Raw genomic sequence first — 127,298 nt, 5'->3', positions numbered from 1 at the left:
CCGGGGTCAGAGATCGCAGATTCTACCCGACCTATAAAAAAAATCATCGGAATACATTTTAAAAGCTCTATGATCAGGGGCCCGTTCTTCGTACGTCGCTAACTCAGTTAGCTGGATTTGATTGTTGCCGATTTGGCATGAACTTGGATTGTTTGGTTCTTCGACGCTCATCCTGGACTTGCTGTCATAGCAACAGGTGCGCAAGCTTAAAGGGATAGTTCACTTTGAAATTAATTTTTGATATGTTTTAGCTTACCTCAAGGGCATCCAAGATGTAGGTGTCTTTGTTTCCGCAGTAGTTTCAATTTTGATATTTTTAGGTCAAACCGTTCTTGTCTGTCAGTCATATAATGCAGGTCGATGGTCACTGTCTCAAAACACAAGCACAGAGTCCAAATTAAAACAATTCCCCATCGTCCAAATGAAACAATTCCCCATCATAAGTACACATTGATGGCCTAAGACACGAAACGAGCGGTTTGTGTGAGAAAACGAACAGTATTTATATCGTTGTTTTCTCTTGAAAACAGCACACGTCCAAATGATCTGACGGCGCGGGCGGGTATAGATATATATATACATAGATGTCGCCTTCGCTACTGCAGTTCATTGGAACGAAACCGTAGCCAAGGCGACATCTATGTATATATATATCTATACCCGCCCGCGCCGTCAGATCATTTGGACGTGTGCTGTTTTCAAGAGAAAACAACGATATAAATACTGTTCGTTTTCTCACACAAACCGCTCGTTTCGTGTCTTAGGCCATCAATGTGTACTTATGATGGGGAATTGTTTCATTTGGACGATGGGGAATTGTTTTAATTTGGACTCTGTGCTTGTGTTTTGAGACAGTGTCCATCGACCTGCATTATATGACTGACAGACAAGAACGGTTTGACTTAAAAATATCAAAATTGAAACTATTGTGGAAAAAAAGACACCTACATCTTGGATGCCCTTGAGGTAAGCTAAAACATATCAAAAATTAATTTCAAAGTGAACTATCCCTTTAAACCTGCTCGGGAGCAGCTTATTTCAACAGGATGCGGCTTCATAAGCGGAGCTGATACGGGAAGTCTAGTGCAGCACTTTCTGAGATATATATTTTTCTCGTGACTCGTGAGATTGTCGTTTACTTTAATTTGTTGGAAACGCACATTTATTTTCGACTTGTCGGAGTCGGGCTTTAACTACAGCACAAACTGTTTGCATTGCCCTAAGATTATTTGCGAGTGGCTCTTTCCTTTACACTATTGGAGATGCGGAGAACTTGATGGAAAGTGCTGTCTGTCGTGTCATTCAGAGTTTACCGAATGAGTTTACTTTTAGATTTTATTTTACATTTTTGTGGCATTTCCAAGCCACTTAAGACCCAATGTTGTAAAGCATTTTTTTTTAAAACAGTTTATTTTTTATTTTTTAGGCTATCATAATTTTTTATGAAGATCATGCAATCATGACCATGCCGATTATGTGTCACTCATGCTTCACTAACGTAATTGGTACCATAGACCATAGACTGCCATCAAGGCCTCAATGAAGGGGATTATGTGAACAGAAAGGGGGTTCACAATGTAAATGTGCAGCCCAGTTATTGTGATTCTTAATATTCCAGATTAGTAATATTATATCAAATAAAAAAAAGGCAGTTGACTAAAATCTTCCATATCACAAATGTGAAAGCAAAATGGCCAGGATCTGTGCATGACTCAAGCATTTTCAGAGATTCACGTTTATGCACATTATTTGAAAGTGGTAAGGAAAGTTCCACAATTAAATATCAAGCTCACTGTATTACATACACTTATGCTGATCCTAACAGAACTGCATTTTTTCATAGGTGATTATGACATGTTCCTTCAGACAGGTGTTTTATGACCCCATTCCCTGACCCAAACCAGTTACAATGCAGCTCTAGCCAGGACAAGGGCACACAATGAAATGAACTTCGGCTAACTAAAGGGAAGATTTCAGTGTCTGAAAAGTCTGAAGGTTGCACACCTGACAGGGCCTGTGACATTGGTGCATGTGCCATATTACACAACATTGCCAAAAAAAAAAACACTTTTCATTAAATGTTTAATAAAAGACAAATATAGTTCCCTGAGTTTTATTTCAATTGTTCTTTGTAAAGAAAAGCCAGTGGTCAAGTGCCTGCAACAAGAGATATTAGACACATGCCTCATGCAACAAATAAAAAGGAAAAGTTGGCTATTCACTGCCCACCTGTAGACCTATGTCTCCTCTGTCTGTGCAGACTCTTCTGTAGGCCTTTCTGTACATGTGGAATCCTGCAACTTATATTGCAGCCATAAAGCATACAAGTATAAATGAAGTAAAGTTATTTATGCACTTGCAGGTAGGCTAGTTCCTCCATATGACAGTTATCTGAGAGGGTTTATTCACTGTCCAGTGCAATGGAAACAAATGGACATTACAAAGTCTTATACTTTCTTTCCTTTGGAAAGTTAGAAAATGTCCACTTACTGCACATATTTCAGCCACCACTTTCTTGGGAACAGATACAAGTGTTGGTGTATTATGTAAAAGTGCACAAAAGAGGAAAACACAATGTCATTACAATGAACTACACTGGGGAAAATGTGATCAAGAACTCATGGCAATTTTTTTTTTACATTAACATAAGTTTATTAGTTTTCACTTTCACACAAGTCAAATTAATCATTACTTAATTTAAGAGTTGAAATGACTATACAGCCTTAATTTAATGCAGCAAAAATTATTTTACAGTGTAGTGTTTCTTTCTTTTTTTCCTCAGCCTTTTTCTTGGTTGCTTTTATAAACAGACAACCATTTATTTAACAGTGCCTTTTATAAAAGAGACTATAATATAACTAAAAATTACCATTATGCAGGGATTAAAGTGAAAAAAATTCTTCTGACTGAAATTTTTTTTTTAGGCCAAGTCATATTCCTTTAACTTTTTAAATAGTCGAGACCAATAGCGTTTTAAGGGGAGACGTTTTAAACCGCTTTAATATTGCCAGTAGGCGTATTTTAAAAGCTATATTTTAATCTATGAAAACCAGGCATGGAACATACTAATATAATTAATAATTTGCATATATATATATATATATATATGCAAATTATAACACGTTTACACAAAATTTGTTAACACACAAGTTACTTTTCCCCTTTACTTAACATAAATTGTAAGAATATGACTAATAGTAAAGACTAGTACTAATAAATACAGTGCTATGCATAAGTTTAGACACCCATGCTAAAGTTGACTAAAAAGAGGAATAAAAAATCATCTTTTGGAAATTGAACTTAAAGGTATAGCGGAGGATCTTTCCGAATTTTAGATAAGTCCCGCCCTCTCCACTTTTTGAAAAGTTTGATTGATTCACCAGAATGATTGACAATTAGGAGGACCAATAGTATAGGCTATCCACCCGGAAGTAAAAAGATCCTCCGCTATACCTTTAATGCCTTAATTTAAAAAATTAGGAAAAATCCAACCTTTAAGGACACCAATTTTCTTTGTGAATGAATAATGTATCGTAAATAAATAAATGTTCTTCCTTAAAATACAGGGTGCATAAGTTTGGACACCCCTATGTTAAATTCCCATAGTGTCAGGCTTCCGGGGTGGATGAAGTAGGAGGCAAACTCAAAGATGAAGAATTCCAAGGTTTTAATTCTCAATGATAACAGATAACACAAAAACAGGGAGCGTGTGCTCAGGACAGGAACCTAACTTTAAACATTGACCGACAAGTCAAGACTGAAACACTCAGGGCTTAAATACAGGGGAGAACAGATCAGGGAAACAAGACACAGCTGACAAGACTAACGAGGAACCAGGTGATACAAATGAACTAATGAGGGTAACCATGGAAACCAAGGAGTGGCGGGAAAACAGAACAAAGGAAGACATGTGACCAGTGACAAAAACACTCAAACAGAACAGAACTGTGACACATAGAGGCAGGCAGATTTTTATTTTTAAGTATTTTTTTTATTTACTTTTTAGGATACTATGAATCCTGATAAAGTTCCCTTGGCCTTTGGAATTAAAATAGCCCCACATCATCACATAGCCTTCACCATACCTAGAGATACTTTCCATAAGATCATCTCTCAATGCAAACCAAACTAGCTATTAGGCTAAATGAAATACAACCATGCCAATCTCTAGGTATGGTGAAGGCTATGTGATGATGTGGGGCTATTTTAATTCCAGAGGCCAAGGGAACTTTATCAGGATGCATAGTATCCTGGATCCATGAAGTAACTGGCCTTTAAAAATAAAAATCTGCCTGCCTCTATGGGAATTTAACATAGGGGTGTCCAAACTTATGCACCCTGTATTTTAAGGTAGAACATTTATTTATTTACGATACATTATTTATTCACAAAGAAAATTGGTGTCCTTTAAGGTTGGATTTTTCCTAATTTTTCAAATTAAGGCATTAAGTTCAGTTTCCAAAAGATGATTTTTTATTCCTCTTTTTAGTCAACTTTAGTATGGGTGTCTAAACTTATGCATAGCACTGTAAACATTAGGCCTAGGCTAAAGCTATTAAATAGCAGTCCTAAACTAGTTTTTGTTAATACAATGTTGGTATGAGCCACTACAGTCATTTAAAAATATAAAAATAACACAAAGAAAAATAGTGGCATTTTGGGGTTATATGGAAACGACAGTTACCATGGTGAATACACAATATTAACAATAACTGTTAATGAAACATGGAAACTGGTGAATATAATGAGAATCATTCCTGCATTACTTTTATTTCGTGTAATTTACAACGTAACGGCGTTGCATGCTCGTAGTTTCTTTTGCACTTGATCAGTGAAGCAATACAGCGCGCGCCGCTGAATTTGCGCGTGCAATTGAGTGTGCGCTACGAGAACAGGATAACGACTGACAGGACAAGAAAGTCCGTTTTTCTGAGGTGAAAAACTTTATTTCAGCGTACACTTATGTCACTGCCTGCCTGGTAGTTCCTATTGTGCTGGGTTTTCTGAAGTAGTCATGATTCGCCTCTCATAACATAACATGCTCTAAACACGCACGCAGTGTGGAAAAGGAGGAGCGGAGGCGCGGGGAGCAAGGATCACAGCGCAAATTTGAACTATATCGATGTGATATGGTCCAATTCCATATCGCATTTAAAAAATATATCGATATATTTTTTATATCGATATCGCCCAGCTCTACCTGCATTATAAGTGTGTCACTGAAATATAGTTCTACCTCAGCGCTCAGCTGTAGCCTGACATGCACTTTCCGTGAGCGGTAATTGAAACCCGGAGTGGACTATTAGCGGAGTGATTACAGAGTGCTTAGAGTGGAGAGAGGAACGTGCTTTTGCTCCACTCCAGGCTTTGATCACATCCCCCTCAGCAGGGTGAATACACCTCGTCTTTCCTTAATTTAAGACCTATTCAAACTAAAATTAAGATATTTATTACACTATTTGAGAAATGAAAGCCTATTTACGGCCTTAAAATTATGAAAAGTGAATTTAAGACTTTAAGGACAGACTGGAACCCGCAATGACGGAAATCCGTCATAGACTTGCTGCAATTAACGGAAATCCGTCGTAGCGACGGAGAACTTTAATCCCTGTCATTATGTAAAATATTTTTGTACTTCACTTTTATTTGTTCCCATGTTTTATGGTCACTCATACAATGAACAAAGTATGCATGCAATTATTAAAATACAAAAATTTAGGCTAAGTAATAAAAACATCTAACATGGCCACTTCTAACGGATTTAAATTGTCTGCTAATTTTGCCAGCCCTCTCTCCTGGCTTTTGCAGACTTTGAGGTGTTCCCTGGCGTTTTGATTAAACATTAAAATTCAGAATAAACTTCGACTACTAGTTCTTGCTCTGCTAGGAGAAAAACTGAGCGCGCTCTTAGGCCACGCTGAGCAGCCAATAGATAGGTTTCCGATGACGTCACATTTCTCCCGCAACTCCTTACGGGCGCCATCTTGTGTGTCAAGTGGGTCAAGCGTGTGTGTTACGGAGCATGATAATATCCTGAATCGTTATTATTCTGAACATAAAAATCATCCGATTATTCTCCGTTTGGCTGGAGTTAATGTTCAGTGCTGCTCTTGTGAACATTTAGAGGTTTTGTGCTCTGGAGATGTGACACTTTATCTAATCATTTCCAAGATGGGCTAGCTAAATGCGCTAACGTTAGCTCTCATCGGCTGTCAAATCGCTGTACCCAGGCGGCTACTATCGACACAGCCCTTGAGAGGTGTTGGTTGGGCAGAAGCACACTCTGACGATTGTCCACCTTCATCACTTTCTCTGTGGCCACATCAGCTGGTCGAGCCAGAGGCTACACCTGGAGCACATCGCTCCGTGCCTCTGCTCTCCATCTCTCTCCTACACTAAATTAGTTCGGAGCGTTGTGTTGTTGTTTTTTTTTACCCAGATGGTGTTGTCTTGACACTGAGTCTAAATGTACCGTATAATAAAGGCTGTGCAGATATCAGCCGCCTGGCTACAGCGATGTGAACCGCCAATGCAGGGCTCCAGACTAACATTTCCACGAGGGAGAGAGAGCAAGACAGCGCTTAGTTTGGAGACGGTGAAGTTTTGTTTACACATTCGCCTGGCTCCGAAGAGAGAGAGAGAATGCACGCGCGCGACCGGCTCTCTCTCTCTCTCTCTCTGCTTGTTCTTTCAGTTAAACATGCGCCCAGTTCATCTACATTACTCACCGATCAAATAAGACTTTGGCGGGACAAAAATTCATTTTGGCGAGCGCTAAAACAAGTTCAATGCAGGAGAATTCATGCGTGAATTTAACTGAGTAGTACATGACATGCACTCGCACAAATGCGACCATATAAAAATTTAACTCGCACATTCTAACAAAATAATTGTATGCTTCCAGAGACTTTCTTCCTCTTAATTCGTCAAAAGTGTACGCACTAACAGTGTGGATGAGATACTTGGCAATGTCCATTTCCTGAATATCGGGGTACGCCGCAGGATTAGCCTAACTTACATAACCAGTCCTCTTTCGACATTGTGTAAGGATCCTTTCCATCGATATAACTCAATTTCTCATCATATCTTGCCTGGCAAACATCGTCTGTGTCCCTGTAAATAACCTTCACCTTGTCGCCAGGTTTGGAGGAATTTGTCATCGTTATCTCAACACAAAAGAGTCAAAAATACTTTATATTAACTGGCTTTCTATTAATGCAGCACAGTGGCTTACTGACAGCTTTGACACACAACATGGCGGCGCGCCGCAGAGGATAATGGGTAATTCGCGAAACGGAAACCCATCTATAGCAGCGTTGCTGATCAATGTTTCTATCGATACATATCCCCTTTTAAACTTCGCATGAACGCGCAATTATCTCAAATAACTCAATCCAGCCATAGCCTACTAATCATATCTGGCAAGTGTGTTCGAAGAACCTAATTAGCCAGATCATGATTAGCACGATGATTTGATCTCGTATGTTTTAAGCAACGTACGAAGAACGGACCCCAGAAGAATATTAAAACGCGGATACTTCAACGGATCAACTTGAGGCTTGTCACGTGCCAATCTGGCAACCCGCGTGAGCGTTGTGTCTGAGGAGAAAGGGCGGGAGAAACATCCCTCTCCAATATTTGACTACAGTAGCCACAGCTATTCGTCAATATTACATACTGCACAGAACACTTGTGGTCTACTTTTAAACACCCATTGCTCAGATGGAAGAGTGATGTTTTAAGCAAGCTGAAAAAAGGTGAATTAATGGTGAAACCCCTCAAGAAGTTCCCATGCCGGACTCTTGTTGCTGCATTTATTTCACTATCTCCACCTTATGCATGAAATTCATAGTGTTTATATAAAACACTAAAACTAATACTCAAAAACACTTTTGCAAGTAGTGCTGTCAAATCGATTAATCGCATTAAAAGTTTGTAAATATGTATACATGCACACGCACACACACACATATATAACTTTTATGTTATATGTGATTAATCAATTTGATAGCACTAATGTGTGTCTGTAGGCTATAATATATATATATATATATATATATATATATATACACACACACACACACACATATTTACAAACGTTTATGTTAGATGCGATTAATCATGATTAATCGACTTGACAGCACTATTTCAAAGTAATGCAAAACAGGTCAAACATTTTTAATCATATACGTTTTATTCTCAATACAGCAAAATACAAAGATGATTCGCAACAGACTCAGAAAATCCATTAGTAATACTTCACCAAAAAAAAAAAAAAAAGTGTTTAAATTACAAGTTATTACAAGTTTGGATAATCGAGGCTCATAAGAGTACCTTTAAATCATAGGTCATATTGCATCCATATACGAATATATATGTAGATTTATTTTCGTCAATCTCTTCTCAATACTTTTAAAACTAAATCGATCTTATACTGTTTGCCAATGAATGCTTTGAGACAACGATCAAGCGAGAACGACACACAGACGAGTAGAAGATCTGATGAAGTTTAGACAGATCCTCGTCTGATTCTGGCCCGATTCAACAGCGTTTCAACCTGACCAACATCACATCTGAATGACAGAAAGCACAGGAAACGCGAAACAATCGTACTGACATTACCAACATACAGTGTTCTGTTGAAAAACCAAAAAAAAATGTGCATTTAATATATTCACATTCTATGTACAATTAATACAAATGTTAAATCGTTGTAAAAATTTACCCTAAAAGAGATTTTTATGTACATCTGTACAGCTTAGTATTTAAATAGAAACATGCGAGTGTTATTTTTCAGTTGGATGAAAGAATAATAATAATAATAATAATAATAATAAAAAAAAGTATCTCACCCTGGCAAAAGTTATGATCGCCAAGAAGACAATTAAAGACGAATTTAAATCAAAATCAATCTAATCCTCTAAAAGCACTATCATGAAGTCTAGTAGAAAAGATAAAACCAGTAAAAACAGGAGGAGGAAAAGGACACAGCACAACTACTTCATGTCTCGAGAAGCAAAAAGGCCATGGGAATATCATTTTAGCCAACCATATTCTTTCTTCTCGTGAATGTGGTACATAAACCACATTAGTGCATGAGTTCATTTACATAAAAGCACAATTAACAACCCTTATTGACCAAATCTCAGACAGGATTTCTTCTGCTATAGCAATGCAAGCCGTTGAACCTCTAGAAGTTTCCATTCGAACTGCGATCGACAAACATCTGCATAGACGGAAAACAAAGGAAATAAAAATGTTTGGGAGCCAATCAGAGGAAAGTTTCTAGTGCAAGAGACGATATGTTTCCAGCATTTCATATATTGTGGATTGACTTTTCACCTTGTCTTGTGATCGGATCTGATTTCCTACGCCTATGGACAGCGGGAGCCGGTCTGCACTGAGAAAACTATGTAATATGTACACACATATATACATATACATATACATATATATATATATATATATATATATATATATATATATATATATATATATATATATATACTCTGCTATTCTCAACAGAACACATCATACATCATAAATATATCCTTACATGACTGATTTCTTCTAAAAGAACTGCAACACACAGGTGACTATGACACTATAAAGGCAACCTCAAGACTCACATTAAATATTTAAATATGATATTTTCATATACAATAGAAATACGTCTCTCATCTCGTATTGCAACCCTGTATCCATGCTGAAAATCCAAGAGTGAAATCCAAGTTATCATCTAAATAAAAATCTATATTAGGCCCAGGCGCGTCAGCCACAGTAATAAAATACTCCTGCGTTTAATACCAGAAAACCCACGAACGGTGAGAGGCGAGCGCTACATTTTTCGTATAAAAAAAGAAAAGAAAACCTGGGCCTGGGTATTTGCAGTAGTGACGTATACGAGCCCGACGGGCCAGAACTGACTTACTCTGATGTGTGCATGAGCCAGGCCGAACAGAAACACAACACGACACATCAGTAATAATGCCTTGATATGATGCCGAACAGTCTTTTGGTCTGGTATGCAAGAATCAGTCGAGATGCCACTCCGTTACATGTTCTTTCTGCTTCTCGTCGCACCTCAACCCTTCCAGATGTGTAGCTCAAGATATTGTGTCTCTTAGTTTCCTGTATATCAAATACAAGGCACAATAAAATGATAAAAGGAGGAATTGTAAAGCACCTTTGGTTAAAGGGAGGTACTTTGGTTGAAATTAAAAAGCTATAAACATCCAATTATTATTCATGTTTGCTTACAGCTAGCAAAACAACAGCCAAAAAAAAAAAAAAAACCTAAAAAAAAAACCCCCATTAGTCAAAGTAAGTAAAAAAAGAGGCTTTTTTTTTTTTTCTCTTCTCCCGGAAACGAGCCAATGATATGAGCAGGACGATGCAGTGTGTGAAGGCTCTGCAGACGAACATGCGATCTCCTCTTCTATAGGGTCTGTGGTGGAGGAGTGTTTTCGTTTTTGGCAAGCTGGTGTAGAAACGAACACAGTGTCACAGATGTCTGAGGCAGATCGAGTGTGTGTGAGTGTTGGGGACGCTCTACTGGACGAGCTTGGCGTCGAGCCGGAGCCAGTGCAGGCCTTGCCGCGTGAAGCGCACCAGTTCGGTCATGCTACTGGTGTTGAAGATCAGCGCGCCCATCGCCTTGTCCAGCTCGCAGAAGAACTCTGTGCAGAACACCACACACAAGAGAACAAGTCATGATCCAGTCATTCAGATTCATGCGTGATAGAGCAAGAAGACAGCGCTTTTCATAACGCACATCGTTTCAAAGCAGCTTTACAGAAAAATCATGATTATAATATCTTCATGCCTTGTAGACATGGAACGTAGACCGACATTTTAGTAGTTTTACATGGTTAAGTAGGGGTGTATTATACATCCAACTTTAATAGATCAATACTCTATGCTAATGATACAACTTATGCACGCTTAACGACTAGCTGAAACAATCTAAGAGTGAACTGAACACACAAACACACTTATCAACGACTGGAGCGGATTTTAAACAGCGACTGTGAACGCAGCCGCCTCGGACTCGTTTGGGTATGATCAGTCATCAGTATTCAAATCAGCCTTACGGTCGTTAAGTGTGTCAGTGCAATGAATTCCATGGAAATCCAAGCTTGGTATGAACTCATTTTCAGAAGCTAGAAACAGAACGACTGCAGAAAAGCTGTGCAGAGTTAAAGGTGCAGTGTGTAATATTTAGGAGGATCTGTTTCTACAGTGGCCCTGAGCGGACAAACGCGTTTCGTCACTATGTTGTTCTGCATGATAAGAAGCTAAAGCTAAAGTCAGCGAATAAAACACTGACACAATGATGAACAGGTAACAATAATATTCGCAATATCGTTTTACTGAATAATCTTACTTTATCTTTGTAAAGAAACCTCATTGCTTAACCGGCTACTCTCTGCTGTCTCAGACAACGACATCACTTCCTGTCGGCCACCGTAACTTCTGTCACCACTAGATGCCGCTAAAAATCACACACTGCCTCTTTAACTCACTCTTTCTCACTAAGGGTTCCTGCGTTTATCTCGACTTCTTCTCTATGGTGTGTTTTGTATTATTATTGTGCATTCCCAGACAGCAACATAGTGTCGGCCCAGATCCCGCCCACATCTGGTACATGATGAATCCACACGGATCTGGGCCGACACTATGTTGCTGACTGGGTTATTTCTCACGCTCATTATTCTCATGCTCTCTTTATTAGGGTCTGGCAGCTGAAGAGTCAGAGTTGCGGTTTAAGCAGTTGACGCGGGAATACCAGGCTCTTCAGAGAGCATATGCCCTGTTGCAGGAGGTGTTTGGAGAAGGGCATCAGTACCTCTCTGCTCTTTGGCGAGCTGCTCCGCCTGGTCCCACACCTCGGTGGCGTAGAGGAAGTTGGAGGTGACCTGCACGTAGCTGGCGGCCATCTGGTGTATGCGCTGAGGGATGGTGACGGAGGAGCTGGCGCTCACACTGGAGGAGCTGGAGGAGAAGCTGGCCGCGCTGCCCGGAGAGAGCTTGGGGGAGACCGGAGACGGCATGCCTGCGCTCTTACTGGAGGACACACACACACAGAGGTTTAGTTTAGTTTTACTGGAGGACACACACACAGCGTTTAGAGTTTTCACATTATTTAGTAAATGTTTATGCTCACACAGGGTATATCTGCTTTGATTTTTATCACCCCGTTGCCATTATTTTGTCTTGTTTTGAGAATAAAACTGGTTCAAAAAGTATATTAATGCTTAAGAAAAAAAAAAAAATACAATGTACAATAAAAAAATTCACTTTTTTAAAGATGGTTTACATATTTTACGGGAAAATGTTTTGCATTTGTAACCATCTTTTTGCCTTCACTGGATTATTTAAATGCTCCTGCAGTGTGAAAGTTTAAAGCAATCAATTAATACGAGATCATTAAACTGAGTAGAGTTTAGTCTGAGATGAAGTGTACCATGTCAAACCACCAAACAAATCATTTCATAAACTTCATTTATACAGTCAAACCAACATTTACTCAGACAGCTTCAACATTTCTCACATTATCACCGTTTATTCGCTATAGTTTAGAGAATGGTAATGAAATAAGAGCAGAACTCAGCTGATATTTGACTGGTTTTGTCCGTCCTTCTGTTAGACTGTCTCACACATGAATTATGTTGAATATCTGTCAGCTGTTCAATTTAACTACACAATTAGATAATACCAGTTTAGCTCAACCAATCACCAAGCAATGCTTCATTGTGTTCAGTCTGTGTGTAAAAAGAGCATTAGCAATTAAAGAAAACACACTTCAGCAAACCATGATCAGCTCAAAGTGTCCGAATCATATTTGGTCCCAATTTTTATAAATATTACTGGTAGTCACTGTATGAAGAATATCACAGTTTACTTTATTTTGCTAACTTTATTTAACTATAGTGTCCTGCACACACTAGTGCAAAAAATATCAAAAATGATATCTGGTGTCTGAATAATTGTTGGTTTGACTGTACATGTGATCCGGTATATAAACCGGACAGATGTAACCTATTGGTGCATTTTTGTAACTAGAATGGTTTTAAACATGTGGTTTTCAGTGTGGTTTCTCCATTTACAACATATAAAACAACATAAGGAACTTACTTTGCTACTCCAGGAGACGGAGCTTGGGTATTACTCAACGAATTCTGGGAAAACAGAGTAACAGAGTAATGAATACTTGTGTGTAGGTTACGTTCTTCTGTTTAAAGAAACATTAACATGAATCTCACATCTCCAGCATAAACTACATTTTTCATGTGTTTTTGTAATTGTGTCAGACTGGAAATGTCAAACCTACACTTCAGTCAAACAGTTTAGGGAGAGTAAGATTGTTTTATGGAAGAAATTAATGCTTTTATTCAGCAAGGACACATTAGATGGATCAGTTAGTGACAGTGAAGACATTCATTATGATTTCTACTTCAAATAAATGCTTTCTATTCATTGAAGAATCCTAAAAAAAATGTTTTTATCACAGTTTCCACAAAAATATGAAGCAGCAAAACTGTTTTCAACATTGATGATAATCAAACATTTGTCAGGATATTAAAAATAATATCTGAAGGAGAATGTGCTGTAATGATGCTGAAAATTCAGCTTTGATGACAGGAATAAATTAATTACAGTTTAAAATATATTAAAAAAGCAAACTTATTATTTTCAATATTACTGTTTTCCATGGAATAAACACATGAAAGAAGGACAGAAAATCATGTTACCTTCAAGTGTTCAGTGAGCGTTTTAGAGTATTTCAGTGCACTTTCTTTCCGCAGCTTGAAAAGCCTCAAATACAGGAGCGCCTGGCACCTCAGACTGCAGACACACACACACACACACAGCTTACATTAGCCACAGCTTTACCAAACACAACACACTAATATCTCATTACTTATAATGCACAACAAATATCTGAGCTACTTTTTTCAAATAAGATACACAAGTTACTCTGTTCCCCGTGTATCGACAGCGAAAGCGTAAGAGGCGTTGTGTACGTGTGTGTGTGTGTGTGTGTGTGTGTGTGAACATGATGATTACTGTAGATCTAGACTAAATGTGAATATGCATTCACTCTCACTTGCACAAAAACAGATTCAGTGTTGCTCAAGATGACAGTGAAACGCAAACTCAGAATATTATGTGAACATGCAGTATTTAAATGAGTAAAATTACACAAATACACTATGCACTTAATCTCACTTTATTAACCAATGCCTTTGCTGCTGACGTTCGATGATCCAATTCAACCATACTAATGAGCAAAAATGAGTTGGGTATGATTGGCTTTAGGTTTAGGGTTAGTCATTTGTAATTATGCATAATTTACTGTAATCTCTATAAGTGCATGTTTGTTGTTTTTTGGCTTGTTTAGTTGTATGTATGTATGTGTATGTATTATATATGAACTAAATTATTAACTTTCTTACAACAAAAATGAATCATCACTGAACTTAAGCTGTGACTGTGACGCTATCTTCTTCTAGAAACAAACTTTGTCGCATTATTTTCCTGTTATCACCGTAAAGCTGCTTTGAAACAATCTGCATTATAAAAAACACTATAAAAACGTGACTTGACATGATCCATGCGTAAACGTATTAAAGTATTACCAAACATTGATTCAGTTCTCATGACAATGCACTTTATGTGATTTAAAACACAATGAGAGTCAACAATGAAAACGCTGATTTTCTCAACTGTGAACCAAAAACCATGGACAGACTCATTGCGTCTCCGCTACGTACCACAGCACTGCTAGCCTTTTGTCCGCAGATGTCGCATCCGGCGCCATGTAGCTCTTCAGCTTCATCGTGTACCTACCGAACAAGCAAACATGCACATGTGTGAGCAAACCCAAGCATTATATGAAGAGACGTGGAAGCATCTCAAACCCTCTGGTCTTACTTGATGAGCTCCACGGTTTCGGCATACATGGGAAAGGGGGATTTGGCCTCCTGGGCGCTCTTCTCCAGAGCGTTCCCACACTCGATGAACGACACCACAGCGTCCAGGTAATACACGGCCTTCTCAAACCTGTCCATCTGTGGAAAACACAACGCATGTGAGGAGGAAAACAGATTCTGCTCGGACACCGTAACATAAAATCTGATATTATGGGGCGCATTTGATTTGAATTTGGCACTGGTGCACAAACTCAAAACAACCTTGCCATTGGCACAAACATCACTGACCCCGAGTTTTAAACACTGGCTCCGTGTGAAGAGAGCACCTGTTGGGTCGCTCTCAATGGAGGACTAACACAAAAGGTCAGGGGTCACAGAAATATCAAGCAGATTAACTGACACAGATGTGAGAACCGTAGGCCAGTAAAACTAACCCTCACCAGAGCATCCGCGTTGTGTTTCAGTTTCTTCGCCTCTTGAAGGTAATGATCAGCAGAATGAATCCTGCAATTCAGACGGAGGATTGGCTGTTATCACACACGCAAGAATCACAACAAGTCACAAGAGAACATTAATGATGCTTAAGCGTCCCACTGTGTGGATCCGGATTTCGGGAAACCAATGAGATTTCACTATATTGTTGCTTCTTACAACAATAGACAATTAGGACACAAACTATTTTGCCTTTCTCACAGTGTTAAAGAATCTAAAGGAATAAATGAATAAGTCAGACAAAGGATCAAGACTTCATACCTGTCCTCAAACAGGAGTTTGGATCTGGATTTGGAGCCATCAGAGATGTGCGGCACTGTGACGGGATTCTCCGTTTTAGAGCTTTTCTCCTGGTTAAAACAAAAATGACATTGAGAAATTAGAAACTGACTATTTTTGACTGTCAAAATTAGAGCCCGACCGATATGGATTTTTGGGCGCCGATGCCGATACCGATAAAAAAAAGCCAGATACCGATATATCGGCCGATATTATTTATGTGTATATTATAATACAGTAGCAATATTATTTATGTGTATTATAGTACAGTAAGTTTGGACACACTTTACAATTGGTGTGTACAAACTTTTGATGGGTACTAGAGCCCGACCGATAAAGGATTTTGAAGGCTGATACCGGTACAAATATTTGTTGGTTTTAAAATCCGATATATCGGACGATATTTTTTTATTTTTTTTCAGAAACGCGCAACAAAACATTAACAAATTTCCCTAACATTAGTTATTTGTAGTTATTTATGAGTTTTAACTAAAATAATATGATAATGCATTTTAAAAAGAAACTTGTTTCTTGTATTGTCACAACAGAACAGAGGAACATCAAAATATATTAAAGTTCTGATAAAAAAAAATGTATAAAAATACAAACTTAAGATTTTTTTTTAAGACTAAACGTTTAGTCCTTTGAACAAAAACAACAATTTCACATTCAAATTGACAACAAATTCAAATTGTCATAATTTACTCTCTCAAGTTGTTTTTTTCTTCTGTTGAAAATAAGTTATTTGGATGAATGTGGGTAACCAAACAGTTGATGTACCCCAGTGACTTCCATAGTATATTTTTCTCCTTTGGAAGTCAATGGGGACCAGCTACTGTTTGGTTACCCACATTCTTCAAACTATTAATATTAGAAAAATATTAGAAGGAAATTAATACAGTTGGAACAACATTAGAGTGCCTGTAAATAATGAGATAATTTTTATTATTGGGTGAACTATCCCTTTAAGGACAAGCGGCAATGTGTTTACAATTGCTACTGTCTGTTTAAGAGCTGAGCACGACACGTCTAATGTACACGCATTTGACAAGCGGACAACCGACATTGTTTATGTAAATCTTGTGTGTATTTAACAGTATTAGCACAATAATACTCGAAAGATAACTTAGTCCAGTATCCAGGCGCTGGTAGAAAGGCTTTTAGTGCATGTGAGCTTCACATGTACGCGCTGAGAAACGCACACGTTAGAACAGCGCATCAGCATTTAAAATTAAATGTTTAACCGACAAAGCATTAAAGCACATGCACATTATGAACTTTTGTGAACTGCAGTGTAAACATTTTATGTGAATATAGCCTCCGTTGCGTTGTTCCGCTTCACTCTCGGCTTATTTAACCGCAGCAAAACTGGACATGAGTCACGAATTTTGTCATCCTTATTTGAGTTAAGAGAACTGATAGGGATGTTCTTTTAATTGTTATTCAAGCAATGTATGTCTCGTGAGTCGTGACCAACTCACCATGAACACACTTCACCGCTGATCTCACTCGCGGTTCTCTCTGCCCGACTCGGGCTGGATCAGCAGGTTGCAGAATGTGTGGCACGTTATACACGAGTGTTGCCAACAGGGACGGTGTAGAGTGCCCTCTGGTGGACAAACTATACAACGGCAACACTCATAACATGGTTGAAGGGTGTTTCGTCCGTTTTTATTTTATTTTTGAAATATTAATTTATCGGCCGTTATAAATGCCGATACCGATAGTTTTGAAAATGCCTAATATCGGCCGATAATATCGGCCTGCCGATATATCGGTCGGGCTCTAGTCAAAATGTCGGCGGACAGAAACACAGCGAGTTGTTCAAAATCTTTCTTTTTAGTAAACTCTTGTGTACACACACACTGTTCTCAATGCTGGAGTTCATGTGTAGAGCCGCTGGTGACACTTCCAGCAAAGTTTCATGTTGTGTCGAGCCTTCTTAGTGTTTTAAAAATAGTGATTTTGATGCTATCGTAGTCGTGCTCCATTCACTCCCATTCACAAGGCATTTTACCTAAAACGAAAATACGGTCAAACTTAAAAAGTGGCGTTTCCATGCTAATTATGCTTTTAAACGTAAGTTTGCCTTGTGTAGATTAACAAAAAGACCCTAGGTTGCATTTTGGCGAGAGTTACGCTTTAAGAGAAATTTAGCGCAAAATATCTGTAATAAAAGTGAAAGTTGCAGCATTCGTATATCATAAATGAGTTGCGTCTCAGAGTGCATGGATGAAACGCCATAAACAGTCAGTCACGTGAGCTTTTGTTGCGCATCTAGGGATTTAAATGTGCTTTAATCATATTTTATGCACGTCTTATCAGGTAAAAATTTTCGCCTCAATTGAGTGCAATGCACGTTTCTAGAATTGATGCCGGCAATGTTTTTAAAGCGAGAACCCCAAATTGCATAAAATAGGTGGATGGAAATATAGTCACGTGACCTATCAGCTGCGACCCTCTCCCGTGGCCTCATGGGATAGTAAAGAGCACATCAGATGCATACTTCAGAATCTTTATTATTTATTTGTATTGTTTGCTATGGGAAAACAAAGTCTACACAGTGAGATAAGACGTCGCACAATAAGCGATGACAGGACAGAAGCTGAATCTGAAGCTTTATATAAGGTGGCACTAATGCATTTACACAGGAACTGCATTTGCAGAAAATAAAACCATGAATGAATGAAAAATATGAAATTGTCCTTTGAGGCTTTGAAGCTTCAAGGCTTTTTATATTCTGCAAATGCAATGACTTTGGACAGAACTAGCATAGTTTAGTGCTTTTATGCAGCGCTGTGTTTGTGATTGTAAACTGCATAACTATGTACACAATCCAGGATGGGTTACATAAAAGGTGGAGACAGTAAACAGTGTGTGCCTCTGGAACAGCCTGAGGTCCTCTTGTGTGTGTGTGTGTGTGTGTGTGTGTGTGAGGGCGAACGCACCTTGGCCTCCCTGCGGACGGGCTTGTCGTCGCCCTTGCGGTGTCTGGAGCCGCTCTTGCTGCTGTCTCTGCCGCTGGGAAGCGAGCTGGAGGACTGGCTCAGCGTGCGCTTGCGCGGGTGCTCGGGTTTAGCCGTCGGCTGCAGCGTGATGGAAGGAGAGGGCGCCGACTCCTTGTCTTTATCCTGAGCGCGCTTCGACGACCTGCAGAAAACAGTTGGGGATATCATGATTAATCAGCAGGAACAATGACAATCTGATCTCACCAATGCGAGAAGTTACCGGGTTTCTCACACCAGGTCATCGTCGTTCTAAACCCCGCGCTAACCCAGAGTAAAGGAGTGTTTCATGCTAACAGTAGCGGCGTTTACAGGGACCCTAATCACAACTACAGGGTTCGTACAGACGCTGGAAAATGAAACTTTCAAGGACTTTACAGGACAATACTACTTTTTTGGAGGAATACAATCAGAGATCTTACCAATCAAACAATATCTTTATTAGCTTAAAAAAAAAAAGGATAAAAATGGATAAAAAAAAAACAATAAAACAATGGTAAAAATAAAGTGCAGTAGATACAATGACTGCGGTAACTTTAATCACTGAAAGGATTTCCTCATGAATATATGATTGACCTGAAAAATGAAAGCTGTATCATCATATACTTGGATATGAGGATTATTACGCTCATATTCATGCGAAACGGCTCTATATCTGAATCAGACGGGCTGCAGCGTTAATTATGTGTGAAAAGATTGTTTTATCGATAAAATTAAACACTAATTTCACATGTATTGTCTTTCAATAATTCAAGCACTTTTCAAGTACCTTTACATAAATATGGCTGTTTTCAAGGGTTTTCCAGGACTTAAATGTCAAAAAGTCCAATTCGAGCACTTTAAGCACCTGGTACGAACACTGCTACTAGCACAGTCACAGACAGTCAAAAAGTCACACGGAACGAATTGGCCAAATCCGATTAAATTGTCATTCGGATTGTAAGGAATGGTTTAAACCTTTTCTAATCCGATCGAGAGGACATGTAAACACTTGATCCAGGGTTCCCACTCCTCGGTTAACCTCAAATTCAAGGACTTAAAGTGGGGACACATTGACATAAAGAGGACATAAAGTGGAGAGCAAGGTTACATCATGCTACCTTGTAAGATACACTGTTACAGTTTTGCGTGCGTGAACATGGCAACGTACAACACAAAGTACCTCACGCGGGAAACACTTAACTTAAGGCGTAAATGCGGCTAACTAACGTTAATCAAGCAAGCTAGTGTGCATAGGCCACGAATGTGTTGGTGAAATAACACATTAGCGGACCGGAGAGAATAATATAAATGAAATAAATGATGTAGAAATGGGGTAATGACGCATGACACGAGGAACGACCCGTTGTTATTTTTGCTGAAAGACGTGTCATAAGTGTCAGGTTACGAATACACAGGATTAATTGTTAACCCTGGGTAAATTTTAAATAATGCACTGACAGAATGTTCACCGATAATATTTGCTATTAGCATTTTTACATTGCCCGTTTTCCCAAGCTTACAAGGTTTTTGTATAATTTTCTCATTTCTCTTTTCCGGGGGATGTGGGAACTCTGTTTAATGTGGAGGTCATCTGTAGGATTGAAGCAGAATGAACTCACTCTTTACTGCTTGATTTGTGTGAGGACTTCTCATCCAGTTTGGACTTCTTATTGTCTGGTTTGAGACCGTCGTCATCATTCTGTGGGAGAAACACAAGATTCAATAATTAGGTACGCTACCTTTCAAAAGTTTGGGATCAGCAAGATAAAAAAGAAAAAGAAATTAGCACTTATTCAGCAAAAATGAGGGTTTGGTTTAGGGTTAGATTCATGTAATTATGCATAATCTACTGTTATTACTACAGTAAGGTACAAAGGACACTAAAATAAACTGTTACCCAATTTTGATTTGTAAAAGCAATGTTACAATTGAACAAATTCACTTATCCGCAATCTCAGATGAGTTTTCCACAGAGCTTGTCGCAATGCCATATGGGATTGCATTTTCACAAGATCGAGTCTAAATCTTGGAACCGTTTCGTCAAGCTGCCCTTAAAAGGCAGTGTGCTAGGATTTGAAACGGCCCTAATATCGTGTTTCAAGGTGACGTCATGTTTCTTTATCTTTCCCTCAGTGTGTAATATTGCTGTTTGCGCATGTAAATGATCTGCAAAGTTAAAAAGCACAACGTCCACAGCAAAGAGAGTGAACCTCTCCAGCAGAAAACACTCGTCGTCTGTAGTTCTGCCATTACTTCCATGTAGAGATGCACCGATTACAATTTTCTGGGCCGATTCCGATTTTTCATTAAGTTTGACCTGCCGATACCGATTTTAGCACACACAAATATTTATTTTATATAATTTCTGTAATAGAACATTTTACAATTTGCATAGTTCACACACATCTAAAGTGCAGTGTTGTGGAAGAACCATTTCCTTTTCACATTCAATATCCAATAATTTTATATATATATATATATATATATATATATATATATATATATATATATATATATATATATATATGTATTTAGCAAACGAAACGTCTGTATGAAAACAGGGAATGGCAATAAAATAATATATAAATAAAAAAATAAAATAAATATAGCCTTGCAGTATAAAGATATTTCTCAAAGCACACACACACAGGCCTATTGCAATCACTTCAAACTGAATAAAAAAACAAGTTTAAATGGGTACATTTTCTATAAAAATATTAGTCTTTGTTTTCTTTTCTGACATAGCCTACTCCAGTTCTTGTTAAAACACGCAAATTCTGTGCATTTTGGGCACTTTTTTTGTGAAACCCTATTTGGGCTATTTTCAACCAAAAGTGTGATTTCCCTTTAATTGAGCGCGAGCAGTGCAGCAAATAGACTAGGCGCCGAAACACGCGCTTCACTGCTCGCGACGCTCGCGCTGCTCCTGCTCCCGTTGTGAATGCACTCATATTGATTAACATATGCACGGCGAAAAAAAATACGCGCTTGCGGTCTGAACGGACGTAATTCACGAGGTTTTCTACATGTGCTCCGTGTGCACGTGTGATGCTGATGTTGCGCAATGTTAATCATGCGGCGCCCGAGTGCATTTGACCGGCATAAAATCGGCATTTGTCAGACTGACCGGCCGGTCGCCGGTTACGGCCGATCACGTGAAAATCGGCCAATTCCGGTCACCAGCCGATCAATCGGTGCATCTCTACTTCCATGACTTCGCTTTGTCAACATGTTTTTCTTTCAACCATGAGGGCAAAAAGCCTTGTGTGGACCGACACTATAATCACCCTAGATATAATACTGTTCACAGCGGCTCATGAAGCCTTGGGAATTGAAACTCAGTTATGGGGAGGTGTGTTACATTTCTGACGCGTGATCTAAGAGTTCTCCTGTTCACACCAAGGACGATATCGATAATGATGAAGATACAGCTCTAAAAGTCGTTCTAATATAAAAGAAAGCAGTTCAAACCACAAATATAGCGATAATGGCACAGAGGAACAATATCGCTGGAATCACTTCCATAACGATTTTTTTTTTTCTCCAGCTGATGAACGATAAAAACATTGGCAGCCAATGAGAATCCATTGTGCTTTAAAGAGTTCGAGCATTTACCGTTCGTTGGTGTGGATGCTACTATAGATATCGTTATAGGTATCTTCACAGTTATCGTTCTTGGTGTGAACGTTCATTGGTAGACCAATCACAACAGACTGGGTAATTCGGAAAGGCAGGTTTTAAAGAGACAGTAACTGAAAGAACTGAAAGAGCATTTCAGGTAGAGAGTGAAAAGAAGCGCAGCTTCAAATCATGTAAATGTATTAGCAGACCCCCCAAAAAATAAAATTATGAACATGTAAATAAGCAAAAGTGTGTGTTATTTCATTTCAATAAAAGATGCGATGCTTGATTTGGTTTAGATTTGCTTATTGCGCTGGCTTGCGGGCATAGGAGACAATACAGCACTTTTTTCCTCTAACATTAAGTATTGCCTTTAAAATTTGAAACAAAATATACTTCGAATTTCGCAAATGTTTAAGAAATTTGAGCCATTTTGACAGCCCTACCAATCAGAGCAGACTTGGGCAGGTTTTAAAGAGACAGAGCATTTCAGGTAGAGCAATTTATGAGACAAATAATGTCCTTTTTGAAGCTTAAATCATGTAAATGTATTAGCAGACCCCCCAAAAATAAAATCATGAACATAAACAGGCATAATATGCGTATTTTAAATGCTACCCACAAATCGGCTATAACCAACCTTGTGTTTTCTCTTGGCCTTGCTGGCTCCCTTCTCTCCCGGCTGCTTCTGCAACTCCTTGGCTTCTCCAGGCGAGCTCCGCTCCACCTTCACCTCCGTGTCCTTGAACAGGCGTCCCGGGACTCTGGACAGCAGGTTCAGGTCGATCTGCACCAGCAGTCGGGGGGGCAGCCTGTTTTCTGGGTCACTCAGTGGGGAAAGCATGGGCGAGAACAGGGCGGACGGGTTCTCGGGGTACTGATCTCTCGGCGTCTGCGAAGACGATGGCACGCTAACGTTGCCCTCGGAGTCCGACGAGGACGACTCGACGATCTCACGGGACTTTTTGGGCGCTTTTTTGCGTTTGTCTGATGCTGGTCGAGGAGAGGAGGTTTTGGGCTCCTTCTTGATGTTGGGCTTGCGAGGGCCCTTGTTGGCGGCGCGGGCTCGGTGTGACGGGATCTCAGGCGAGGGTTCGGTCTCTACTTTCAACCCACCTTTCGGCTCCTCAACCACTGGCGGCTTCTCTGTCTTTTTAGGCTGTTTTTTACCCACAACTCGTCGCCCACCCTGACTTACGCCCTCACTCTGAGCGGGAGACTTCTGACTTCGCCTTTGCCAGCTCTCTGAGCCCTTCTGATTGGGCCGAAGGTCTCGTCCCGAGGAGGGCGTCGGGTCTTTAGATCCCGGGCCACTGTAGACTCGGCTCGAGTTGGTTTCTCGCCCCTCTTTCTTATACTTTGTTGGCGTCGTGCTGCTGTTCTCCACCGGAGAAGCCGGGGACAACTTGTTCTCCTTCTTGATCCAGTTTTCCAGCTGCCATTTGTTAACAGTGGGCTGTTCCCGCTGCGGTCAAACGGGGAAACTTGCATTGAGTGCGACATCAAACTCGGATAAGCATAAAACAATTCATGTTATGGGTTCAATGCTCCATCACTGGTCATTATTTACCCGTTTAACGCTATTAAGCTGCTTTGAATCAAACTGTATTGCATAAAGCGCAATATTACAAAAGCTAATTACAAAGCATTCCATAACTGTATAACCATATGTATCGTGGATAATTCACACAAAATAAAAATTACAGTGTGAGAAAAAATTCAAGTTTTCAGAGTTTAGTGTCAGACATTAAACTGCTATATATAATGTTGAATATGATGTATAATAATGCACTGGGGGAATATGTGTGTGTCCTGATAATGCCAAATGTCTGATGTTACCAGTAAAAGTGTCCTACATTATTTTAAATATATCTAGTCAGAGACAGAGAATATTCGTCTACAATAATTCAGTATTTTCAGCTTCAGAATCATGAATATTGTTATTCTGGTGTCTCTATTGTCCTGTGCTTTGGGTTTCAGCACCAAGACTATTCATTTACACTCACAATGTAGGATCAAATTTAGCATTTTAATCAATAGTAATTTTTTTTTTAACATTTTATCATGTCTTGGTCGGAGTACCGCAATAATATCGTATGGTGAGTTCAATATCGTGATATGTATCGAATCGTGACATGAGGGTATCGTTACACCCCTTGTACTCATACTTCGTCTCATCCCTAGTAAAATGTGCTATATAAACCAAACTTTACTAACAATGTTGAGGAAAATACTACTCAGATCAGTCCTTCATGCTCATGCAGTGATTCTCTGTATTAGATGAGCGGTGTGTGTTTGTGGCAGTGCTACTCTGTATTAGATGAGGGGTGTGTGTTTGTGCCAGTGCTACTCTGTATTAGATGAGGGGTGTGTGTTTGTGCCAGTGCTACTCTGTATTAGATGAGCGGTGTGTGTTTGTGCCAGTGCTACTCTGTATTAGATGAGCGGTGTGTGTTTGTGCCAGTGCTACTCTGTATTAGATGAGCGGTGTGTGTTTGTGCCAGTGCTACTCTGTATTAGATGAGCGGTGTGTGTTTGTGCCAGTGCTACTCTGTATTAGATGAGGGGTGTGTGTTTGTGCCAGTGCTACTCTGTATTAGATGAGGGGTGTGTGTTTGTGCCAGTGCTACTCTGTATTAGATGAGGGGTGTGTGTTTGTGCCAGTGCTACTCTGTATTAGATGAGCGGTGTGTGTTTGTGCCAGTGCTACTCTGTATTAGATGAGCGGTGTGTGTTTGTGCCAGTGCTACTCTGTATTAGATGAGGGGTGTGTGTTTGTGCCAGTGCTACTCTGTATTAGATGAGGGGTGTGTGTTTGTGCCAGTGCTACTCTGTATTAGATGAGCGGTGTGTGTTTGTGCCAGTGCTACTCTGTATTAGATGAGGGGTGTGTGTTTGTGCCAGTGCTACTCTGTATTAGATGAGCGGTGTGTGTTTGTGCCAGTGCTACTCTGTATTAGATGAGCGGTGTGTGTTTGTGCCAGTGCTACTCTGTATTAGATGAGGGGTGTGTGTTTGTGCCAGTGCTACTCCGTATTAGATGAGCGGTGTGTGTTTGTGCCAGTGCTACTCCGTATTAGATGAGCGGTGTGTGTTTGTGCCAGTGCTACTCCGTATTAGATGAGCGGTGTGTGTTTGTGCCAGTGCTACTCCGTATTAGATGAGCGGTGTGTGTTTGTGCCAGTGCTACTCCGTATTAGATGAGCGGTGTGTGTTTGTGCCAGTGCTACTCTGTATTAGATGAGCGGTGTGTGTTTGTGCCAGTGCTACTCTGTATTAGATGAGCGGTGTGTGTTTGTGCCAGTGCTACTCTGTATTAGATGAGGGGTGTGTGTTTGTGCCAGTGCTACTCTGTATTAGATGAGGGGTGTGTGTTTGTGCCAGTGCTACTCTGTATTAGATGAGGGGTGTGTGTTTGTGCCAGTGCTACTCTGTATTAGATGAGCGGTGTGTGTTTGTGCCAGTGCTACTCTGTATTAGATGAGCGGTGTGTGTTTGTGCCAGTGCTACTCCGTATTAGATGAGGGGTGTGTGTTTGTGCCAGTGCTACTCTGTATTAGATGAGGGGTGTGTGTTTGTGCCAGTGCTACTCCGTATTAGATGAGGGGTGTGTGTTTGTGCCAGTGCTACTCCGTATTAGATGAGGGGTGTGTGTTTGTGCCAGTGCTACTCTGTATTAGATGAGGGGTGTGTGTTTGTGCCAGTGCTACTCCGTATTAGATGAGGGGTGTGTGTTTGTGCCAGTGCTACTCTGTATTAGATGAGGGGTGTGTGTTTGTGCCAGTGCTACTCTGTATTAGATGAGGGGTGTGTGTTTGTGCCAGTGCTACTCTGTATTAGATGAGCGGTGTGTGTTTGTGCCAGTGCTACTCTGTATTAGATGAGGGGTGTGTGTTTGTGCCAGTGCTACTCCGTATTAGATGAGCGGTGTGTGTTTGTGCCAGTGCTACTCTGTATTAGATGAGGGGTGTGTGTTTGTGCCAGTGCTACTCCGTATTAGATGAGCGGTGTGTGTTTGTGCCAGTGCTACTCCGTATTAGATGAGGGGTGTGTGTTTGTGCCAGTGCTACTCTGTATTAGATGAGCGGTGTGTGTTTGTGCCAGTGCTACTCTGTATTAGATGAGGGGTGTGTGTTTGTGCCAGTGCTACTCCGTATTAGATGAGGGGTGTGTGTTTGTGCCAGTGCTACTCTGTATTAGATGAGGGGTGTGTGTTTGTGCCAGTGCTACTCTGTATTAGATGAGCGGTGTGTGTTTGTGCCAGTGCTACTCTGTATTAGATGAGGGGTGTGTGTTTGTGCCAGTGCTACTCCGTATTAGATGAGGGGTGTGTGTTTGTGCCAGTGCTACTCTGTATTAGATGAGGGGTGTGTGTTTGTGCCAGTGCTACTCCGTATTAGATGAGGGGTGTGTGTTTGTGCCAGTGCTACTCCGTATTAGATGAGGGGTGTGTGTTTGTGCCAGTGCTACTCTGTATTAGATGAGCGGTGTGTGTTTGTGCCAGTGCTACTCCGTATTAGATGAGGGGTGTGTGTTTGTGCCAGTGCTACTCTGTATTAGATGAGGGGTGTGTGTTTGTGCCAGTGCTACTCTGTATTAGATGAGGGGTGTGTGTTTGTGCCAGTGCTACTCCGTATTAGATGAGCGGTGTGTGTTTGTGCCAGTGCTACTCCGTATTAGATGAGGGGTGTGTGTTTGTGCCAGTGCTACTCCGTATTAGATGAGGGGTGTGTGTTTGTGCCAGTGCTACTCCGTATTAGATGAGGGGTGTGTGTTTGTGCCAGTGCTACTCTGTATTAGATGAGGGGTGTGTGTTTGTGCCAGTGCTACTCTGTATTAGATGAGGGGTGTGTGTTTGTGCCAGTGCTACTCCGTATTAGATGAGCGGTGTGTGTTTGTGCCAGTGCTACTCCGTATTAGATGAGCGGTGTGTGTTTGTGCCAGTGCTACTCTGTATTAGATGAGGGGTGTGTGTTTGTGCCAGTGCTACTCTGTATTAGATGAGCGGTGTGTGTTTGTGCCAGTGCTACTCTGTATTAGATGAGGGGTGTGTGTTTGTGCCAGTGCTACTCTGTATTAGATGAGGGGTGTGTGTTTGTGCCAGTGCTACTCTGTATTAGATGAGCGGTGTGTGTTTGTGCCAGTGCTACTCCGTATTAGATGAGCGGTGTGTGTTTGTGCCAGTGCTACTCCGTATTAGATGAGGGGTGTGTGTTTGTGCCAGTGCTACTCTGTATTAGATGAGGGGTGTGTGTTTGTGCCAGTGCTACTCTGTATTAGATGAGGGGTGTGTGTTTGTGCCAGTGCTACTCTGTATTAGATGAGGGGTGTGTGTTTGTGCCAGTGCTACTCCGTATTAGATGAGCGGTGTGTGTTTGTGCCAGTGCTACTCTGTATTAGATGAGCGGTGTGTGTTTGTGCCAGTGCTACTCCGTATTAGATGAGCGGTGTGTGTTTGTGCCAGTGCTACTCTGTATTAGATGAGGGGTGTGTGTTTGTGCCAGTGCTACTCTGTATTAGATGAGCGGTGTGTGTTTGTGCCAGTGCTACTCTGTATTAGATGAGGGGTGTGTGTTTGTGCCAGTGCTACTCCGTATTAGATGAGCGGTGTGTGTTTGTGCCAGTGCTACTCTGTATTAGATGAGCGGTGTGTGTTTGTGCCAGTGCTACTCTGTATTAGATGAGGGGTGTGTGTTTGTGCCAGTGCTACTCTGTATTAGATGAGGGGTGTGTGTTTGTGCCAGTGCTACTCTGTATTAGATGAGCGGTGTGTGTTTGTGCCAGTGCTACTCTGTATTAGATGAGGGGTGTGTGTTTGTGCCAGTGCTACTCTGTATTAGATGAGGGGTGTGTGTTTGTGCCAGTGCTACTCTGTATTAGATGAGGGGTGTGTGTTTGTGCCAGTGCTACTCTGTATTAGATGAGGGGTGTGTGTTTGTGCCAGTGCTACTCTGTATTAGATGAGGGGTGTGTGTTTGTGCCAGTGCTACTCCGTATTAGATGAGGGGTGTGTGTTTGTGCCAGTGCTACTCTGTATTAGATGAGCGGTGTGTGTTTGTGCCAGTGCTACTCTGTATTAGATGAGGGGTGTGTGTTTGTGCCAGTGCTACTCTGTATTAGATGAGGGGTGTGTGTTTGTGCCAGTGCTACTCTGTATTAGATGAGGGGTGTGTGTTTGTGCCAGTGCTACTCTGTATTAGATGAGCGGTGTGTGTTTGTGCCAGTGCTACTCCGTATTAGATGAGCGGTGTGTGTTTGTGCCAGTGCTACTCTGTATTAGATGAGGGGTGTGTGTTTGCTCCAGTGCTACTCCGTATTAGATGAGCGGTGTGTGTTTGTGCCAGTGCTACTCTGTATTAGATGAGGGGTGTGTGTTTGTGCCAGTGCTACTCCGTATTAGATGAGGGGTGTGTGTTTGTGCCAGTGCTACTCTGTATTAGATGAGCGGTGTGTGTTTGTGCCAGTGCTACTCTGTATTAGATGAGCGGTGTGTGTTTGTGCCAGTGCTACTCTGTATTAGATGAGCGGTGTGTGTTTGTGCCAGTGCTACTCTGTATTAGATGAGGGGTGTGTGTTTGTGCCAGTGCTACTCTGTATTAGATGAGCGGTGTGTGTTTGTGCCAGTGCTACTCTGTATTAGATGAGGGGTGTGTGTTTGTGCCAGTGCTACTCTGTATTAGATGAGCGGTGTGTGTTTGTGCCAGTGCTACTCTGTATTAGATGAGCGGTGTGTGTTTGTGCCAGTGCTACTCTGTATTAGATGAGCGGTGTGTGTTTGTGCCAGTGCTACTCTGTATTAGATGAGCGGTGTGTGTTTGTGCCAGTGCTACTCTGTATTAGATGAGCGGTGTGTGTTTGTGCCAGTGCTACTCCGTATTAGATGAGCGGTGTGTGTTTGTGCCAGTGCTACTCCGTATTAGATGAGCGGTGTGTGTTTGTGCCAGTGCTACTCTGTATTAGATGAGCGGTGTGTGTTTGTGCCAGTGCTACTCCGTATTAGATGAGCGGTGTGTGTTTGTGCCAGTGCTACTCTGTATTAGATGAGCGGTGTGTGTTTGTGCCAGTGCTACTCTGTATTAGATGAGGGGTGTGTGTTTGTGCCAGTGCTACTCCGTATTAGATGAGCGGTGTGTGTTTGTGCCAGTGCTACTCTGTATTAGATGAGGGGTGTGTGTTTGTGCCAGTGCTACTCTGTATTAGATGAGCGGTGTGTGTTTGTGCCAGTGCTACTCCGTATTAGATGAGGGGTGTGTGTTTGTGCCAGTGCTACTCTGTATTAGATGAGGGGTGTGTGTTTGTGCCAGTGCTACTCTGTATTAGATGAGCGGTGTGTGTTTGTGCCAGTGCTACTCTGTATTAGATGAGCGGTGTGTGTTTGTGCCAGTGCTACTCCGTATTAGATGAGCGGTGTGTGTTTGTGCCAGTGCTACTCTGTATTAGATGAGCGGTGTGTGTTTGTGCCAGTGCTACTCTGTATTAGATGAGCGGTGTGTGTTTGTGCCAGTGCTACTCTGTATTAGATGAGCGGTGTGTGTTTGTGCCAGTGCTACTCTGTATTAGATGAGGGGTGTGTGTTTGTGCCAGTGCTACTCTGTATTAGATGAGGGGTGTGTGTTTGTGCCAGTGCTACTCTGTATTAGATGAGGGGTGTGTGTTTGTGCCAGTGCTACTCCGTATTAGATGAGGGGTGTGTGTTTGTGCCAGTGCTACTCTGTATTAGATGAGGGGTGTGTGTTTGTGCCAGTGCTACTCTGTATTAGATGAGCGGTGTGTGTTTGTGCCAGTGCTACTCTGTATTAGATGAGGGGTGTGTGTTTGTGCCAGTGCTACTCTGTATTAGATGAGCGGTGTGTGTTTGTGCCAGTGCTACTCTGTATTAGATGAGGGGTGTGTGTTTGTGCCAGTGCTACTCCGTATTAGATGAGTGGTGTGTGTTTGTGCCAGTGCTACTCCGTATTAGATGAGGGGTGTGTGTTTGTGCCAGTGCTACTCTGTATTAGATGAGGGGTGTGTGTTTGTGCCAGTGCTACTCCGTATTAGATGAGCGGTGTGTGTTTGTGCCAGTGCTACTCTGTATTAGATGAGCGGTGTGTGTTTGTGCCAGTGCTACTCTGTATTAGATGAGCGGTGTGTGTTTGTGCCAGTGCTACTCTGTATTAGATGAGCGGTGTGTGTTTGTGCCAGTGCTACTCTGTATTAGATGAGCGGTGTGTGTTTGTGCCAGTGCTACTCTGTATTAGATGAGCGGTGTGTGTTTGTGCCAGTGCTACTCTGTATTAGATGAGCGGTGTGTGTTTGTGCCAGTGCTACTCTGTATTAGATGAGGGGTGTGTGTTTGTGCCAGTGCTACTCCGTATTAGATGAGGGGTGTGTGTTTGTGCCAGTGCTACTCTGTATTAGATGAGCGGTGTGTGTTTGTGCCAGTGCTACTCTGTATTAGATGAGCGGTGTGTGTTTGTGCCAGTGCTACTCTGTATTAGATGAGCGGTGTGTGTTTGTGCCAGTGCTACTCTGTATTAGATGAGAGTTGTGTGTTTGTGCCAGTGCTACTCTGTATTAGATGAGCGGTGTGTGTTTGTGCCAGTGCTACTCTGTATTAGATGAGAGTTGTGTGTTTGTGCCAGTGCTACTCTGTATTAGATGAGCGGTGTGTGTTTGTGCCAGTGCTACTCTGTATTAGATGAGCGGTGTGTGTTTGTGCCAGTGCTACTCCGTATTAGATGAGCGGTGTGTGTTTGTGCCAGTGCTACTCTGTATTAGATGAGAGTTGTGTGTTTGTGCCAGTGCTACTCTGTATTAGATGAGCGGTGTGTGTTTGTGCCAGTGCTACTCTGTATTAGATGAGCGGTGTGTGTTTGTGCCAGTGCTACTCTGTATTAGATGAGAGTTGTGTGTTTGTGCCAGTGCTACTCTGTATTAGATGAGCGGTGTGTGTTTGTGCCAGTGCTACTCTGTATTAGATGAGAGTTGTGTGTTTGTGCCAGTGCTACTCTGTATTAGATGAGCGGTGTGTGTTTGTGCCAGTGCTACTCTGTATTAGATGAGCGGTGTGTGTTTGTGCCAGTGCTACTCTGTATTAGATGAGCGGTGTGTGTTTGTGCCAGTGCTACTCTGTATTAGATGAGAGTTGTGTGTTTGTGCCAGTGCTACTCTGTATTAGATGAGCGGTGTGTGTTTGTGCCAGTGCTACTCTGTATTAGATGAGCGGTGTGTGTTTGTGCCAGTGCTACTCCGTATTAGATGAGCGGTGTGTGTTTGTGCCAGTGCTACTCTGTATTAGATGAGGGGTGTGTGTTTGTGCCAGTGCTACTCTGTATTAGATGAGCGGTGTGTGTTTGTGCCAGTGGTTCACCTCGGGTGTGGCCGTCCGAGGCGGCTCGTTGGTCTCGCTCTCTGAGGAGCTGCTCTCGCTCTCGCTGTCAGAACTGGAGCTGCTCTCCGACCCGCTGCGACTGCTGGTGTCCTCTTGCTCGGCACCCCCGCTGTTATTACTGTTGTTACTGAGGAACACATGCAAACTGAGTTTCTACTTCTTGGCTAAATGATTCCTGATGCATCGACTACCAAACATGCAACATTGCAAAGGCACAAATAACCATGAGACTATGCCAAAAAAGCAAGTTAATTCACCTAAAGCAAGATTCACCTTTGGTCTGTTGCACTACATGAGCGAAACTCACAACCTGGCTCAGTTTTGACGTAAAGGGGTGCAGTTACAACTTACACACTACAAAAAAAACTTTGTTGCACCATTTAAGGGTTAGTTCACCCAAAAATACATTTTTACTCACCCTCATGTAGTTCCAAACCTGTATGAGTTTTTTAGTTCATCTTTTAATGAAATCTGAGAGATTTGTGTCTCTCCGCTGAGAGTCCACATAAGATCGTAAAAACTAATCCATATGAATCAAGCAGTCAAGTAAAAATGTTCTGAAGAGACTAGGGCTGCAACGATTCATCGAGTTACTCGATTTACTCGATTACAAAAATTCCTCGAGGCAAAAACTCTGCCTCGAAGCCTCGTTAAATTCTTATGACGCGCACTATACGCGCAGGGATCTGATTTCACACGGACCGTTGTTCAGTGTTCAGGAAGCACACCATAGCGCGTCATACATTTTGAATTTATTTGGCGCGATGGCGGAGAGTAAAGATGTCCATAAACGGCAGAGAATGTCTAAAGTTTGGGATCGCTTCCTTTCAGCGTCGCTGAAACAAGGTAACGATTCTGTCCCCCGCATTTTTTTTGACCCAGCGCCAATATTTCCGCCCGTGCCTAATCCTATACAATGATGTTCGCTGATTTTAATCCCATACTGTATTTAGTGATGTCGTGATGCGGTTTGACTAGATATGATGTTTAGCTTTGATGTTTTTAATAAGTAAACATATAGCCTAAAGAAAGAACCCCTTCACACACACACACACACCCTCGTCTCTCTCACGCTGCAATGCATCACATATGCTTAAACTTTTATGTAGCCACGCAAAAATAATTTCAGCATGCATTCACTGTATACACCGGGACGTGATGGAGGAACAAATATTGTATTGCAGTATTTGCGAGACCTTGTTTGTAGGCTATGTCACGTCTGCCAAATAGTTACAGACAACAACAAAAAAATGAAACTCCCCACCAGCCTGCTTCTCCAAATCCACTCGTACTTTTGGTAAAGTAATTGAACATAGAACATTTTAAATTAACAAAAAAAATATATATAATACTACAAAACGTGCTAATATACTTCAACTAGCCTAAGTGAAAAACAAAATGCTGTTATTTTTCTATTTAACAAAATGCATATTTGCAATAAAACATTCCCCTTTTCAAAGCTACACTTATTTTTTTTTATATATAAATTGTATACATTGTGTACCTGTTTGGCTTGATATTTTATATTCATTTCATTTATTTTTGTTCTCCGGTGGGAAATTTGCAGAAGGTGCAATCCTTTTTTTGTAATGTTGTATTAAGAAGACAAAACTAAGACCAAATGGCCTTTACTATTTAAGTTTGTATTCATAGTTTTACATGTTATACATGTTTTACAGTATAAAGTTGACTTAACTGTATTGTTATATAAGTGTTGGCACTGGCACTTATAAACACTAAATGGGAAAAAATTACAATACATAGGCTTAGTTTTGGAGCCAAATGTTGGGAGTTTTTCAGCCACATCATTTTTGTTATGCATTATTTGTTTTGATTGTTTAAAAACACACAATTTTTTTTTATCCGATTACTCGATTAATCGATCGATTAAGTGCTAGATTAATCGATTACAAAAAGAATCGATAGCTGCAGCCCTAGAAGAGACGCGTTCGCTTTATATGATGAACAGATTTAATTTAGGCTTTTATTCACACATAAACATTCAAAGCACACACCTGATATGGCAAACGGGAGATATGATATGCTTGACGTGCGAGAACCAATAAGGTTCATTCTCGTGTTACGCCGCACGCTTGAGCTTCAGCAAGAACCAATGAGGTGTTTGCGCTGATCAATGTTTATATGTGAATAAAAGCCTTAATTAAATCTGTTCATCATGTAAAGCGATCGTGTCTCTTCAGAAAATTGACTAAACCGCTCAATTCATATCGATTAGTTTTACAGTCTCTTTATGAATATTTTAAGTGTCAAAGTGGTAGTTGCGTAGCTGTCAATGGAGGGACAGATATATGTCAGATTTCATTAAAAGATCTTCATTTGTGTTTTGAAGATGAACGAAAGCCGTACGGGTTTGGAACGACATGAGCGTGAGAAATGAATTAAACTTTTTTTTATAGTTTTGGGTGAAGTATGCAGTGCATGTTTTATTTAACACCCTCTCCCAGGGAATCAAACACATGAAGTACACTATCTCTCTAAACATCCGCTGTGCGAGTGTGTCACCTTGCTGAGGTGTTTCGGGAGGTGTTTTTGGCAGGATCTTGCTCTCCGTCACTGTCTTCGCTGGTGCTGAGCTTCAGATCATCCTGCAGTGTGCTGGAATAAGAGCAACAGGACTTCAGCTAAACTCAGACTGAGACACTGAGAGGTGTTCATTTCCCCAGCATAAAAAGCTTTTAAAACAAGATAGGATGTATTTTCAATTTCCAATTTCTATTAAAATAAATAAAGATGAATTCAAGTCATCAGAATCTATGTTATGCTACAGATTAAAAAATAAATAAAATAATAATAACAAGAATAATTGAATTATTTTCTGTTATATTATAAACCGAAGATGCGGTCCACAAAGCCTAACTTTAATCGCACTCGGAAATGTTCTTTTATATGTAATGCTACAGGACAGAAAGAGATTCACTTCAGCGTCTCAGAGACTCACTTGGACTGGTCGCTGTCGCTTGGCTTTGACGGGTGACTGGTGGATGCGCTCTTCCCTGAGATTTTTTCTGAGTGAGGGAAAAAAATACATCAATTTAAAAGGCTAAAGAAACACTCAAGTCTCATTAAATGACTGCTAGAACTTACTTTGTGCCCCAAAAGACAGGTGCTGGGCATCCTACAACAAAGAAGCTAACAATTACAAATTGAATACACGTATACATACAATCACAAAAAAGAAAAGAAAAGTTTGACTGGTTTCAAAAGCTAAAACGGTAGATCAAAATGAATATGAACACTGTTTGAATGAAGAAATGCAATGGCAATCATGCATTTTGTAGTGCAGCTTATGGGTATAAATTAGGGCTGTCAAAAGATTAATCGCGATTAATCGCATCCAAAATAAAAGTTTGTGTTTACATAATATATATGTGTGTACTCTGTATAATTATTTTGTATATATAAATACATACACATGCATGTATATATTTAAGAAATATTTGCATATATATAAAAAAATATATATATTTTTTATATATAAATTACACATTTTTCTTAAATATATACAAGCATGTGTGTGTATTTATATATACAAATTTAATTATACACAGTACACACACATATATTATTTAAACACAAACTTTTATTTTGGATGCGATTAATCGCGATTAATCTTTTGACAGCCCTAATATAAATACATACTTTCTGCATTAAACTAGGGCTGTCAAATACAAATGTTATTTGGTGTTCATGTAGTTCATTACGCTCTGTTGAAGCGTGTTTTCTCAGGTTACTGATGCACTTACACAGTTTTATGCACTATTGCATGCACATTAAGGAAATTATATTTTATTTAAGAACAATTTTTCTTTAAAGTTAATGCACTTTAAAAAGATTTCTTTTGAATAAAAGATGCAATGCTTGATTTGGCTTTTATTTGCTTATTGCGCTCGCTCGCGCCCTCTTGTGGGCACAGGAGACAATACAGCACAGATTTGACTATTAATAGCACTAACATTAATAAGTATTGCCTTCAGAATTGGAGTATAATTCGCTTTTTGCTAATATTTAAGAAATTGAGCTATTCAGCCATTTTGACAGCCCTACATTGAACGACAAACATGATTAAAATGGACTGAGCCAAGTGTGTGTGGCAGGTGTGTGTGTGACCACAGAGACCCTTTCATATCTGACCTTGGAGGTGGAGAAAGGGAATTTTGAAGGTTCAGTCTTGCAGGGCGTGTGAATGGCTGTCAGCGGAGGAGGCCAGACCTGAGTCATTTCCTGGAGAAGAAAACGCAGTTCAATCAAGCTGGTTTTAAAACTAGTTTCCCCTTCTGCACTTTGACTCCGTCATCTCTTCTATCTGCCTTTTTATAGCCGGACCTTCGTTCTAACGCGTCTCCAGTGGACAGCGATCTCAGCACCACTTACACATCGAACATTTCCAAGACTTACCATGTGTTAAAAATATTGACATTTAATTCAAAGTGCTTTCCAGACTGTCTTGCGCTTCCTTTCTTTTTCTTATCTTTGGGGAGAGTGACGAGAGAAACTGGGTAGCTGACAAACTTTGAGGTTGAAATCTTGAAGTTTTAAAGGTAAAAAAAGAAAAAGAAAAGAAACACGCACAAAACACAGACCATATTAAGACTATTCTAGATCCCATCAGACTGCTAAAAAAACACATTAGAATGTTTTCAGTTGCGCCAAGCATTTTTTACCATACCGGTAGGTGTTGTTTGCATGTTTTAAACATTTTGTAAGCGTTTCTAACATGTTACTAAACACTGCTAGTACATCGTTAGCATTTCAACATGGCATTTTTAGCATTTAACATATTGCTAGTTCATTGTCAGCATATTTGAACACATAGCTAGTCATTTTTAGCATGTTTTAATGTTGTAAATATGTAGCACATTGCTAACATGCTACTAACACGGCGTGTCAACATTTCAACATAATGCTAGGCATTTTTAACATTTCATTTATTGCTACATGTTGTTAGGCACTGTTAGCTTGTTAACATTAACCATATAGTCTAGTGTTGATAATGTCTGTAGGCACTGCTAATCTGTTGTCAGCATTTTTTCACATGCTGCTATGCACTGTTAGCATGTTTTAACATATTTTTAACATTTAGCATATTGCGAAGTGTTGCTAGGCATCACTAGTCACCATAGTTTAACATATTGCCAGGCAATGCTAACACATTTTAACATGTAGCATACATCTAAGCATTTGCCAACACGCACTGCTAAATACTGCTAGTCTGTCGTCAACATTTCAACATACTGCTAGGCATTGTTAGCATGTTGTTAACATTTAACATATTGCTTCATGTTTCTAGCATGTTACCAAGCATTGTTGATCTGTTTTCAGCATTTTTAACATGCTGCTAGGCATTGCTAACATGTTCTAGCATGTTTTTAACAGTTAGCATTTTGATAAGCACTGCTAGTCTGTTGTCAGCATGTTTTAACATGTAGCATATTGATAATCATTGCTAATATATTAAACACTGCTAGTCCATTGTCAACATCTCAACATACTGCTAGGCATTGTTAGCATGTTGTTAGCATTTAACATTGCACCATGTTATAACATGCTAACATGTTACAAGGCATTATTAGTTTGTTGTCAGCATATTTTAACACGTAGCTAGTCATTTTTAGCATGTTTTAACACTGTTAACATGTAACACATTCCTAAGCATTGCTAACATGTTATTAAACACGGCTAGGCATTTCATTTATTGCTACATGTTGTTAGGCACTGTTAGCTTGTTAACATTAACCATATTGTCTAGTGTTGATAACATGTAGGCATTGCTAGTCTGTTGTCAGCATTTTTTCACATGCTGCTATGCACTGTTAGCATGTTTTAACATTTAGCATATTGCGAAGTGTTGCTAGGCATCACTATTCTGTTGTCACCATAGTTTAACATATTGCCAGGCAATACTAACACATTTTAACATGTAACATACATCTAAGCATTTGCCAACACGCACTGCTAAATACTGCTAGTCTGTCGTCAACATTTCAACATACTGCTAGGCATTGTTAGCATGTTGTTAACATTTAACATATTGCTACATGTTTCTAACGTTTCGCCAAGTATTGTTGATCTGTTTTCAGCATGTTTAACATGCTGCTAGGCATTGCTAACATGTTTTAGCATGTTTTTAACAGTTAGCATTTTGCTAAGCGTTGCTAAGCACTGCTAGTCTGTTGTCAGCATGTTTTAACATGTTGTTAACATGTAGCATATTGCTAAGCGTTGCTAATACATTAAACACTTCTAGTCCATTGTCAACATTTCAACATACTGCTAGGCATTGTTAGCATGTTGTTAGCATTTAACATTGCTCCATGTTAAAACATATTAACATGTTACAAGGCATTATTACTTTGTTGTCAGCATATTTTAACACGTAGCTAGCATGTTTTTTAACACGTTTTAACATGTAACATATTCCTAAGCATTGCTAACATGTTACTAAACACTGCTAGTCCGTTGTCAGCATGAAGCTAAGTTGAGTAAATTATAACACCATTATTTTTTCAGTGTTCTTTTATTATTGACAGCAAATAATACAATGGTTCTTACCTTTAAAATTTCATCAACACAGCTCGCATCTCCTCCCATTGAACCCTGCAAGAATGAACAAAATCACGCAGATCTTTGAGCAGCACGTAAGGATCATCAAACACACAGGGCTGTTTATGACTACAAGTCAAGTGTAACTTATAAAGTTGTAAAACCCATACATGCTTCCAGCCAGTGTCATTTTAAATGGGTCATATAATCGATTTATTTCATTAATAATATGGTTATTCTAATAACAGGTCCTCATTTCCTCAAGGGTTCATGTTTAGCTGTGGCAGAAAGCCACGGTGTTTGATGCTGGCGAGCCAAAACGCGGCAATGAAACTCTTTCTGACTAAACAAAACTGCTTGATTACATTTTTCCCTTCCATGCTGTAAGCGTGTGTGTGTGATCCAACCGAACGGCCACATTTACACAACTAATTCCCTGGATATACACACACATAATCTGAAGGCGTAAAAGTCTCAACACGTGTAATTATGTTATTTATGGACACATCTGGAGTGTCTTATGACATGTCTTACAAACATTTGTGCGCCTTCTGGGTATCGTATTCGGAGGTGCAAGAGGCACAAGACTGCAACGTGTGTGTTTTGTTTGTGTCCAGAACTATTATTTTAAGATCAAAAATCTTTATAAAATGTAATTTTCATACAATGACCTTTCAATGACGAGGATAGGGCAGTTCAGGTTGAACAATGTCATGTAGTGCACCTCTACAAACACGTTCAAGACATTCCTGAAGTAATACATTTTAACCTTTAAATAAATAGGCCTACTTGTTAAAACTTAGGGTCGATAACGATATGACAATTTCGGCCGATAACAAAAATTCTTGATATTTGAAAGCCGATAACCGATATGTTGGCTGATAAATCTAAATCCAAATTTTTATATACATTTTTAGAGCCTGATTAAAAAAACAAAAGTCTCGCCATTAAAAGCTATGTCCCAAACACACAATTATGATGTTCTCATTATAATTTTATGTAGCTTATATGTCAGACTTGAGCTGTGCATGTTGAACTTTACTGTATTTTCCTTTTTTGAAGTGATTACAATCATATTTCAAGCATTTCAAAGCCATCATGTTGAACTGTGTGTATCTAAAGTGTCTCAGCTGAAGGAAATAATACATTATTTATCGGCTTCAATATATCAGCCACATTTTCTTATCGGGCCGATATTGATAACATTAAAACTGAACATATATCAGCCAATACTGATATATCGTGCATCCCTAGTAAATATATTAAAGCTTCATGTTAAGAACCTGTGGGAACACAGTAAACCCAAATTAGTTGGCAAAACTCAATTTTAGATTATCAGTTACATAAAAAAAATAAAAAATTAAGAAATTCAAAGTTTTAGTAAGCAGAACTTGCAGATTTTTATTTTGTACTCATACAATTGAATTACTATTAACTTGAACTATTTGAGTAAGTGAATTCAACTTAATTTTAGTAGCTTTAACTAGCCAATTCAATAAATACTAACTTGCTAATTGGCAACACAATGCTTTGAAGGCATTAGCATAGCACTTGCTGAATAACTACAATATGGAACATTTAACATATATCTGTTCTCAAAATAAACTTTGGTAATCCTCAACAACAAAAAAACATTACAGAAACTCTTCTAAATTAACACAGCAAAACATCAAACACTACTAAAATCTCCAACTTGACATTAATCTTCCTCAAAAAACCTTATTTAAACTTTAACATTTACTCGCCCTGTTGAGTGTCATGGCAAAACATGCTGGGAAATACAAATCCAAGCCCCAGTTTCAGTTTCATTTAAGTTTGTCTAAATTAAAAGAAACAAGTTCATAAAACTCAAAACAATGAAACAATTCAGATGATTTAAAACGTGTCAGTTTTGTGACCTCAAAAGAAAAAAGAAAGTTATAAATACTCATAAGAGTTAATTTGATTAATTTAAGTTTGCCCTACTCAAACCAATTAATTATTTTGAGCATTAGGGTTTACAGTGCAGTCAGAAACAACTCAAGGTTCAGTGGATTTCCACACTTTCTGTATTTATAGCAAGTTCTTCTGATTTTTAAGAATACTATTACCTATCCTACTTGCTTATTATAACTTAACAGTGGCTAAGTAGGCCAAAAGTATGATCATTCAACAGGCATCGTAAACAGTCAAGTGTTCATCGCTCATCTGTCCGACATCAGACATTGATGTTTTTGCAGGCTAGTTTTGACTTGGGTGCAGTAAAGATTTCTGGGCTCATCTGCGGTTGAAACATACGATTGCAAGTTACTTGCAGAGCAACTGCTTTTCTGCATGCATAATCTGATGGTGTAAAGTATACACATGGATTATTGATAATATATCACTGATAGCAAGAAGAAAGTCCTACAAGACCTATACACACAAAAAAAAACATGGAATAGTAGTTTGACCTTCATATCTTCCTAGTAGTTTCAACCTGAACATGGTTTAGACTGCAATGTTGTTGTCTATGGTAACATGCTAAACTGTAAAAAAATAAAATAAACGCAAAAACTACAAGGATTTAAATAGGCAAATGCATTCAAATTCACTGAAAGTCTTTGGGATGTGCTGGCGGAGACTTGCATACATGATCCTGACCAAAATTTGATGCATCTCTTGACAGAAATAAATGTTGTGATGATATTTCCATCAGAGGTGCATCAATTTCTGGTCAAGATCTTGTATCGCCAATGCAAGAGTCCAGTACTCATGGTAAGTCTCCTCCAGCACAACCCAAAGACTTTCAGTGAATTTCAGGTCTGGACTCAAAGAGTTGCCAATTCATGTGTGAAAGTGATTCTTCAAGCTCCACACATCATTTGAGGCTGATGATTCTTTGTCATCCTAGAATATGGCCATGACATTTCTTCCTACATGTTTAAGAAATGAAAAGCTACACTAAAGATCCATCCACACAGAGTCCGAAATCTTCGCACGTTAAAAAATAAATACGACCTCACATTGTGTCAATCACGTTTGCCTCCGAAACTTTCGTCCGTCATAAAAAAAATTTGGATTGGGTTTTTCGCATCCCTAGCAAGCATTTTGAGAGGTGTTTTGACAATCAGAGCCACCGTACAAGCGAACGGCAAACTGAAGAACTGTTTAGGATCAATTGTTCACGGTAATTGGTGGTCTTGTTTTTAATAATGTGGCTCCAGTATCGCTAGCAAAGCATCAAACTGAGCCACTGCCATCCTGAGGTAAACTTTGAATCTCTCGGGATAATCCCACAGCGAACTCTCCTTCCTCTCTATGTAATCTCAGGATAGGATGGACCAAATATTTCCCATTTAAGAAGAGAGAGACCCACAGAATCATCCTCTCTGCTTGAAGACTCCATTTTGTATAGTTTTGGCGAAGAGTATAACAACAAATAGTTATATTCGTCTGGCGGAAGCTAGTTATTTTAGATTATAAAGTTATAAATATGGGTATTTTTCTTACACAAACGCATCGCTTGGCTTCAGAAGGCCTTTAATAACCCTAGAGCCGTGTGGAGCACTTTTATAATGGATAGATGCACTTTTACGGACAAAACCGAAACAGCCATTCCCTGCCATTATAAAGCTTGGAAGAGCCAGGACATTTTTTAATATAACTCTGATTGTATTCGTCTGAAAGAATAAAGTCATATACAGCTATATGATGGCTTGAGGGCGAGTAAATCATGGGCTAATCTTCATTTTTGGGTGAACGATCCCTTTAAAGCGGCAATAATGATCCAATCATAGACTCTTAAGCATATGCCTATTCAAATCCAAACAGCAACTTACTTTTTTTTTTTTTTTTTTTTGGCCGGGCAGTGTATGATTGAAACAATTGTTCAGTTTAAATACAAGTTTTGACAAATATAAAAAGTTTTATAAAATGATAAACCTCAGATTTCAGCCTAATAAATAATTATGTACGTTATCAGTTTGAAGGTATGTACAATAAAAAAAAATGTACCTTTAAAGGTGACATATCATGTAAATCTGACTGGTTCTATGTTTAGGTGCTATAATCGGGTCCCCGGTGCTTCTACCAACCCAGAAAACGTGAAAAGTGAAAACCCAGTAACTTTCTTTTGGTGAGCCTTTCTCTGCAAGCATGTCAAAAAATAAGCCGATCAGATTTCGCTTCCCTTCTGAAGTAGGAAGAGGATCTTATTATAATATTACCGGCCCTTAATCTGCACGTTTACACTCACGGTGCCGCTATTTGGTTTTCGCAAGCGACAACAGTGTAACCAGTTCTAACGCAATGGCAAAAGTTTGAGCAAAGCATGAAACTGTTCTGTCGTTGCTGCACAGACAAGCACTGAACACTATTTATAGTCCCAGCCTCAGATGAGACAAGAGAGCAGTGGATTAATTTCATTTTCAATGGAAATCCCCCAGACACAGATGAATCAAAACTCCACAACAACTACATAAATGTCTCCACTAACCACTCAGAAACGTCCAGGTGCGTCTAAAAGTTAAACTCGTCCTGAGTCTCTCCGTAAGGCTGCACTCACTACTGGTTATTTATGAGATTTTGGATGAGTGAGATCAGCGTTTTGTTATTGTATCCGAAGCTCGTGTAAAGGATCGGCTGCTTCTGAATGGGCGCGGGGAGCAGCAGCTCATTTGCATTTAAAGGGACACACACAAAAAGCACGTTTTTGCTCGCACCCAAAAAGGGGCGAATTTGACAAGCTATAATAACTGATCTATGGGGTATTTTGAGCTGAAATTTCAGACACATTCTTAGATTTATATTACATCTTGTGAAAGGGGGCATCATATATCACCTTTAAACTCTGACTGTTTTATCTTAAAAGATCAAGGAAAACGTGATTCCTAATTAAACGAACAGTTCGATGTGAAAGAAAAGCATGCATGACTTACGTCGACCGGGTGCGTGGGGATCTTGAGCTTGGTGAGAGAGGCCTTTCCATTGGGCTTCATTTCTCCTACGGCACTGCTGTGCGACTGGCCACCGTACGAGTCCGAGGAGCTCTTGGGCTCGGCCGTCTCCAGGCCGTCCATGGGCCGCACATACGCTGTGGGTTTCTGGAGCATGGGCTTGGTGAGTGAGGGCGGGAAGGTCTGGCTGGGATGCTGTCCGCTGGAGAAGGAATGAACTCTTGAGGGCGAGTCCCAGTTGGCTTCTCGGTCTCGGGGAGATTTGGTGCGAGAGCGCGAGTGTGAGCCGGAGCTCATGGAGCCCTTGGCCGGGCTGGAGGTGGAGTGGGACTTGTGTTCGGATCCGTGTTTGCTGGACTTCTTTCCGCTACGGCTTCCCTGTACTAATGAACGCTTCTGCGAGGAGGAGGAGGAGGAGGAGGAGGAGGTCGTGGAAGAGATGCCAGGAGGAGCCGGGCCAACCGGAGTCCATTTACTGTTCTGACTCTGTGTGCCTCCGCGCTGGTCACCGTACTGGCCAGATTTATCTTCCGAGGACGAGCTGGAGGCTTTGGGAATGAGCTTGGACATTGGGGGTTCACCGAGGGTCTCCTTCATCTCGTCGTAATTTCCCAGCATGCTCTGGATACGACTTGAGAGTTTATCTTCCTTGGACTGTTGAGAGAAAAAGGACAGTGTTAAGATTAGCATGAGAACGTCAGCAAAAATCACATTTTTTGCAACCTTGTTTGTCGAACTGGAGCCACTACAAAGTCTGCCAGCTCTCTTTGTTTGGATTTACTGTAGTACAAATACATTAACTATGGTATTTTAGCAGAAATAAATTCATATGGTATTATATAGTTATTGTTAACTCTATCCGTGTTTACGGTAGGGGGCGCTATTACACATCTTCTGAAAGAGTACATAATCTCCAGATCACAATTCAGGAAAAAAACAAGCGATTAAAGCATTGGATGTGTGCACATTATAGTCATTTCCTCCTGTGAAAAATTTCTATTTATAATAGTCTCAACAAGCAATTATTATTCATTTCTTTGCCTAAATCTTTTATAAATCCCAGCCCCCTCCCTTCTTTTTGTAAATATCAAAATGTATAGATTTGAAATGTGAAGAAAATGAAAAGGTGCTTCTGCTTCAGTTAAAAGAAAAGCATAACTCCTGGCTTAAGTAACAATTTATAAATCATTTGCACGTTGCACTGTGTTTGTGTAAAGCTAGTAATGTCATTGTAAGAGACATTTTTTTGCAGTTCCCCCATTTGTTGTTTGATCCCTGCAACAATCAATCATGATTTAGAGACAATGCAGAATCATGAGACAGGACTCAATATTCCTCGTCTTGTTTTGTAACTTGATCTGTCCAGAATGTTCAGATCATTATGTGAAATATTTTTTGCACTACTACACCCGATGAGGTCATCCAAAATAAGTGGTGTGTTGTGTCCTAGCCCACCCGAGATAATGTCACAGTGAGGTTTCCCACCGTTAGTCGGATCCTTCAGGGAAGAAATGCAGTATTCTCTACCTGACAGGTTGCATTTCTTACGTCCTATGACAGGTTCACCAACAACGAAGCACTTAATGCTGAGCAAAACAGGTTAGCAGCAAAGATTAGACAGGGAGACTGTAATCTTCTTTACAGTAACATATGTATGTGACTATAATATCTCTGTCCTTTTCAGCTTTTGTGTGATAAACGCAGGGTTTTAGTCCATGTCTGCTAGCTTTGAGACCTAAATACACACACACTAGTGTATTTCCTAAAAAATAACGCAGATTTAGCAGACATACACGTTTAAAATGTATAGTATTTAACTAAAACTAAAAATCTTAAAAAGACACATCTTACACTTAACTTTAGTCCAATAAAACAGAACACACTACAAAACAAAAACAAATAAAGCCAAAACTTCCTGTTTCAAAGGGAAGTGTGTCAACACAGCAAAGACACTGTGCTTGCCAGGCAATTTCAGGAGGTTTGGAAATATTAAAATCTAGTGAGTTGTACAACAAAATAGATATGAGTCAAGATCTGCTAAGGGGTAACAGTGTTGAAAAGTGATTTTTCGCTATTATTTACAACAGCACCTGCATTTTCATGGGTTAAAAAGCAAGATTTTTGTTGAGACAATAATAATAATAATAATAATATTAAAAAAAACTATGCATCCTTTTCTGGTATAAAAAGGAACTTGATTTTCAAAAGTCAACGAACTTGCGATAGAAGAATGTAACATTTTTGACAATCTCTGAGTAACATAAGCCAGGAAATAAACGTCATTCTGTAAAATAAGTCTAATGAACTACGCAAAAAGCATTTCGAGCATCTCCAGCATGTTTTATAATTACCAAAAAAACTAAAATCATGTTATCACGACATGCATTCATGTGCATCAGTCACTCCAATTATTACCTTACAGTCCATCCGTTTTCCATACCAAGTCCATACCACAACATTGATGTCTGTCAAAAAAATAACGTGCACAATACACGGCAGTATTTACGAAAAGCAGAGGGACACCATGCATCTCCTGGAAAAACCAAACTACCGGATGTTTTGAACGAGTCATCGCTTTCCGAGAAGAGGGAGAAAATGGCGAAGACGATAACGTCCCTAATGCATAATGCACTAGAGTATGAATCTGTTCTTCACTCGCTGAAATGTAATGTGAATGATCGGGGAACTGAGTGAAGTACTTCACACTGCGTGCTTAAGAGAACAAACGCCAACTCGATTGTAAAACTTCACCGGGTTAGTGAACATCCTTCAACGCGTGTTGGTTTTGACGGACATTTTTATGCACAAACTACGCATTCTGAATTTGACACCCAAAAAGTTAATCAAAACACCCATCTCGGCAAGTGTTCTCGTAAACACAGCCGGGTAGATCTTAATTGAGCATAAACAGTTAAGAAAGAAATCAGATGTGTATCTTTATCTTGGATCCGTGCTTTAGGTCTTAAAGTGACAGCAGCCTATAAATACCTGCAGCTGTCTGTGTCATTAATGTTATTTAAACAACAAAACAGCTAAGATTAATCTATATTAAATGCATACAGTAAAAACTTGTTATTTTACATTTAATACTGAATACTACAGTTAGACCTTACTTTATTTGAAACTTTGTTATATTGTATTTATCTTGCAATTCATGTATTTGTTCTTATTTTTTACTGACTGTTCACTAGCTTGCCTTTAATAATGTTTGAACTTTATTAGTTAGGCAAGTAGTGTGTCTTTGCTAATTTAACAATATTATTTTTTTTCTTGCTGATCAGAAAAATTATCCGATCCGTGACTTAAAAACTGCAATATGATCCGAACCGTGAGTTTTGTGATCCGTTGAACCACTAGACAAAATAAACGCTATTGTCTTCGTACTGTATTTCATATCGCTCTCATCACACTGAATTCAGACTGCAAACTCACAGCTCAAATTAAATCATCTGATGAAAAATTATGCAATTTCTTTGAGCATGGCAATGAAAAAGGGTTCTCAATGACCAGCCCTAACTGGGAATGTTCTTTACTTCACACCAGGAAGAGTAAACTACACAATGTTTATCCGTGTATAACTAGAAAGTGGGCAACAATTTGCTGAGGACTTACCACATATTTAGGAAGGGAAGTTAATCGGCCATTAACCAACAGACATTTTATACTAGCCAGGAACAGACTGTTCACAAAACAGTACATCTAATAATGCAAGTACTTACCTATAAAATGCCCTGCAATAACCATAAGGGTTGAAATATCAAATGAAACCTGACGCCAATAAAAACAGTACAAAGCATGGGTTTTGGGACATATACCATGGTATTGCTTCAAGCACAAAGGAGCAGCATGTGAATACCATTAGTGATGTGATTATATATAATATATAATATTTATATATATATATAAATATAAAGAAAAGCTACTGATAGTTGTCTCTGGATACAGCACATTTTCAGTATTCAAAATACTTAATGAATTAAGTTAATATTGCATAAAGTAAGCCTACATGCGGTGTTTAAATACAGCAATTAAAGCATCTTTTTTGCTATCATTACATTTTATAAAGAGGCTAAATCTTTCAAAATATTAACGGTTAATATTGAGCTTAATAAGAGTTAATGTTGAGGTTAAGAAGAGCTGCAGGATTAATCGTTAAAAGAGTGATCTCGTTACTAAATGACAGGGATTCGCCTTTGACAAGTACGATCCAGAGACAGCAGTTGTCATGTATAGGTATGAAACAGCCACAGTATCATTATTTCTGTCGTGCAATCATTCATATTATCACAGAAGTACTGTGATAAAAGTTTATAGTTCAGATATAAACACAGATGAAGCGATCAAAATAGAGCAAATCAGCTTTAGAAAGTAACTTGATGCTTGAAATAACAATTATATCGATTTTATCGTTACACCAGTAGGTGGCGACAGGTGACTGTCAAAATATGTAAGTCATTGAATCATTCACTCAAGAGATTTGGTCAGATATGCTGATTCATCAAGAAATGGAGTCATTGAATCATTCATTCGAAAGATTCATCCAGAAACAAGTGAAGTCTGTATGAGTGAGTCATTGAATCATTCATTCAAACCATGCATTTTAAACAGGCCATTAATTAAACATTTTAAATAGACTGCAGCAATTACCATTTTGTCAGAACCTGTTTAGTTTAATCATGGAAGAATCTAGATCTCTATTTGAAACGAAAAATCTGTGATTCTCATTTTATCCAGAACTGTGAAGCTCTGGTTAATATACACCAATTAGCACAGTGCATACATTTTGTAATCACCGTCACTGTGCAACTGTACGGCCACAAAGCTTTCATCAGTAGTGGGATTAATGGAGCATAATATATCAGAGAATGTGAAAACCAAAAAGGAACAACCACCCAAGATTAAATGAGGTCTACAGGGCGAAAAATAAATGAATAAATAAATAAAATGAAAAAAAGAAGAAACAAAATGAACTTACAACTTTAATAGGTTCAGGAAAGAGGGGGGAGTTAGCTGGAAAGGCCTCTCCTCCCTGCTGGATTTCTTGATTTCTCCTTTCCCTTTCTTTCATACGGAGCACATTCCGGTCTTCACGGTTCATGTTGCTAACAACAGAGACAGAGTCACTAAGCAGTGAAGAATCAAAGAGAAAATATCTTCCTGACACCTTCAGCTACATTTAAACCAAGACAAAGTTACACATTTGAACAACAAATGGAAAAATAAACAGGAGTCAAGCAGAGATGTGCGTGGTTCCCTGCTCTGGTTTAGGAATCAAAACTGGGCTATTTCACAGAGGAAAAAGACAGGAGAGCTCAATGTTAGAGTTAAATCGACAAAAACTTTGAGTCTGTCCATCTATGTTTTACGCTGTGTGCTTCGGCTAACCAGACGTTATATAATGTTTCACACACGCCATCATTATCCTCTCTGTACATCACCGAACGACTACGTGTGGCCTAATAACGACAGGACTTGCAAAAGTAGTTTCAGATTCGGCCAACATTTACCACACTGGAAATTCTGATGAAAGTACAGCTAACAGCCAATAAAACGTCCTGACATCTGTCAGTTTTTTTTTTACTGTCAAATAAAATATTCTTATCGGTTCAGATCGTCATTCAAAACCACAACAGGATGAAACCTACTCTCTCGATGAAACATTGGTAATGTTGTGTAGAGGCTTATTAATGAACACTCAAGGCTAGATCATAATATACAGGTTTCAACTCGTTTCTCAGGTAAAGCTGGGAATTCATAAGTTAGTTATACTCACTGTACCTCCATAACCATGGCAAAACTACAGGCTCAGTGGTCAAACTATGGTTTGTTTCAAAATCAAAGGGATGACAAAAATGAAGTGAGCAAAAAAAAAAAAAAAACGGAGGGGGAAGAAAACAAAACAGTGAAAGGATGAAAAATAATGGGGGGGGGGCAAAAACAGCAGGAGAGAGAGCACAAAACAAACAAATGTGAGGAGAGTGAGAATGAAAGACAGGGGGAAGCAGAGAGCGAACAAGCAAAAGATGGATGAAAGAAAGCAAGAAAAAGGAGAAAAAGAGTTAATGCATTAAGTCTTTACAAAACCTATTATTCTTAGATTGTAAACAAATCACTAATTAAACAGTGTGAGAGTTAAAAATCCCTTGATATTACAGGCCAATTCATTAAAACAACAGACATCAACAAAGTTGCTTTCGCACAGAATCAGTGATTAGATCAGTGAACGTGAGGTGTGTGACATCACGGCGGGCGGGGCGGGGGCGGGGGGGCGGACTCGTAGCTTTAGATCAGGTCAAGGTAACACAGGGGCTCTGATGGCCGCGTCGAGAGAGCTCAGCGAGTGGATGTGCTAATGGGAGAGCGTTTGCACGACAAAACCACTCTGCAACGTGCAGACGCTTGACACACACACACTACGCTGCACCAAATCCAATTAGTCAAACCATTAATGGTCTTTGCTGATGAGCTGGTGTGTACACCTGAACCTCTCTCTCTCTCTCTCTCTCTCTCTCTCTCTCATCAACAGGCCCTACAGTTTCAATAACGTGGAGGGTTTGAAGCCTCAGCAATGCATCTCACTCGCTGCCTTCGTGAACAGCAGAAGGGCTAGATCACAATGTACTCCACTTCAGTTTCAATCCTGGACTCTAGCTTCACCACGGCTCAAGAGCAAGGTATACGCTTTCAAAGTATACTTGGGGCATTAGGAAATTACCCCCCCCACCCCACCCCACTCCACTACACACACAAAATGTCCTGGCTCTTCCAAGCTTTATATTGGCAGTGAATGTCCGTTTCTGTTTGGTCAATAATAGAGCATCCATCCATGATGAAAGTGCATCTCCGGGGCGTTAATAAAGTCCTTCTGAAGTGAAGCGATGCGTTAGTGTAAGAAAAACATCCATATTTTAAACTTTATCGACTGAAATAACTAGCTTCTGGCAGGCGGATGTGCGAAAGAGTAACACTTGAGCTGACGCACAACGTAATGATGAACGCGGTTGCCCAGCCCTGTTTGCCTGAACCTCGAGAGGCGTCAATTGCCTTCATTATGTTGTGCGTCAGGGCAAGTGTTACTCTTTCGCACACCGTCTGCCGGAAGCTAGTTATTTCAGTCGATAAAGTTTTAAATATGGATGTTTTTCTTACATGAACTTCAGAAGGCCTTTAATAACGCCCGCAGAGCCGTTTCGAGCACTTTAATCATGGATGGATGCGCTTTAATGGACTTCCAAAGACATTCACTGCCATTATAAAGCTTGGAAGAGCCAGGACATTTTTTAATATAACTCTGATTGTATTCGCCTGAAAGAAGAAAGTCATATAAAGCTAGGACGGCTTCAGGGTGAGCAAATCATGGGTTAATTTTCATTTTTGGGTGAACTATCCCTTTAAGAGCTGCAGATGAAGTGGTTATTTTAACTACAGTAGCAGAAAAATAGATGCTTTTTCTAAAATGCTGCAGAAAACAAGAACGCAGCGAATACAATTATTTTCATCTGCCATACAGATGAGACTGATGAGATGAGACACGGCATATTAAGAGGATTTCATAACAAACAATGTTAGAATTTGGAAAATGATTTAGAGATGGCAATAGACCAAAAAATAGTTAATTTAGTTTTGTCTTCATGATGAGAGTTGATTATTAAATGTACATAGCTTGTTTTTAGTAGTTGATTACTTGGAGCAAAATATAAAAATGGCCCATACTTTAGAGGTAAACCTGCGCCTCAGTGTGTTTTCTCAGTCATGTGCCATGCATGCATGTGTCTAAATGTCAAATAAATAGCCTGATGAAACAACTGATCTAACCTTTTTATATTCATATCCAGTAGGGAGAAATATTAACTTTTTTTTTTGGTAAAACTTGTTTAAAAAAAAAAAAAAAGTCTCATCTTTGACTATCTTGAGTGTTTTTCTTTCTTTTACAAAGTACTCCGGCTTCCTCGATGGAAATGTTTATCTGCTCCAAAAAAAGCATTGTCCGGATCTCCGCTGGGAAGGAAACATAGTCCATATCCTGATTTAAGTGTACAGTCCCACTTCTGATTTAAGGCCCGTTCACTCCAAGAACGAGAACTAATAACGACTATACTAGCGTCCAAACCAGCGCACGATACGGTTCTTTAAACGCTCGAGCTCTTTAAAACAGGATGGATTCTGATTGGCTGTCGATGATTTTCCAGTTAATCCGGAAAGAAGCGATCTGAAAGTGATTCCAACGATATCGTGCATTGTTATCGTTATAGTTGTGAACTCTGCTATTATTTAATATTTAGAACTATATCTTTATGTTTCGCGTCCTTAGTGTGAACAGGTTTTTATTCATCCAAAATTTTGCCAGGATCTCTCACATGACACAATGGCGCTGACATCCTATGATGCAAGTGTAAAGCAAGCTGGGTTATTAAATGACAATCAGAAAGTATTGCTGGGAAATTGACATGTCTTTTGACGCAATTGCTTAAATGTCCATGAAGCAATCTGAAGTGACGACTGAAGAAAAGTATGAAAACTTAACCTGAAAGATATAGATGTCTTATATTTTTCCACATATGTTTCTACATGCCCCAATAATAAGCAGTTTCAGGATAGAGCAAACGTTCACAGTTCACCTAAAGTGTCTAAATATCAATATTTCCAAAAGGGCTCTTCATACAGTAATATAATCCAGATTATTATCCATCCAGCCCATCTAGAATATTCTGACTCTTAGTCATTGCACGGCTCATTTTAAGGCCAACTTAAAAAAGACAAGACACAATAAAGTCTAAGAACTAAAACTAAGCTAAAGAAATAAAAGAAGAACGGTATGCAGATTGCTGAGAGAAGGCCTCAAACTTTGCCGTGACTACTATAGGAGTTGCTCACTGAAAACATGGCTGGTGCTTTAGCTTACCCTGACTGAGAGGCCATGGCCTCAACCAATGAACCATTGGAAGAGGATTGAGAGAAAATTCCAGACAACTCGATGGCTCTTTCCAGCTACGGCTCCCTCTGGTTTAGTACCGTCCACTTTTGAGGCACAGTTTTCTTGATCGGCAGCTTTCACGCTTCAATCGTCACTGCTGTATTTCCTGGGAGTTGAGATAAATCTGACTTTAGGGAGGGGAGGTTATAGTCTGTCTAGCGAACAAACCACTCAAGCTGAAGAGAGGAGGCACAGCTCAAGCACAGAGAGGTGAGGACATCACAATAAAACACTAAAGTGTGCTATATCAGATGCTCTGGAACAAATTTACAGTTTGACAGAGTAACCATTTGCCCACCAAGAAAAAAAAAAAACTGATAATATACAAGTTTCACAAAACCAACACTAGCCTAATGATAAAACTCATCCTTCTGCATTTAATCAATAATACCTCCAATGTGAAGTCATGTAATGTGAAATCGATCTACATAAATCCTTAAAAACCCTGCTTCTCTAAAGGAGGACACCCCTCGTGTGCTGTGGAGAATGGTGCAGTCCACCAACGCCCTTATAAGGACATGTTATTTTATGCCAGTTGGCCCCTCCTCTCTGTGATGTGAAGACTTAGGGCAGCCAATCAGCTGCGGTCTCTCAGTAAACACATGCCCTCCCCCACTTGGGCCTGAGCCAACACTAGCAGCGTCAGTTTCCTTAAAGGGCCAGACACGGTTTTCTCCAAGTCTAGAGGGAAAGCATGTCAGAAACATTAGTACACCCAGGAGGCCATGAGGCAATTAGATGCAATATGGGAATCACCAAAAACAACTGACTAACCATCCTGGTGTTTTATAAAAATGATGATAAGTAATAATAATTAATTTTAACAGAGCGATGCGCTTCACTAAACCATGTGAATAGCAATTAGTCTGTAAACCTGTATCCTAAAATAAGCAGGGATTAGCGGCACGCATCTCTTATTGGTCAAGTATGATAAATAAGATTTTCTTACTTGAACTCTTAAACATGTTTTTGATTCAGTGCAACAGAACAACCAATTAAATCATTTTAGTACGGAGCATAAAAAAAGAAAATTATATTTACTACACAAATAAATCAATGACTTTTTTTTTGCACGGCTGGAAATCACAATTTTAAAATCGCGAAATTATATTTCTAGGTTTTCCATGACAATTTTTTAAGCATTCAGGGTGTGATGTCACACTGAATCAACCATAACCTTCGACCTTTCCTCATAATTCTATAGGATTACAATTGTGTTTTTATTTCAAGACAACCAACTGAACATGGCTGCTTTTTTAACTAAAACATTTGCTTAAAAAATAAAAACTATAAAAATATATCTATGTATGTACATCTATGAATATGTTTGAGGGATGAATCTCAAACCAATCACTGAATCAAAGGTTTTAATGAATGAAGCTTATCAAGACTAACTGAATCAGAGATGTAACGAGTAATTTCATACTCGTAAAAGTCACAAGTCATGAGACATGGAAACAGTCTAATTAGACTAATGTCTTTAGAAACTCGTTTTCAACTAAAAACGTAAGCGTTCTGGCCGTTCATTTACACAACAACCGTGTTTTGAGGGCCTGAAAATGCAAAAAGTGTAAGTTTCTGAAAACTACACCACTATCATCTCGGTTTAAACTACAAAAAAAGGGTGTTTTGGATTCAGCGAATCATGTATATCATGATCCGTCAGTCAATCTGAGGCCATACATAAGATCCCCAATTAAAACGCTTCAAGGTTAACCGGATCTTTGAGCTTCTACACTGGGACATGCATGTAACATGCAAATAAAAGGGTTAAGGGTTTAACCAATTTGTATGCATTTTCATTTCTTTGTTAAAATGCAAATACATCCAAGTAGATGAGAGAACTTGTGCGTGTTTTAGTTGCTGTAAAGCGATATTCTCTTATACTGGGAAACATTCTGGCCCACATTTTGTGTGCATTATTATTATGCCCGGAAGAAGTGGGTTAATCTATTAATTTATTGTCTTCAATTACAAAGTTAAAAAAAGTGTACAGACATTATAGCGCACAATGTTTTGGACATCTATTGTACAACTATAGATGACGGTACATTATTAAGACTGAGTTTTAATCGAGATGCCTTTTGTATTCTTTTGATTAATCAGTCCCTCCAGGATTTCGCAATTTTTGTGTGTGATTTTTGCGATCAGAATGACTGATTTTGTGGTGGTAATTTCCAGAAATTAGTGAAAAAAAAAATTGAAATTTTTATATTTTATAATTAGGACATCACATTTACCATAATAGTATTATGTCAGATGCACAATAATCATACATGACACAAATCACAAACAAAATGCATAAAGCATGTTTATTTTGGTCTAATCAAATTTCAATCAACTGAAAAACTTTTGAAACAACCAATGGGCAACTTTTCTACCTGATCTATGTAAATATTAACAGCAGGTGTAGTAATTTATACTGTAGAACTGTGTGTAAATCCTGAGTTGAGGGGTCCAGAGCTGCAGAAGGGCGTTTTGCATGGCGTCCCCACTGTGTATAGCTTCGCAATACGAAGTGACCGTTTGAAAGGGAAATACTCGGTTACTATCGTAACCTCGGTTCACTGAGAGTAGGGAACGAGTAGGCCTATTGCGTGGCCGGCCGCCGCCGCCGCACTAACCTGGCAGATTGTCGCTTCAGTCATTAAACCTGCTAAAACGACGTCTTTCAGGGACTAATATAGGCTAGGCCTCGCCCCCTTGGCGGGCTCTGACGTGTAATGGCGTGATGCTAGCTCATTGGCGCACACGTCAGAGGCGCCCGCGCCATTGGATGTGCAGTTGCCGCAGCACAGCCAATGAGTGAGCCAGACACTCACTGTGCTAGATGTGCAGCTGCAAAATGCGTTTTACATTATAGGCAGTAAATCGAGGAAAAGGAGTTTCCACTTTTCCCGCAACATCTCCATGTAAAAATGCATTGAAACTTTAATTAAAGGGTTAGTTCACCCAAAAATGAAAATTCTGTCAGTAATTACTCACCCTCATGTTGTTCCAACCATGTAAGTCTTTCGTTCATCTTCGGAACACAAATTAAGATATTTTTGATGAAATCTGACAGAATTTTGACTCCTCCATAGGCTTCCAGTGTGACCGAAACTCACCGGCCCAGAATAGTTATTAAAACATCGTTAAATTAGTCCAAGTAACTACAGTGGCACTACATTAAGTTTATCATGTGACGACAATACTTTTTGTGCGGAAAAACAAGAAAAATAACGACTTTATCCAACTATTAGTGTTCCTCAATGTGGGCCTCTGACGAGAGTTCACGGGAGCGCCAGGACGCATGCGCGAGAACTGAGCTTACGGCGTTCTTCTTCTACTACTAGTTACTGACTGCTCACTCCTTGGGAGTATTACCGCCATCTACTGTACAGGATGACGTCCCGACATTGCCGGGTGCGCAAAACGGTCTCTTCATAAGCCGAGGAAGACGCACCCGGCAATGTCGGGACGTCATTACTGACAGAATTTTCATTTTTGGGTGAACTAACCCTTTAAACTAGAGATATTTCAATTGGGTGATTATAATTCACTGTTTCGTGAGGTCTTTTTCATTTTTGTGATTATTTTGCAGTTAAATTAGGAATTATGCAGGATCGCAAAAAAATGCAACATTTTGTTGATTTCAGCGATCGCGGAATCGCGAAAAACTGGAGGGACTGATTAATGACCTTAAAATACATGAAGATTTGAGAGGACCTAAAACTGACTCCCTGAAGTCACTCACTTTAATCTGAGGCTGGCACTGGGGTGTTTGTGTTTGTTTGTTTATTCAATGTATGAACCGTAGAGTGGAAGTATTTTATCCATTCATTTTTCCCATGGGGATTTTTAAAAGGTTTTCATTAAAGATTTATAAGCTATAAGCCATGAACCAAACGAACCGACTACGAGGAGAATCACAACATTACAAACTTTGATTTGAAGCAAAAAAACACTTTAAAATCATACAAAAAGACAAAAGGTACAAGAACTTTGGCTTTAATCAAATTAAAAACGATGGAGAAACTTAAAACTACTCATTTACAAATGATGATTATATATATATATATATATTTTTATATTTTATATTTATAATTTTTTTATATATATATATATGTTTAATTTTATATCTCAAAAATGCATATATGTATATATATACACAGTATATAAACATTTAAGTATAGGGAGATCGACTCGATTACGCAGTGCTTCATGGGAGTGGGCGGAGCTTAAGCGTGATTGGTGCGTTTTGCTTTTTTCGATTCTCTGATTGGTGTAATTTTCTGTATAGCATCATGTAGTTTTTCACCCAGAATTCCACATCATTATTTTAAACCGAATAATTCTATATGTATATCAAACTTTATTCGAACATGTTAGTAGATGTTGTAAATCAGCAAACCAACATGTTTTTGTTCATTTAAATCATGTTTCAGATCATTTTAGTCACTATAATCGTGACGTTTCATCTCTAACACACACAGAGACGCAATGTTTCTAACCCAAGCTTGCCTCTGTGCAATATTAACTTCTTTAAAGAAGCCCTTTGTACTCAAAATGTAATCAACAGTAAAAAATTAACAATTTTTCAGAAGGCACTGGTTTATTCCACACTGTATTTGTGAATTAGTGTTAGTTAAAAAGACGGCAAGGGATTTCTTTACTATATATATTTATCTGCAATTGTTGTCACATAGTACAAGGAAAAGGAAATCTGTGACCTGTTCATTTTCCAGAGCAAACTCAATCAAATGCTGATAGTAAAAACCATAACATGAAGAAAACATTAAAATAGGGCAGGGCAATATTAAAAACGACAAACTGGCAGAAATGCATTAAAAGTATACACTCCTATGGTGGTTATGCCAGTGTTTATTGCAAAGCTACAGTGCCACGGTATTAAAGCATTTTTACTTTAGTTATATGAATACTGATTAGGGCTCGGATATCGAAATATGTCCCGATATGATTCGATTTATATATAAATAAAGGTCATCACACAAAAATTGTAGATACCAGTGATGTTGAACAATTCTCTATTCCAATGTCAATACCACAGCTAAAAACTACTAACTCATATAGCCTACATTTCAAAGATTATTAAAGACAAGAAAACAGTCATTAATAAAAAAAGAACAAATCATGAAACTACAAGCAATAACACAAATAAATGCAATAGATACAAATAAAATAAACAGTTCTTTTCCGGTACAGAAATTGAATAAAGTAAATTATAAAAGTTATTCAGTGAAGAGCAGTGAGTGATTTCTTTGTCTTTTGTGGTTTGATTAACATTAAAAACACAGACAGCATCAGGAATATTCGGCTGCTGTCCCTTTAAGACATGCAATGTACTGATACACACACGTTGTCTTTCTCGACTGTTTACGTTCACTTGAGTCATAACAGAGTGTGTTTTCTAATACGCTCGTCAAGGTGGGCATTTTGGCCTCGTTTACACTGCAGGTCTTGATGCCCAATTCTGATTTGTTGCCTTTATCTGATTTTTTTGACCGTCCGTTTACACGTTCTTTCAACTGTGACCCATATCCGGTTCATGCGTTTACACTTGCCATACGATCTGAAACATCGCGCATGCTTAAAGGGTTAACCTGTTAAGCTGCAACCCCACTTTTGAAAAATCCCCAGAAATGACATACCCAAACTGAAACAGATACAGTTCATGAACCCTTTGCACTAAAAGCACAAGTATGATCTCATTTGAAAGCTGACACCTGGCAGTTTATTGTAAATGTAGAATTAATTATTGTCATAATGATTTTTTTTTTTTTAAAAATAGCTTCAAAGTTTTGTAAAGTTATTAGAATTTTTTTTTATGAAACATATTAATGAAAATAAAATTGAAGTTGGCACTGGAGCAATCTAGAAATGCACTACAGCTAAAGCCACATGTCTGACCATGTTATATTTAAAATATGAAGATAATAAGTCTAAAACTCTGTATTTAGTTAAATGTTTTTCAAGATCATGTCATGACTTTATTTTGATTAGGCTACTCTAAAAATGCTACTGATGTTTAGTCATCGTCTAAGCATCCATTCAGTCTTTTGTCTCTATTGTTTTGTGGTGCAAACGAGCCCCATTCAGTCTCAGTCTCCCCCTGCACACATTCACACCTCTCCAGCCTGGTTATGGCTCGAAATATGCATTTCTTTTGTCTGCATTATAGTTACTAACGACTGGCTATTCACAGGGTTTCAATCCCTAATTTCTTTTATCAAAGTTCTCACTTCACATTTGAAGTGCACTAAATAGTGGTCAAATGCACTAAAACATATCAGTAAGCATTCTTATTTAGAACAAAATTCATAAAAGAATAACCCCTGGTGGCAGGTGCACCTGGGCTAGCTAGCATGTTAGCTTAGCACACCATCAATACACGACCATTTATGAGATTAAAACCATGTTTGTGCTCCAAACTTACTTCATAATGCAATCGAGTGTTTTAAATAATCTTCTGTGATATAATTTGGCTTCAGATAAAAAAAAAATCAGACAGAAAACATTATTTATAGTTTTATGCACATTGATAAAGTCTATATCGATTAGCATTACATTATAAATATAATCTATTATTATGAAAATACCTGGCATGGCTTGAAGAACACAGGCAAATCAAATATCATTGCAATCATGTTTATTGTCTTCAAAACATCTTTTATCTGCATATTACAGCGATCTCTGTAGCTTTGTGTGTAGCAGTGACGTCCTGGAATGTCACATGATTATGGCTCTTCTTCATGTGCCATATATGGATTGTTTTTTGTGCATATAGCGCCCTCAGGCTATTGGTATGAATTGAAAACACTGCACATCTCAGTAAGAAGCGATCATAATGATTACATCGACGCATTTGGGTATAAATTCAAAAAATATTATTCCTGTCTTTAGAAATATGACGTGAATCTATGAGAATATATCAATATTTCTCCAAGTTTGCACATTTTTTAGCTAAAAGCCCTGAAGGACGTTGTTTTGTGTATCGCTGTCATGACGACAGCACGGGAGTTTTTTATGAATGAAAGCGGCTGACGCGCATAATTCATATTAAAGGTATCGACTCATTTTTTCATTTCATAACTCCTGACACAAATTAAGACATAACTGTCACTATAAGTTTCTCAGAATACAATAGTGGTCAAATACTGAAACTTGAGTATTATATATTTTTAATGATGTATAGTTTGTCAAGGTATAACATTAAATCTGATAGTAACTTTGAACTATATAAATAAAAAAACGCTTCAGTGCGCCCACGCACTGGTGAAGCTTAACAGGTTAACTTCTCTTGCACAGATGGACGAACGCAAAATATGCTTGATGCTAGCTCTGCGATATAAGCAAAGTTCGCCAGCATGATTTTGAGGTGAAGGAGGATGAAAAGTGCCATTATTGCACATATGCTTCAGTTATTGTGTGTGAGAGAGATCTCAGGACCGGTGGGAGCATATCCGAAATTTCCGAAATTTTGTTGTGTACAACATGTTGTGTCAACGTTTGTCTACATTCATCTCCTACGACGGCACAACGTTTCGTCAGGTCATCCGTCCCTTTGCAGATGGACGTCGGGGTTTCTCTCGTCATTAAAGCGCGGAGACGTTGCCTAATGCCTCTGAAAATCCGATCTGCCTGTTTACATGACGCACTGGCACATATCCGATTTATTTCCACATATGAATGAGGCCTGAAACAGATCTGGAAATATCCGAATGCATGCGTTTTGTTCCTGTTTACACTGCCATAGAACACATCCGATCTGTGAGCAAAAAATCGGAATTGGGTCACATTTCACTGACAGTGTAAACCAGGCCTTTGAGATACACTTGTGTGATTTTGTCCGTTCAAGTGCAAGGAGACATGAAAGAGAAGTCACTTTATAATTTGCACACTGTCTGACGCGCGCAGCTTTCTGTGTGCGCTAGGGCTGTCACTTTTTATTCGATATTCGAATATGCATTCGAACTAGGGATGGGACGATTACCGTTTTCACGATAAACCACGATAAAATGTACTGACGGTTAGTAATATCGTTTAAAATTTAATTATCATTAAAACCGTGTTTGATTATCGCGATTTTAGATCCTGTTCAGCCAGCAATAGTCTGACGCAGGCGCAGCGCGCAATGTTATTTTTTTTTATTCAAGAAGGAATTGCGGAAGGCAGCTGAGCGTGCTCGGGAGATTTTTCAGCCTTTTAAAAGAACCAATTCTGAGGTGTGGTCATATTGTGGCTTTAACAAGAGTCCTGAGGGAAACTTAATCGAGGATAGTCACCCTGTCAGCAGAACATGCACAAGAAAAAGTCGCTGCAATAACTTCAGATCTGCCGAGTCGTCTTGTGTGACCATCACCGACTGTTGTATAGCGAACGCAAGGCAAGTTAACTTTGACCTCAATACCAAAACTACTTCTGGGAAATAATTGGGCATGAAATGTTGTTTAAAGTTGAACTATTTTCTATCAATAAACGTGAGGCTTCCGCAAAGAAAAGTTAGCAGTAAGTGGCTTAGCCAAAGACGAACGAACAAGTTCAAACTAGACTATTAAGAGTGACATTTAAGGGATAATAATTTATATTCATTATACACTTATTACACCGTTTTTTTTACCACATAATTACGGGCACATTGAATTGAGATACCTTTTTATAATCATGTACAGCGTACAAAACAATCGTTCAGACAAGATGATCACAACAATATTATCAAACTCTGTAAACAATAAATCAACTCTGATTTATTAATTTTCAATACAATTAAAAACGGAGACGCAAGACGGCAAGTTGTATTTGAATCAAACGAGAGAGCGCGTCCGTTGTGATGCATGGTGTAACGTCTGTCAGAGAGTTTGAAGTCTGCCCAGATGAAGAACACATGACAGTGCAAATGAACTGGTAGTTCCACGAGACTTTTATAGATGTTTTCTCTCAGTTAAGCACACTCTTCACATACATGTCGAAGAGCGAATGTTAAAAGGGAAAAGAAAACACTCCAAAACGCTACAAATGAAAGTGGAAGTAAACACATTATAATAAAACAACGTTCAGCATTAGAGCAGTCATCTTCCTCTTTGCGTGATCAATCTCTCAATCTCTCTCACTGTGCGTGCGCTCTCACATAAAAACAGCATGCATACAATAACGTACGCCATAGAAGAATTTATCTTAAAGGCACATCCACATTCATGTCATGAACACTACTTAACACTAGGTGGCCGTTACAATGGATGTGCGCGGTGTTATAATGCGTTGCTATTGACGACCGTCATTATAAGGAAGGAAATGCTTTAAAAAGTGCATAGAGCTGCTTGTTTTATTTGTTGTTTGTTGATTTTCAAATATAAAACTTGTTGAAATTTCTTATTGTGATCATCAACTCTTTTTGAACACTTTCATCTCGTTTTAACAAAACCGTGATAATATTGATAATCGTGATCATTTTGGTCACTATTACCGTGATATTAAATTTTCATACCGTCCCATCCCTAATTCGAACATGACGTGAAATATCCGAAACCGAACTATAAATAAACTATCCGGTTTTAAAAGTGCCATGTTTTGCGCATTTTTTACAGTCTATGATTAGACCGTTTGCTTTTTATTTTATTGTTTGCCATCTCATCCAGTAGCGGCCGCTCTAAACGTATTGTAGCGTAGGCCCATGACCAAATCAAGCGAATAACAGCCAATAGCCAGCTTGTTTTGAAAATGGAAAATAACGACAAGACAAATGAGTCCGCGCTGTAATCCCTGCCTATTACACACACACACACACACACACACGACCCACAGAAAAGACACGTGTCAGTATCGAGTTCTCTTTCGGGCTTGAACAAACCATAACACACAAATTATGCCAAATGTCCGTTTTGTCGAGTGTCCTCATAAGAGCAGTCTTAAATTATTTAAATAAAGTCTTAAATGAACGTAGAGATTTGTGAGAAAATGTGACGCGTGTCAGATCGCGTCTCTGTCCGCAGCGGCTGTTCTTAAAGTGTCATTAATGTTAATCAAAGAACAAAGGTAAGAGAGTACATTACTCACTCAGACCCGGCGCCAGGAGGATTATTATACCGGATATATTATACTATCTTTTAACACATCTCCAGCGAACGGCTTTTTCACGCAAAAGAAAAACTCTTCATGCAGCGAAGTGAAATTCAGCGACCATGTGGCGTTTCCTGATGGATCGAGGTTGTTCGTTAACTTCATTTTACTCGTAGATATTCGAATACATTTCTTGATATTCGATATCCGTTCGAATTTGATTTTTCTCAAAAGTGACAGCCCTAGTGTGTGTGCGCACACAAATCTCCTCACATAGCGCCCGCGATTCTCTCTCATGAGCACCGGCCCGATCGGGACACTGTTCCTCCGACCGTCTGGAACGTCTTTAACGCTAAAAGGCGAACCTGCATCCGCCATGTTCAGCATCTAGTGGAGAAGACTAGGAATAAGAGTAACGTCCATCAGATATTATGTCCAATGTTTGCGGAAGTAAATGCGGGAAAAGATCAATTTGAGCTTTTTAGAAACTATCAAAATCGACCACTTTAAAAAAAAACATTAATCAAAAAAATAGCCCAGCCCTAATATTTATAAACACGAGAATAAAAAAAAACGCAGCCGTCCTTCGATTGAGTTGAGTTTTCCCGTCCTTGCGCACAGTACACAAAAACACACACACAACGTCAGTTTAGTCCCATTCACAAGCTAAGGATTCATTCGGGCAGCTTTAATTATTTCTTTAAGTTATTGGATCAACTAGATTGAATCAACTAGATGATTTCTTCACTGACTCACTGAACAGCAAGTTAGTGACGTCCCTTCTTGTGTACTGAAGGCTCGTGAAACTTAATGTAATGATTCTGAATGGTTGTGTGGCACGAACCCTCTGCTGAGCCCCAGTCACGTTTACACACACACGCCCGTCTGAGCTTGCACTGCCTCGGTCAAACAAAGAGCGAGAGGCCATCACTCTTACCTCCAGAAATGACGAGTGATATCAGGATTAACCAGGCGTTGACGCCAAATAATTATATGTAAAGAAATTACGTTTCAAATTGGATGATGATATAATAACAAAATTAGGTTCCTGCACACTGGTGCATTTACAAAGAGATGCTTTATATCCGTTTTACTCAAACATTGCGGTTTCTTTCGCTATAGATATTTATTTTACACTTCAGAAAACAACTGATAAGAATACTACTTAAGCACTGGTAATATAAACTATACTTTATAAACTAGAATCGCTGGCTTACGGGAGTCTACGTACGGCTGTACCCGGAAGCCAGTGATTATAGTGTATAAAGTTATTTTTTTCTTGGCCATAAACGCATGGCTTCGCTTCAGAAGGCCTTTAGTCGTATGGATTACTTTTATGATGGATGGATGCGCTTTTTTGGGCTTCAAAATCTCAGTTACCATTCACTCCCATTACAAAGCCTGGAAGAGCCAGGATGTTTTTTAATATAACTCCGATGTGTTCGACTGAAAGAAGAAAGTCAGATACACCTAGGATGGCTTGAGGGTGAGTATTTTTGGCTTTGGGTGATATAACCCTCTAAGTCAAGTAAATGCAGGGAGGTTTTTAAAACACTTTTCATATTTGGCACGGGACACGAGCAGCCTTTAGACACAGCAACACAAATGGTCAAGAGTATCTCAGGCTTTTTTATGCTTTAAGAGACTGGGAATCTGCTGCAGTAAACGAGCGCCTGCGGCCGCTCTGACCTCACACAGCCCTGAGGGATTCCAGAAAGCAGGTTATGTGACATATCCCAGTATCTCAGCATGTTTAAGGCAGGGTAAGTACGCGGACATCCTCAACTTTCGGTTCCAAAAACGGAGGTAACTTTCGGAGTATGTAAGGAGCCATAGCAAGTTACTCTCTGAACATAGTGTTAGTTTACTCCAGAGGTGTTCAGCACATGCGTGCCATAGTGAGGAGGCTCCAGTGAGCACAAAATATTATATATATGTAGTTATATCGATATATAAAGCACTATTTTATTCATATATATAATATATACAGTACTGTGCAAAAGTCTTAGGCATGTTAAAAGTACTGTATATATATATATATATATATATATATATATATATATATATATATATATATATATATATATATATATATATATATATATATATATACACACACACACACACACACACACACACACAATATATCTAAATACACTAATAGCCGACTGTTAATAATGCTGCAAACTACCCTCTTATTTGCTACACTATAATATTGGTTGCATTTAATAACAGAGGTATCATATTAAACTGCCGTTTATTTTCAGACATAATAATTACACACAAATTAGAAACTGAAATGTTTGTATAGAACTTGTTACAATTGCAAAAACAATACAGTTGCACATAAGGTAGTTTTCATAAACACTTCTTCATGGCAAATTTATTCAAACATACAATAATAATTAATAGTTTATAAGCTCCTCTCTAGTGTTTTTTATAGCTAACTAACAAACAGATTTTGTTAAATGCAACGTTACTTGACATATTTTGTTCACAAGCTGTTTTATTGACATCTTTCCGTGGTTGAAACACTGATTGCGAGATTACAAGAGAAATTATACGGATTTCGTTAGTTGTACTGTATCTTTAAACATACCTTCTGATATTCATGCATGTTTTTCTAGATATAATTTGTATTAAAGTGGAAGAAAATACTGGCGCTCCGCGCTGCAATGAGACGCTACAGCAATCGGTCACGTCTAGGGATGTAATGCATTCATACATCAATAATACATTTAATCGATAAAACTTATCGATCATGGATTAAGCAGGTTCATGCGCGTGCGTGCTGCTCAACCGCAAAACATGTATAGCGAGCGCGCCGGAGTTATGTTTGGGACCATTTTACACCATCATGACTATATGTTTGCGTGTGCATTCATTCTGTAGGCCTAACGTATCTATATCTGATTTATCTCATATAGGATGCATTTGGCTAAGAATTAATGTAGTAAAGCTTACGGTGATCCTCTTCAGTGTCAGCGCGCAGCTCAAACGGCAATACACGACTAATAATGACTATTGGACTGTCATATTACATAACATTATAAAGAGAACAATATTGTAATAAAATATTATGAATTATTTGGGTTTAGTTGCCATAGTCGCGTTGCTCCAGGAATAGCGCGTCCACAACATGAGCCATTCTGAATGGCACGTAACTCAGTTCAAGTTCACTTGTGCATTCGCTTCATCTTGTGCAGATATCATTTGTAATATTATGTTTATTTTGTATATATCCGATTAATCTCATATAGGATACGTTTCTTTGAGTTAAATAACGCGCTAGCAAAGTGCTCCAGTTTATTCATTCAGGGCGCAGCTCAAACAGCAAATGCACGGTTAATAATCACTATGATTAGGACTGTCATATTACATAACATGAGAACACTGTTTTATTAAATGGTTGTGAATTCATTGGGTTTAGTTGCCATTTCCAGCGCGTTGTTCCAGGAAGAGCTCGTCCACAACAGTCACATATTCCGAGCACGCATCTGAGGCGTTCACCAGATAGATTATTATATGTAGGCTTAATATAGTGTAGGCTAAGCCTACCCATATAGATTTTTATTTAAAATTTATTTTATGTTGCTTATTGTTTCACATGCAACAGTTGAGCCAGTGCACTATTTTTTATGTATTTTAATTTTCTGTGCATAATTTATTTTGTTAAACAACATAAATGCCATTATCTGTACCGTATCCCAACTGTTACAATAAAACATCAATTGAGCAATATAACATGCATTTTTGTTCAGTATATAAGCAATATTTTGCTTTTTATGTTAAAGACACTATTGATACCGTGAGAAATTTACATTCTCAGGAAAATAATCAGTTAATCGTTAATCGATCGATAAGGTCAATCAACTAATGATTAATGAATTAATCGATAATTTGCATCCCTAGTCACGTCACGATTAATTTAACGATTTTCTTCACATAGAGTGTGAGTTGCAGCCGGACATGTTTTTCCGCACACTTTTGATTGACAGGATATACACACTTTTTTAATGTATTTCTATAAAAAAAAAAAAAAACATGTATGATATATCTTATCTTTCAAATAATGTGGAAGCAAAATTACTTAAAAAAAAATAATAATAATAATTTTAAAGCCAAGCACAGACTGTTATTTAGTTTAATTAATTTGATTGACTTGTGTGTTAAAAAGTGAACTCACTCACGGACGTGTTTCTGGAACGAGCAAGGTAATAAGAAGAATAAGCAAGGTTTAGTTTAATCCACCGAGAGCTCAGGGGATGTTTGATAAGATAACCTTGCTTTCTGGAACACACCCTGCTGAGGTCGCAAGTACAACAACAACAGCAGCGATCCTCAAACCTAAAAGAGCAGAACATGTAGCATGGCCTGTTAGATCCCTTGCCAACAACTTTAGAAGCTTTTAGAAACTGACAATAGCAAACAAGCGTCAGCCACAGTCTTTCTAGTCATAAACACAGACAGAGGAAATGGTCACCTTAAACCACAGATCTCAGCTAAAACAGGAAGTGTCGATTCCTATGATGTTGTTTACACACAGGTTGTGTTGGGCTCAACAATACACCTCGTAGACTCATAGAACTAAGATTTCAGTGTGAGGAAAAAATTCAAGTTTTCAGAGTTTTAGTGTCAGTACTACATTAAACTACTATATATAATGTTGAATATAATGTATAATAATGCAATGGGGGAATATGTGTGTGTCCTGATAATGTCTGATGTTACCAGTAAAAAGCGTCCTACATTATTATAAAATATATCTAGTCAGTGACAGAGAATATTCGTCTACAATAATTCAGTATTTTCAGCTTCAGAATCATGAATATTGTTATTCTGGTGTCTCTATTGTCCTGTGCTTTGGGTTTCAGCACCAAGACTATTCAATTACACACACAATGTAAAACCAAATTTAGCGTTTTAATCAACAGCACATTTTTAGTTAACATTTTATCATATGTCTTGGAGTATGGCGATGATATGGTATGGTGAGTTCAGTATGGTGATATGTATCGAATCATGACACCCCAGTGCGCACCTCTTCTGATCACAGCGTACGGGTCAGAGACGGTGTGAGCGCGTGCGTGTTTAGTTTGGTTACATAAGCAGCACAAGGCCTGTCCAGGCTCAGGGTTTACATCTGTGCCAAGAGCCTGCAGGCATGCATGAGTTCGCTGGGTAATTATTCATCTCATTTATGCAATACAGCAGGACGACATTTTATGGCTATAAACTAATATTTATAAACTGCCTAGTAAAACTTATTAAGGATTTATGTAAAAAAATGGCATTTATGAAAGTGGAATTTTTCACTCTTAGTCCAGGTTTGTACAAAAATGAGCTGACTTTAGACTGTCCGGTTAAATGATAAGTCAAGAAAAAGTCACAGAGGCTTTTAATCCATCACTCTCAAAGTAGAGCATGGCTTCGGAGCTATTTTTCCATTCATTTTCCCATAGGGATTTTTAAAAGGTCTTTGAAACACGCAGCGTTATTCAGTGTGTTGAGGTCATTTCCACTGAAACAGGAAGACAGGGCGGGACATATTAAATAGCTCCTCCCCCTTTTTAAATAGCCAATAGGGTTTAGTTTATGCAGCTCGGCTGTTGAGCTCCTTAAAGCTGCAGTTTCCTCCTTATTTCTGACCTTTTCTTCATATCGCTTTAAAATACAGCATTCTGTGCAGAATTCAAAAATGTCCGATACGTTCAGCGACTCGATCATATGAGTGTGTGTCGTGTCTCTGGACCGGACTTCACTCGCCCCAATGGAAAGCATGTTTACGCTGAATCGTTCCTTATCCCCTATATAGTGCACGACGTGCCATTCACCATGTAGAAAACAGTAAATGTGTGAACAAGTGACTGATTTTTAGCCGCAGCTTCAGCGTGTGTTTATAATGTAGGGGGCGGAGCTTCAGATTCTAGAGAGCATTTGATTGGACAGAAAATCTGACGAGAAGCTGAAGTGCTGAGTGATGTCATCAAAATCACTGATTATATTGGCGGAAGTGAGAGACTAAGTTGAATGCTTATACTGTATCTTCTCAATGTGAATTTGGTCATTGTAGAGCACACTAGCTTATAGATTACAGTAAGATTAACATATTCATACTAAAAGCCAAAAAACTTCAATTTTGATTTCATGGGGACTTTAAAGAGTTATAAAACAAAAGCCAAACCAATCAGCTACAAGGTGAACTAAAACATTACAATCTTTGATTTGAAGCAAAAAAAGCATTTGAAAATCACACAAAGATACAAGACTGAACTTAACAGCTTTAGTGAGGGGAAAAACTGCAATCGCGTTCAAGCATTGCGAACGAAAATCAAATTAAAAACGACAGCTACATATAAACATTAATTCATAGATGTTGATTATCTATAAAAAAATAATAATAATTTATTGCAAAAAAATGCATAGATTTATATACACACAAATATTTAAAGTTACCATGAAATCAAAATGGACAGTTTTTGTTCTTTCATGGAAAATTGCTATAAATTATTTATCTGTGCATATCATAATGGTTTTAAATTCACGTGCCTCGTAATCTTGAATCGGAATAACTTCCTCTCCCTCCATCTCTTCTGACGAGGCAACCTGTCAATCACATGAGATCCACCAATAGCAAACCACAACCATCCAATCAATACACCACAGACATAATCAAGCCCCGCCCTAAAAGACTAGCACAACTTTTGTTTCATGCTGACTTTATGTATTTTGAAAGCCTCATTAGAGTGGGGGCTAGTGCGATTAGCCAGATTTCTTTGCAGAATTATGGGTAATGTAGTTTTGCTTATTATTTTTGGGAAAAAAAGCAAATACCACTATTTACATAGCTCACAGTGGGTTCATCTTTAAAGCTTTACAAGTTAGTGTTAAAAAGCAGTACCTCTATGGAGAAAATACATGGGATTTTTTACTGTAACCTGACTGATGCACTCTTTGGAAGGTGAGATTGAGAAATTGCATTATGGGAACCCTACACTGAGTGCAAAAGTTTACTTTACTTCCATCATACTCAAAAACAATTCCTGCAACCAACAGAGATAACAGTCACATGTCTTGTGCACTTTATACTCTCACACACACACACCAGCCTAGTAGCCACTACAGAGTGGAAAATTGTTTCTCATCCAATTTTTTTTGTTTTACCATGTTGTCCACCATGACAACTGTGTGTAGCACTCGTGCCTCTCTCTACTTCCTGAAAAGGGATACACACTTGTTTCCATGCCATTTTCATTGCCCTTCGGACTGAGAATACACACTCCCTAATCACTTAAGATAGACAAACACAATATTGAATTTCTGAATTCGAGCATTTGCATACTACACAATGCACACCTACTCTACCACAGTAAGTAAATAGTAAGAGAGGTATAGTACTATGCAACTCCAAACAAACCCTAGTTCCTGCTTCAGCTACTGACATTTTAAAATGGCCTCCAAACATTGATAGGCTAATACAATTAGACCTATTATTTTACATGTTTGCAAGATATGGTGGTTTAATGATGTTAATCAGTAAATTATGACTGCGAACAGTAGATTCGCCCTAAAATTAGACCTACATGTTTGGAGTAAGCACTTGATCCCTCAATAAACATGTCTGAATAAGGAATCTAAAACAAGAATACTGACAACTGTCAAGCACAAAACAAACTCTGTTGAATTAATCTTACAAATATCATACTTAGTAAACAACTTGTTCACAATTAATCACAATTGAAATGTCTAATTACAACAAAACATGCGAGAAACCAGTCTGAACCGAATTGAACTCCCCAAACAACTGCCATTTTAACTTTTTTTTTTTAAACTGCCATTTTGACCGTGTTTACATTTTGTCAAGTTATATTTTTACGCCACGACGTCCGACTGACGTCACAGTAAAAAAGTTACCAGATTATAATAATAATAATAACACTAACAATACTACTAATAAACAAGCAGTTGAGCTCCTGAACCAGTCAGAAAGGTGTGTTCACGTGACTCTCCCATTAGCATTTAACGATGTGTGTAAAGTTAAAACTCAAACGCCAATTTAGTTTGAACGCAGTAATTTATCGATCAGCAGAAATGTCCACTTCTGGTAATAAACGTGCCAAAAAAAAAATGGCATCAAATAGAAACGCTTCGTCTGAAAGCGCTAGATATAGGAGGATGTACATCTAATGACACATTAGCAACTGTCCACGATCGAAAAGCATAAAATTGATAATTAATTCCTAGTCGATGGCATGTGAGTGTGAGATCAGGATTGGACAGTTCGCATGTTAGCTAAACACTTCAACACACTCGTTGAACGAGCTATAAAGCTTGCTCTCCTTCATTAACAACTCGTTACAATCTATCTCATGAATAAATGATCAAATGTTACTATACATGGATCATTTAAATTATGTAATCGCCAGATTTATGGCCCACTTACCTCTTGGCTTCTTTTAGGCCCGAAGCATTCTAGCTATGAAGCCTTTCCCTTTGTTCACACTGATCTGCTGTATCGTCCCAATAAATGTGTCACACACCAGCAAGAAACGCGTAACTGCTCTAAAAGACAGCGCTCGCTTAGGTGAGCCATGCCGCCGAGGCTCGTCTGCTCGTCATGATTGTGTCGGACAGATTTTTCCAGCAGATCACGATCATATTTTCAGGAGATCATCGCGTCTCTGGCTGGCTGATGTCGGCTTGGTAAACTAACGTGGTCACGTGACGCGCGCGTCCTCTCAAAGCGGCCGCGTCTCAACGCCAGCGATCAGCCTTAACCTAGACAACTCAAAAGCAGACTTTTTTTTAATTTTTTAATATTTTTGTACGATGTAGTTTCGGATTATGTGTCTAATAACCTATACGCAATAACTAATTGAATTATTTCTATTTATTATAAAATTATTTATTTATTACTACGAAACAGTATTTGTTATGCGAGTCAACGTTTTATTCGTTTATTAAACTGCATATTATTTTACATTACATTACCGGTCAAAAGTCTGAAATAATTTCGTTTTTCCTCATGAACATTCAGCATCTTTACTCCAGTCTTCAGTGTCACATGATCCTTCAGAAATCATTCTAAGAAGTTGATTTGCTGTTCAAGAAACGTTTATGATTGATAATTATAATGTTGAGGAGTTCATCTTTCTGTGGAAACCGTGATACATTACCAGCAAGAAGAGCAAGGTAAATAAATGGGGTTTAATTTTTTTTTTTTATTATTATTATTCAGTGACGCACTGATCCAAAGTTACAGTAAAGACATTCATAATGTCAGAAAATATTTCTATTTTACATAAATGCTGTTCCTTCGAAGGTTCTAGTTGTCAAATAAAAAACCCATTGGCCAAAAAAATATCAAGGAGCAAAAAGAGTTTAACATTGGTAACAATAACCATAATTAATTAATAATTGAGCATCAAATCAGCATATTAGATTGATTTCTGAAGGATCATGTGACACTGAAGACTGGAGTAATGATGCTGAATATTCATCTTTGATCACAGAAATAAATTAGTTTAACTTATCAAATATTGTTCAAATGTTTTATAATATTACAATTAGCAATTTCACAATAATACAATGACCAGTTGTGTATCTAAATGATAATATAATTAGTGATTTCTCAAATATTATTTCTTTTCAACACAAATAAAGACTACAATACAAGCATGATATGCTTTATAAATATTTTATGAAGCAATCTGTACAACATTTTGACTAATCTTTCTGATGAGAAATGAAATGCAGTATTAACAATATTACTAGCAAAATAAACATTTCTTCATGTAACGAATCAGTTTATTTCATCTTAAAATGAAGACCACGTTAAAACAACCCCACCTCTTTCTTATGGCATCATTCCTTCTTGAAAAACAGTTCAAAACCTAACTAAAAAGAAGCAAAAACGGAACATTTATGTAAAAAATACGCAAAATAAATCAACTGGTATCGGTATGAGTGAGCAGATTACAGCATTTTAACTGATAGGTTTGAGATTCCACTACTCTCTGGCAAGAAGGAAAAACAAAGTTGCATTTGTCTCAAGGTAAAAAAGAGAATGTGATAGTGGATTTTTACATTTTACAAAACAGGATAGCAATATATATCTCAGTTTCTTTACAAACATCACTTCCCAGCCTACTCTCACATGTTCAATAGCAGAACGGACTTCTGCATTCGAATCAGATCACTTCTTCTTTTTTCTCTTTTTTGGAGGGCCTTGATCCGAACTGCTTGAGGAATCGGAGTCCGAGCCAGAGCTGGAGGAAGACGAGGAGGAGGAGGACGAGGAGGAGGAAGGGCTGGAGCTTTCCTCGCTGTCACTGCTACTGTCTTCAGACGAGGATGAGGAGCTGGAGGAGTCGCTGCTGTCTGAGGAAGAGTCACCGGAAGAGCTTGACGAATCACTGCTGCCGGAGCTGGAAGAGGACCTCAAAGAAAACAGCAGATCAACATATCAAGTGCTGTGCTTCAACTTTCAGCCTGTGTTTGTTCCTCACAGGAGGCACAGATCGGATGTTATGATGGCAGTGTGCAGAACAACAACAACCTATATATATATATATATATATATATACACACACACACATAATTCTTCGGTCATACACCATTCATCCTTATATTTACTATAACATAGGGCTCAAACTGTAGACTGTTTTTTGACTCATTTATTGTTTTGGACATAAGTATACTCATACACTATACACTAATTTGATAGATAGTTGTGCAAAACTGTGAGTGCAATTAAATATAAATTAAATTCATACCAAACCTAGCATGCAGCAAAAAAAAGTTAATTGGTTCCCTCAAAGTAATTATATAATAGATAAAACATCTTAATATTTCACTTTATAAAGTGCATAACAGTCATAACATGTTTACTTGTAACACTGGCAATGACTCACCTTTTTTTCTTAGTTTTTTTCTCACTGCGCGCTGTTACTCCAGGTCTAAAAAGTGTCAAGAAAGTACAGTTGAAATGCACACTTTTATGTGACTGGGTTTTTCCAGTATTTAACATGATAACTGAAATAAGAATGATTGAAAAACACAACAAATGGACATAATGGAGTAGTCTATATTTTTTAATGTGGTTGTCCATTCTATACTACCAACACATGCAGTAAGTAGTTCTGCACTTTCACCTTTAGATGGCGCTGTCTGCCTAAAAAGGATAGTTTGTTGTTCACTCAAATGAAAATTCTGTCATTACACACCCTTGTGTCATTCCAGACCCGTAAGACTTTAGTTCATCTTCAGAAAACAAATGAAGATCTTTTTGATGAAATCTGAGAGTTTTCTGTTCCTCCATTTACAGCTACGCAACTACCACTTTGACGCATTAAAAAGTCTCTAAAGAGATTGTAAAACTAATACATATAAATTGAGAGGTTTAGTCCAAAATTTCTGAAAAGACTCGATCTCTTTTTATGATGAACAGATTAAAATTAGGCTTTTATTCACATATAAACATTGATCAACGAACATAAACAGAAGCTCAACCATGACATGAGAATGAACCTCATTGGTTCTTGCTAAAGCTCAAACGTGATGCGTAACACGAGAATGAACCTCATTGGTTCTTGCTAAAGCTCAAACGTGATGCGTAACACGAGAATGAACCTCATTGGTTCTCACCGAAGCTCAAACGTGATGCGTAACACGAGAATGAACCTCATTGGTTCTCGCCGAAGCTTAAACGTGCTGCGTAACACGAGAATGAACCTCATTGGTTCTTGCCAAAGCTCAAACGTGATGCGTAACACGAGAATGAACCTCATTGGTTCTCGCCGAAGCTCAAACGTGATGCGTAACACGAGAATGAACCTCATTGGTTCTCGCCGAAGCTCAAACGTGCTGCATAACACGAGAATGAACCTCATTGGTTCTTGAGAAGCTCAAACGTGTTGCGTAACACGAGAATGAACCTCATTGGTTCTTGTCGAAGCTCAAACGTGCTGCGTAACACGAGAATGAACCTCATTGGTTCTTGAGAAGCTCAAACGTGTTGCGTAACACGAGAATGAACCTCATTGGTTCTTGCAGAAGCTCAAACGTGTTGCGTAACACGAGAATGAACCTCATTGGTTCTTGCTAAAGCTCAAACGTGCTGCGTAACACGAGAATGAACCTCATTGGTTCTTGAGAAGCTCAAACGTGTTGCGTAACACGAGAATGAACCTCATTGGTTCTTGAGAAGCTCAAACGTGTTGCGTAACACGAGAATGAATCTCATTGGTTCTCGCCGAAGCTCAAACGTGCTGCGTAACACGAGAATGAACCTCATTGGTTCTTCCCAAAGCTCAAACGTGATGCGTAACACGAGAATGAACCTCATTGGTTCTCGCCGAAGCTCAAACGTGATGCGTAACACGAGAATGAACCTCATTGGTTCTCGCCGAAGCTCAAACGTGCTGCGTAACACGAGAATGAACCTCATTGGTTCTTGAGAAGCTCAAACGTGTTGCGTAACACGAGAATGAACCTCATTGGTTCTTGCTGAAGCTCAAGCGTGATGCGTAACACGAGAATGAACCTCATTGGTTCTTGCAGAAGCTCAAACGTGCTGCGTAATACGAGAATGAACCTCATTGGTTCTTGAGAAGCTCAAACGTGTTGCGTAACACGAGAATGAACCTCATTGGTTCTTGTCGAAGCTCAAACGTGCTGCGTAACACGAGAATGAACCTCATTGGTTCTTGCTGAAGCTCAAGCGTGATGCGTAACACGAGAATGAACCTCATTGGTTCTTGCTGAAGCTCAAACGTGTTGCGTAACACGAGAATGAACCTCATTGGTTCTTGCCGAAGCTCAAACGTGTTGCATAACACGAGAATGAACCTCATTGGTTCTTGCTGAAGCTCAAGCGTGATGCGTAACACGAGAATGAACCTCATTGGTTCTTGCCGAAGCTCAAACGTGATGCGTAACACGAGAATGAACCTCATTGGTTCTTGCCGAAGCTCAAACGTGTTGCGTAACACGAGAATGAACCTCACTGGTTCTTGCCGAAGCTCAAGCGTGATGCGTAACACGAGAATGAACCTCATTGGTTCTTGCTGAAGCTCAAGCGTGCTGCGTAACACGAGAATGAACCTCATTGGTTCTTGCTGAAGCTCAAGCGTGATGCGTATCACGAGAATGAACCTCATTGGTTCTTGCTGAAGCTCAAACGTGTTGCGTAACACGAGAATGAACCTCATTGGTTCTTGCTGAAGCTCAAGCGTGATGCGTAACACGAGAATGAACCTCATTGGTTCTTGCTGAAGCTCAAACGTGTTGCGTAACACGAGAATGAACCTCATTGGTTCTTGTCGAAGCTCAAACGTGTTGCGTAACACGAGAATGAACCTCATTGGTTCTTGTCGAAGCTCAAACGTGTTGCGTAACACGAGAATGAACCTCATTGGTTCTTGCCAAAGCTCAAACGTGTTGCGTAACACGAGAATGAACCTCATTGGTTCTCGCTGAAGCTCAAGCGTGATGCGTAACACGAGAATGAACCTCATTGGTTCTCGCCGAAGCTCAAGCATGCTGCGTAACACGAGAATGAACCTCATTGGTTCTTGCCGAAGCTCAAACGTGTTGCGTAACACGAGAATGAACCTCATTGGTTCTCGCTGAAGCTCAAGCGTGATGCGTAACACGAGAATGAACCTCATTGGTTCTTGTCGAAGCTCAAACGTGTTGCGTAACACGAGAATGAACCTCATTGGTTCTCGCCGAAGCTCAAACGTGCTGCGTAACACGAGAATGAACCTCATTGGTTCTTGTCGAAGCTCAAGCGTGATGCGTAACACGAGAATGAACCTCATTGGTTCTTGTCGAAGCTCAAACGTGTTGCGTAACACGAGAATGAACCTCATTGGTTCTCGCCGAAGCTCAAACGTGCTGCGTAACACGAGAATGAACCTCATTGGTTCTTGTCGAAGCTCAAACGTGTTGCGTAACACGAGAATGAACCTCATTGGTTCTCGCAGAAGCTCAAACGTGTCGCGTAACACGAGAATGAACCTCATTGGTTCTTGCAGAAGCTCAAACTTGCTGCGTAACACGAGAATGAACCTCATTGGTTCTTGCCAAAACTCAAACGTGCTGCGTAACACGAGAATGAATCTTATTGGTTCTCGCTGAAGCTCAAACGTGCTGCTGAGCATCATTGGTTCTCACACATCAAGCTAACATGCTTCAGCTTCGGTTTACCACAACTGATGTGTGCGTTGATGTCTCTTCAGAAATTTTGGACTAGTCTAAACCGCTCGAATTATATGGATTAGTTTTATAATCTTTAGATTTATGTCTTTATGATTAGATTTATGAACTTTATGAAGCATCAAAGTGGTAGTTGCGTAGCGGTCAATGGAGGAACAGAAAGCTCTCAGATTTCATCAAAAAGATCTTCATTTGTGTTCTAAAGATGAACGAAAGTTTTACGGATCTGGAACGACACGAGGGTGAGTAATTAATGACAAAATTTTCATTTTTGAGTGAGCTATCCCTTTAATATTAGAACTACGGGAGATTACTGAACTTTAAATATCCATAATATACAAGCGAGATTCTATCAAAAAGTGTTGACTGATAAAGAAGTAAACTAGTAACGTTAATCCATTCATTCAATATTAATACTCTTGGATGTGAATGCGTTGTGTTTCTTACCCCAAATCATCTGAAGGATTGTTCTCCTTGTCTTTCAGCTTCTTTTTTAACTCAGCTGTCCTGGAAGGTCTATAAAGATATTTTCTTTTCCCAGTGCATTCAAAGGACCAGTGTCCATGTTCCAGGCATTTCTGACAGCGAACATGTTGTTTGTTTGCCTCCCTGTGGAAATATGAGAAGCCGCGCAGTTAATAGGTAAAACCTGGTGTTAAAACAACAAAAACTCAAATAGACGACTGATGAGATGAAGATGAACAAAAATACAATTAATATATGAAAAATATAATATACAACTCCAAAACCGCATAATGTGTCAAATAACTCACGCTTGTCGTCGAGCGATCAATCTATGCATGGGAGTCGCCATTTTGGATGCGATCCTGTGCGCGAGCCTGAAAAAATAAAGTGCGCCATCTAAAGCTTAGGAGAGGCTTCAGCCTCGTTATTTTATTCAGTTTCAGTTGTTTGTCTATTTATTGGTCTATTCATGTGAATTATTACAGCATTTATTACGCCAATATAGGGGAAACCGTGAAATATACACAAACGCTTGTGGTTTTCATTCATCTCTACTTCACTCAAATTAGAATAATGTTTGTGAATTCCGTCCTAAAATTCCAGTGTCACCATTTACTTGAATAAAATCGTACAGAAAGAGAGCAATAAAAACAAACTAGACAAGATGTCTTTTTAGAATTAATTAGTCGGAAAACAAGTTGCTTTGCTTTTCTAATTGTTGAATGTAAAAAAATAAAAATAAAATCAGAGCAACTACTTTAATCGTGTGAATAGAGAATTATTCTAAAATTATATTCTCATTAAAATCTGCAAATATTATATTTCTAGCTCTATTTTTATTAGACATTAAGGACATAAACATATAAATTATATATATCTTTTTTTTTTCTTCTGTATTGTAAACCCAATTATTTTAGTTGTGTTATATTTTTGGATGTCTTGTCTTATATATATTATTAGATATGTCTATCGCTCTATTTTTTTATTATTATTATTATAATTGTTTACATTTTTTATATATTATTAGATATAGCTATCGCTCTATCTATCCAACGATTGGTTGGATTTGTCGTCATGGTCACGTCATACAAGGAAAGCTCCAGAGCCATCTAGAACTCAAACTCTCGCGATAAAACTTCGGCGTGAACTCCGGCTTACCCATTACATTCAGCAGTCAGCCGGTCTGCATCAAGTCAGTCAATGGACACTAGAGAACTATGAAATCGCGTTAAACCTGAGTTTTATGAATTAAACCTCTCCGTGACTGTTATATATATATATATGTTTTAAAAGGACTCTTCTTGCTGGTATTGAGTGTTTTAGCTGGGCTGTGCTCGTGATTTCCAGTGAAGATGTCAGTTGTGGGATTTGACGTGGGCTTTCAGAGCTGTTATGTTGCTGTCGCTCGCGCCGGTGGAATAGAAACCGTAGCAAACGAGTACAGCGACCGATGCACTCCGTAAGTCGAGCTTTTATTCTGCTTATACTCACTATACACTGTGTTAAGACACTGCGTGTATTTCTCTTTGACATGTCACACCCCATTCACGCAATGACAACCTGATTAAGAAGCGTGGAACGTGAACAGAGCGTGTTTTCTTTCATTATGTCATTTCATTAGATCTAAATAATGAAAAACGAGTAAACCACATGCTGTGTGGCTTGATATTGACAGTTAATATTGTGACGATCTATTCTGTATGCCAGACTAGTATGATACCGAAGTCTTTAGAGTATAAATGACTGTATTAGATGAGAGAGTGTAGTGATGAACGGTTAGTTAGCTGGAGATGCTACAGCGTGGCTCGCGCTGTTGCTGTGACGTCACGCCCGCAGGAACATTCTAGCACATTGAAGACCGCGCGGAAAAAACTGTCATTCTTTCCTTATTATCTCAGACTACATAACTATTTATTGTACATTTCTCAAGGAATTGGTTCTGCCACTGAATAAAACAATTAAAAAAAAATATTTCCGACTTTTTTTCTCTGATATAAAGTCGTATTTGCAAGTTGTAAAGTCAGATTTGCGGGATATAAAGTAATGTTAGAAACTAGTGTAAAATAAATCATTTGTTCTCCACTGAGTGTCAATTGAGGTGTCTCCATTCCGCATAAATAATATCTTTTACTTTACTTAAAATTATTAAATGCGCTCAAAAATCTACACTGTCGAACGATACTGGATTTTACCGATAACTTGGTTGAACCGATATGCAACCGATAGTTTTTAAACTGGATACTAAATGAAAACTAACATTACACATAAAATAGTGCTGAACTTTATTGAACTTCACACTACAAAATGTACTGTCTTTTTAAATGAAATTTACAATATTAATTTCTAGATTCATATAGTGATTAATATAGTAAATTTCATTTAATAAAGACAGGCTTTAAATGCCACAGAAAGACGAACGTTTTGCTGAAAAATGCATTAAAGCGACCAGCTGGATATAACCTAATGCAAATAGACGGAAGCAAATAACAATCGTGACATTAAACATTCGGGTCAGGCTTGTGTGATTCTTTTTTTTCACACTGTTTTAACCTCTTGACTTGAGGTACTACTAATGTTACCGTGGCAAACATGTTCTTTCTCTACTAATGCAGTATCTAATCAACAAATTAATTACTTTACAATGATGTGAAACAAGTACGGTTGTGGAGTGTATAAAATTCCGTTTTGTTTTCTATGTTTCAAATCTGCCAATGAATGATGCATGGATCTGCATTAAAGGGTTAGTTCACACAAAAATGAAAATAATTACTCACCCTCATGTTGTTCCAAACCCGTAAGACTTTCGTTCATCTTCAGAACACAAATTAAGATATTTTTGATGAAATCGGAGAGATTTCTTCTGAACCAGCCATAGACTGCAACGTTATTGCAACTTTCAAGGCCCAGAAAGGTAGTAAAAAGACATCATGAAAATAGTCCATGTGACTACAGTGGTTCAACCTTAATGTTACGAAGCCAGGAGAATACTTTTTGTGTGCAAAAAAACAAAACAAAAAAATTACTTTATTCCACAATCTCTTCTCCTCCACCTCATTCTCAAATGCTTTTGACGTAGTGTAAACAGTGCAATGCTTAGGCTCATTATTGGCCGGCTCGCATGTGTCGTGGTGCTCATGTGAACTGCATTTTCAAACGAATCTAGTGAGTCGATGATTCAATGACCCATTCATAAAGACAATCGCTTGCTTTGTTACTGAATGAATCAGCCATTTAATGAATCGATTGAATTAATGATTCAGTGACTTGCCGCCCCCTACTGGCTGTTTTAGTTTAATTTTTAAAGTATCATTTCAGTTATTTAAATAATTTAATATTTCTATATTCAAAACCTTCTTTTTAAAACATTAATCTCAGAACATTGTTATCATGAATTGAAATTTCACTTTTGAGCCTCATTAAACCTATACCTGAATGCCACCTTTTTGTTCTTCCATGCCGCCTCTGCAGTGCAAAGATGATTTTTGTTGATACTGATTTCAACTTATTCTTCCTGATTGTGTCTTAATATTCTAACTCAATTTATAAATATAAATGTATGAATTTGACAAAAAATGACATTTTATAAGGTTTAAAAAATGCCCCTGCAAGTCATTTCAAAGAGACAAATATTACCTCATAATGGGAAGGTTCATTTCTGTCATTGATCAGAAGGTGCCCCCCCCCCCCCCCTAAAAAAAAGAAGAAATGTTAGCATAGTAATTGGTAGTGTAATATCTAATGATGTGCTCTTTTCAGGTCATTTGTATCGTTCGGCCCTCGGAATCGTTCGATTGGAGCAGCCGCCAAAAGCCAGGTAAACATTTGTTTAGTTTGAATAAGCAGGATAACACATTGCATGGATGGATGGATGGTAGTTGTAATTATAATTTCTGCTCTCACAAACAAGGTGGTCACAAACTGCAAGAACACTGTGCAGGGTTTTAAGCGATTCCATGGCAGGGCGTTCAGTGACCCTTATATCCAGACGGCAAAGTCCGGCCTGGTCTTTGATCTCGCTCAGATGCCGACGGGAACCACCGGTATTAAGGTAAGACTAATGAAACCGCAGTGATAATGTCATCACACATCGAGATTAGGGATGCACAATATATATCGGCCCATATATGTTCAGTTTTAATGTTATCGTTATCGGCCTGATAAGAAAATTTGGCCGATATATTGAAGCCGATAAATAATGTATTTCCTTCAGCTGAGACACTTCTGATGCACACTGTTCAATATGATGGTTTTGAATTGCTTGAAATATGATTGTAATCACTTCAAAAAAGGAAAATAGGTAAGTTCAACTCAACATGTCTGTCATATAAGCTACATAAAATTATAATGAGAACATCGTTATAATTCTATGTTTGGGACATGGATTTTAATGGTGAGACTTTTGTTTTTGTAATCAGGCTCTCAAAAGTATATAAAAAATGTGGATTTAGATTTATCGGCCAATATATCGGTTATCGGTATAGGGCAAAATGTTCATATCAGTGCATCCCTAATCAAGCTGTAATGGTAAAGTATGTTTTAAAAGCTGCTTTAGATGTCGCTGTGTGACAGTGCTTCATGCTGTCTGTCTCCACAGGTCATGTATATGGAGGAGGAGAAGGTGTTCGGCATTGAACAGGTCACTGCCATGCTGCTGGCCAAGCTGAAGGAGACCGCTGAAGCCGCACTCAAAAAACCTGTGGCAGACTGTGTCATCTCTGTACGTATATTCTCTTTCACATGCCTATTTCTAAATATACCTAAAATATAGTTCACTGGAATAGCATAATCGCTTATTGTGCTCACTGTACTGTTACTGTTCGTTTCCATTGGTATAGCTATATACAGAATAGGGCTGCACAATTAATCACACTCAAACCGCACGCGATTTGGCAAAGGCTGAGATTATTTTATGCGCAGCTTGTCAGTGAAGCACAGCTCTGTGATCAGCAGTAAATGCTGCTCCATCTGAACACCAGAGTCTCACACACACACACATGCCACATATCCATCTGAACACCAGAGTCTCACACACACACACATGCCACATATCCATCTGAACACCAGAGTCTCACACACACACACATGCCACATATCCATCTGAACACCAGAGTCTCACACACACACACACACACGCCACATATCCATCTGAACACCAGAGTCTCACACACACACACGCCACATATCCATCTGAACACCAGAGTCTCACACACACACACGCCACATATCCATCTGAACACCAGAGTCCCACACACACACGCCACATATCCATCTGAACACCAGAGTCTCACACACACACACACACACACACATGCCACATATCCATCTGAACACCAGAGTCTCACACACACACACACACACACACACACGCCACATATCCATCTGAACACCAGAGTCTCTCACACACACACACATGCCACATATCCATCTGAACACCAGAGTCTCACACACACACACGCCACATATCCATCTGAACACCAGAGTCTCACACACACACACACACACACGCCACATATCCATCTGAACACCAGAGTCTCACACACACACACGCCACATATCCATCTGAACACCAGAGTCTCACACACACACACGCCACATATCCATCTGAACACCAGAGTCCCACACACACACGCCACATATCCATCTGAACACCAGAGTCTCACACACACACACACACACACATGCCACATATCCATCTGAACACCAGAGTCTCACACACACACACACACACACACACACGCCACATATCCATCTGAACACCAGAGTCTCTCACACACACACACATGCCACATATCCATCTGAACACCAGAGTCTCACACACACCCCCCACATATCCATCTGAACACCAGAGTCTCACACACACACACATGCCACATATCCATCTGAACACCAGTCTCACACACACACACACACACACACACACACACACACACACACACACACACACACACACACATGCCACATATCCATCTGAACACCAGAGTCTCACACACACACACACACATGCCACATATCCATCTGAACACCAGAGTCTCTCACACACACACACACACACACACACACACATGCCACATATCCATCTGAACACCAGAGTCTCTCCCACACACACACACACGCCACATATCCATCTGAACACCAGAGTCTCACACACACACACACACACGGCACATATCCATCTGAACACCAGAGTCCCACACACACACGCCACATATCCATCTGAACACCAGAGTCTCACACACACACACACACACACACACACACACACACACACATGCCACATATCCATCTGAACACCAGAGTCTCACACACACACACACACACACACACACACACACACACATGCCACATATCCATCTGAACACCAGAGTCTCTCACACACACACACATGCCACATATCCATCTGAACACCAGAGTCTCACACACACACCCCACATATCCATCTGAACACCAGAGTCTCACACACACACACATGCCACATATCCATCTGAACACCAGTCTCACACACACACACACACACACACACACACACACACACACACACACACACACACACACACATGCCACATATCCATCTGAACACCAGAGTCACACACACACACACACACACACACACACACACACACACATGCCACATATCCATCTGAACACCAGAGTCTCTCACACACACACACACACATGCCACATATCCATCTGAACACCAGAGTCTCTCACACACACACACACACATGCCACATATCCATCTGAACACCAGAGTCTCTCACACACACACACACACATGCCACATATCCATCTGAACACCAGAGTCTCACACACACCCCCCACATATCCATCTGAACACCAGAGTCTCTCACACACACACATGCCACATATCCATCTGAACACCAGTCTCACACACACACACACACACACACACACACACACATGCCACATATCCATCTGAACACCAGAGTCTCACACACACACACACACACATGCCACATATCCATCTGAACACCAGAGTCTCACACACACACACACACACACACACACACACACACACACGCCACATATCCATCTGAACACCAGAGTCTCTCACACACACACATGCCACATATCCATCTGAACACCAGTCTCACACACACACACACACACACACACATGCCACATATCCATCTGAACACCAGAGTCTCACACACACACACACACATGCCACATATCCATCTGAACACCAGAGTCTCACACACGCCACATATCCATCTGAACACCAGAGTCTCACACACACACGCCAAATATGCCCCGCCGCAGAAGTAGATAACGCACATCGTTCCAGGAAATCCCTATATAAATAAACAGAAGATTGAAACGCTTTAATTAAACATGACTAATAAACACACGACTGCCTTATTCTGTGTAAGAAGCACATCATCTCCCAGTAGGAGGAGCTCAACTGTCGTTATGAAGTGAGTTTGGCGTAAAAGCATGTTATTAAATGTTGTCTGTTGTTGGACAAGAGGTTATTAAATGCTTCTCATGTTTGGAAAGATGTTTGACGCTTGTTGCTTTTTGCACGTCATAAGAGACTCAAACTCACAGTGCTTTCAGATGGAGAAGCGTTTACTACTGATTAGGGATGCACAATATATCGACCACATATCGATATCGGCCGATAAATGGTCTTTTTTTTTTAATGTTATCGTTATCGATCCGATAAGAAAATTAGGCTGATATATCAAAGGCGATAGATAATAGATTATTTACTTCAGTTGAGAGATGCGCGCTGTTCGCCATGATGGTTTTGAATGATCGGAATCACTTCGAAAAGGAAGATACAGTGCAACATGTGCAGCACAAATCTGTCACATAGGCTTCACAAAATTATAATAAGAACACGCCTGTAAAATAATGTTGTGAATTGTTGTTCGCCGGTCTATGGAGTTAAGCCTTCATGATAAGCACAGTCAAGTTCGCTTGAGCATTCATAGCATTTTGTGCCATTGTAAGTTGTAATATGTTTATTTTGTAAATACATCTTGTGCAAATAAAAGTATATATATGCATAGTGCGGCCTCTCTCCTACTTCGTGTATATGTCTGATTAATCTAATATAGGATGCGTTTGGTTGAGTTAATGAACGATGCAGTAAAGCGCTTCATTGTACCGGTGATCATCTTTAGCTTTAGCGTGCGCAGCTCAAACAGCAATGCACATTAATGACTATAATTGTGACTGTCATATACATGGCGTTATAGTGAGAACACTATTGTAATCAAACGTTGTGAATTCTCTTGGTTTAGTTGCCGTGTTTCAGCGCGTTGTTGTGGGAATAGCCCGTCCAGAACAGGGATTACACGTTCTGACCAGCACAGTCAAGTTCGCATGTGCATTCATGTCATTTTGTGCAGACATCGTAGGTTAAACAACCTGCTAGAAAAGTTCTTCAGTTTCCCAGTCAAACAGCAATGCATAACATTAAATCATTATAATTGTATACACTATTGTAATAAAAAGTTTAGTTGCGTTCTTCAGCAACCGTTGAGTTCATTAAAAGCGTAACTCGCCAAAATTGAACCTAGGCTCTTTTTGTTAATCTACCCGAGTCAAACTTTAGTTTAAAAGCATAATTCGAATGGAAACGCCACTTTTAAGTTTGACTGTATTTTCGTTTTAGGTTAAAATGCCTTGTGAATGGGAGTGAATGGAGCACGACTACGATAGCATCAAAAATCGCTGTTTTTAAAACACTAAGAAGGCTCGACACAACATGAAACTTTGCTCGAAGTATCACCAGGGGCTCTACACATGAACTCCAGCATTGAGAACATTGGTTGTGTACACAGAGTTTACTAAAAAGAAAGGTTTTGTACGACTCACTTTATTAGTTAGTGTTTCCGGTGGCTGGAATTTTGTCAGCCAAAAGTAGTCGATCTCCGAATGCAACATGTGGCCAATACCGTGCGGCCCTAATGTACTGTATGTGCACGATTGCACTTGGACACAAAATACCCAAAGTAATCGTATGGTATCAAACTCGGTTTACTGGAGGTTTACTGAAACTCCTGTACTATTGGCAGATTTTGAAACTGTTATGACAAACGTCTCTTCACCTCACATGGGTGATTTTAGCCTCTGATTTGATTGTAAGTTGAGTCAGTTTTTCTGATTCTTGCTCTGATCCATTCTTAGTTACTCAAACTCTCGCCCCAGTAACACTTCTCATGTTATTTTCAGAATATTGCATTGTTTTACCTGTTTGTGTGTGTGTGTGTGTGTGTAATGTGAATATTTTTCCCATGCCCTTACACAGGTCCCCAGCTTCTTTACTGATGCCGAGAGAAGATCAGTCATTGATGCTGCGCAGATCGCAGGCCTTAACTGTCTCAGACTCATGAACGACACTACAGCAGGTAAAATACTCCTGATGGATTCAGTTCATCACAAAATGAACCGCCTGTCATTGTTTACTCCCCTTCCGATTACGCCTGACCTACATAATGGATGGTACATTAGCTGTGTTTCCTTCCAAAGCTGCGAAAATTTAACTTATGAGCAAAATCGGAATATTGCATAAAACATTTGCGAATAAAGCAGTGTCAAACAGAACAAAACATCACTTCCTGATAAACTAGCGCTAAATATCACGAAGTAGGTATTACTATTATGATAACTTTGTATATAATAAAGTCTCAGAACACGTTTTTTGATGCGCATAGAGGAATTTATGCGGTAAATGTGTTTCTATCGTAGTTTATGCGCATGTCTTGTTATCAGATAAAAAAATGATCTGACCCAAACGAGCATACAAGTTTTTTTTATGCACAATTTTAGATTTTATACACATCTTGGCGTTTCCATCCAGCAGTTTTTTATGCAATATCCCAAAATGCGCATTAAAATAAGTGGATGGGAACATAGCTATTGACAGGCCTCCAAAAGGTTAATAAAAATAAGCACATTTAAGTGTATCCTCATCCTCATACGGCTTCAGAAGTCTGTGAATTTGGTGTATAATAGTTTCGTTTAAGGAACAAACCCAAATAAGTCTTGCCCTCCACTGTAGCTCTCGAATGCTTCGTCGTCTTTACATTCAAAACACTTAAATGATGAGAGCGAACTGTGATTGTCCTCAGCCTAGTTGGTACAACACAAGCGAGGGTGAGTAAATTAGGTGAAATTTAGGTGAATCGTCAAAAGTGACTAATGAGAGTCTAGGAGAAAAGTAATGTTCGTTCTAACAGTTTGTTACTGCGTTCATGTGTTGTTGTTATAGTACTTATATTGCATGTGTTCCTGTCATCATAGTTGCACTGGCATATGGGATCTACAAACAGGACCTGCCTGCTCCTGAGGAAAAGCCCAGGACTGTGGTGTTTGTGGATGTTGGTCATGCTAGTTACCAGGTCTCTGCGTGTGCCTTTAACAAGGGGAAGTTGAAGGTACGTTTTTTTTGGTCCACATACATTATAATACACATTTTAGTGTTAATTCTTAACTGATCACAGCACGGTTATCTTCAACTAAGGGTGTGTTGACTATTGGCAGGTTTGGTTCGATTAAAACACATTTACATGCACGCCAATGCGCTGATAACTACCAAAATCAGTTGATTGAAATAACCCGAGTTACTGCTTTACATGCAAATTAATAACCTGGCAATGCAAGTACCCACGTTTACTAGCTGTATTAAACCGATTCCCTATTGCATCCATCATGTATTTCACTCTGTTTATTTTGCGAGTTGTGATGTTAAATAAAGCATTAAAAGCTTTAATAAGCTTTAAGAGTATTTCAAAATGTCAGCAGGAAACTTGCGCACTCAGTCTCCTCTCGTGTTTGAAGTTTCGAGCTGAGAACACATTTAATATTCCCCAAGTTTGGGATGTTTTTCTCCTCCCCTACCGCGAGACACTCGCTGTGTGGCTGGACGCGCTTAAATCTGCCATATAAGGACGCTTTTCCGTCACGCATCACTTCAATAATCCGACAGAATGCATGTTAATATGTTTACATGTCGAGAAATCGGGGTAATGGGTAAAAATCAAACTGTCAATTTTTATCTGTTAATATCAATTTCTATCGGTTTATGCTTAAGCTTTTATGGCGATTAAGGAAACTGATTTAACGCGTTTACATGACCAGACACGTCGGCTTATTAAGCATCATCAGGTTAAGAACGTGCATGTAAACGCGCTCGCTCTGCGCTCGGTTCATTTGAATAAATGAATGCCGATTTTTAATGTGTGTAAAAGTAATTGTTGGACGTTCAACATGCTCCTTTTTGAGTCTTTTAAAAAAAAAACACTGTTTCTACAGCCGTTAAAGCACTGGTTTTGTAACAAACTTGGCAAAATGTTTCAAAAAGAAGTATTATGTGACTCCAGATCGTTAGCCAGTTTACACAGGCATGTCTTGTAGAGCTGCACAATTCTGGATGAGCTGAGAATCACTTTTTATTTTGTTTCAAACAGAGATCATGAACAGACAACTAACAAAATGAGTCCATTTACAATGTTTAAACTGAATTAATTTTTTAAAGTAATCAATACAATTGTTATTTAAAGTGTCAAGTTACTTTTAAAAGTTGATTTTACGTACTTGTCAAAGGCGAATTGCTTTCCTTTAGCAATGAGACCATGATCTTTTAACGATTAATCGTGCAGCTCTAATGTCTTGCTGTATTTTGTCTGTAGTGCCATGGCCATTGCATTTTTAAAGCTGCAGTCCGTAACTTTTTTTGGGGGTTAAATTGTCCAAAATAAATGTAGGGTAAACGTACCTATTAAGCTCACCAAAATCTACATTGAGACATTTTTAGTGCACAAGATATTGGTTTTAGTACAAGAAGTTATTTTAAAATAAAATATTAATCTCTCACACTATAATATTTCATTTTATTTTAAATGACAAAAGTATTTCAATTAAGATGTACATCATTAAATATAAAAAGTCTGGCTGTGCTTAATGGGTACGTTTTGTACCCTTTAAGCACACCCCTGTTCCCAATAAGCTCACAGCAAGTTTTATTAAAAATTCTTGTTTATTTTAAACAACCTTTTTAAGGAATAATTGAAAAAAGTTTTATTTGAAGGTACAGAGTCAATCACAAAAAAACAGAACACTAAAATCAAGCAACAAGGCATTCAATTTGATCAGGTAGCCTATCCTATTCATAGTGACGTGTCATTCAAACTCATTGCAACATCTAGACTAGTCCACGTTCAGCTATGTAACCCATATTGAAAAATCAAATAACAAAACAAACCAATGTGCTCCTTAAAGGGATACTCCATTTTTTTTGGAAATAGGCTCATTTTACAACTCCCCCAGAGATAAACAGTTGAGTTTTACCGTTTTCGAATCCATTCAGCCGATCTCCGGGTCTGGCGGTACCACTTTTAGCATAGCTTAGCATAATGAATTGAACCGGACAAGACCATTAGCATCTCTCTCAAAAAAATGACCAAAGAGTTTAGATATTTTTCCTATTTAAAACTCGACTCTTCTGTAGTTACATCGTGTAATAAGACCGACGGAAAATGTAAAGTTTAAATTTTCTAGGCTGATATGGCTAGGAACTATACTCTATACTCTTTCATTTTCCGTCCGTCTTAGTACACGATGTAACTACAGAAGAGTCAAGTTTTAAATAGGAAAAATATCGAAACTCTTTGGTCATTTTTTTGAGAGAGATGCTAATGGTCTTGTCCGGTTCAATTCATTATGCTAAGCTATGCTAAAAGTGGTACCGCCAGACCCGGAGATCGGCTGAATGGATTCGAAAACGGTAAAACTCAACTGTTTATCTCTGGGGGAGTTGTAAAATGAGCTTATTTCCAAAAAAAGTGGAGTATCCCTTTAACTCTCTGGGTCAGAGCTTTCCTGTCTACTCCAAACTTCTTGGACAGATACGACAGGTTTCTGATGGCTCCTTCTTTGTATGACATGCCTCTTTCATCTTTGGGCATACACTATAGTTTCGTCTAGCTTTTGTCATCTTAAGACTGTGAAAATAAGTTTATTAATCATTTTTTTGAAGATTAACATAGTGACAACCATCAGTTAATATTTAAATTCTGATTATTAAGTATTTACATAGACGTTTAATGTGGGTGAGCTTAAAGGGAGCACACACTGTGCTTAATTGGAGCAAAAACATTTTTTAATTAATAAATATTAAATTAAAATTTAAAGGAAAATATTTAGCTAAATTAATAATCTAGGTAATGTATTAAGTTTATACCAATTTTAATATGAACAACTATTATAGACAATATCTATGAAATTATGCTTTTTCTAATTGATGTCACACTGAAGCTGTGTGATTGTCATAGTAGTGCACCCTTTAAGCTCACCTAACAATAATATGAATTCTTTAAAAATTACAGCAGTTTAAAACCACAGACTATCAATAAAATGTAAAATTATAATATTATGGATTTAAAAGTACAAGCCATTAATTCCTGTGAAGTAATATATTAATGTAGCACACAATCTTATACAGCTAGTAAGCTAGCTATGTTCGTAGCATCTGGGCTATGTTGCTAAAACTATCTTTTAGATCTAACTGTAATTATTTCCCACATCCAGGTTCCAGGTTATAATATTCAAAAGTCTAAACATTAATCTCTTAATTTTGCAATAAGAAGATGTACTTCTTCAAAATAAAGGCTTAAACATATAAAAAATGCACATCTGAGGGGCTCCTCTTCTGGTGAAAGTTTTCAGACAGCTTTGAAAATAGCCGCCAGACAGTGTGAACACATGGACACACATATCTCAGTGTGCAATGGTCTGATTGGTTTAAAATTACAGGAGGTATATAGTAACAAACACATCAATTGGTTAATACATCAAATAGGATAATACATTGCTGTTTCTTTTTATAATCTGAGCTCCAAGATGGTAGTGTGCTTAATGGGTACTTGAGCTTAATAGGTACGTTTACCCTACATCACCAGCCATTGTTCAAAACTCTCTGCTTGCCGTAGCTCGATTCAAAACGGTAAGCTTGTAATAATGTTTTTAACTCCAGTGGTACTGGTGGATTTCCGCGCCATTACGTCACATCTGTACACATAAAGAAGAGTCTCGGCTAGTCGACTATGAGTGTGAGGATGCTGGAGATTTATAGCTTTTTCTCACAGCACTTGATATGATTAAACTTATGAATTTGATGGCGATCCAGAAAGGTTCAAACGACAATCACCAGTGACAACTGAGATTCCCCCGCTGTAAAACGCAAAAAAAATGCAAAAAAAGAGACTGCAAAATATCGGAAGGGCATTAAATGTCACACACTGCTGATGATGTTAACATTAACAATTTGAGAACTAAGTATAATTTGAACGGTTTGACGTGATATAAGCGATCATTAGATTTAATCAGCGCAATTTACTGCAATGCTTTTTTCCCCTTAGTTAGTCAGAACAGAAGTGGATGTTACTTGTTCAGAGGACATTTTTCGGTGAAAATTCTTATGTTGGTCATACTTCCAAATAATATCAGCATCACCACCAGCATCCACGCCGGCGCGGCGACTGCACGTCCTCAAAATCCTCATTGGATTCATCAGCGCTGTGCCGTGCCGCGACACAACCCACGTAAAGTTGATTCCACGAATAACTGCAATTGCAGATTTCGAACAGAAATGGCGACAAAGAGGAAAAACTGCAGCTTTAAGATGACGTCAAGTCAAAATAATTACGAATGACTTGAGAGACCCCAGTTTCTGACCGTACACATGCTGTGTGAATGCTATGAAACCGTTTTTAAAGTGTTTAGTTTTTGCACATCTCTAATTGTTTTGTTTGTCCCTTCATTGTCTGATTAATGCAGGTTCTGGGTTCTGCGTTTGACCCTGAGCTGGGAGGTAAAGACTTCGATGAGGTGCTGGTCAAATACTTCTGTGAGGAGTTTGCTCAGAAGTACAAGCTGGACGTGCGATCAAAGCCCCGCGCTCTGGTGCGACTCTACCAGGAGTGCGAGAAACTCAAGAAGCTCATGAGCGCCAACTCCTCCGACCTGCCGCTCAACATCGAATGCTTCATGAATGACATCGATGTCAGCAGCAAACTCAACAGGTTAGCAATCCAGGAGCTAAATCGGGCGCTCGATGTCAGCGGAGTAAATTAGAAACTGAGCAGTGAAGGGGAAATGAGAGGTTACTTTGTTAAAATACCAGGTCTAATAATATCCTGATGACTCTTCTGTTCCAGAGCCAAGTTTGAGGAGCTGTGTGCAGGGCTGTTGGCCCGGGTGGAGAATCCTCTGCGCAGCATCATGGAACAAACCAGTGAGTACACACGCTTTTCCCAGGGCTTTCCCGCTCGCCACAGAGTGATGGAACCATAGACTGGAAAAAAAGATGGACGACGCACCTTGGGGAAAAGTGAAGCCGCCAAAGTCCCAATATGGCGCTGACATCTTGCGCAGATTTGGGACCCGTAAAGCATAAAGTGTAAAGTGGAGCTGTGATATCAAGGTCCCGTCCTCACTCTCGCAGAAACGGTTTACTGCTGAACAACTCATTATGTCGTGTGAAGTAAACAGTTATGGAAATATAGAAATTAAAGCTGAAGCTCCGATCACCACCTGAAAATCCCCAAAAATGTCTGTTGGCGCCTGAGTGACTACTTCATTTAGAGAAGCTGTCAATCACAGCTGTCAATCATGACGTCACACTCCAGTTTTTATAGACCTTCTGTAGCCCCGCCCCTTTTCAGCGCTGCGCTCGTTGTCTTTTGACTTCCGGTCTGTGTTTTCACAGCGATCTTGCGTATTTATTAATGAACGGCTCGTTTTAAAATCTTCCCGGTCGACTGACATTAGTTAAGTCATCTGCTTTAAACATTACAATCCTCATGATAACTTTCGCTAACTTTATATTAAGTAAATCCACTTCAAAAGCTAATTACTCCTGGACAGCAGCGCCATAGAAATATACAGAGCGACCGCAAAACGGAAGTTCAAAGACAATATTCTAAAGATGGCGGCGCCCTCGTTTCTCTGGCGCATAAGATCTATAGCATCAAATAACTAAGACCAAACTTTAATAAAAAAAAATAAAAAACACTTACATTTACATCAGTGTGGTTAAAAACTACCTAAAATGACAGAAAACATCTTTGGAAAATTTGTTATTTCATTGTTTAGTTTAGTCACGTCCATTACATTACATGGAGAGGGCATTACATTATGAGCTGTACTGGGACCAGCCACCAGGGGGCGATCGAGACACTTTGGCTTCACTTTACAGCACTATTGCGGCACGCTTGGGTAAGGGTGGGCGATATGGCAATAATATCATATCACAGTTTTTTCAGGAGATTCACGATTTTATCACGATTCTTTTTGCATGTTGGTTTTACTATTTTGCAAGTAAAAATTTTTGTATTTAACAGTAGCACTCAAGAAAGAAATTAAATGAACAAATATTAAAATAAAAACTATACATACTTTACTGTATAAATTTTACATTGATTCTTATTAAAGCTACTATTAAAGTTCTCAGTCAAGAGCACTGAGTGATTTTTCTCTGTGTTTTTTGTTGTTTTATTAACATTAAAGGGATAGTTTCCCCAAAAATGTCATCATTTACTCTCTCAAGTTGTTTTAAACCTGAATAAGTTTCATTCTTCTGTTGAAAATAAGTTATTTTGACCCTTAACTGCAAGTGATAAAGTACACTGTAGATACTACGATATTTCTTCAAAAGCAGATCGTGGAGACAATTTAATCGTACATGATCAAAAAAACGTGATCTCGCACACGTCTAATGGAACGTTGTTTTTTTCCTCCTACAACCAGGGCTGAAGAAAGAGGACATCTATGCGGTGGAGATCGTCGGCGGCGCCTCCAGGATTCCAGCCATCAAAGACAAAATCAGCAAGTTTTTCGGAAAGGAGCTGAGCATGACGCTGAATGCGGACGAGGCCGTGGCCAGAGGGTGTGCATTGCAGGTTAGTGCGTCACTCCTTTCACTGGCCGTTGTGTCACTCGTTTGTTTCTCCATGGCAGTGGTTACACAAAGAAAATGCTGAGTTTAGCCATTCAACTGTGCATGTATTTCTAACAGGCAAAATGCCACTTCTAATGTAAAAACAGGAAAATTATAGTGCCATAAAAGGTCAAACAGGATAAGAAATCCACTTTACGCTCCATTTCTGTTAAAATGACAAATAAATGCTTACTCAGAGAGCGCTACACAAGATTTGTTTGATTATACCATCTGGATGCTCAGAATTGATCGGGTGAATGCTCGTTTCACACAGCTTATTGTACAGGTGATTTAAATGTCGTTCTAAACTGCTGCTGCAATACACACACACACACACACACACACACACACACACACACAGACAGACAGTAGCGCAGAAATATATTGTAAACTCTGTTCTGTGGTTTTATGAATAAAATCGGTTAGAAACTGAAAAGTTATAGCATATATTTCTTAGTAACTAAAACCCACAGCTTCACTATTAGTAGAGAGACACTGCCAGGTGCAAGTCATACGCGATCACTCTCTAACACACTAATGCATTCATATAAATGTAATATTTACTGTGCTACTTTATCTATAAAGGTATATTTCTCACAGAAATCTGATAAAAATTCAAAAGAACTGATAAAAATAAGCTGTTATGTAGAAGCAATAGCCTTGTCGTGTGTCAGTGATTAGTAAGACTTTAAATAATATGAAGTCATTCAACCCCATATACAGGGTTTCCGCGGGGCATTAAAAAGCATTAAAAGTCATTAAATGGATTTTGTGATAATTAAGGCCTTAAATGGCATTAAAAAGCATTAAATTGTAATCCTACAGGCATTAAATTTTTTTATGGTTTTGAAGAAAATGTTATATTATCAATTTATTTGAATAGTCTTCATGATTAATAATTTTTATTTGCTGTCGTCGCAAAATATGTACGTTAGTGTGATTAAAAACACGCGGAAACAGTTTGGTGATTGCCTCCGGCCGGAGCAAAGTTGCGGAGGTGGCGCGAGTAATTTTGGACAGCAGGAACAACAGGAATAAAACTAGACCAGAAAACTGTGAAAGTGCATGGAAGACAAACAATTTAGAACATGGTTGGTGATAAAAATAAAGAAGGATTTTGCAGCGTTTGTAAAAAGGTATTTAAATTGGGTAGCTACAATGGGAATCAATGGCGTAAAATCTCATATGCAGTCTGACCGCCACACATCGACGGTAAAATGCAGACAGCAGTTAACTATGTGTAGTAACGTTCCCTCATCAGCACGACATCCGCTGTTGAAGCTCTCTTTGCTTTTTTAACGCGTTAACGCATGAGATTATTTTTGTCCAGTTTAACGCGTTAAAAAAGCCTATTTAACGCAAACGCAGCATTCGTTAATTTTTGTCATCCCTTGGGTAGCGTTACATTATATGATCCCGCTCTTATTCATGTAAATGCTTTTAAACGCGCTGCCTGCGAATGTCCTGTCTATGTAACACACACACACACACACACACACACACAGAGAAAGACGCGCGCCAGATCGTGCGCACAGACTGCGCACCAGAAAACGGTCCTCTTTCGCGCAACGAACAATAACACACAATTTTGCCAACATGTCTGTTTTGTGAGTATCCTCATAAAATAAGAGCAGTCCTAAATTAGTGAAATAAAGTCTTTAATGAACGCAAAGAGTTGTGAGAGAATGAGGCGCGTGTTAGGTCCGTGTTTATGTCAGCAGCTGCTCTTAAAGGGACAGCAGCCAATAAAGCTTTCTGTCAGTAAAGTTAATCACAGAACAAAGGCACCAGAGAAAATTACTCACTGCTATTGACTAAAGAACTCTTGTAGCTTTAATAAGCATTAGTCTATATTTAATCTATAATTTATGCTGTGCAGACTGTTTGATAACGTACGTTAGACAGATAGGCCAAAGGTAAATATGACATTTATTATAGGTTTATGTGAGGATTGTTTGTTAAGTGCACTTAAATTAAAAGTTGTCATATATTTTTTGAAGCCTAATGTTAAATACTTGATAGCTTTCAATTACACTGTAATGTTGGATGGCTACATGCGCGTAATTTGCACGGGGGTTACGGGGGTTATGACCCCCCCAAAAATCTGATCCAGCTAATATAACCCCCCCCCCACATTAAAATAAATATGAAATATTCCGAATGAATACTTTTGTTCGTTTTCTTTATTTCATTTGCCAGCAAGAAAGATAGTATCATATTTTAAATAATCTGTAATGTACTTCCCGCCCACCGCACCGCCGACTACTTGGTATTACCCAACCCGCTTTCTCTACCAAGTTTGTTCACTATATTGCGCAGTCGCTGGGATGAATGGTTGGAGAAAGCTGACGGTGCATGCTAACGGATGGAAAGATGAAAAAGGACACTGAAAGGCAGCCAGACAACGATTTTTCATTGTTGGTCGACACCATTTTTTACAGTCTATGGTCGACACCAGCCAAAAAGAGGAAAAATCCTGACCAAACGGAGGTGCGTTTCTCAAAGTGTGAGGCGCGGGCGCGTGCGCGGCCCACTGCTGGGGGGGAATAGAGACATGACAAATGGGGCGCGACAAACAGGTTTTGTGCCCATCTTTTTAATTCCTTTATTTATTGACCATACACTCAAAACAAAACAAAGACACATTTAAATGTAAGCCTTGCTGAACCTTTTTACACGTAAGTTTAAAAGTAGTAGCTAGGCTATCACTTTATGGTTCCCATGGAGACGCGTCATTCATTGCTTGTCACACCGCAGCCACAATAGCGCTGAATGAATGACTGATGATCTGCTTTTATTTCTTTTTATTCAAAATTTCACAAATTTGTTAGCTATAGCAGGATATATCTGATATTCCGATTGTCAAATATGTGCAAGTGGATGTGTTTTGTTGTTTAAACACCTTTATAACGATCGCGTTAGTTGTATGCGCAACGTATTTTAGGTAAGTTATCTTAAAATACCTAAAAACAAAAATACGTAAATTATTAGGAATTTACCACCTCCGGCTCAATTTGAGATTATTATCATTATTTTTATTTTTTTATAATTTTTTTGTTCTTTTTGCAGTTTGCAAAGTGACAAAATGAATCAAAGCACAACTAGTCCACACTTTCCCAGTTTCTGAATTTGATGTTATCAGAGGCTAAATGCAAACACAATTTTTTTTTATCTACTTTTGAGTCTTATTTCATGCAAAGTGATAATATAATTGCACTTTCATTTTCTCTCTTTGAAAGTTTTTAATGCTGTTATTTGATGTTAAGTTTTTAAAATGTGATGTTAATAAAATACATTTTAACAGATAAACTTAAAGATTTTGTTAGTGGATGGTGAGTTTTGGTGATGCCCACCAATATGTGAAATCTGTTCAGAATAAAGGTGCAAGCTGCACTCCAGTGTGCCACCCTATATTGTAATATTGAGAGTTGAATTGTGCATAATACATTTGCTGCATGTAGGTGCCAATACAGTGATGCAATTGATTAATCTTTAAGTTTTTTTTTTTGTTTGTTTTTTTTTTTATAAGATATTGAACACACACAAAATCAATTAATTGGAAGCTGCCACTGCTGGCTAGTGCTTAAACACTGTGTCATTATGGCATAAATAGTCAAGTGAACAACTGCATTTACGTTAAGTAGCCTAAATCAGTAAAAGTATCACAATGTATTTCTAAAACAGGAACGGCAAATTACCTTTTACACAAGAAAATTATTCAATAAATAAATTAATAAATATGCAGCGAGTTTAACCCCCCCAATGGTAGACCCAAAGTTACGCCCTTGGATGGCTATAATTAATGTTTAAAATTAGGGGGGAGAAATCATTTTTATCCAGATATCAATAGCTGTATTAGTATCAGTGAGACTGGCCTTTATGTTGTCTCTACATTCATTTGTAGATTAACTGTGAAATGATTACATTATAAAATACACAAACCTAAACAAATGTAAGTGTTTTAATTGCGGAAAAAACGTGTGATTAATCAAGTTAATATATATATATATATATATATACATACATACATACATATATACATACATTCATACATAATATCTGTGGTTAGTCATGGGTCGTGTATGGCATTAAAAATAAAAAAATGGCATTAAAAAGGCATTAAATTTAAATTGAAGATCCCTGCAGAAACCCTGATATATATATATATATATATATATATATATATATATATATATATATATATATATATATATATATATATATATATATATATATATATATATGCCACCAAATCAACTTATGTTGGTAAAATGGCACAGCTTTTTAAACATCTGAACAGGAATATCAAGCATTATATTATGATAATCAAGCACTATTTATTGATAGAACTTTAGTCATTAGAACTTAAACTTGGTAACATGTATGAATGCATATTTGTCATTTTAGCTGAACCTAGGACTGGTGGTGGTGCTTAAGATATTGTTGATCAGTGTTTCTGTAAAAAAAAAAAAAAAAAATAGATCATAGTAATAGATAATAGTAATTATTATAAAAGATAATAATACTACTAATAACATTATAAACCGCACTAAGGATTGATGAGCTGCTGGGTTCATAAATGTTCATCACTTTCTAAGCGTTCGCTCGAACTGCTGAATTTGCTGAAATCAAAACCAGGACGGTAATAAATGAGCGCCAGCCAATGAGATTTGTGCATTAGTTCCTCCCACTACTGGAGAAACTGGCAAATCTTCTGCTTGCTCTTAAAAGATGAGTAATTCCAGATCAACTGCTATTTTGACGGGAAAATACAACAAAGAATATCGTTTACATGTAGCGTTTTGTAAAAGTGATGTTTTTCAAATTGCTTTGGACCATTGACACATTTTTCTGATTATAATATTATAAATGTTATTCTTATGACTTGTTATGCTAGCGTTCTCATAATGTCATCCTACAGTGTTTCCCAGTGATTCCAACTAACTTGATTGTTTTGTTTTTCCTCAGTGTGCAATCCTGTCGCCCGCCTTTAAAGTGCGTGAGTTTTCCATCACAGACGTGGTGCCGTACCCCATCTCTCTGAAGTGGAGCTCAGCCGCTGATGAAGGCGTCAGGTGCGTTCTTGGCTCTCTGCGTGACATGATTAACTCATCAAAGGGTTAGTTTGCCATTGTAATAGTCATGCTGTCTTGCACTGCAGTGATTGCGAAGTGTTCCCGAAGAACCACGCCGCACCGTTCTCTAAAGTGCTGAGTTTCTACCGGAGGGAGCCCTTCGCTTTGGAGGCCTACTACAACAATCCTAAAGAGTTGCCGTATCCCGATCCCACCATAGGTATGTTGGGAATGCTCTTTGCTTAACTGGATTTTAGCACAGTGACACTTCAGTAAATGCATTACAGTAGTCCACACATTTCCCTAACCATTTTACATTAAAGGAACACTCCACCGTTTTTTGAAACAGGGCTTATTCACCTTCTTTCCTACATTTAGATAGGTGGGCAAATGCATTTTTGTCTCAGTGCATGCATTGTTTTAGTTTGACAGGGTCGGCGCTAGCTTAGCTTAGCATAATGAATGGAATCCTTTGTTGCCAGCTAGCATGTCCTGAGTAAAAGTGATATAAAAAAAAAAAACCCACCTAATTACTTCTTGTGGCCTGCGCATTCACAATGAGTACAAATAGCGATGCAGATTAACACTAGGCGATTTCCTAGGCAGATATTGACTTATATATTAAGGACTATATTAGGGGGAAGCACAGGCGAAGCACTGCTACTTGGGCGTGATATCTCTGCGCCCAAGTAGTAGTGCTTCGCCTAAGTAGCTGTGCTTCACCTGTGATTGAGACAACCTGAAATTGATTGTGCATCCCTACTGACTAATTTGTGCCTGTCCACAGGCCAGTTCAACGTGCAGAAGGTGGTTCCTCAGCCGTCGGGCGAGAGCTCGAAGGTCAAGGTGAAGGTGCGTGTGAATGTTCACGGGGTGTTCAGTGTGTCCAGCGCCTCCCTGGTGGAGGTCCTGAAAACTGCAGAGGGGGAGGAACCTATGGAGACGGACACTCCAGCCAAAGAGGACGAGGTAAAGACGTCACTGAGCTCACGGCCTCCCTACATCTGACATCAGCCTGATCTTAAACGAGCAATAGCTCTGAAAACAGTTTAACTTTTCTCACCATGATTATAAATGTGGAGTTAAATCCCATTATTATCGTTCTGCATCTGTACAGAAGTCACTCCTGAAATTGACACTCTTGATGGTGATAACCATAGCTATGTTTTGCTGTCACTCGTGAAATGCGAAAACTAACGTTTCTAAGGTTCTCAAAATGTCAATCATTGTAAGATTGGGTTAGTAGATACTAGAAGCTTCTCTTTGTTCTGTACACATGCGTAACGATAACTTTTGCCTCCCTGAGCTCTTCAGCATGTATGTGATTTATTGCTCCTTAAAGAACAAGATGCACGTGGATCAAGAAGCACATAAGGGTCAAGGTGATGCACATAAGGGTCAAGGTGATGCACAGAAGGGCCAAGGTGATGAACAGAAAGAACATGCTGACAAGAAATCAGACACTGAAGACATGGAGGTGTGTGAACACACTTGCACACCAACACCATATATAAGTATATATATATTACACCTCGGTATTGGAAGTCACGGTTCGGTACTGCAGGGGGGAGAAAACTTAACACAAAATTGCTTATTCTTTTATTAAATTAAACTGTGTTTTTTAAGTAAACGTGTGTGTATATATGTTTAAAAAATTAAAATAAAAAACGATCTTAGCTAATGCTGTAAACTATATAGGGAGCCTTTAATTACACATTACTATAATATTAAAGGTTACATTTAACAACAGAGCCCAAATTATTAAATTCAGTTGCTATTTATTTTTAATAACCAATGCTCAAAAAAAACAACACATACTCTAAATTGCACATAAGGCAGGTTTAGCATTAACTTCTAAATCAAATTATAAAGTTAATTTTCTACTCCAATTTATTTTTGAAATATAATAATTTACACCGTGGCTGTCACAACTTGTTTTCCTGACAAATTTATTTAGACATACATTAAATAATCAAGACATTAAGTAAATATAATTGTGTTTGTCGTGTGACTCAATGCACCGAACCGTGACATCCTTACATGCACCGTCACATCCCTACCAAATATACAAATATACAACAAATGCAAAAGTATTTAAAAGCATGGATTTCAAAATGACCGCATTGTCAGCTTCCAGGTCCATATTCAGTAGAGGTCGATTGATAGTATATTGGAAAATATGGCAGATTAATCACAGATCGTCAGTTGTATGAACATGCAAAATGAATAACAACTTTCAAGTAACAAGTAACAAGTAATGTAAAATGTCCACTTTTATGTCAATGACAAAAGATATGGGAGCTTTTCCCACTGCTCTACAACACTTACAGGAGTAGTTCAATTCAGAATTAAAATTTCCTGATAATTTACTCTCCGCCACGTCATCCAAGATGTTCATGTCTTTCTTTCTTCAGTAGGAAAGAAATTAAGGTTTTTGAGGAAAACACTCCAGGATGTTTCTCCATATAGTGTCTTCAATGGGGTCCAACGGGTTGAAGGTCCAGATGTGAGTTTCAGTGCAGCTTCAAAGTCTCGACACGATCCAGCCAAGAATAAGAGTCTTATCTAGACAAACCAGCGGCCATTTTCTAAAAAAATCCTTTTTTGCTTTTTAATCTCAAATGCTCATCTTGCACTAGCTGTGATGTGCCACACATTACGTAATCACATTGAAAGGTCAAGCGTGATGTAGGGGGAAATACCCGACCTAGTGTTTACAAAGCCAATGTGCAAAGACTAAGTCAAACGCAAAACAACGATGTTGGATGATTTTGAAGTTGGAGGTTTTTGTTGTCCGGTTACCGCCTGACCTTTCCAACGTGATTACGTAATGTGTGGTGCATCGCAGAGCTAGTGTAAGACGAGCATTTGTGGTTACAAGGTATTTAAATGTTTATTTTGTTATAAAATATCCGCTGGTTTGTCTAGATAAGACTCTTATTCTTCGGCTGGATCGTGTCGAGACTTTGAAGCTGCACTGAAACTCACATCTGGACCTTCGACCCGTTGGACCCCATTGAAGACACTATATGGAGGAACATCCTGGAGTGTTTTCCTCAAAAACCTTAATTTCTTTTCCACTGAAGAAAAGAAAGACATGGACATTTTGGATCACGTGGGGGAGAGTAAATTATCAGGGAATTTTAATTATGAAGTGAACTAATCCGTTAATGTTCCCATTGGAAATTCACTGTGACCATAATCACTTTTAGACTGCACCAGAGGACAACAAACAGGAGAAGAAGAACGATCAGCCTCCGCAGGCCAAGAAAGCCAAAGTGAAAACAAAGATTGTGGATCTGCCCATCGAGAACAGTCTGCAGTGGCAGCTGGCCAGCGACATGCTCAATCTGTTCGTGGAGAACGAGGTATCGCACAAAGCTCAAGAAATATGAAAGCACTGAAACTGCACCACAGTGATCAGCTCTCCGGATTAATCTTCTGTGGGAGAAATCCCAGGGTCTGACTCTGTGTTCTTGCCTACAGGGGAAGATGATAATGCAGGATAAGCTGGAGAAGGAAAGGAACGATGCAAAGAACTATGTGGAGGAGTATGTTTATGAAATGAGAGACAAACTGCATGGAGTGCTGGAGAACTTTGTCAGTGAGGCTGTGAGTGTCTGCATGTGTTTATTTATTCATAAAGATACCTATGCAACTTATAACTGATGTTTTTTTATTAATTAAGCAATGTTTTTCAATTCAGGAACGAGATTCTTTCTCCTTAAAACTGGAGGACACTGAAAACTGGCTGTATGAAGAAGGAGAGGACCAACAGAAGCAAGTATATATTGATAAACTGGCTGAGTTGAAGGTAAACGCGCATGCTGATTTGTTCAAATTTGAACCTGTTGGAAAGAAAGAATGAATGAACGAACAAAATCTCTTTCCTCCTAGAAACTGGGACAGCCTATTCAAAACCGATACTTTGAGAACGAGGAGCGGCCAAAAGCGTTGGAAGAGCTCGGAAGGCAAATCCAGCAGTACATGAAAGTTGTAGAGGCTTATAAGGCAAAGGTAATCAATTGTCAAGTCAATAGGGGTGTGACGATACAGTTGGATCACGAGACAAAGATATTTTATCTTTAATGACAAAATGTGACTGGAAAAATCGAAAAAAAATCATGAAATGCAAAAAAATGTAGTAATGAAAATAGACCGAAGTGAATACCCTTTAAAAAGACTTGAAGTACATGTATACTAACAATGAGGCCATAATAACTGATTCAAGAAAAGAATAATCAAAAGCTAGTAATCATATGGTTTTACTGAACAACACTATTAAATACATAATGTAATATACTATAAACAATGAACTTATGTACATGATGTATTATAACAAAGGCCAGCAAGAGGGTGCAATTGGTCTGGTGTTGTTGCTAAGGTTGGGAATCGAAACTCGAATACTTGAGGTCAGGAATCGGATACTAGTTTTAAAATTAATTTCGATTCCTGTAATCGAATCCTTAATCGATTTCGATATGACTTTAAACCGATGACTCTGTTCGATCGCTGTTTTCTGTGCTGCAGGAGTGTGTGTATCAGTGTATTGGATCCGTGCAGCTCTTAAAGTGGCAGCAGCCTAATATTCCTGCTGTCGTCTCTATGATAACACTAATCAAACAACAAAAGACAGAGAAAATTCACTCGTTCTCGACTGAATAACTTTTGTAACTGTGTTTGTAATGTATATTTTATCTATAAAGTGCAATGTTATTTTACATTTCATTAGTGACATTTCTGAAGTAAACTAATCCTTTAATCTCATCACACATAGATTCAGTTCATTTCAATTAAGTGTTGATGTTGTAAAGTTCGATTCAGTTCAGCTCATCCGCTAGTGTTAGTGCAGTTAAGGCCAGACACTGCAGGCAAAAACTGTGTTTTCCTCCATCTGTCAATTCTGAGATTTTGGGCTTTTTGGCTTTTCATAAAGTGTTTTTTCAGACTAGTGGACAGAAAAATACACTTTTAACTGTATCTTTTAGAGCACTTTGTCTATTTGCGTCTGTATATTTCAATTACAGTAAATACCTTTAAAGGCCGTTTTCTCAAAATGAGTTTTTCCTCCTACATTGAGCCAGAAATCTCCACTCGAGTAACAGTTACAGTACATTCACCAAACTTTACAGTTTTATTCTTCTATATATTCTGAAGGTTTTTACAGAGGGGTTTGTTCATATATAATTATCCTGATTTTATTCAACATTTTACTCCTAAAAAAAATGATTTATTTTTGGCTGTTGACAGTATTTTTTTTGTGATAAATAGAGATATCCAAAATCCACTCTGTAAAAACCTTTGACTCTAATGTTTAAAAAAATGAAACAAGAATTTTGAACCTGACTTTATCCAATGTTCAGACTTTTGTTCTTGAAATGTATGCAAATTAGTGCATATTTAATTAGATCACGCCTAATTTACATATTTAAACATACAATTACAGAAAACACCTGAGGTGTCTCGCCTTAAACTGATAATATTGCTGAGTAATCATTGTCTTTTAAACCCCAGTTGTAAGATTTGCATTGATCCCGTTTCTGTAAACTCAGGATGAGCTGTATGATCATCTGGAGGAGCTGGAGATCATGAAGGTGGAGAAGCAGGTGAATGAAGCCATGACCTGGATGAACAACAAAATGAACCTGCAGAGCAAACAGAGTCTCAGCCAGGACCCAGCGGTTAAAGCCCAGGAGATTCAGGCCAAAACCAAGGTACAAACTTCACGAAACGCTTGATATGTGGATTATGGATTATCCATACATGTCTGAATTTGGGATAAGCATTTTTCAAAAGTATTGTATTCAAATATTTGGGCTCGAAAATTTAATATTCGAATATTCGTTTATTTAAAGCTGCAGTCCGTAACTTTTTTGTGTTAAAAATGATCCAAAATAAATGTTTGAGTAAGTACATCACCAGCCAGTGTTCAGAACTCTCTGCTTGCCGTAGCTCGATTCAAAACGGTAAGCTTGTAATAATATGTTTAACTCCAGTGGTACTGGTGGATTTCCGTGGGAAATTCGAGCATGTGTTTGCGTCATTACGTCACATCTGTCCACATAAAGAAGAGTCTCGGCTAGTCGGCTATGAGTGTGAGGATGTTGGAGATTTATAGCCTTTTCTCACAGCACTTGATATGATTAAACTTATCAGTTTGATGGCGGATCCAGAAAGGTTCAAACAACAATCAGCAGTGACGACTTGAGATTCATCCGCTGTAAAACGCAAAAGACTTCGGACTTCAGAGAGGCTACTGAAAAAAAGAGACTGCAACCGGCCCATGCCAAAACAAGGATGAATATCGGAAGGGCATTAAATGTCACGCAATGCTGATGTTGTTAACATTAACAATTTCAAAACTAAGTATAATTTGCACGGTTTGACGTGATATGATAAGCGATCATTAGATTTAATCAGCGTGATTTACTGCAATGCTTTTTCCCCTTAGTTGGTCAGAACAAAAGTGGATGTCAAACTTCCAAAAAGCAGAATCTGTGATTGCGAGCGCCAGTATCCACACCGGCGGCGACTGACAGCCGCACATTCTCTTCAAAACATCGGGTTCATCCGCGCTGTGCCGTGCCGAGGCACAACCCATGTAAAGTTGATAATTCCGCAAATAACTGCAATTGCAGATTTCGAACAGAGATGGCGACAGTGGAAAAACTACGGACTGCAGCTTTAAATGACGTTTAACGAGAAAGACGTTATTTCTTTAAGTGCATTTCTGAACAAGCTCACGATTAGTTGAAAACATTAAAGAATATGTGTAAACAAAAAAATATAAAGAACAAAAACATTTAAGCTCAAGCAGTGGGAACGAAAAAAAAAACGCTAATAAAGCAGACTGCGTCAATTATTGTCTATGTGAAGTTTTCGCTATAGTTTTAGATATTTTTATATAGCATGTTAAAGTTGTCACTTTTTGAGGGCGAGCAAAAATGCACCGTTTTTGTGTCTGTCCCTTTAAATGCAAATGAGCCTCTGCTCCCGGCGCAGAGGGCAGAGCTTCAACAGCTCGTGTCCTGAAACTTTTCTAAAGAACTTTTAGCCTTTTATGTTCAAACCGGAGTCAGAAAGATGGAGAGACTCCAGAAGAAGTGACAACATGTAGACAACATTTCTGAATGGTTAGTTGACGAATTTATGTAGCTTATGGGTAGTTATCTTCTAGTCATTGATTAGCATATTCTGTCTTGATAATCTATAAATCGTGTTCAGGGGGCGGAGTTTATGTAAATTTTAGGGTTGGTGATGTCACTAACCCAGGAGGAATGTGGTGTAGTCTCTACCAGTAAAAGCAAATATCTCCCTTTGCTCTGAACTTTGAGTGTTGTAACTTTGCAGATGTTGTTTATGCTCAAACAGCAACATTACACACTAACTAAAGTTATACAAGTCAAATCATAATCAACCCACCCCTTTAACACGCTCCACAGCGCCACCCAGTGCATTTTATTATAACTGCGAGTTAGAGCTTGGTTGGGATTTATCATGGATTCACTGCAATTATGGCCAGCAAAGCAACGTAGTAAAATTCGAATAGTATTTTATGTTTTGAATAATAATTACAGATCAAAAATTTGAATAATTGTGCACACCCCTAGCCTGAATCTTCTATCTGCAACTTTTCCGTTATACAGGAGCTGTATTCTTCTTGTAATCATATCGTCAGCAAACCTAAGCCCAAAGTGGAGCCTCCAAAGGAGACGGCAGCCGAACAGAACGGTCCCGTTAACGGACAGGGGGATTCAGAGACCCAGCCGGAGAAGAGCCGAGTCCCAGAAACACCAGACGCCAAACTCCCCGAGATGGACATTGACTAACTCCTCTTATACGCCTCTGCGTTCGGATTAAAAAACATTACCTAATCCAGCAAATGTTCTCTTGCTCTTGGTGGCATGTTTCTTTCTTTGTGCTTCACTGTTTAAAAAAAATAATATTTTTTGTAACTGGGAACAAAACATGTAACATGTATAGGAAGAGAACTTGTCTTTGTTGCTTTTCCCCCCGTTTCCTGAAAAAAAAAAAAAAAGGCTTTCGGGATTCTAAAATGAGATGAGCTTGTTTAGTGAAAAGATGTTTCTGTTTCTATTCTACTATTGGGAAAGTTTATTGGCATTGCAAATTAGTTGCGTTTCAAACGTGAGATTCTTGATGAAGTTTCCAGACATCAGAAGCACTGAAACAGAGGAAGATTCGCTGACAGAAGATTTCTTGAGGCAGAGGCGACGAGCTGCACTGGATGTTAACGTAGAGTTACTGTTATGCAGTATTTGGTTGTAAAAGGTGCGTCATTCTCTGGCCACTTTTGGGTTTAGCCATGTTTGTTTTACTTTTACTTTTCTACTCTGCAACCTGTGTGAATGATGGAGACCATGCTTTGGTGTCCATCCAGTCATAAATAATGATGAGAATTATAAATAAACCATTCGTTTTGGTATACAGACAAGGATTTATTGGAATGTATAACTCTTATGAGATATTGGATGTACATACTGGTTCACTGTTAGTGTAATTATATTGTCAGTTTACTGAGTTGAAATAAAGTCATGTGGAGGTATTTTGAGCCGTTTGCTGAAGTGGAAATGCAAAAGGTACAAAAACCTTATGACATGTCACCAAAAGAATTATACAATACATACATTGAATACCTAAAATAATTTATCTAAATTATAAAATTGTAATCAATTTTAACTGTCCATAAGTATGCATCTTAACTAAGTAGTCAAATATGTATTTGTAAAGTCCCCCTGTAGTCAATAATGTTATCTCATAAAACTCATCTTTGATCACCAAAATTACATATTTAAACGTTTTTTCCTTGAAAAAAAATCATCATGCCTTAAAATATCTTGAATGTAACTCGACACCCTTGCCTCATTTAGTATACGCGGTTCTATGAATATGCAAATGAGCCCCGCCTCCACTCACTCAGCTCAGAGATCCACTGGTTGACGATCACACGTTGATCTGATTGGTTACAAGGTAGTTTGTGACGTCAGAAACACCAGCGATTTCAAAGCGTGTTTTTGAGACTAGGCTTGTTTGAGATGCGCCTTGCCTCGCCTGAAATGTAGTCGAGAGTAGGCGGCTGCAGTGAGAGGAGGAGTGAAAAAAGCGCAGGCAAGCCGGACAGATCTCTCTTCTCGTAGTGGATTTGACACCTGTGATATCAAAGATGGATATCGCGGGATTCACGCTCGTGCAGTGTTGCTAATAAACTGGATGTAATTCAAGTTCTGTTGCTTTTATGAAAATAAATATAATGAACAATACACCCAAAGTAGGCTTAGCCTATTTAATTCCATTCCAAATACATGTTTATCAATATTTTTTAATCTTTAACAGACATGTGTTTTTATTTTTTTTTTAATAAAAATTACATTGCATAACCCAAAGAGATCACACTGTCAGATAGTTTGGAAATATTAACACATAACATATACACATAGAACATGATATTAGAGCTTTAAAATCAAACATTTTAAAAGAGAACAATACATCACAGTTGTTTAAACCAATGAGCATTAAGCTGTGTCGTCAGCAAGTCGTTTCCCATCGTGCTTTTGATCAGCGCAGTCGGTGGAGAGCAACTGCGCGCGACTGCAGAATCCGACAGGTGTGCCTTGCGCTCGCGAGAGATTTTTGACATACGTCAGCATGACATCAGAGCAAGGCGGACCGCACTCGGACACATTTCTAACCGGCATGCATCTCGCGCTGATCACCGGTGATCGATTCTGCGCAGATTTTGCTTATCTCAAACAAGCCTACTGTCTTTGATTCACTGCAGTTTTAAGGAGGAAATACTCAGCAATGGTGTCGACTTATGAATTTACACATGGTTAGTATTGAAGCATATTAAAAACACCACATAGACACAAACATTTAAAAGCATGATTTTCACCACAGGGACTTTAATGCATTAACTAATTTTAGTTCACTTATTATAGTGTTACTTTTGAAATGAAGGGATGGACATGTTTATTTGACCCTTTAGATATGCTAATATCGTCAGTAAGACTCACAAGTTTACACTATATAGTACTTCTTGAAGTCAAAGTAGCTGATGAAGTTTAACGTAGGTGCTCTTGAGTCTGCGCAGTAGCGATCTCGGGACCAGACCTGCGCAGTAGTGAGCAGGAAGTAAAGCCGCGAAATCAACGCTCCGCCCTCACTCTCGCAGAACGCACTCTCCCTGAGTGCACTTTTTTAAAAAATGATTGCAGTACGACAAGAGGCTTGTTAAAATAAAGTACATACAATCTCCTCAGTCCTCCGAAGATCCCGAAAAAAATGTCCGTTGGTGCTTCAGTGACTACTTCGCTCAGAGAACCTGTCAATCACAGCTGTCAATCATGACGTTACACCACCGTTTAGAGCCTAAGTCCCGCCCCTCCGCTTCCGGCTCATGGGACCTTAGTTCGGAAAAAATATGTATGGAAGTCAATGCCATCGGATTTAATTCTGAGTCGCTGCTGTAGAGGCAGTTTAGTAAAAGATTTTTTATCAAATACTCCAAATCTCCACCCTCCATAGCATAATTACAATTAATAATTTTAGCTAACTACCTAAACAAGATGTCAACACAAATCCACAAATCTTCCGCTATTTCATTCATTCATTCATTGACGATGATAACGTGATGTGATTGGCCTGATGCCAACAAGTTCATGGCTTCCCTTGACACTGTCCTGACCAATCACAGGGGAGCAGTGTCGTGACAATAGCGTCACCTGATTGGTTAATCATTCTTTTTTTTCTATCAAGGGATGCCAACTCAGCCTGGCCTCCTCACAGACACAGGGTGCAGTACCATGTTTTCAACGCTCATTCACCATGTCACTTTTATAGGGGCGCTGTTTTACACATCATAAAACGCTCAGTAATGAATGAAGAGAGACGACGAGGAGATGACAGAAGGATTACGTAAACTGTGAAAACAAAAGTGTTTATTAAATGACGATTATATTCTGAAAAAGTGAGGAAGCCTGGCTTCCCTTGGCAAGAAAACGCCACTGAGCATCGCATAACTAACTAAAAACAAACTTATTTTAGAAACAGACACTTGAACTTGCATCAGCGTGATAAAAATGACAGCAGATGAAAGAAACCACCTTAGGAAAAAAGTATATTTGAAGTGTAATTTAATTGTTTGGTCTCACGTCCTGTTGAATAACAATGGGAGGCGGGGCTTATGACCTATACTAGGATCAGTCACCGGGGGGCGATCGAGACGTTTTGGGTTCAATTTTCAGGGCTTGTGCGGCACGCTTGGTTTGGAACGACATAAGTGATTAAATGAAGACTTTTTTTGTTTTTGGATGAATGTCCCTTTAAATGTGTTCGCGGCGATCGATCGGCCTCTGTGACGTCACAGACAGCGCGAGCTCCATATGACGTCACAGGCAGAGTTGTTCAGGTCAGTGCAGCGATTACCAGACTCAGAGTTATTAGTCAAACATTGTAGAAACTCAGACTCAGAGTTAATCAAACAGTGATAAAGTCCAGGATCTGCAGAGAGCACGATGTCTGAACACTTCCCAATGGATGAGGAGATCTGCAGTGCAGTGTTGGAGGAGCCGCTGAGTGGCGCTGTTGAGGAGAGAAACACAGCAGAGGAGTGTGAAGCTCCTGCTCCCCCTAGAGTCGCGTGGGGGAACAACACCTCAGGTGCTTTCACACACACACACACACACACACACACACCAGGGCTGCCAACTGACACACAATTGACACTTTTCACATGCTCTCACGCCACACGTCAATTTTCTCACACAGAGAAAAATCGCGAGGAAGAGGACACTGACACAGACAGACAAGACAGAGCTGGTTATTTTTGATATGAAACAAATATGAACCGCTCAAATTCTGTCAATTTTATTGAGAAATTCAAACAATACTGTTTTGGCGCTTGTAAATGTGACGTGACAGATCGCTGGCGCACGTGAACCGATCATCTCTTACTCTTACTACTAGTTAATAAATGAACACGAATGAACGATTGGTATGTTGAAAGATACAGTAGGCTACAACTTAACGTAATGTTTATGCCTCATACAGAATATCGATTATTCAGTGTTTTTCACCCGTGGAAATGGTCAGTAAAACAGCTAGAGAACATACGTTTACCCCAGGAAAGCCATTTAATGACCATAGCACGTTAAAACTGCTATAGAGAGGAGTATTTTGCTAAATTTGGCACCAATGCTATATTTTCTAAATATCATATTCATTTGTTAACAAACAAGTATTCTGAAATGCATAACTTAGACAGTTTCCTCTTATAACAGATTAGTAAAATCTTAATTTAATCTAAAAAAATTTAATGCCACAGGCAGTAAAATGCTTCCATGAAAGATAGTGGTTTTTTTTTTTTCTTTCTTTTTTTGTAGAGTTTAATGAGCGGCTCTCAGTGACGAGTGTGGGGGAATTGCTTCTGCTTTTGTCATTGAGTTTGTGATTTTTAAAATGTGTTTTTGTGTTTTCATATTTATATTCATTATTTGTTTTTTCTGTGTATGCATGCATTACAACAAAATTTGAACTAGCAACATAAAGCAGCTGTACATGAGGACAATCATTCAGCTGTAATCTGTGCTAATAAAACATGTTTCTAATCAATATTGTTGTTTACAGAAAAGCAATCAAGATGGATGAGTTTCCGTACTGGCGTCTTGCGAGTGTGGAATGCTGGGAAACGTCTCTTCCAGACCAATGAAACCCAAGTGTGTGCTTTTGTGCCGTCGCAGGAGTCCAGGCCGACAGACCCGCTCGAGACCAGGCCGACAGACCCGCTCGAGTCCAGGCCGACAGACCCGCTGGAGTCCAGGCCGACAGACCCGCTCGAGACCAGGCCGACAGACCCGCTCGAGACCAGGCCGACAGACCCGCTCGAGACCAGGCCGACAGACCCGCTGGAGTCCAGGCCGACAGACCCGCTGGAGTCCAGGCCGACAGACCCGCTCGAGTCCAGGCCGACAGACTCGCTCGAGTCCAGGCCGACTGACCCGCTCGAGTCCAGGCCGACAGACCCGCTCGAGTCCAGGCCGACAGACCCGCTCGAGACCGGGCCGACAGACCCGCTCGAGTCCGGGCCGACAGACCCGCTCGAGTCCAGGCCGACAGACCCGCTTGAGTCCAGGCCGACAGACCCGCTGGAGTCCAGGCCGACAGACCCGCTGGAGTCCAGGCCGACAGACCCGCTCGAGTCCAGGCCGACAGACCCGCTCGAGTCCAGGCCGACAGACTCGCTCGAGTCCAGGCCGACTGACCCGCTCGAGTCCAGGCCGACAGACCCGCTCGAGTCCAGGCCGACAGACCCGCTCGAGTCCAGGCCGACAGACCCGCTCGAGACCGGGCCGACAGACCCGCTCGAGTCCAGGCCGACAGACCCGCTCGAGACCGGGCCGACAGACCCGCTCGAGTCCAGGCCGACAGACCCGCTCGAGTCCAGGCCGACAGACCCGCTCGAGACCGGGCCGACAGACCCGCTCGAGTCCATGCCAACAGACCCGCTCGAGTCCGGGCCGACAGACCCGCTCGAGACCAGGCGGAAAGACCCGCTCGAGTCTAGGCCGACAGACCCGCTCGAGACCGGGCCGACAGACCCGCTCGAGACCGGGCCGACAGACCCGCTCGAGTCCAGGCCGACAGACCCGCTCGAGACCAGGCGGAAAGACCCGCTCGAGTCTAGGCCGACAGACCCGCTTGAGTCCAGGCCGACAGACCCGCTCGAGACCAGGCGGAAAGACCCGCTTGAGTCCAGGCCGACAGACCCGCCCCGCTCGAGTCCAGGCCGACAGACCCGCCCCGCTCGAGTCCTAGTCCAGGCCGACAGATCCATAGTCCCGCTCGACTTCATACGGACAGACAGTGAGTATTTATTATTATCACTCTGATTCATCTCCATTTCTGGAGATGCTTCTGGCTTTAGTTTAATCTCTACTCCTGTCGGTTCCTCACCTGATCTCAAGTGTGTTTGCTGCTGGAGTTCAGTCTCATGCTGTATATTAACATGCTAACGTGTGTTTTTCAGGATCCTTTAAATCTCTTTATGAAGTGGTAAAGAAACTGAAATCCAGAGGCGATCGCAGTGATTATAAGGGAGTTCGAATCTCGGATGACAAACAAGTATGTTGCTCAAACTTTTCCCCTCTTGTTTCCTTCTATCTTTAGTCTTTCAGTCCTGACATAAACATCAGTGTGTACAGTTTTGATCAGAAATGTAAAGATTGTATATTACCATGCACAAAAACAAAAATGGATCAGATTACTTACGTTTGCAACAATTTTCTTAATTTTTTAGGTGATCATCCGTTGTATTAAGAAGAGGCGGCCTGAGAAGCTGGTGGAATTGGTAAGTTGACAACTTTATTCTTCATGAAATTCTCCAAGAATCGTTTTATTAAATTGTTATTATATAATTAATTTTGTAATTGATACACCTGTATGAAGACAGTATAAGATATAGTTGAAAGCCTGGAAACATCAGCTGCAAAGTACATTGCTTTCATTTTCAATGAACTCTTTAAGCCCAAAGTTTGTGGTTTACTTATATTTAAGTAATTCAATTAATATAAACATGCGATTAATCAACTAATGGCTTGAATGAATGACTACTCTTTAGTCAGGGCAGCCCAAGAGTTTACTTTGAAAAGCTCACGAGATGGAAAATGAAGTATCCCGGGCCTTTAGTTAGGAGATTAGAGATTAGTTAGGAGTCAACTAACCTTCTGTCAATCTCTTTTCTTTAGCCTGAGTGTCCCATACCTATGAGTCGAGAGGCAGCTGCAATGTTGATGCTACAAAAGTCTCCAACTAGCACACATATCATACAGTTATATGGCATGTATATCCTGAAAGATCAAGACGTCCTGGTTCTGGAAGATCCACATCACAGAATGACCTTGTTTGAGTTCTACCAACAAAACCGAAGTTCCCTGAAGGAACATGCAGTGAAATACATCGTTCAGCAGCTCGTTGTGGCGCTGCAGCACTGCCTGGATCATGGTGTTTATCACAAAACACACATGATGAACGTTCTCATCTACCCAAACACCCTGAAAGTCAAGCTGACGAACTTCAGAGACGCACTGATCCTTGAAGAAAGACGTGAGTCGGCTTCTCGCACACCGTTCACTGTTCATGTGTTTGATGATGTTTTACTAAACACCGGAAATGTGTTCTTACAGGTGCTGATGAACCCATATACACAGAGGTCAGAGAGTCCGCTGAGTGTGTCGCGACTGAGAACATACACATACTGCTGGATCACCTGGTCAAAAGAATAGGCCGTTGGTTTTGGCAAAGGTCACGTCTGTCCAAAGGTGAGACCAACAACAAGAACGAAATGGAAATAACATTGCATGAAAAGCTCAGTAAAATTATTAGTGTCAATGATGAGCAAAGTGTAAAACACAGCGGATTGACTATGAATGTTTAGCAATGAATAAATGTTCATGGGCATCCAGAGAATAATATAGTAACAGTAAGAAATGCTGTGTATTTAATGGTAACATGACCTTACATGAACTACATTTCTCAAAATCTGTTTGTGAGTGTCTATAAGGACAAACGTGACTAATCAACTGTCTTCTGAAAACTTTGACAGAATGCCTGGATCTTCTTGAGAAACTTAATGACAGAAGGTCACGGATGACCTTAGATGCCATTTTACATCATGACTGGTTTAAAAACCCTTCACAGAGAAGATAGATGCTGTCCTTCCATGTTTTCCAGCGTCCCTGATGGTTTGCCGTGATTAAAGCTTCTGCCTGCTCGATTGCCTCCGTACTAATTGTACTAATACATGTTCTGCAAAGCCTCTTCTATCAGGGTTTCATAGAAATCTATCAGTTTGATTGCTCCTGTCTGATCGATTGCTTATGTCTGCCTCGTTGCTGCTGCGGAGTTGGCTTGCGTCTGTAAGCTTCGTATATCTTTCTGTTTTGAATCATTATTTACTATCATTCCTTGTTGTTTATACTGCTAAATATAGCTTACTCAACATCACACATTAACCTGACATCGCTAGCTTCAATCTAAAATGTCCTCACTCAGTGGCTGGCTGTCTAAGTGGTGTCCGCAAAATAATATAGAATTCATAGACAAATGGAAAAGTTTTTGGGGCAGACCTGACCTGTTCAAAAGAGATGTCATTCATCCCTCCTGGGATGGTGCTGCTCTTCTCTCTACCATTGACCACAACATTCTTTTAAATAGAGTCGAAATTTATGTTGGCATTAGTGGAATTGCACTTACATGGCTTAAATCATACTTATCTGACCGTTATCAGTTTGTAGCAGTAAATGAAGAGATGTCTCATCGATCTCAAGTTCAGTATGGTGTACCACAAGGCTCAGTACTAGGACCGTGTCATGATCAATGAGACGGAAGCAAAAATGCAAGTAACTCTTTATTGAAAAAATGAACAGTTCGAAGATCTCTGGAGGACTGGTGATGCAGGGACAAGATGGTCAGCAATCCAGGTGAGGAAGTGAGGAGATGATGAAGTTGGTAAATGGTGAATTATCCAGACAACGAACGTAAGCCAGGTGAACACAGAACCGGAACAGGAACAAGAGCACGAAACTGAAACGCTGACGGGAACAGGACCAAACACACACGGAGGACATCAAACAACGATCTGACAAAGAGAGAAGAATGCAATAAGGTTTTATTTAAAGGTGAGGGCATAGGCTGCAGCTGGTGATGGGATTGAGATCAGCTGGATTGCTGATCGACCTGGAATGAGCGGCACGCCCACTCACTCACACACACCCACACACACATAACAACAATTACACAAGACAAGAAGAAAACAGTGAATTCATGAACCGTGACAGTACCCCCCCCTCCTAGGAACGCCTCGTGGCGTTCCCAGACTCCCTTACCTGTTGATTGTAATCATAAATAAGGGAGTGATCCAGGATGTCTCTAGCAGGTACCCAACTTCTCTCCTCCGGACCGTAACCTTCCCAGTCCACCAAGTACTGGAATCCGCGTCCTCCGAGTCGTGGCGGGGGGGGGACTGGCGGATTAATACAGCTGGATCGCTGATCGACCTGGAATGAGCGGCATGCCCACTCCCACACACCCAAACACACATAACAACAATTACACGAGTGAATTCATGAACCGTGACAGACCGCTGCTGTTCACTCTGTACCTGCTAACATTAGGAGATATCATTAGGAAGCATGGCGTTAGTTTTCACTGTTATGCCGACGATACTCAGCTGTATATTTCTTCACACCTTGACGAAACTTACTGATTCACTAAATTAACGGAATGCATAGCTGATATAAAAAATTGGATGACTAGTAATTTCCTACTACTTAATTCTGAAAAAACAGAGATTCTAATTATTGAACAAAAAACTTCCTCACGTAATAATCTGAATACTGTCTAACACTTGATGGCTGCTCTGTTAAGTCTTCGTCATCGGTTAGGAACCTGGGTGTGCTCTTTGATACCAATCTTTCATTTGAAAGTCACGTGTCCAGTATCTGTAAAACCACATTTTTCCATCTTAAAAATATATCTAAATTACGTCATATGCTCTCATTGACAAATGTGGAACAATTAGTCCATGCGTTCATGACCTCAAGGCTAGATTATTGTAATGCTATTATGGGCGGTTGCCCTGCACGCTTAATAAACAAACTACAGCTGGTTCAAAACGCAGCAGCTCGAGTTCTTACCAGAACCAGGAAGTATGACCATATTAGCCCAGTTCTGTCAACACTGCACTGGCTCCATATTAAACATCATATACATTTTTAAATATTGCTGATTACTTACAAAGCACTAAATGGTTTAGCTCCCCAGTACTTGAGCGAGCTCTTAACGCATTATAGTCCGTCACGTCTATTGCGATCTCAAAATTCTGGCCAGTTGATAATACCTAGAATATCAAAGTCGACTGCTGTCGGTAGATCCTTTTCCTATTTAGCCAAAACTTTGGAACAGTCTTCCTACCATTGTCCGGGAAGCAGACACACTCTGTCAGTTCAAAACTAGATTAAAAACACATCTCTTAGCATAGCATTCACATAACACATTATAGATTTCTATAATTCAATGTTAGGCTGCATAGATTAGGTCAGCTGGAATTGGGAACACTTCCCATAAATCCTGATGTACTCGTTTCATCATAAGAAGAATGGCGTCTACGCTAATATTAGTCTCTCTGTTTATCCCGAGGTTTACCGCAGTCTGACGGATCCAGGCCGTATCCAGATCTGATGAAGGACCTGCGCCTGGACGCAATGACAAGTTCTGAAGTGTCAATTTGTCAACTAGTCTATCTCCTGTGAAGGCCTCCCTCCCCTCCCTTTACTTCTCTACAAAGCTTTGTCGGGATAATTCCGGTTTGTGTGGCTACTCGGATGCGATAAAAATTTCTGTATTATAAATTTTAAGGCCAGAGAAGTTTGTTGAGGCTTGGTTTGTAGGGAAGGACTACACGCCTGCGCACATATATTTAAACACGCATACCTATAGACTGAACTCGTGATACACATGTGTACGCCATAGCGTTCTCACAGGATCACGTTTTTAAAGTTTGCGCAGAGAGCGGCCCTTAAGTTAATAACCAATGATCGTTGCAACACAAGTGAATCAATCAAAGCGAACTATAGCTGGACAATAATTTTGTTCTAGACTAGAGGTGCTATAAAGCCAAAACAATCTCTGTTACTTTAATTTCGAGTGTGTCCTTTAAAACGTTTTCCTCCATGTCCAACTCCTGCACCAGATGAGCTATTTTCCCTGCGAAGCTCTTCATCCCGAGTGTGTTCTCCCAAACGTCCTCCCTGCCGCAAGCCTCATCCGTTCCCTTCTCCCCGTCTCCACAACGTGGAGCACCGGGAAAACCTTCTGGGACTCACTCAAACGCTCCCGAACACCGGAGGCCGAAGTGAAACCGGGAAAGATGTTTGGATGGAGAAAGAGGAGGAGAGAGAGGTGCAGGAGGAAGAGTGGGCGAGCGAAGTGGTGGAGATCCAGAGATTTGAGAAAGATGAGGATGATCCCAGTGAAATGGGAGACTTCAAGGTCATAAAAGGCCATTCCTTTCCTGACATTCCCAAGAACAAGATCCAGCGCGATGTGAACGTCCAGGAAAAGTGCACAAGAAAACTCCCACTTTTTCTGTTCACCTGCAGGAGAAAGGAGGAGAAGAAAACAATCTAGGAGAAGGAGTATGAAAGAGAGAAAGAGTTGCTGCTCGAACGCTACAGGAATGATCCGAAACTGAAGCACTTGTGGATCAACCACAACATCCTCATAAAACATCCTCTTCATTTATTATCTGTGTAAATAAAAAAAATTGCTAACTAAAAATTGAAAGATCCATGACTTTTCTTGACTATTGAAACATAAAATATGAATAAATTTGAACTAATTTGAATGGAACTGTCTAACTAGGAGGGGATTCATTCAATTCAGTTCATAACAGTGAAGTTCACAGTAGAGATGCGCGGATGGGATATTATTGTGTGAATGTTCTATACCAAACTGCACAAGAGAACCTGTTGATTCTGATGATACCAAGTTGTCATTTGATTCCAAATCAAATAATTAAACTTAAAGTGTTGGTATTTCTTTTTCTTTTTTTCTTTGAAAATACTTTATATTTTTATTCAAGGTTGTATTTTTTATACTAAAACAACTATCATTATTTTTTGTAATCTATTTTCACAGTGTTGCAGAAACATCACATTAACACACCAGCATTACTGCTGGTGTTACAGTAGTTTAATGTAGTACTTTAAGTGTTAACAAATAACATAATGGGGAAAAAGGGGAGAAATATTTATGGCTGTGCCATAAATCTGCTCCTCTGTCCCCATAAATTACATATGAAGGTGAAATACTTTGTCAGTGTGTCTGAATCAGTGTTTCCGACTCTTCAGGCTTACCTGTGACGCTCCATGAAGACTGAATGAATCATGGAAGACAGAGAAACATTCAGAGATGGAGATGTTTCTACATTATTCAGGTACGCCACAATCTTCATATGACTTAATGTTATGGATAATACAGTGTATGTCATATAACAGGGTGTTCTGCATGTTTGCCATGATTGGGAAGGTGTTGGAGCTAGTCTGGTGTCGTGAATGGAATAGATAGATGGGTGGATTTATCCTTGTGCAATGTCTTCACTCTTCAACTTTTGTGAAGCTTCTTTTGGATAGATTCTCTATATGAGGTTTATCTACATGTAAATTGAAAATGTATTTTTGTCTCCTATTCTGATAGTCAATTCCATTTGGAGAAATCAAACTCACCGGAGTCCAGCTGTGTGTCCTTGAAGACAATTACTATGGGAATCCCACTCAAATTTAAGGGAAAACACACACCGACTGATCTGAGGTACAACATTTTGGATGATGGATAACTATCATGGTGCAATGTACAATTGTTGAAGGGATAGTTCACCCAAAAAGCTCACCTTCAAGACATCCTAGGTGTATATGACTTTCTTCTTTCAGATGAATATAATTGGAGTTAAATAAAAAAATAGCATTGCTCTTCCAAGCTTTATTATGTCAATGAATGGAGAATGAGATTTTTAAGCCCAAAAAAAGTCCATCCATCCATCCATCCATCCATCCATCCATCCATCCATCATAAAAGTAAATCCATATGGATCCAGGGGTTAATAAAGTAAACCTAAAGTCTTAGAAAAAGCTAGTTTAGGAAGTCTAAACTAAAGTCTTAAAAAAAATAAAAAGTAAAGTCTAAACGAGAATTTTTAAAGAGAAATGTGGGAGGAGCTTGAGTTTGTTGCCCAGCCATATTTGTTTGAACCACGAGAGGCGTCAAAGCTTACGATATCCTTCATCATACATTGTCAGGTGTTAGGGTAAGTGTACCCATTAAGCCCATGTACCCTTTAAGCCCACTTTCAACTCTGAAGTCAAATTAAAAAAAGAGAAAACAATATTTTATGCTTCTTATTATTTTAATCAATCCAGTGATTTGTTACTTCCCTGGCATTTTTTATTACATACCAATCACATTTAGCAATGTTGAGTTAGTTAGCCCAACCTATGTGCATGCTGTCTCAGGGGACCTCACACAGAGTCACCCCAAAACATTGGTGTTTCGGGACCCTTCAGAAATCAACACATTTCTGCAATTTTCAGCCATTTCTTTGGTAACTACATTGATATTATGTCAAATAAGAGATGAATAATCAGTTAATTCACATTGGCTCATCCACCACAGAAAACACTCCAAAACCAAAATCCACACTTCATAAAATTATATGATCAATAAGTTATGACAACATATGATTTTACATTGCATTAACTCATCAAAGTAAATTAAGCCATTTTTTATTTTTTTGTGCAATACAAGATTCACCTAATTTTTAAAACAGTTTAATGTAATTTAAGTTGAAATGTACTATTGCAAACGGAATCCGGAACCGATGCAAACTTCTTTGAAATTGATGAAACTTCTTTAGCAGTTCTGATTTGAATCTGCTTTGGACCAGTTGAGACTCATGACTGAAAGATTAAAATAATAGATTACAACATGAATTAAAGATGTGAAAGTAAAATAAATAAACACTGTATTCTTTTAAAAGTGATTTATTCATTTGATCATTTCTTCTCCAAAGTAGGCTCCGAGAACACGGACATTTTCAATTACAAGTAAACGTTGGGTAGAAAAGGCTCCTTGCCCACACCAGGCACCTGATGGTCGAGGATTAAAGCTAATAACTCCTCACGCTAGCTAAACATTCCTCAGGGACAGGGGCTAAAATGTAAAAAAGGGGCAAATATATATATATATATATATATATATATATATATATATATATATATATATATATATATATATATATATATATATATATATATATATATATATATATATATATATATTTATATATATATATATATATGCTCATCAAGGATGCATTTATTTGATCAAAAATCAAAAGAAAAAAAAAGAAGAAAAGAACAGCATTTATTTAAAATAGAAATCTTTTGTACCAATATACAGTACCGTTTCTTAAAAAAAAAAAAATAGTAATACTTTTATTCAGCAAGGATAAAAAGTTAAAGTAAAGACTTATCAATGAATCCTGTTAAAAGTATCACAGGTTGCAAAAAAACATTAAGCAGCAAAACTGTTTCCAACATTGATAATAAATCAGCATCTAAAGGATTGACACTGAAGACTGGAGTAATGATGCTGAAAATTCAACTTTGCATCACAGAAAAATCACCACCCATCTTTTTTTTTTCTTCTGTATTTTTGATAAAATAAACGCAGGCTTGGTGTGCATAAGAGACTTCTTCAAAAACATAAAAAATTGTAATGTGTCCACATGTTTTGACTGGTACTGTACATACTATGAGGCTATATATACTATTGCTGCATAATTATAAAAAATGTTAAAATATAAAGTCCTTTCACATGTGGTAGATTTTTCCCTAAACCTAACTATCTGGAGTGTCTCCAAATTGATCTTATTACCTGAGGCGTCTCCAAATTGACACCCAATACCTTTATACTCTAGCTCTTGCGTCTTCAGTCGACAAATGACCGAGTTTCTTACTCTAACTAACTTGATTTTTCCCTAAACTAGCTTTTCTTCCTAAACTAGCTTCCTGCACAGGAATAATCAATAAACAGACCTTAGCAAATGTCCTTTAAATGCTTTAATCACGGCCAGGAGATCTTCCTGAGCAGTTCTCAGGGAATCTCTCCCAAGAAGCAAGGCCGGAGGATCTCAGACAAATTCCATTGAGAATCCCACCAGATAACACGGATACAACAGTTTTTATAGAATCGAGAAAACAAATAAGACTAACATGTCACCTTCAATATGATTGGTTCAATTGGTTTAAAAGCCCCAACCTTTTTCGTCTGTCACAGGCACAATTTAACTCTGTTTTTGTGATTACTTATCACAAGGTTTGAGAACTAGTCATCTGTCTAGTTTCACTTCCCTAATTGTTATTTACACACACACACACACACACACACACACACACACACACACACACACACACACACACACACACACACACACACACACACACACTCACACTCACAAGTTTTCCCCAAAGAGTTTGGAAACATATAAAAGCATATGAATGTCATTCCTGCAAGAAAAACAAATGTTAGTTGATTAATTAAAGTTGATTAATTAAAATATATATAATATAAGTATATAAGTATATAAGGAAGTACGCCGGCAACATGCAGATATGTCTTCGCTGAGGAGCCGAGACTGAACTCAGGCGTTCCCAGCGGTACAGCGGAAGTGGCAGGGAGACGTAACGTCTCCGTTCCCTACTCAGGGAACGAGGGTTACATACGTAACCGAGACGTTCCCTTTCGTGGTCACTCCGAGTTACGTCGGATGACGACGAATGGGGTCCCCAGTCTAATCACGCCACCTCGGCTGTCTTCCAGTGCCCTGCGCAAGTCTGAGCTCCCTGTCGTGAGACTAGCACGGACGAAGGAGTCCTACTTAACACAGCCCAAAGGGGGGGGGGGACTTGGAATACACATATGACCCAGAGGGCTACATATGGAGTAACACTGGGGTGTCCAGCCGCAGGTGAAATATTTCAACCCCAGGGGTGGCAAGGTGGCTTGCCGAGGGAAAGACACATGCTCAGAGAGGCTTACAGTGGAAATACACATGTGGGGGTCGCCCAGAGGGGGAACCATGCACGTGGAGGCACCTAGCCAAGCGCGAAAGCTGCCAGTGGCATAACTCTGGCATTGACGTCAACAGTGCTGGAGGAGACTCAGGGCTTATGAGGCTCACCTGAGGAAAATATCGCACGTATCCCGTCCGTGGAGAGGAATGGCGAGCAAGCGAAGACACCTGAGCAGAATCTAGTACTGGCTAGTTGAAGCGAGTACATGAGAAGAAACTGGCTCCACTCAGAGATTGTGGAATCTCGCAAATGTGTTAGGTGTCACCCAGCCTGCAGCTCTACAGATGTCTGTTAGCGAGGCGCCATGCGCTAGAGCCCAAGAGGATGCCACACTCCGAGTGGAGTGGGCCGTCACACCAAGGGGGCATGGTCGACCTTGCTGCTGGTATGCCAAAGCAATGGCGTCCACTATCCAGTGGGACAACCTTTGCTTGGAGAGAGCCTTTCCCTTCAGCTTCCCACCATAACAGACAAAGAGCTGTTCTGAGGTCCTGAAACACCGCGTTCTGTCTACGTAAGCACGAAGGGCGCGTACTGGACAGACCAGTGCCAAGGCTGGGTCTGCCTCCTCCAAGGGCAGCGCTTGCAGGTTCACTACCTGGTCTCGAAAGGGTGTGGTAGGAACCTTGGGCACATATCCAGGCCGGGGTCTCAGGATCACGTGAGAGTTAGCCGGCCCGAATTCCAGGCATGCTTCATCAACCGAAAATGCCTGCAGGTCCCCTACGCTCTTGATGGAGGCCAATGCAACCAGGAGCGCTGTCTTCAATGACAGGAACTTAAGCTCCACTGATTGCAGAGGCTCAAAGGGAGCACTCTGCAGGGCAGTTAAAACCACTGAGAGGTCCCAAGAGGGTACGAGGGGAGGACGAGGAGGATTCAGTCTCCTCGCTCCCCTCAGGAACCTGATGATCAGGTCGTGCTTTCCCAGAGACTTACCATCAACTGCTTCGTGATGTGCGGCAATAGCGGCAACATACACTTTCAGGGTGGAGGGAGACAGCCTTCGCTCTAACCCTTCTTGCAGGAAGGAAAGCACGACACTGATCAGGGCATTTCGTGGGTTCTTGATGTTTAGAAGAACACCAGTTGATGAAGAGGTTCCACTTCAACGCATAGGCATGTCTCGTGGACGATGCTCTAGCGGAAGTGATGGTAGCCACCACCGCTGGTGGTAGGGTACTCAAACCTGCCTCGTCCCGTCCAGGAGCCAACCGTGGAGGTTCCAAAGATCGGGACGAGGGTGCCAAAGGGTGCCCCGTCCCTGAGAAAGGAGGTCCTTCCTCAGAGGAATTGGCCAGGGAGGTGCTGTCGCGAGGAGTACTAGTTTTGAGAACCAGGTCCGGTTGTGCCAATACGGGGCAACCAAAATGACCTGCTCCTCGTCCTCCCTGATCTTGCGCAAAGTCTGCGCAAGAAGGCTCACTGGGGGAAACGCATACTTACGTAGGCCCCGGGGCCAGCTGTGCGCCAGTGCATCCGTGCCGAGCGTGCCCTCGGTCAGGAAATAATACAGGTCGCAGTGGGACGAGTCATGGGAGGCAAACAGGTCTACCTGTGCGTCCCGAACTGATCACAAATCAGCTGGACCGCCTGGGGATGGAGTCTCCATTCTCCAGCGAGAGGCCGAAGCCGAGACAGCTTGTCGGCCGCCTGGTTCAGGTCTCCCGGGATATAAATGGCTTGAAGCGACCTCAGATGCTTCTGACTCCATATGAGGAGGTGGCGAGCGAGTTGCGACATACGGCGGGAGCGTAGACCACCTTGATGGTTGATGTATGCTACTGTCGCGGTATTGTCTGATCAGACTAGTACATGCTGACCCCTGAGCAGCGCACGGAAGCGGTGCAGGGCGAGACGTACAGCCAGCAACTCGAGGCAATTGACATGCCAAAGGCGCTGGGGTCCTGTCCAGGAGTCTGCAGCAGCATGTCCATTGCACATGGCGCCCCAGCCCGTGGTGGAGGCATCTGTTGATACAACAACATGCCGGGAAACTCGTTCTAAGGGCACTCCGGCCCGTAGAAAACTGAGGTTCGTCCACGGGGTGAAGGTCTGACGGCAGGCTGGAGTCACTGGAACTCGGAGCGTGCCGTGTTGCCATGCCCACCTCGGGACTCGATCGCGAAGCCAAAGCTGAAGCGGTCTCATATGAAGCAGTCAGAGCGGCGTTAGTGCGGCTGCGGATGCCATATGCCCCAGGAGCCTCTGAAATAGTTTCAGTGGAACCGCACTCTTGCCCTCGAATTGGCGAAGACAAGTCAGCAGTGACTGCACGCGCTCGCTCGTAAGCTGCACGCACATGGCGACCGAGTCGATCTCCATACTGAGAAAAGAGATCCTCTGCACGGGGCAGAGTTTGCTCTTCTCCCAGTTGACCCGAAGGCCCAGACGGGCTAGGTGCCGGAGCACTAGGTCCCTGTGTTCGCAAACCTGGTCTCGAGAGTGAGCTAAGATTAGCCAGTCGTCGAGATAATTCAGGATTCGAACCCCGTGTTCCCCGGAGGTCGATTGCTGCAAACCAATCCTGCGGCCGCACACACTGGAGGATGCGTTTGGGCCGTGAGCATCTTGAACAGCAGCCTGTGAAGGGAGCGGTTCAAGACGCGCAGGTCGAGGATTGGCCGTAATCCACCGGATTTCTTCGGTACAATGAAGTACGGGCTGTAGAAGCCAGACTTCATTTCGGCTGGAGGGACAATCTCGATCGCACCCTTCGCCAGTAGGGTGGCGACCTCCGCTCTCATGACAGGGGCATTGCCACCGACCATAGTGAAGCGGACTCCCCTGAAGCGGGGAGGAGACCGCGCGAACTGAATCGCGTAGCCGAGCCTGATGGTTCTCGCGACCCAGCGGGACAGTCTGGGAAGCTCTAGCCAGGCCTCCAGAAACTGCGCCAGCGGGGTCATACGAACCACAGACGTACCGTCGGTGGGGCAGTGAGGCGGAATGACCGGCCCAGGCGAGGGTGGCATAGCCTGGGGAGGACCAGTGTCCCGCGGGGGCGTGCTCTGGCAGGGGTCTGGCGACAGAGGGGGATGAGAGGAGCGTGGCCCATGGGTGGCGCATGCTGTCATCCACAGCCTCTTGGGGCTCAGAGAAAGAGCATCAGTTCTTTTTAAACGAGATTGTCCCCCAGCCCTCCACCGGGGGAAGGAGTGGTCCTGCTACCAGCTCCTGAAAGAACTGAGCCCTAACTCCAAGCTGCCCGTCTCAGAAGTGCTGCTTAGCCAGGTGTTAGCCGGCTAAGGGGCAGAGACAGGCGGTGCCAGCCTCCAGCGACCTCCTCGTGCTCGAGCTGTTGAAGGCTCGAGGGGAGGAGCCGCATGGAGGCGGCGTCAGCGGGAAGAAGACTAAGGAGACCACACGGACGGATGACCGTCAGTGCAGAAGCCTCAGTCCGCTTCTGGAGTGATCGAAGACTGTTGGGCGCAGACCTCAACCACAACGCCGACCAAGCTGCCCATCTCAAGAGTGCTGCTTAGGCCGGCGTGGCAGTCTAAGGGGCGGAGACGGGCAGCGCCGCCCTCCTGCGACCTCCTCCTGCCCAGGGCCGGTGAAGGCCCGAGGAGAGGAGCCGCATGGAGGTGGCCTTGGCGGGAAGCAGACTAAGGGGACCACACGGATGGATGACCATCAGTGCAGACGAACCTGAGTCTGCTTCTGGTGGCCGAAGCCACCCCGCCGAAGAGCCCAGCCTGGGACATGGGGGGGCTGAGAAAATGAATTCTCAGACCCCCTCACATCAACCTGGCTAAGCCCATGTCTGGACCACTCTAGTGGACACCACCTGGCCCAGGATCACGCAGGTACCGATGTCGCCCGAGAGCGAGGTCAGTAGTGTGCGCGGCGGAACGACCAGGCCGGGCATGGGAGGCATAGTGTCCCAGCAAGGGGGCGTGGTCGAGTTTCCGCGTTCTGTCAGTGTTGGCCAGGGAAGGACTAGTGTTCCACTGCGGCCGGTTCTGACAGAACTCCTGAGTCAGTACTGCCTCGAAGGCGAAGGCGACACACAGGACTGCATGCCTGTGTCACAATAGTGACAGAGAACATACAGACCAAGATCACCTCACGATCAAGGGCAGCGAAGGCGGAGGACGCCCGCAGGCCGCGAAAAGTCACGTGGACTCCCGCGGACCGGGAGCGTCCTGATGCACATCCGGCAATGAAAACACGACTCATCCACGAGCGCTGCCGAGCGTGATTAAGCCCAACGCGCGAAACAGCACTCGTGACCGTTAGGCAGATGAATCACGCGCCCACATCCAGTAAATACACGGGCGAACCGTCTTGAAAAAGACGTGCCGCGTGCAGCTCTTTTAGAGGGGAAAAAAGCTCAGCAGAGTGCTGAAGCGCCCAGGGATAAACACACTCACTGTAGGCAGATCACTGCACAAAACAGCAGCAGGCAATGCGATCTCGCTGGAACGCGCCATCACACAAACACACTCAAGAGCCGTTCGTCTCGTAGAATGAAGATGATTCAGAATGGCTTGTAGGAGTGAAGAGAACTCTCGGCTCCGAAGCGAAAACATATCTGCATGTTGCCAGCGTACTTCCTTATATACCCCCTGCGTGAGGCGGAGATACGCTATGCAAATTCCGCAGACCCATGGCATTTCATTGCCATTGGCTCGTTTTATATACTCGAAGGTGAGAGGCTTTCTAA

At 39.9% G+C, this 127,298-nt stretch overlaps 4 protein-coding genes across 10 annotated transcripts; 2 read left to right on the top strand and 2 right to left on the bottom strand.

Annotated features, from left to right (window-relative positions):
- Positions 1–10,354: 10,354 nt before the first annotated feature.
- Positions 10,355–70,990, bottom strand: aff4 (AF4/FMR2 family, member 4). Of its 6 annotated transcripts, none has more exons than XM_081389932.1 (21): positions 70,639–70,878; positions 52,068–52,245; positions 48,141–48,267; positions 43,148–43,819; positions 38,259–38,303; positions 35,841–35,930; positions 34,794–34,824; positions 34,648–34,714; positions 34,212–34,304; positions 31,668–31,815; positions 22,956–23,780; positions 20,314–20,393; positions 18,656–18,857; positions 15,690–15,778; positions 15,371–15,440; positions 14,938–15,074; positions 14,778–14,849; positions 13,755–13,848; positions 13,138–13,181; positions 11,849–12,066; positions 10,355–10,679 (listed from the first exon to the last, which is right to left on the bottom strand). In XM_081389932.1, the coding sequence occupies exons 2-21, from the start codon at positions 52,082–52,084 to the stop codon at positions 10,552–10,554; spliced, it is 3,249 nt and encodes a 1,082-aa protein (XP_081246058.1). In that variant the 5' UTR covers positions 52,085–52,245; positions 70,639–70,878; the 3' UTR covers positions 10,355–10,551. The 6 variants fall into 6 exon arrangements, with proteins under 6 accessions (XP_081246058.1, XP_081246059.1, XP_081246062.1 ...); XM_081389933.1 differs by having other exon boundaries at positions 15,377–15,440; XM_081389936.1 differs by lacking the exon at positions 48,141–48,267 and having other exon boundaries at positions 70,639–70,990.
- A 139-nt stretch (positions 70,991–71,129) lies between these two features.
- On the bottom strand, positions 71,130–77,344 carry zcchc10 (zinc finger, CCHC domain containing 10). Of its 2 annotated transcripts, none has more exons than XM_081389960.1 (4): positions 77,189–77,344; positions 76,863–77,024; positions 73,109–73,153; positions 71,130–72,634 (listed from the first exon to the last, which is right to left on the bottom strand). In XM_081389960.1, the coding sequence occupies exons 1-4, from the start codon at positions 77,227–77,229 to the stop codon at positions 72,391–72,393; spliced, it is 492 nt and encodes a 163-aa protein (XP_081246086.1). In that variant the 5' UTR covers positions 77,230–77,344; the 3' UTR covers positions 71,130–72,390. The 2 variants fall into 2 exon arrangements, with proteins under 2 accessions (XP_081246086.1, XP_081246087.1); XM_081389961.1 differs by having other exon boundaries at positions 71,703–72,622; positions 77,189–77,278.
- A 675-nt stretch (positions 77,345–78,019) lies between these two features.
- Positions 78,020–108,210, top strand: hspa4a (heat shock protein 4a). Its single transcript, XM_081391866.1, has 19 exons — positions 78,020–78,339; positions 80,637–80,694; positions 80,788–80,928; positions 81,475–81,597; positions 86,161–86,260; positions 87,156–87,289; positions 91,689–91,933; positions 92,069–92,145; positions 93,660–93,811; positions 98,818–98,924; positions 99,011–99,144; positions 99,712–99,893; positions 100,267–100,401; positions 102,137–102,292; positions 102,411–102,536; positions 102,631–102,738; positions 102,822–102,941; positions 104,477–104,638; positions 106,571–108,210. The coding sequence occupies exons 1-19, from the start codon at positions 78,233–78,235 to the stop codon at positions 106,751–106,753; spliced, it is 2,550 nt and encodes an 849-aa protein (XP_081247992.1). The 5' UTR covers positions 78,020–78,232; the 3' UTR covers positions 106,754–108,210.
- Positions 108,211–110,163: 1,953 nt separating this feature from the next.
- On the top strand, positions 110,164–114,712 carry LOC308705903 (uncharacterized protein). The gene is made up of 7 exons (XM_081391196.1): positions 110,164–110,603; positions 111,570–112,805; positions 112,969–113,063; positions 113,239–113,289; positions 113,687–114,044; positions 114,125–114,259; positions 114,544–114,712. The coding sequence occupies exons 1-7, from the start codon at positions 110,459–110,461 to the stop codon at positions 114,645–114,647; spliced, it is 2,124 nt and encodes a 707-aa protein (XP_081247322.1). The 5' UTR covers positions 110,164–110,458; the 3' UTR covers positions 114,648–114,712.
- The last annotated feature ends 12,586 nt before the right edge of the window (positions 114,713–127,298 follow it).

The sequence above is a fragment of the Scardinius erythrophthalmus genome (assembly GCF_964197995.2).
Source record: "Scardinius erythrophthalmus genome assembly, chromosome: 17".
Taxonomy (NCBI): Eukaryota; Metazoa; Chordata; class Actinopteri; order Cypriniformes; family Leuciscidae; genus Scardinius; species Scardinius erythrophthalmus.
Note: the sequence above shows the minus strand (reverse complement) of the source record. Positions and strands in the feature narration are given on the sequence as shown.

What these genes read in the sequence shown, in the direction of transcription:
- LOC308705903 (XM_081391196.1), top strand. Translation starts at nt 110,459, where the DNA reads ATGTCTGAACACTTCCCAATGGATGAGGAGATCTGCAGTGCAGTGTTG. An exon ending in CTGAGAAGCTGGTGGAATTG is followed by an intron (nt 113,290 to 113,686) that starts GTAAGTTGACAA and finishes TCTTTTCTTTAG; the next exon opens with CCTGAGTGTCCCATACCTAT. An exon ending in AAGGTCACGTCTGTCCAAAG is followed by an intron (nt 114,260 to 114,543) that starts GTGAGACCAACA and finishes AAACTTTGACAG; the next exon opens with AATGCCTGGATCTTCTTGAG.
- hspa4a (XM_081391866.1), top strand. Translation starts at nt 78,233, where the DNA reads ATGTCAGTTGTGGGATTTGACGTGGGCTTTCAGAGCTGTTATGTTGCT. An exon ending in CTCCAGCCAAAGAGGACGAG is followed by an intron (nt 99,894 to 100,266) that starts GTAAAGACGTCA and finishes TGCTCCTTAAAG; the next exon opens with AACAAGATGCACGTGGATCA. An exon ending in TAGAGGCTTATAAGGCAAAG is followed by an intron (nt 102,942 to 104,476) that starts GTAATCAATTGT and finishes CTGTAAACTCAG; the next exon opens with GATGAGCTGTATGATCATCT.
- aff4 (XM_081389932.1), bottom strand. An exon ending in TCCCCACGCACCCGGTCGAC is followed by an intron (nt 38,304 to 43,147) that starts GTAAGTCATGCA and finishes TCATTCTTGCAG; the next exon opens with GGTTCAATGGGAGGAGATGC. An exon ending in CCGTCTCCTGGAGTAGCAAA is followed by an intron (nt 12,067 to 13,137) that starts GTAAGTTCCTTA and finishes TGTGTCCTCCAG; the next exon opens with TAAGAGCGCAGGCATGCCGT.
- zcchc10 (XM_081389960.1), bottom strand. Translation starts at nt 77,229, where the DNA reads ATGGCGACTCCCATGCATAGATTGATCGCTCGACGACAAGC. An exon ending in AATCCTTCAGATGATTTGGG is followed by an intron (nt 73,154 to 76,862) that starts GTAAGAAACACA and finishes GACACTTTTTAG; the next exon opens with ACCTGGAGTAACAGCGCGCA. An exon ending in AAAAAAACTAAGAAAAAAAG is followed by an intron (nt 72,635 to 73,108) that starts GTGAGTCATTGC and finishes GTTTTCTTTGAG; the next exon opens with GTCCTCTTCCAGCTCCGGCA.